Source organism: Halichoerus grypus, chromosome 4, assembly GCF_964656455.1.
Source record: "Halichoerus grypus chromosome 4, mHalGry1.hap1.1, whole genome shotgun sequence".
In the NCBI taxonomy this organism is placed as follows: Eukaryota; Metazoa; Chordata; class Mammalia; order Carnivora; family Phocidae; genus Halichoerus; species Halichoerus grypus.
In genome coordinates, this window is record NC_135715.1 from 192212629 (window position 1) to 192356807 (window position 144179).

The following is a 144179-nucleotide window of genomic DNA, read 5'->3' on the forward strand; positions in this document are numbered from 1 at the left end:
CACCATTAACGTAAGTGACAACAGGACACTTTTGTGTGTGTGTGCAAGTAGGAACATAGCTATCCTTCCATAAAGGGGGACCTTACTATGAATGCGACTTCAAACTGCACTTGTAAGTACACGCAGGAGAAGCTAGTGGGCTTTCTAAACTTGAACTCTCTGCACAACGGTCTATACCTTTCATTTTAAAATCCCCTGAAATGAAACAAAAGAGGCTCCAACACTGAAGGATCATGTCACGTACGTGCATGTACACAGATCACATGTATGTACACACGCGTGCACATCACACGTGCACACATCACACATACACCACACAATTCACACATCACGTATGTGCACATGTATACCACATATATGCATCACACGCATACATGTATGCACACACATGTACACACTGCACACATACTACACAATTCACACATACACACGTACCACACATGCACACACATGTACACAGATACCACACAATACACAGTTCATGCACATACACACATGCACGCATGCCACACGCACACACATCACACGTACGCATGTATGCACATGTACACAAATACCACACAATACAGTTCACATGCATACACACATGTATGTACCACACACGCACACATCACACGCACACATGTATGCACATGTACACACACGTATGCATACACAGATACCACACAATACACAGTTCACATGCATACACACATGTATGTACCACACACGCACACATCACACGTACACGTGTATGCACATGTACACACACGTATGCATACACAGATACCACACAATACAGTTCACATGCATACACACATGTACGTACCACACACGCACACATCACACGTACACATGTACGCACATGTACACACACGTATGCACACGTGTACACAGATACCACATAATACACAGTTCACATGCATACACACATGCACATACCACACACACACACCACACGTACACATGTATGCACATGTACACACACGTATGCATACAGATACACAATACACAGTTCACATGCATACACTCATGTACGTACCACACACGCACACATCACACGTACACGTGTGCACATGTACACACATGTATGCACACATACATAGATACCACACAATACACAGTTCACGCGCATACACACATGCACGTAACACACACGCACACACATGTCCACACAGGCACATCCTCCCTACTCCGCTTGGAAGCACCACCTCAAGAACACCCACCACCCTTATGTTGGCCGGCCGGTCTATTATATACATTAGCTCATGAAGTTCTTAATAAACACCGAACTGCTGAATCTGTGTGTCCCACTTACGTCACTTACGGGGTTCTGTGAAGCCTCTCCTTTGCGAGCTCGCACCCTCCAGCGGCACCAGGACCACCTGGAGGCTGAGGAGGCAGCCCGCGGGCCCCACCCCTGCAGCTTCGGGGCGGGAGGGCTGGAGGCACCGAGCACGCGCCTCGAGCGAGCGCCCGCGACCACACGCGGAGAGCCGCGGCACCCCCATCGGCCTTGTCTGCTTGGTTCCCTGCGGTTTGTAATTCGGTTACTGCGTCTTTGCTGATACTGCTTTGGTTTTCAATTTGTCTTCAGACGCCTGGAATCGTATTTTCTTATCTTTTCTGTACTTCTGACGCTTATTTTGCTGAATCCGTGCTCTTCTCCCGCTCTGCTCTCAGGCAAAGCACGGGAGGAGACTTTTCTGGTCACTGGCTGTTTCTCCGCGTGGGGGTGCCGGCGTCTTTCGCACGCTGTGACCCTTCCTTGGGCGTTTACCCATTTGCTTTCCCGGGCTGGTGTGCACACCGCCTGCCCTGCCCCCCGCCCTTCCCACCTTCTCGGAGCCCGAGCGACTCTGTCCAAGCACCCTGAGTTCCGCAGAGCACCAGGCCCCCACGGCCTGGCAGGGGCTGCTTTCCGTCCGGGGCGCAGAGTTTGTGTCCTGGACGCCTCTCCCACCCTGCAGGGGTGGCAGCAGGAGGAAGGGCTCAGCCGAGCTTGGTCGGGGCGCCGGCCCGAAATCCCGTGAACTGCCCCAGGCCCGCTGGGGAGAGCAGCGGGTCCCATCCCGACCTGGGCCCCCCACGGCCCATACGTCCCAGAGCCCTCGCTTCCTCCAGAGGGTGGACCGCTGTCCAGCTCCGTTTCTGCCACACGCTGTGGTACTCCCGCCCCGACCCCACACCAGAGCTCCAGCGAGGGACTCCTCGTGCCGTGCAGCTCTGGGCCGGAGAGCGGCCCGGGCCCCACAGGGCTGCACCCCTGCTCCGCTGTGGCGCCCCTGCTTCTGTCCCTGCCCCCGTCTCTAAACCACCTTGTTGGTGTCTTGCTGGGATTCTTTCTCTAATTTTTCTTAATCTCTTCCTGTCCATTCTTTTAGGGACCGGGAGGGGGACATCCTCAAATTCAACTTTGCTCTGTGGTCTTGGACATTCCTTCTGAACACCCACAAGTGGGGACAAATCTTAGTCCCTGAGAATGTATGTGGTTGGGGACAATGTGACTGTCACCGAGAAGGGAAAAGTTAGTTCTTTAGAGCCAAGAAGGGCGGACAAGTTAGACCAAAAAAGGAAGATGGAACACGAAGACCAAGAAGTCGGACTTCCCTCAGGCAGGTGCCGACCTGCACACGTTCTGGACGGTGAGACGTGGGCTCCTCAGAAAAGTGAGGTGCGGCCCCAGGTGACCTCCCCCAAAGGCCTTGTCCCGGGGCCCAGCCTGCCCCCTGCCCCTCCTCACCCCGCTGTGGGGAGCCCAGCGAGCGGGGCACCACGTCAGGCTAGATGAGGTGCAGGGCAGCACCAAAGATTTAAGAAAAAAAAATTACAGAAGGTAAACACAAAACTGAGGACATTCTGTCCATTAACATAACTTTCCCCTTGGATTGGGCAAAGTTGTTCTTTGTTCCTGTTGGATAAAGGAACATCATAAAGATCATGCAAGAACCAGGAGAGACAGCATTCGCCCCATGAGGCCACCTCTCGGAGGCCCCGCCTCGGGCATGGGGTTTTCCTGTTCCGAGGTACAGTGACCACCCCGAGCTGTCAGTCATACAGGACGGGAAGGGGTTTTCTGATGGGCTCCCCGGTGTTCCCGAGCGAGCAGTGAAGGCGGCGGTAGCCCTTTGCTTTCCCGGCGGGCTGTGAAAACCCCATGCCTGGGCCAGGCCAGGGCTCCCCTCAGGGCTCCCAGACACCAGGGCCTCAAGGGAGCTGCTGGGACACTTGACAGCTCCAGGAAAGGGCCTTGGGACGTCCCTGCGCCCACGTCCCCTCCCCTCCCCACCTGCAGGCCCCTCGCCCAGACCATCGCACACCTTCCCCAGCCTTGTGGAGAACCCTGAGACCACCGAGGTCCCTGGGCGCAGAGCGTTAGCCCAGAGGCCTGACTTCGGGCTGGGCCTCCGTGCTGCCCACCCACCCTAACCCCAGCCTGGCCCGGAGTAATTTTCTTTGTTGGGTGCTCGGGCAGCGACTGCTCAGGTTCTGGAAGCCTTCACCGTGGAAGGAACAGCTGCAGGAGACAAGGGGTAAGCTCGGCCGTCACCCCACTGCCCCCAACCCCTCTGAACAGGCTGCCCCTAGAGCTGGTGACCCCCACGGCGATGCCCCCCAGGGACCAGCCTGGTGTAGGGGTGGACACAGGAGCCACCCTCCTGACAGCCAGACCCCGGCTCCTGCGAGAAGGCAGGACAGCCCTGCCTGGCACCGTGGGCCCCCTACGAGGACTCCTGATGCCAGACAGAAGGACCCATGAGCGCCCAGACCAAGGCCCCCACCTGGCAGCTCCCTGTGGCCCTGCAGCACAGTCGTCGCGGACAGAGATTCCCCGCGGTCGGAGGCTCCCCGCAGATGGAGACCCCCTGGGCCCCACAGGCCTGGCGGCCCCTGCCCACCCTACTCTAGGGGCCCGCCCGCCCGCGTTTGGCCGTCAGGGGCCCCAGGAAGCGGGCTTTCCCTCCTGCATTATTTTGGTCGGGGCCTGGACCAGTCGGGGAGGTGCAGCCCCCACCAACCCATTTGGGGGTTTCTGGGTGTTTCTTCACCAGAACTGGCTACTGGGATCAAGAACGATGATTTGCAATCCAACAAAAGCCCGGGATTTCAGCAACAAGATAAGACTCTGAGGCCCGGAGGAGCTCGGCTGTACCGGCCCCTGGCCGCCCAGAGCCCCTGCACGCTCCGGGGTCCGGTGGGTCTCGGGCTGAGCTCCGTCTGTCTGTCCATCCGTCTGTCTGTCTGGGGCTGAGCTCCCCACACCCGCCGGCCGCTCCCCATGCCCAAGGCCACACTGACTGAGGGACGCGCCCCCAAGCTGGGTTTGGCCGCTGCTACGGGCTCAGAGAGCGAACAGAGGAACGCTGAGGCTTGGCTCTCAGGACCACCCCATTCAGCCCACTGGGGGGTCAACCGGCCCTGCTGTGCACGCAGGGCCTTCTCGCGAGCACTGGGTGGGCATGCTTCCCCAGGACCCAGGGCAGATCCCTGAGACCGCCAAACCCAGAGGCTCTCCCCTTCTCTACTGAGCGTTGCGTCGATGACAGAATCTCATGGCTGACGACCAGCCTCCCCACAAGCCTCTGCGCCCACTCCCCCGCTCCGTGCCCCCAACAACACCGAGCCTGGCCCCTGCCGACCCCTGGGAAGGTTTGATGCACGCGTGATGACGGCGGCACACGTCACCTGCTTCTTAGGTAAATGCCGGTCACTGACTTCACTCATGAAAACATGAAAACAACGCTGCCCCCACCCCCACTTAGCAGCAGAAACAGGCTCACGGATGAAGCAGCCGGCCAGGGCCACAGAGCCGCTCCGTGACCTGAGCCAGAGCCGCCCGACCACAGAGACCACGGCCGCCCCACCACCCGCGGGTGGGCTCTGCCCGCCTCCACGGAGCTGTGAGCACAGGCCACTGACCCTGGGGACCCGGGGGTCACGGGCGAGGGCTCTGCGCTCAGCGGCCTCGGCCAGCCAGGGAGGGAGGCAGACAAGTGACTAGAAGGGAGCCCATCCCCTCCCTCCCCACCGTCGGGTTAGCTCCCGTCCGAGGGAGGGCGAGGCCCTGGGCTTCGGGCTGTAGGAAGAGCACACCTCCTCCTAAAGTCAGGAACGCCGCATGTCCTCCTGGGCCTTGTCAGCGAATCCCTGGGCTGTCCTTCTAAAAAGACATTCAAAGGGCCCTGCAGGCGCGGGGTCACACAGCCCCATCGAGGAGTCCCGGACCTCACGCTTCCTCACTGCATGTCCCGGGACACCTGCATAACTTCTCTGAACCTCAGGGCTCTCAGGAGGAGTAGAGGAGCCCGGACGAGGGGTCAGGCGCCACCCAGGGTGGAGGAGCCTGAGCGGGAGGCCGCAACTCAGACCGCCTCTCCGTCTCCCACAAACGCAGGCCAGAGGGCTCGGGTGGGCATGGGCCATGGCTGCTCCGGAGCCTCACCGAAGCCTCCCACCGTCCTGGCCGTGTGGACGGGCCGTGTGGGGCCTCCGTGCTCATTTGCAGGGACGGATCACACAACCTGCCCGCACAAAGCAGGCAGGAGGCCCAACAGGAAGGATCTGCCGCATGCGCGGTGCCCCGATGTCGCTGGGCACCCTCTACCCCTGCGGCCCCCGACCCTTCCTGCCCCAGTCCAGGCCGCCACCCCTGGCCAGTGCCAGAGCTGCCGGGAGGATGGGGGGGGAAGCTGGGGTCAGGGGCTCTCCTCTGCGGCGCGAGGGGTGCTCTGACCGCAGGCTGCGCCGGGTGCAGGAGGGCGCTGGCTCTTCCTTCACCTGCATCCCGAGACAGGGCGGCCTGACACCATGTCCTCCCTGGTGGGGCCGCACAGTAACGGCTCTGCACCAGGGGGCCGGGCGGGCCGGAGTCACACCTGCGGGGAGCTGTGCACTGCTGCCAGGGACGTGCCCTCGGGAACACAGAGCACGTTCTCCATGGAGAGCCCCTTGGGAGGCGAGGCGGGAGGGGCAGGACCACCAGACCTGGCGGGGCCGCCCCCATAGTTCCCCGCGGTGTCTCAGGGGCCTGCAGCAGACGGACAGCCCCCAACAAGGCACCGAGTGCAGGATTGGAGACCTTGTGACCGGAGGTGGCACGAGGGACCTTGTGGGTGTGAGGAAGGATCTTGGGGTGGGCACAGTCCTGACGCTGTGCGGGGCCGATGCCATCCCAGCGTCCTCAGGAGACAGTCGGAGGACACGTGAGGACAGAAGCAGCGCTCGGCTGGGGCCAGGGGGTCCGAGAGCCAAGGGGCCGTGGCCAGGAAGCCGCCTCCCTCCGAGCCTCCGGAAGGTTCCATCAGGCAGCACCGCGATGTCAGGTTCCTGACGCCCACAGCCAGCGCAAGCTCCCGGCAGTGGGTTCCAGCCCCCGTGGAGCTTGCGGGGTTGGTCACGTCCCGCCGGGAGGCGTGCGCGGATCGCCCCAGGGATCAGCTTGGTTAGGGCCGGAGGCTGAAGCGCATGGGGGCTCGGGCCGTCACAGACACGTTTCTGAGCCCGCACAGACAGCCCGGCCGGTCTCCTCAGAAGGGCGGCGGCTCCGACCCCCTCGTGGAGCACCCACGGGCCCGCACACCCCCGCTACCCTCTCCGCTTCTAGGCTGGCCTCTAAAGAGGCAGGAGGCCTTGAGGCTGCACCCACGTGCACACGGCACGCCGGCGCCCATTTCGAGAAGTGCAACCCCGAGCACACTCTGCTGCGGCGACACAGGCGGGCGTCTGCGAGGCGGCCAAGGCCCAGCCCCTCCGGACCCGCGGCGGGGAAAGCCCTTCTCTCGGTTTCCCCACTCGCACCTGCACCATCCCCGGGGGGGCTCGCGGCCAAGCAGCCTTCAGGGCAGAGGGCACTGAGGGGCCGAAGCCAACTGCCCACTAGACGAGCAAACACATTTGCTGGAGAAGAGAAAGGGGCTAACTTAAAAAAAAAAAAAAAAGGTCAAGGGTCTCTCAAGGTAAAAACTCTCGTTCGATTCCTTTTTTGTGCCCGTAGCAAGCGCACATGCCCTCGGACGGCGCAGGCCGCTGGGAGGTGGTGACTACCTGACCTCCAGCGCCCCACAAACTCTGCAAAGGGAGGCCCTGAGCGCCGCGCATCACGGCGCCGTCCCTCCGCCTCCTCCCGCCGCGGACAGCAACTCCGCCTCAAAGCGTTCGTTTTGCCAGCTCCTTGTGGTGGGATTTCTAGCCAGCGGGAGTTCTTTCTGCAGCTAAATTACATCGTCTCAGCAAGGCTGGTTCCCCCTTCGCAGGAGGGGCTCATTTTAATTTCGGCTTTGGCCGGTGCATAGCGAGCTCCTTTTGCTTTTCACTGCAACAGAAATGAGGTTATTACACGTATCTACTGAGAAAGCAAGCTTCACGTTGTCTACAAATACTGGAGACCATATACACGGAAAGCCACCCCGAGAACAGAGTATCTAGGCAAGCTCCACACCGGGGGGCTGGGCGGGCAGGACCCCAGATTCCTTCTGCACAGCGTGAAGGGCAGAGGGCAGGGGGCCTCGGAGCGTCTGGCAGGTGTCCAAGGCCTCGGGATGGCGGAGAGATCACGTCAACAGGACCGGAGGCTCACTGTCCCACGGCCGGCACTAGGACGGAGGGCTGTCCTGACGTGGCTCCGTGGTCCTCACCAAGGTCAGCCCCAGGTCCTATTCCACAGGTGCTCTGGGGCACCGCAGCTGTGACACGGGGGGGGCAGTACGCGTCGACGTGGGACCCAGGCCTCACCAGATGCCTCCACAAGGCGTGGCCACCACGTCCAGGCACAGTTCCGTGCAGATTCGGCTGGCAGGGTCTGCCGGGGCTTCAGGGGACGACCGAGGGTGGGGGCAGCAGGGCGCGGGGTCGGGACGGGGTTCTTAGGGAGGGGGCAGCCGCAGCTCTGAACCAAGGGCCAGATGAACAGGTGGTGGTTTGGACACCACTGCTGCTCAGCCCTGCGGACAGCGTGACTCCTGGGCCGCGCTGAGGGGTGGGAGGCGGGCGGGAGGCAGAATCCGGGGCAGACGCTGCAGCAGCTTCTCAGGCACAGGTACGGGAGAGAGGCAGGCAGCAGCAGAAGAAACCGGACCTCTGGTCAGGTCTGCACTACCCACGGAGGGGCGCACCCTGGTCAGTGGCCCCCCACACCCAGACAGGCCCCAGGGGACCCCTGACTGGCTCAGAGGCCGGACCCATCACCCACAGCAGCGTGTGCAAGGTGTACAACACTCACAGACACGGGCATCTTCATCGCACACGCAGCAGGTTCTCTAGAGTGAGAGCCCATGAGCAGCCGGCACGAACAGGAAGCCGGGCTACGCGCAGCCCTGACGTGAAGGTCGGTCACGGCTGCTCTGAAGGAGACTCGGCACGGGCGTCCACCACACCCTCCAGGTCTCCATCGGGAGACAAGGCTGGGCCAAACACCGGGAAGTGACAGAGCCTTTCTCAGCACCTACAAACCACCAAGTGTGCAGGCCGGCAGGGAGCGCGCACCCCAGGGGTGAGACTCAGGCTCCACCGCGGCCCCGGTGCCCGTCCTAACACCCCTGTCCACCCAGTGCAAGGGCTGGGGCCCCTGGATTCACCTCACGTGTCTACAATACAAAGATTACAATGATCCTCGAGCCTCCTGCTTTTTACAGAAGGGTTCGAGTCGTGCACTTCACACTGCGATGTTCAGAGGAACGTGGTGCCTTTGGCCTGAGCACTTTGTGGAGTGTGGGGGAGTAGGTGTCCACAGCGGTGAGCCTCCCCTCCAGGAGGGCAGGCGCCCAGCCAGCGTCCCACCTGCGCTCCCTGACGGAACAGAGCTCAACAGGGACGGGGACGCACTTCTGGCACGGGGTGATGCTGGGCTGCATCTCTAGGAGGAAGCTCCTGGCTGGAAAGGACCCCGCTCTCCCTCCAATTCGTTCCTTCATTCTGCTGTCCCTGGCTGAGCCCCCACGGCCCTGGCTCTACCCACCTCCTGACATGGCTTGCGCTGAGGCCATGTCACCATCGCCCCCACGCCCAATCCGGATCCACCAGGAACAGCCACTCTGCTCTTCTGCGTCAGCCCCAGGCTCGGGCCTGACCTGCTCGCCCCGCTGCTGGGTCTCGGGGCCTCACGGCGATCATGGCTTCAGCAGGCGAGTGACCCGAGCCTGCGGGCCAGGCTGCAGCCTCAGCCCCCGCAAGTCCGGGCCTGGGCTGCACACGGTGCTGGGGACCCAGGAGGCTCCGTGCACATCCACGCAGGAGGGCTCACTACCGCGCTGAACATTAACAAAGGTTAATGCCATGAAACTACACAGCACCGAACAGAGCGCTCCGGAATGCAACGACCGGCTGGGTCTAACCAGGGAGCTTCCCAGCGCTGACTTAGAAGTGTCACTGACGGAAATGGGGTACTGTTCTGATTAAAACAATTTCCTCCTTAAGACTTTCAATCCAGTAGTATGGACAAATGACATGCATTTACATGTTTAAAGATAAAATTTTACTGTTTCCCGTTAGAAGAACTCTTAGTAAGCCACCCTCAGAGATCGCGGCCCAGTGGCAGCGAGCCACGCAGATGACCACAGGTTACACGGGGAAGTTCAGGCTCTTTTGAGGAGGAGTTCTTTCTTTTGAAAGATTTATTTATTTCAGAGAGAGGGAGAAAGGAGCGAGCATATGCACACGAGTGGGAGGGCAGAGGGAGAGGGAGAATCCCAAGTGGATTCGGTGCTGAGCGCGGAGCCCAACATGGAGGACCCTCAGGACCCTGAGATCACACCTGAGCCAAAATTGAGAGTTGGATGCTTCACCGACTGAGCCACCCTGGTACCCCCTGGGGAGGGGTTTCTAACAGGGCTCTGCAGCCCGGGGGAACGCAGGTGGGGGTCCCCGACACAGGGCATCACAACAAACCCAGGCAGGGATCGGGGAGGACAGAGGGGAGGCCCTTCCCTGAGGATATCTCCCTGTTCAAGTGGTGGACACATCACATCACAGTGCCCTTTCCTTTATGAAATCCAAGATAGTATTAGATGATCCCTCTTGATGGGGGTGACGACTGAGAGTCTCTGCCTGTTTCCTGGCTTGTGATTTTTCCTAACGCAAAGCCTCCGGTTCCTAGCTTTTATTTCTGTCCAGATATAAAACCTAGATTACTGGGGCACATATTTGCATTCATCGAATCCTGACCAGCCAGGGGCTGCTGCCTACACATCTTTCCTCTAAAAGCCCAAATGTATGACAGTAATTGTGGCTTTCGTTCTCCACCCCTACCCTGCCAAGCCCCCGAATGCTGCAGATCTGCACCCGGTGTGAGCCTGGACCGTGCCCTCCTATGAGAAAGCAGCTGCCCACTGCCTCTTTGTTCCGACAGGTGCACGGCTACGAACCACCGACCCAGAAACGGGTAGCTGGTAAACAGGACACAGATCCCAAGCCAAACGAGTGGCCAGCCGGCTGGTGAAAAAACTGGGCTCTGACAAACAAGATGGGTTTTGGCAAGCAGGACAGGAGCTTCCTTTGTCTCTGCTGTAGTCCAGAACCCAACGTAACCAGTCTGCTGCCACACCTGCTCGTTGAGGGGGAGGCCTCCTCACCTGCTGCTCTGGCCACGCACCTCGTCTGCAGGAGCCGGGCTGGCAGAGCCAGGCGGCCGCAGGAGCACCCGGCAAGGGCTGCTTGCAAGGTGGACATAAGTAACTAATTCCCTCTGAAAGCACGTGGCCACACCGACATCGCTCCTGGTCCTCGAAGCACTGAACCTTCCAACACGGAGTATTTAAACACACATGGTGTTATTCCAACTCTGCAGCTTTTAGGCGTTGTAGCATTTTTGTGAAACTAAATCACGGCTGCTCCGAAGTAAGGAGACCCGACACGGGCGTCCACTAAACCCTCCAGGTCTCCATCTGGAGAGATGGCTGGGTCACTGTTCATTTGCTTTTCTCTGCCCAGCACTCACACGGGAAGCACCGGGAAGTAACACAGAGCCTTTCTCAGCACCTACAAACCACCAGGTGTGCAGGCCGGCAGGGAGCACGCACCCCAGGGGTGAGATTCGGGCTCCATCGTGGCCCCCGGTGCCGTGCACACAAGCTGGGAGGGACGAGTCCGCGCTCGGAGCGAGCCGGCTCCTACCCAAGCAGTCCTGACCACATGGCAGGCTTGCCACCCATTGGGGATCCGCTGCCGTGGAAAGCGAGCTCATTACGGCCGAGACATCAGGGACAGCCAAGATAATTAAAGATGTTTTTCTTTTCCTTCCTCCTCTCCTTAATGGTTTGTGAGGCACTTAGTCCAAAGACACCCCACAGCTGGCTGGGTGCCGAGTGCACTCCCATGCAGCGATTACAGCAGGGTGTCTCAGGGAAACGCAGAGCTTCCACACTGAAGTCTGACTCCAACTCAGACGCTGCTGGGAAACTTTCTTTTCAACTGTTAAACACCCCCTCCCCCAAAAAGTAAGAAGGGAAGGGGAAAGGAAGGAAAGAGAAGAAGAGGGGAGGAGAGAAGGGGAGGGGAGGGGAGGGAAGGGGAGTAGGGGGCAAACAGGAGAGGAAGGAGAGGAGGGAGGAGGGGGACGATGGAGGGGAGGAGGAGAGAAAAGCAGAGGAAGGAGGGGAAGTCAGGGGAAGGAAGAAAGGGGGAGGGGAGCAGGGGAAGGGAAGTCAGGGAGTGGGGAGGAAGGGATGGGGAGGAGAGCAGGGAAGCTGGGGGTGGGGGGGCTGGAGAGCGGTCTGCGGCCTCCTCTGCACTGAGCATTACTGGATGGCGGGCGGGTGCCTCCTGAGCCCCTGGGCGAGCACGGGGAGCGGGTGCCCGAGCGTGGCCAGTACAGCCCGTGTGGCCGAGGAACCGAACTCTATGCTGCATGAACTTCAAGCACCTAAATTTCAACGGGCGCTGGCGGCCAGGGGCCTGTGCGCGGCCGGTGGGGCAGCTCCGAGGGAGAGGGCTCTCCGCTCACAGCCACCAGCTGCCCTGAAACACTCACCTCTACAAGGAGCTCACAACAAATTTTCTTTTTGTTTTCTACGTAAAGTAAAGAAATGGGATTTTCCTCTCCATCCAGAGCTCGTTCCTGTGCTTCCTGAGCCTGCGCTCCCCTCCCAGGGAGGAATGTCAAGGCCAGCTCCGTAAACACGTGGTGACCTCTTCCCGGCTCTGGCCTCTCCCCCTCACGTCGTCCCCGCTCGCCCCGCCGTGGTTATGCTGCCGAATCAGGTGGGATCAGCGCTTCAGAAGCCCTCGGAGTCCTGGCCTCCGTCTCAATAAACCAAACCCATCACAGTACACGGTCAGTGACGTGTAAGCAAACATGCGTGCGCACACACATACGTGACGTGTGCGGGTGCAGAGGGAGGATGGAGGGAAATGCCGTGGCATCGGTTTCATTTCCTGATGTCTGAAGAAACCAAGTACCAACTCTGCATGACACAGAACACAACTGTAACGAAACGAAATTCTTCCAGTAATATCTGGTCTTTTAATAGCAGATTTTTCTTCCCAGTGATAATTATGGATCATTGCCAAATAAAGCCAGAAGGCCGCAAAGCCTCCTAAACCAAGAGGCCCCGTCCCTCGCCAGCTACTCTACAGGGCAGCCTGCTCCCGGCCAGGCTGATTCTCCCACGGTGCCGTTCTCGGGCTGTTTACCCCCCCCAACCTCACACTGTAAAGCACGGAGTCCACAGGAGCGGGGCAGACGGGAAGTGTCCTCGCCATCGGGATGCAGACCGTGGAGGACGGCCCGTCACTTCAGCCAGATCCACTTGTCGCCCACGTCCGCGTTGTACCCGGGGCAGTACTTGCGGCCCGGCAGCTGTGGGAGGGAAGGCCATGGTCACAAGGGTTCACAAGGCACTCGAGGCCCCAGCTCGCTGCAGCGGGGGCTCAACGGCATGTCCTGCTGCGAGTGTGAGCGCCCCGCGGGAACAGAGCCCTGCTGGCCCACGTGTGCCCACAACATGCAGCTGCCTGGGGTGGCCTCTGGCCTGGGAAGCAGCGTGTCTGTTCTCAGGCTTTGAGGGTCATGATTGGAAAAACCCACTCACATCTGCAGAGGGCGCTGCTCTCGGCAGTGTTCTGGCTGGAAGAGCACACTGGGGAGAACTCAGGTGAGTTCACCACGGGGCCCTCCGCCCTCCGTCCTCCGCAATCTCTGGGGCAGGTTATGGAAGCGGACAAAGGAGGGCGGTGGACACCAGGCCCCAGCTAAGTGGGAGCTCCCAGGAGCGGGGGGAGGAAGCGGACCGGACCCGGGAGGGCTGTCTGTCGGGGCGGCAATGGGACTGGGAGGACAGAGGTCTCCTGCCGGCCCTCCCACGGGGCCCACAGACACCACGCCACGTGGCCACAGGCCCACTCCCACAGGCAAAGGCGTCTGCGGCAAGAGCCAGGGGCCGTGGGCTCTGGTGGCCACAGCGCGGGGCGGGCCTGCGACGGAGCTGCGCACGGCCAGGGAAACACTCGAGCACCCTGTTTTGCCAAGTTACATGAGTGGGAAGAAAATATTGAATTTACTTCTTCATATTTTCAAATCAATGTGGATAAACAGATTTGTACATACTACATACAAAAATCTTCCACATTTTGCCCTTAAGTACTAAAGTATTTAAAAAAACAAATCAGTCTCCCCTTCTCCTACTCAGAAGGCAGCCAAGCGCAGCCACGGCAAGGGGAGTCGGGGGCTCCGCACGCCACCACCAACACCGGACGGAGCTCCGACGACTGGCGGGCTTGAGGCCCCGCACCCACGCCCTCTCCCCCGTGCCGTCACGCAGGTGAGCAGGGGGATTCTGTAGCCCGCAGCGGAGGCCGGGCTGCCGGGGGCTGGCGGGGGGCTGAGCCTGTGCATCTCAGAGCGGGGGACCAGTGCAGGCTGGCTCTGCTTTTCGGGCCCGGGAGACCCTGTTAATGGGGCCATCCACGTGCCAGGAGCATTCTGGGAATCCAAAAGGAAGACAAAAGATGAGACCCAGCTCCCCAGGAGCCCAGAGTCTTGGGGTGAGACTGGCAAGGGGGCAGGCCTCCCAGCCCCACGGCCACGGCAGCACCGCAGGGAGCCCAGCGGGGGGCGTGTGCGTGCGGCTGCCCGCAGAGGGGGGGCACTCTGGGGCGGGGGGCAGGCGCCCGGGTTGCTGTGCAGGCTACGGGACACGGCAAGTGTTAGGAAGATGTCGGTTTTTCCACTCTCTGATCCCAACAAGCGCTTGGGCGTAAGGTGGGTGCAGCCGCCGCAGCACGCCCGGGTGAGGGCCACAGGGACTAACACCGTGTCTGGCTTCCTCGGGCCCCGGGAAGCCCTGCGTACCAGAGGAGCAGGCGGAGGGCAGGCGGTGGCCCCAGGGAAGGTGAGCGCCCAGCCTGGCCGCGGACACTGCGTGGAGAAGGTGAGGGGCAGTGGGAAAGCTGGGTCTGAGGCTGCAGAGGCAGGGCTGTGCTGAGGATCCATGGGTACGCCGCCACCACCCAGCAGCCCGGACAGAGGGGACGCCACCCCAACTGATGAGGGTACCCAGGGAAGAGCGCAGGGAAGATGCATGGAGACACTGACCTGTGGATGAAGAGGGTCTGGGCAGGGACGGGGCAGCTCGGGGAAGCTGAGACTACGACGACGACTAAGAGCGCGTGTCCGTGCACACAGAGTGGGGGTGACAGAGGCCCTGTGCCAAGGAGGGCAGACTGTGTCAGGCAGAACAATGCCCCAGCCCCCAGATCCTGTGCCTGCGAGACCTCACACGGCACAGGGGGCTTTGCGGATCACATGGATTGTCCACGCGGGCCCAGGGTCGGCACAAGGGGCCCATGAGAAGGTCAGACCAGAGGAGGAGATGAGACCACGGAAGCGGAGGCCAGGTGACGGGGCCACGAACCACAGGGTGCAGGCGCCTCCAGAAGCTGGAAGCGGGCAGGAAACAGACCCTCCCCTCAAGTGTCCACAAGGAACACAGCCCTGCCGACACCCTGATCTCCTACTCCCGCCCTCCGGAGCCCTGAGACTACACAGGTGAGCAGCTTCCCAGGACACACACAGGAATGCTCTGCCCTTCGTGATGGAGACGCTGGGCACTTCTGTTCACACTAGGAGGCACGCTGATGGAGAGGCCCCGGCCGCGGGAGACAGTGGGCAACCCGCTGAGAACAGGATAAGGAGGGAGGGCAGGCCGGAGCGCCCTGGGCTCACACCCCCCGCCCCCGCCCGGGGCCCCCATCCAAGAACACCCAGCAAACGGCCGCCACGGCACAACAGCCCCAGCAGGAAAGAGCAGTGTGGCTTTGCAGCGTCCCCACGGTGGGCCCACCAGAAAGGGACTTCTCTTCCTGAAGGACCACCCCCAGCACTGTGTGCAGGGAACAGAGCGCTGACCTGTCAGGGGAAGAGCTCGGGAAGGCTCTCAAACGTCACCCATACCTGCGGCGAGCCGCTCGACGGCAGCAGTCCCCAGCCTCCGTCAGCGGAGTCCCCGGGGCTCGGAGGTGCCCCAGAGCGCAGCCGAGAGGAAGGGCTGGCGTGCGGCAGCAGCGGGGCTCTGCTCGCGTCTTGGCAGGGCGGATGTTAAGCCAGCGAGCAACTAAAAGCAGGCAGACCAGCAGCAGCTGCGCACGACCTCACACACCTGCTCCCGGGACCACTCGGGCCGGCGGTTCGCGGGCCTCTGATTTCCAGATCCTCAGGGTCCCTTTCCAGCACGTTTAAGCTAACAGGGACCCCAGGGAGGGTTTCCGTTTGGAACATTTCACACCGAGGGAAGGCAAAAATAAGCTTTTTCTTTTCCGTTACTTCCTATCCGCATCTGCTCATTTAAATAAACCTGCAAACCACCAAAACCCAGTTCACACCTGTCACGTGAGAGAACATGCCTGCGCTATCCTGAGAAGAGAGTGTGTCGCGACCTTCCCACTCAGGAACCATCCCTCCCCGCACACCTGCCTGCAGGTGCACCGCTGGGGAAAAGGGCCTCAGCCCGCCCCGTACCTCCTACCCTTCCTCCTTCCCCCCACCAGTTCCCCGGAAGGTGGATGCCGGCCACCCACACAGACAAGGGCCACCCCCGGGGAGCGCGGCGCTAGCTGGGGGAGCTCTGTGGGACGGGGCTGCCAGGTGCCTCCAGAGCACGGGCCTCCAGCCTTGTGCAGGAGAAATAACCACCTAGTTTATTCAAGACACAAATATTCTAGCTTGTGTTTTTTGGTTCTCCCAGCTGAACTTACTTCTAATCTTAATTTTTTCCTTCTTGCACAGGAAAATATTTCAGAAGAAATTCTGACTAGTGGAAGGCCCCCTCTTCACTACCTACAGGTTTTCATTCAAAAGCTCTGTGAAGATATTACATCAACGGTTACTTATGAAGTGTTTAGAAGAAAAGCAGGGGAGTGGGGGAGGGGGAGGATGGGGAGGAAGGAGGAGGAGGGGTGGGGGAAGAGGGGGAAGGAGAAAGAGGGGGGAGGAAGGAAGGGGGGAGGAGCAGGAGGAGGAGGACAGGGAAGGGAAGAAGGAGGAGGAGGAGGAGGAGGGGTGCACACACTGAAGTGGCCTGGGCCTGGCTGCAGGTACACAGGGAAGGGAGGAAGGAAGACGACCAAGGCCATCCGGCTCCCTGTCCAAAGTCCCACATGGCACACAGCACCCGAGGACAACGGCGCTAGACATCTGACTTGGCGGCACCGTGCCCAGTCTAATACTTTCAGGAGGCTGTCTCCCCACCTTCCCCATTTTCCATTAAAAGTCGAAAAGTGAGTTTACTAAAGAGAAAAACTCTGCAAACCACAAAGATGCATATTCAAAGCTCTCGTCCAGGGGGTGGCCAAGCTGCCCTGTGCCCAAAATGGTGGTGAGCTGGCCCACCTGGGGCTCTCCGTGCTGAGTGGGCCCCACGCCCCATGAGCCCAGCAGTCTGTGCCGGGGGGCCGCCCAGAGAGGCCACTGCTCTCCTGGAGGGGCATGAGGTTGGGCTTCCCCCCGGGCTCCCCCTGCGCGGCCCCCCTGACGGTTGTGGGGGAGGCATGCAGCCCCGTAGCCCAGAGACCAGGAGCCTGGATGCACAGCAGCTTGCTCCCCAGGGTCAAGTCTCCTCCTGCTGGCACCATCCTGACCGGCACAGGACAGACAAAAAGAGTCAGGGCACCACGGTGTTTGCAAAATCATTCCCAATTTCCCCAGATTATTTAATTGTGCAAAATCTGTGTGTCAAAGGTCATGCCTAATTTCAACTAACATTTACAACTGTGGAAACTGTGATATCCCTGACCCTCCTGGTAAGTAGCATGCGACAGCTTCCTGGGCACACCCCAGCCATGCACGCACACGCACGCACACGCATGCACACGCACGCACTGCTGGCCCGCCACCCCGGGAGGGTACATGCAGAAGGAACTTCTCGCAGGGCTGCCTCGCAGGGGCCCGGGGGCTGGGGGACAAGGAAGGTCAGTTAGTGCTAACTGCATGCTCTTCAGACGTTTTGTATTTTCTAGCACACGGATTTCTTTCTTTCTTTTTTTTTTCCACAAAAGAAAGGCTGAGTAGCTTGTCCAGGTCAACAGCTAGAATGTCCATGGAGCTGGACTGCAAACCCATGTCCTCCGGCTCTGAGTCCGCCCCGACCCGCTGGGCCACCAGCCCCTCTGGCCCGGTGCACGCACCTGTGGGCCCATCACCACCCAAGTGGCCAACCCCTGCTCTGAGCGCTCCTGATGAGAAATAACCCTTCGATGTGCCCCTCCAGATTTATGTGCTTAAGGTGAACTTGTAGAACTGGAACTGCTTACTTAAGGAGAAAATAAACAACAGATGCTGACACAGCAATCAGAATGGGTTTTAATTTAATATGCACAAGACTCTGGTCCAGATGATGACGCTCCGCTCACATTGTGTGGGTGAGTCAGGGCTCCCACGTTCCCTTGTTATTTACTGCCTAGTGCAGGGTCGGCAAACTACGGCCCGCAGACCAAATCCGGCTGACGACTGTTCTGTACAAACAAGTTCGCCGGGGCTCGGTCCCGCCGCTTGCTTGCACTCCACCCCGCGGCAGAACTGCGTCCTTGTGACGGAGGGGGCGGGGCCTGCAAATCTCAGCTATTTATTCTCTGGCTCGTCTTAAAAAACCATGCTGTCCGCTGCCCTAAGAGAAAGTGACCACGGCGACGAGGGGACTAGGGGACAAGTGAGCCAGGCAGCTCCAGGGGAGGCTTCAGAGGCGGCAGAAACAGGTACCTTTTGTACGCAAAGGTGCTACAAGCCAGGCTGGGATCTGTGCTGTGAGGAGGTGACACTCGGAGGCTTGTCCCAGCCGCTTCGCTCTCGCACACAGCGGGGACGCTCCACAGAGCTTCACATGCCGGTGGCTTGGACAGACAGCTGAGAGGACCTTACACACATTCACTCCTTCTCCTGGGAAAAAACTCTGAGTTCCTTCTACACGTGAAGCCCACTGTGTCCTAGTGGTCTTGAGGGGCATGAATAAATCCCATTTTCTCTAACCTCATGAAATACAGAGTATGTAAAGCTAGTCAGAAAGCGGAGGCGCCGGAGGATGGAGAAACCGGGCCTGACCCACAGGACCAGAGGCTTCAGGTACAGACGGGACGTGGTCGGCGGAGAGGAGGAAACGGCTTAGGGGGCAGGCTGGGCAGCGAGGGCGACAAGACAGTGCAGAGCACGGCCTGCAGGAGCAGCCGCACTGACCGCAGCCCACCTGGACCCCAGCAGCCCTGGCCGCAGCTCTGCTGCTGGGGACGGGCCACGTGACGGCCACCAGACCAACCCACGCCACGTACCGGCCACAGCTTCCCTGACCACGGACACTGGACAAACAGGTCAGGCTGGCTAGCATCCGTGGGCAGAGAGCTAGAGGGCCGTGGGCAGAAAAGGAGGCCTGTCAAACTGACGGGGACGCACCTGGTCTGTGGCTGCGCACGACCCTGCGCGTGTCGGGTGATGTCACGGAGGCGGGCAGAGGACCCCAGAGGAAAGAGCATTTCTGGGGGCTGCTGGGTGCTCCCCTAGGGCTGCGGGACTGAGCTCCCAGCAGCCAGGGCTCACCGCACACCCGGGTACCAGGCTAACCCTTCCCTACAAGTCAGGCTGCTCAAGACTCACCAGAAAGCTAAGATACCAGGGCCCAAAGGCTTAAGCTGATTTCCACGTATCTTAGCTGCCTGTCAGAGTACACACTCTAACGCTCCTCAAAGGAACGAAACAAGATCAAGTACACAAAAACAGAGACCTCACAATGGACAGCGACCACTGTAAAGTCTCCAGCCCTGGAAAGAGGAAAATGTAACCCGTATCCAGGGGAGAAGAGATCAAGCCGACTCGGAGGTAACGAAGATGATGAATTAGAAAACAAGACCGCTGAGACAGCTATTATAAAAAGATTCAGTATGCTCAGGGAATTAAGTGAAAAGTGAAAGTAGTAAGAAAACCAGAAAACATAAAAAGACACAAATCTTCTAGAGTTGAAAAAAAAAAAACAAAAAACAGGACTTCTGAAATAAAATGCCACCGGATGGGTGTGGCGGCCCCAGCAGTACGCCGCTGACCTGCCGAGAGCACCTGCTCTGCCCGTGTCCACCCCCGGGCACGCTGGGCCACGCCCCACGGAAGGCACCCGCCTGCAGGACACGGGACCCCGCCGGCCCGGGGCCACCCCGCCAGCCCGGCCAGATCCACCTGCACCGCTGCTACGCCACACTGCCTCCCTCCCTCTCCTGTCCCAGACGTCACACGGCGCCGAGGACTACGGGCTCCCCTGCACCTCACATCTCTCCCCTTGACCCTTCACTGGTGTTTCCCCAAAGTCTCCTCAACATCTGACCCTATGTCAGCTGCCTTTCTTGGAGGACCCAAACACAATGGAACTAATAGCACATTATATAAACACGAGAAAACATCTGTGAACTTGAAGACAGGACAACAGAAACTATTCAAGAGAAAAGAGAAAGAAGAAGAAAAGGCCAAAAACAAACGGATGGAGTCTCAGTGACCTCTGGGTCACGAACTATCAAGAGTCCCCAGAAGGGAATAAGAAACAACACCTAGAGAAATCATGACTAAACATGTTACAAACAATATGGAAATGATGGACTGCTCACACCGGAGACGCTCCGTGAACCCCAAGCAGGAGAAGCACAAAGAAAACCACCCGGACGCACGTGGTCACCAGGTGGCAGGGAAGTAGTGATAGAGATGGAGAGAGTCTCAAAAGCAGCCAGAGAGCACAGGTCCCTCAGGCACAAGGATGGCACACACAGCAGGACGTCACGCTTGTCCACAGAAGCCGTGCGGCCGGGGGCCCGGGGGGTCTCAGGGCGTCAGAGGAAACGAGCGGCCAACTCAGAGGTCTACACTGGGTAACTCCATCTCCGAAAACCAAACGGAAGTACGGGTATCTTCTTCGAGCAAGAGCTAACGATGCGTTGCCGGCAGACCCGGGCGGTGGGAGCAGCTACCACAGGGGGTGGCTCGGGCCCCCGAGAGCCGCCACACGGAGGCTGGGGCCTGCACAGGCAGCGCACCACACAGCACAGCTACGAGCCAGGGCGAGAGGTCACAAAAACACCTTAGCTTGTTTTAAAGGTAACTGACCGTGGCACAGGCCAGGGGAGCTGGACAGAAGTCAGCCCGCTGTGCGTGGGCTGGCGGCATGTGACTGGCTGCGCGTGCAGACCCTGGCGAGGGCCAGGCACGCACTGTCAGCCCAGACCGGTCGTGAACGGTGAAACCAAAAGGTGCAGTTAATGAGTCAGCAGCAGAAATAAAACAGAAGAAGATGATCAATTAAGCCAAAAGCCAGGAAAAGAGAAAAGTAAGATGTAAATCTGAACCTCACTTGCTACAGGGTTGAAGTGTGAGGTGAGAAACAGCAGGTCCCCCGCTCGAGGAGCCCTCGCCCCTACCCAGGGAAGCCCCGCTCCCAGGGCCAGAGGGCAGGGGCAAAGGCCGCCGAGGCACTCGCTCCCGCACGGCCCCCTCGGGCCAGTGCTCTGGGTGGTCTTGCCGAGACGGCCGCCGGCTCTCGCAGCCCCGCTCACTAGCCAGCTCCATCCTCCTCTGCGGAGTCGTGCGGCAAGAACCACTGCCTGGTGAGAAATCGCGCCGGGGAAGAGCGTCCGGGGAGTCCCAGGACAGGTGGCAGGACGCCCTCAGGAAACAGCCCTTAGGGGGCAGCCAGCAGGCACCCCCCATGGCTGAGCAGCGGGTTCTCAAGCTTCCCCAGGCAGTCCTCCCTGAGCGAGCCGGTGACCGGCTATTCCAGCCTCTGCCTCGTCTTCGCCCCTTGCTCTTCTGGGGACGCTTCCCGTGGCCAGTTCTTCCTGCCCAGCTCCTGCCGCTTCCTCCAGGAGCCCCCTGACGCTGACAGGGTGACTGTCCTCTCTTCCCTCGTCTCTCCTCTCGGTGCCCAGTGCAGTCACTTCCCTGCTGTCAGTGTGAGCGGGCAGTCACCTAATCCCACCACCAGCACCGCGTCACACGCGCAGGCGCCACGAGGGGCAGGTGGGTGCTGTCTCTCCTTGGAAAGATGTCAAGTGACCTGCCCGTGCCACCTAGCTGCAGGCGGCAGGCTGGACCCTCAAGTCTCAAGCCCAGGAATATCTTCCACAACACCGCACACAGATTAAATTAAACCGCAATACCTAGTGTGTGATAACTTTGGAAAATGACGTAATAGCTTTGTCTGTCTCACCCGCACGCTGCCTTCATTTTTACTGGATTCCATTCCTTCCCCCCAATGTTCCATTTGCCCCCCAGTCCGTACGTCTGGAGCTCTGCTCTCCAGTTTCTAGCTGTGAGGCGCCTGGCGTGTTCAGGGCCCGGCCCCACTCCACGCTGGCCTGGGGGGTGGGCTCTCAGGGTCTCCCACCCCCTTCCAGGTTGACTGCAAAGTCCCGCTGGAGAACTTCTGGCTCCAGGCAGGCGTGTCCGGGCTGCTCACGGGAGCTCACCGCTCCTTAGCTGAGCTCTCCTGGAGAACTAAAACAGATGTGTTAATTCCAGCACCAAGTCCTTTGTTATGGGACTGTAAAAAGGTGAGTTTTTTAAAAAGGATCAAATGAAGCCCTTCCTGTTTTGGATCGGTTTCAGCCCACTGGGAGTACGAAGTGGGCTGTATCAGGTACAACAGACTCTGCTCTTTCCAGATGCTCTGAGGAGCGCAAACGGCTAAGGGAGTCTGGAGTGACTTGGGGATTCCAACTCCCAACTTCTGTTATCCATTATTGCATATAAATGATAATGAGCTCTAAGAATTTTTCATTAATTTTAAAGAACATTATAGAAATTTTTTAGTAAAGTCACTTCTATGGTATACAATTTCCCCAATTTTCCATTATTGCTAAGCATAAATCAAGTCTAAAAACTCTGAAATCAACCCCCCAATCTTGTCTTATCAAAGAAAATTTTCAAAAGCCATCTTTTTAAGAATAAGTGTCTTCTATTTTTAGCACAAACACCACGGTCTGTTACAAATACATCCATATTTAGCTGCCAAATCCATTGCCATAAGTATCACAGTATCGTATACATTTTAAATGACTCATATTAGCTGTGAGTGGAAAAGCTCCTAACTCAAGCCCTTGTTTAAATACCTGAAAACAGTATTCTTTCTAGAAATTCTCAAACAGAAGGCCTGAGGGCACACACCGCAAAACGCGGGCACCCGCGGTTTGTCAGGTTGTTTGCGAGGACGTCACCCTGTGACTTGGCATGAGCAGAGCCCCAGACAGCACGTGATAATCTGCAACCACACTCAACCCAGGGCACCTGGTGAGAAGTCCATGTTTTACACTAACTTTCCTGCCCAGGGGACGCAGGTTATCTTCCACACGCAGGAAGCTAAACAACGGGGAACGCGGACCGACGAGTCTCAGTCCCGCGCTCTGCAAAGAGCTGCAGAAGCGGTGTACGCGAGCGTGTCCTCCAGCCCCGCGAGCGAAGGGCAACTGCAGACGCCACGCATTTCCTCTCACACTCAACTGAACAACTTCTAAACGGAGAATCCGTAATTTAACACAAAAAACAGGTACCAAATTAAGTTCTGAGGCCCGAACGTCAAGAGGAATCTAGGAAGCTTTCTCCGTCAGCAGGTTGAGGTCAACTGACCCCGAGGCTTCCGGTTTACTGCGAGTCTGTCTTTATCCAAGCGAACCCCACAGAGGCAAGAGCACACGGTGTTAACATATTCCAGCTACGAAGCATCGCTATTCTAGACAATGCTAACTTGGTGCTGAGACAAAAACAACTTGAGATAGTAAAGAAATAAAAATAGCAGGAGAGAAAGCGAAGACTCTGTCGTCCTGGCAACCGTCTCGGACACAATCGGATTCGTGCAGGGAGCACAGTATCTTAATAGCATCTGGCCTCCCTAAATTGAAGACACCGAATTGCTAAAGCAGAAACCAATTCACAGGACTGCACAGAAATAAAAAGTGACCCAATACAGTGTTTGAAAAATGACTTAAAAAATTAGCAGGCTGCTATGCACACATCAGCATTCAGGGGAGCGTTCACGGGTCCGTTCCAATGACAGAAAGGGGGCCGAGTGAATGGGAAACGTATGGATAAATATTCTGAGACTCCAGACACTCGTGTCCCTCTGCAAACGTCCCTTCGGGAGAAACCTAAGACTGCCCAGGCAGTCACCTGGAGTATGATGGGCACATGAAAGCCACCCTGACTCCGGCCAGAGCAGCGAGAGAGCGGAACAAACACCCAGGTCACAGGATCAACAACACAAAACCAAAATTTACAAATCCTATTCACATGGAATCTTAGATCCTTTCTGTCCTGAAAAGGTCTGTCTTCACTCGTCTGCACCCCTAGGTCACCAACACAGCTAAGCAGGAAATGCTCACCCCCCGCGCTGTCACGCACGGACCCCGAACCCAGGCGTGCATGGCGTCTGCCCCAGCAACCCCTCTGCTGCTGTGCACAAGGGGCTGCAACAGGCTGGAGCCCGGTATGTGCCCTCCAGGGAACGTTCTGGCCTCCAGCTCAGATAGCCTCTCTGCGCCTGGCGGCTCACTCACCACTTGGGAAGAATAACCCAGCCTTCCTGTGGCAGCAGCTTGAGGCCCATACGCCAACACTCGAAATTAGCTGTCCTTGTGCACAGCTTCCCCGTCAGCCCTGCCTCTCTACTCTCACGCCTGCCCCCGGTCCCCTTGTCCTATGCACCCCACCTCCATCCTAGCCACCCCTCCAGAGGTCCTCTCCTCCTTACTGCCAACCAGCCGAGGGCATCAAGGCCCTCCAAGAATCTAGCCCATGCTGCGCACCTGCTACTTGCCAACAGAAAGCCCTCACCGGCCAGGACAACGTCTTCCGAACCATCACCCCGAACTTCTGTCCTCCACATCTGCCCTCGTTAGGGTGCTCCCCTGAGCTAACTAACCTCTGAGCCCCACTGTTTCACTTCAGAGGATTTCTTGTAATCAATGACTAATCCCAAATAAAGCCCACAGATCATCATAAATTTAGGACTGATAAAAGTCCTTTCTACCTCTTCTCCTTTTCTTTCACATAATACATGACACGGTACCCCCAAACCAGCCACCCTGCCTCTAGCCTTCACAAATGTTGCTCCTTCTCCCCCAAAACGGGGGGAGGCCCCTCTTCTACTTGGCAAACCATCATCTTGTCAATCTCGAGATTCTTGGCATCTGACACTTGAATCCCCACTGTGAATTTGGGAACTACGGCATGTGCTGTGCTCACGTGTGTGTGGTTCCCACTGGTGGGCGAGCCCGCAGGGCACAGGAACGGGTCTGTCCCTGAGTCCTCCACACAGTATCTGCGCTGGGCGTGCAGCGAAGGGGCACCAGATGGACAACTGGCACGGGAGAGCTCCCGGCGGCCCCGCCACACCCCGGCTGCACAAACTCCATCCTCGGTGCTCAGCGGGAACCTGGGTGCCTGACTCCAGGCCGTCAGAGCAGGAAGGAAACACAGAGCTGAGCCCCCAGTCCATCAGCTCCCGAGACACGGGCCACTTCTAGGGGTGTAAGACTGCTGTGCCCAAGGACAAATGGCACCTCAGATTCTATGAGGGCAAGCAAAAGTAAAAATCACGAAACCCCAAGAAGCAAAATGAACCCCGTGACCTGGACACCGCCCATCGCAGGCCCCGGTGCCACAGAGTCTGCCCAGCCCTGGGAGGAAGTGGGAATGTTCACCCCAAGGGTCTCCCTCAGCTGAGGGAGGCTTAGGTTGGGGGACCCAAGACAGGCAGCCGGACACAGCTGGCCACCACGGGCCTGCTTTCCTTCAAGCTGACCCTCCGAACACACTGAGGCAGGCCAGCTACGGGGCAGGGGTCCAGAGTCCACGGGGGTCACCTCCACGGCCACTGTGTGGGGGGGTGAGCACTGCCCTCCCGTCGTCCCCACTGACTGGCTTCCAAGAGAAGCCACACAGGCGACAGGATCCACAGGGACACACACCACCGCGCAAATGTGACACCAGGAACGTCCCGTAGCCACAGAGTGTGACCTGTAACAGCTCGTCAAGGCGTCTTCTGGGAAACTATCCCGAGACTCATCAGCCATCACATCACGTGTGGACACCACACTAAACACGCATGCAAATGTAACTGCGGGAAGTCAAAGAGCTACAATCCACCCTCTACACCTGCGGCTGGAAGGAGCGCCAGTGAGGTGCGCTCAGGGACAAGAGGCCGTGGAACCCGCAGCCACGTACAGGCCGGTGTGAGCGCCGGGTGCTGGCCTGAGCTGGCGGGCCCCACGCCCCCCGCCGGCAGCGTCTCCACAGCGGGGCGTGTCTCTGCCGCAACAAGGGCCTGCTCCACCCGGTCTCATGGAGTGGGGCTCCGCTCCCCTCTCGGTGGCTCCTCCCGCAGGAGCGGGCCGGCCCTGTGGGACACTGTGGGACTCCTCGGGGGGGCCACACCCGCCCGGTGCGCCCAGATCCGTTCCGGGCCCCCGCAACCTCTGGCCCTCCTGCACCTTCCCCCTCGCTTCCTACGGGCTCTCGTCCTATAAACAGACTGAGAACCTATAAACAGGCTGAGAACGTCTCAGCCTTTCGAAATGAAACAACGGCCCAACCAAATATGGGAAAGCCTACTTCCACCACTCCATCCCAACTCTCCCCTCAAGGTCCAGCAGCCTGCACCGCCCTGACCTGCCCGCGGCACGTAAACAGGAGCCGGGCTGGCGGCCGCAGGGACCGGGGGCAGCAGGGCCTGCGGGCTCTAGGAGCTCCTCTGCTTCGCCTGCTTCACCCACCCCTCCCTCCCCCTCCTGTGGCAGCTCTGGCACAGTGTGCGGGAGGAAGGCCTGCCACCCACCGGCCCACCGGCCCAGGCCCCAGGCTGGCACACTGAGGCGGGGGAGGAAGGGGCAGCTGCTCTGGTGGCCCCGGCACTTCTGCTCCCCGCCAAGCTCCCCGCGTCAAATGGGTCAGCAGTCGGTTCAAACAGCTATGCCGACGGCACTTGTCACTGTCACTGCAGAATCTAATTAAATGTCATGGAAGTGGCGGAGTCTTTCTCTGACAAGGAGGCCCGGGCTGAAATAAAGCATGGGGGCAGGTGTAAAAGGCTGGGGGGGGGGGGGGCGCCCTGTGTTCCCAGCGGTCCTCATGCTCTATAAGCCTGGGACGGCCACTGCGGGGAGTGCCACTGACAACCAGGACGTGGCCGACACGCGGGTTAGACCCAAGCGCCACTCCAGCGTGCAGACAGGGCGGACAGGCGTCTGGGGCGTCAGGGTGTCCCCTGGAAAGTTCTCTAGTGAGCCACCCTTTCTGGGTTCATCCAGTTCATCAGTGAATTCAGTGAACATAGGGTCAATACCAGGTGCCCATGATTAAGTGTGCCTGAGGCCCCACTATGAAAGCCACCGTCCGAACAAGCAGCATCTGCTCTTACAAACCCCCGTGATCTGTCAGCCCCGCTCGCACCTCACACCCCGTCCGCTTTAGAGCACAGCTTCTAGTGTGTCTACACTTGCTCCCAGCCCTGTACCCACCACAGGTCTAGAAGGAAAGCAGTGAGACAAACAGCACACGCAGCGCCGGCCGAGGCACCCGTCCGCACCCCTGCAGCCGCGTCCCTCCCTCGAGCACCCTCCTGTTGGAACCTTCCACAATTGCTATTTAGCTGTAAACCTGAACATAAGAACAGATCTGACTCCCGGGAAAAGGCAACACTGGCACCGTATACAGGGGCTCTTGGGTAAGGGAACGTAGCTTGCCCCGGGGGGTCACAGCCATGTTCCCTACCCCCCCGTCTCTCACGCAGACTCCCCAAACACCCCCCCATTTCTCTGCCCCCACCCTCAGAACCCAACCTGGCAAGCAGAGCAATCCTTCCCGCACATAATTCAGATGCTCTCTCTCTCAAAACAGCGCACGGGCTTACAGTCTCATGAAAACGTCAACCAGGCTTCACGGCACTCCCTACAGCCCCCTCTGATCATGCCCTGCTAGGTTCCCAGCTCACCTCCAGCCCTGCCTGCCGCCCCATCCCCTCATTTCACCACGGTGGGCTCTTCTGTTCCTAGACTGCCCCCACCTCCGAAGCCCTGCCCGCAGGTGCGGCTGGGTCACCCCTCTGCAGCACACGGCCCACCTGTGGCACTTCGACGCCCCGCTATGTGTTAGCTTATCGCCTGTCCCTCCTTCCCCAGCCAGGATGCAAGCTCCTTGACAGCAAGACTGTTTTAGTCCCTGATGTGGCCCCAATACTGAGAACAGTGCCTGGAACAACAAACACTTGCCGAGGGACAGGGAGTAAACGTCAAATGGGGAGGTGACAGTTCTGGGGGGTGGAGGCAGTGTTAGGCTTAGCAGCAAGTGTCAGGGGTAGACTGTCACTCCTAGAGATATCTTAGTTCCCACACGACGTCTGACTATGTTCCCTGGACAGGACTCTCTGATGCTAACAAGAGACAGAAAGTTTTTCATCAGCCACATTTCCTTTCTTGCCTTCAGGTTCGGGGACTTAATGAATTCTCTATCCCGCGGGTTCACTGAGCAAACACCTATTGAGCCTGGAGAGACATAGAGCTTCCAGCTCAGATCCTCTCTAACATGGATACAGGCAGGACTAGCACCCGAACCGGCTTTCAGATCATAAAGAAAAACAGAGAGGCTTTCCCTTTCCAGCAAAATAACAGCCCCAAAGCCCTGAGAAAGCCCTTGATATAAAACCTCTAGAAATGCTTTTAAATGCATTGCTGAGCTCTGCAAGAAATCACAAGGGGCTAGAAATGAAGAGCAGGTTGAAAACCAGAGTGGCGAGCTGAAACCTCCGTGGCCCTGGGGACGTGGGAAGAGCTGCCGGGAGACGGAAGGCAAAGCCGCTGGTCCGTGCGTCGGTCCGTGCAAGGTGGGGCATGGGGCGGGGCTTCCTTACCGAAGCACAGCTCCTGGAGGGCAGCACCCTCCGTGGAAGGCGGAAGGGAAGGGAGCCCCCACCCTGCACGGAGACCTCAGCTGCCATCTGGGGAATCCGTGGCCACGGTCTGTCCTCGCATGGGAGTGGGGGTTCCAGTCTCACCACCTCGGGGGCCTGGAGCCCCTGCTGGTCAGGAGTCTCGGGGCTGGCAGCAGCAAACTGTCCTTACGGGAGCGGGGAGGCCAGAGCTACCGAACAGCGTCAGATGCCCCGGTGAATGAAATGTCAGGGGCATACGCACACCAAAAGAGCATCATTGTTTCTCCCAATTCAAACTTAACTGGGCATCCTGTATTCAGGAGGGACTCTCACTAGGTGCCCACGGAGAGAGGCCCACAAAGCAAGAACTTAGTGTCCAGAGTCTCTGAAACACAGAAGGGAATAAGCCCTCACAGGTTAGAATTAGAGGAAACGATAAATGACAAAGTCTGAAGGTCCTCCAAACCTGGTATTACCAGATGCAGAACAGAAGGAACTATACTTGAGATGCTTAAAGAAAAAGAAGCCGTTGAAAAATATAAGAAATAATATCCCATCCACAAGATTCAGAAAGTGCTGGTGTAAGTAAAAAAGAAATTTAAACCCTGACCCAAAACAGCAAAGACAGAAAGAGCAGAAACATCCTAAAAGAGAAAGGGAGACTATAACACTTAATTAAAAACAAAAGGTCAGCACACTGCCCCTGCTTCCAAGAATCAGAAGTGCTCTCCAACAATTCCTAACCACAAGTACCAGCAAGTTCACGGTCTACTATAAAATATGCATAATACGTAATGGATGTATTACAATGTGCAGAGCACCACCCCCCTGTTTCCTAAGTGTCTATATAAACACACTGAAAATACATTTTAAGTTCCTCATGAAATTATGAGGTGTGACTTCAGTAATTTTATTACCTTTATTACATGAGTCAGGTTTATAGAAACTTCTCATGCTGTTGGTGTTTAACTAAAACACATTTTCAACGTTAAAAATATTTTTTTTCCTAGAAAACGAGAAACAGCCTAGCAGGACAGTCGTCTTCTGAGGGTCCATGCCATAAAGTCGCCCACCGACCCACTTGTTCCAGGAAGTAAGTAGCCACAGAATGCCCTCCGCTCCGACACCAAACAATTCCTCCTCTTGAAAGAAACAATTCTTTGAAACGTCCCCACACTGCTCACTTGTCTCCCAGCAGGAAACCAACCAGCATGTCAGGTGTCTCGGAGGCCGACCAGCCGTATCTGCTGCTCCCTCGAGCATTTCTAGATGGGAGCTCTGCAGCCTGGCCAGGGACCCCTTTTCTGGGAGCCACGCATCTCCCCAGCCCCGCAGCAGCTGCGTGTGAGATCAGCACAGGGGCTTCCTCGCTCATCCCTACAGCACCTGCACGGCCGCAGCCGGGGGGTCAAGGCCGACACCAGCAGTGACATGGCGTGTGTGCGGTCCGTGATGTGATGGGAACGGGACTTCACCTCTCCGAAAACACAAACGGGCTAACCCTGAGAAAATCGTCAGACAAACCCCACCAGAGGGACAGTCTATAAAATACCTGACCGTCCTTTAAAACTGTCATAAAGACTAAACACAAGGAAATGTGACAGTCACAGCCAAACAGAGCTTTTGGAGACATGACAACTCAGTCCTATGGTCCCTGGATGGGGTCCTGGAACAGAAACAGGGCATCAGGGAGATGCAGGGCATCAAATGTGGTGTGGACTCCAGTGAACAGTACTGGACAGACGCTGGTCCGTCCCCTGCCACAATACACCACTCACCTAAGACGTCAGCATGGGAAATGGGGTGTGGGGCGCACGAGAACTCTCCAGCAGCTTCACAACTTCCCTGCAAATCTAACACTGTTCTAAAAGTGCTTCTTTAAAATGCTTAAACATTTCTAAAATTCTTTTAATGCTTAGAAATTTTTAAAGGTTAATTAAAAATTTCAGCATTTTTAAGCATTTAACTAAAATTATAAGTCCAATAGAATAGATTCTCTTAATACTCACAAATTAAAAATAAGACATTAATACATGGAACACGATAATGATGGAAAACTGCCAAATCCCCCCAGCATGTCTGTGGTTAAAATGGCTAACATACTCAGCTCCTGGGGGACCGATGCAGACGACGCACCCCTCCTGAGCCACGAGGAGAGATGGGCACCGTGTGGAAAGCACCTGTGCAAAGGCACCAAGGCAGGGAGGCCCCAGGTCCCAGGGAGGAAAGCAGAAGAGGCGGGCTGCCTGGTCCCTGCAAGGCCCCCCTCCCCAGGACCCACCCACTCCTGCAGGGATAACTGGGAGCCCGAAGACCCACAGCGGAAGGGCCAGTGGAGACAGAAGGGCAGGTCAGGACCCACCCCAGGGCGGGGCCCCGCTGAGCTTGCCCTCCTCAGGAAGGGCAAAGGGCAAGCACAGCGGACCTCACAAACCTATGCTGGGCATCAGGTGGCTTGGTCTGGGGACGGACTCCAGCAACCCGCCCAAAGTTCAGTGCCTGCCAGGAGATAGCACCCGCGCCCTCTCAAGGTAAGAGAACGTCATCCCGAGTGTCCAGCCATCTTCACGATGACTGGCACTTAAAGGAAAGAAAAACAAGGCACACGGGAAAACAGGCCAGAATGACCAACCACGAAAGGACCAGGAGAGAGCCAGGCAATTTAAATGGATCGAAAAGAGGTCCAGACGGTGCGGTTACCAGATAACTTTGTGATGAATGTGCTCAAGTAATCAGGGGACAAAATAATTTCAGCAGGTAACTCGACATAATAAAAAATGGAAATTCTAGAATCAAACAGGGCTAGGATTACAATTAAACACGGAAACAAGGAAAGGCAGGTCTAGGAGCAGATGAGAAAGAGCTGGGAAGACTAGCACCTTGGAAGCCCCATGAGAAGAACATGTCCGGCTGAAGCTCACGGAGAAACAGGACGGAAACCACACGGAAGAGCACCTGCTCACAGAACGCGTGCAAAGGTCCACAGGGCTGACTGGGGCCCAAGAAGGGGAGCCCTCGGAGAGGAGTGCAGGCCACACTGAAGAGGTCCTAGCAAGTCTTTTTGAAAACTGAGAAAAATGTCAGCCAAAGAATGTTAGGGACCCTAAGCAGAGCAGAGACAAAAGTAGAGATGCACATGCAGGGGCGCTGGCAGGGGCTGGGACGAAGGTGCTCACCCTGACACACGAGCGTCTGTGAAACAGGTCACACGCCAGTTACCTCAGGAAGCGCATACCCCGAGGCCGCGGGCGCCAGGCCCCTCGCCCTGTGAGAAGCCTACGCGTGGGCACGAGGAGGCCAGACCCTGCTGCGCTACCCCGGGACGGACGGGGCTGCCGCGAGCTCAGTCGCCAGCACCCAGGAGCAGAGGTCAACAGAGGCGTATGGGCCAAAGAGGGGACCCTGGCAGTCCGCGGCGACACAACCCAGTAAGTGGATGCCCAGGGACAAGAGAGAGCCCTCGCTTGCAGCGGGACAAAGCGGCACTGGCGGAACTAGGAAGGCGACAGTTTGGTGACCGTCACATTAATAACTGAGCCACCGGGTGAAAGTCTGACGAGGAAATGCACATTGACAAAGTTTCAAAGCACTTCCCCCTGAAAACATATAAATTACACGGAGTAAGAGAGCAGCTGACAGTGGAGAGAGCACCTCCGCCAAGTGACCCGAATCAGCACGACGCCAGGGGGCCCACGGGAGCCCCGGGCGGAGAAGACGCCATCAATTCCGTGAGGCTCCCACGGAAGGCCGACAGCTGAAGCCAGTCCTGGGCAAAGAGCAAACAAAACCAAACAGAGGGACGTTCAAACACTGCCTGTCCTGCCCTCCTCAGAAGTTCTCCTGCACCAGGTCCTTCTGCTCGACAGAGCATCTCTGGGACACCGGGTGACCTTGAAGGGTCTACGGATTAGAGTTCGGGACATACGACCGTGAACCTCCTGGCCTTGACAGCTACTCTGTGGTTGTGAAGGAGAATGTCCATCTGCAAGAAGGACACCTTAAAGCCATGGGGCAAAGCTGCAGGGGCACCGACCACAGACAACGACGAGCATCATGTCTCCAGGGCCCACAGCGCTCGGGGAAGTGAGACAGATGACAAAAACAGCACAAAAGACAAGAGTTGGGCAAATGGAGGAAAAAGCCCCGAGACCCCTGTTCCAGAACTAGAGACCTAGCTCCCCGTGGACTTCAATACATCAAGGATGGATATTTAATTACCAGACTGGCTACTAAAAACTACTAAGAGAATGACAGCTAGGAAGTGAACAGAGGGAGGAAGCAGAATGAAAACAAAAACCCCCTAATCCAAGAGGTCCAGAAAGGAAAAAACAGAGACAGCAGGTAAGAAACACACAAACACTGAGAAGGAGGAGCTCCTCAGACACAAGCCCATGAGCAGCTGCACTGAGTGTGGACAGGGACAGTCCCAGCACGCAGACGGGACGAAATGCGAAGCACAAGCATTTCAGGGTGCACAGCGCCTGCCGGACACCCAGCCAGGCGGGAAGGCCGCCGAGGGAAGACCGCAGAGGGCGCCGCACAGCTGGTGAAGAAAGCAAACTTTGGGGATGAGCGCCACCCACAACAAGGGAGGCTTCAGGGCACACAGAGCAGCGCTCGATCCGCCCACACGGCCCCGGCGTGTGCGCAGCGTAACCGCATGGAACCGCGGGAAGGAACCAATCCTCCAACAGCGGTGGACTTGCACACAGCCTGCCCAGCAGACCCGCAGGAGACCCAGACCAGCATGGGGGAAGGCGACGTGAGCCCCGCCACGACATGCGTCACCTCGAGACTCCAGCAGGATGCCACACACAGCACAGAGGAAGGGGCGCTCTCCTCCGAGACCACAAAACATCACCAAACTGACCAAATGCTGAGCCAAAAAGTAAGTCTCAATCACATCCAAGGACTGAAATTACACAAAGTATGTTTCTGATTAGAGTAGAATTAAGCCGGAATCAGTAACAAAAAGATAATTAGAAAGATCCCAACTGCTTTTAGGTTACCCAGTATAATTCACATTAGCATATTGGTCAGAACAGAAATCAGATTAGAATTAGAAAGTATTCTGAGTTGAATAAGGAAAACCCAACACCAAGACTCCGGAGATCAAGCCAAATCCAGAGGGCAACATGTGCAGCCTTAAATGTATCTATTCAAGAGCAAGACAGGATGAAAAATCAACGATGTCCCTATGCATCTTAAAAAGTTTGAAAAACAGCAAATAGAAAAAATAAAGAACAGTCATCACTGAACCAGAACGTGTAACACGCGTGACCCCAGTGAGGTCCTTGAATGACAAGCTCCTTCCAAGAGCAAAGGAGGAGGGAAACACCAGGACCAGCCACAGGGATGAGGACAGGGACGACGGGCACCCTCAGGCCTGACCGAGTTAAAAGCACAAAAGAGGACATTTTAAACAACTCCATGCAAGAAACTAGAAAATTTAAATGCAATGGGGGCAGAAAATGCCTTGATAAATACAACTTTCCCAAGGATGAACAGAATACTGAATATTCCATGTCAATTAAAGAAACTGAATCCAGAGTGTAGAATATTCCAGTGGAGCCCCACCAGTCAATCCCTGTCAGGCTGAAGGAAGACGTGATGCTCATCTTGCACAAACTCTCCCAGAGAGTAGAAATGACGGTACCACCTCAACTGAGTGTCAATGTCAGCATGAGGCAGACAATACGACCACTCTCAGGAGCATGTCACAAGAAAGGGAAATTATCATCCAGTCTCTCAAGAATATAGGTACAAAAATCCTAAATTAAAAATGTGAATTAGGGGACGCCTGGGTGGCTCAGTTGGTTAAGCGACTGCCTTCGGCTCAGGTCGTGATCCCAGGGTCCTGGGATGGAGCCCCGCATCGGGCTCCCTGCTCGGCAGGGGATCTGCTTCTCCCTTTCCCTCTGCCACTCCCACTGCTCGCGCTCTCCTGCTCTCTGTCAAATAAAATCTTTAAAAAAATAATAAAAATAAATTTAAAAAAATTTTTTTAAATGTGAATTAGGTTCAGCTGCATACGAAGAGGATAATACACACAAAAGTGGGACTTATTCCATGAAACCAAGGTTGGTCTCACGTTAGAAAATCAATCAATATAACTGACCACGTGAACAGAAAAAGGAAAAAAAAAATCATCCAGGGCAGACACATGATAAAACTCAATACCCACACGTGACCGAAATTCAACTAATGATAAAATGCAACTTCCTTAAGTTCTTAAGAAAGAACATCGACATTAATCCAGAGCAGACATAAGCCCTGGTGGTGGATTACTGAGCACGTCCTCCGTGAGCAGGACGAAGACCGGGACAGCCACCGCTGCACCTACTCACCCACGAACTAGAGACCCATCGAGGCAAGGGGAGGAAACGGCGGTATAAAGATTAGGGAGAAACAGAGCTGTCATGACTTGCCAGCATGCACTTCTCTTTTCCTTCTTACATGCTGGGACTTTTAAATGTCCACTTTCCATACAGAGGTAATTCTAACAGTCCCTGTGTGTCCGCAATTGTCATTACGATGGCTGGCGCTGGGGGTCAGCTGGGAGTTTACCTGCTCTGAGCAGGGCCGCCTGGAGGTCCCACCCACTGCAAGAACACCCTCCACGGAGTGGCAGGCTGTCCCACCACGGAGGAGCCATACCTGTTGCACACGCCCCACCTGTTCTCGACGGCAGGGCACGGCCCCCACCCAATCCCCATGCAGGAGGATGAGAGCCTCACGTGCTCTGGGGACCAGTCCTACTCTCTTGGGATAATCCGGCTCACTCTTTCCTGCTTATACACAAAGAAATATATACAAAGCTACACTTCACTAACAGACATCCACCAAGAGAAGAAATTCCTGTAGGTACCACCAATCCCCGACTTGTAAAAGCAATGACTGAAATAAACATACACTCGAATGCACGCTCCCTGAAGACAGTGACGTGGTCTGGTTCTCTGCTGTCCCCTCAACCTCTTGACCTCACGTTCTTCCTTTCTCTACCTGTCCTCACCACCTGGTGCCCACAGAACTGCAGCGAGCAGAGCTCGGCCACTCAACTCACCTGAGGCCCCTCCCCACTCGGGTCACAGTGGCACGCCAAATCCCTTGCTTACATTTAGAAAAACCGAATACATTCAGAGAGGAGACCTTATCAGTAAGACAAGTGGAAAGCCAGCATCACTCATAAACGAGAGAGCATTAGAAAAAGTTACTCATCGTCACCACATATCAGTGACTCCAAACTCTTTGAGCTTGCAGCCTACTGTTTCCTCGTTTAAAAGTGAGGTCACCAAAAGTAAGAAACGTTAAAGACCTATTATCAGTAAATCAACACACTGACAGAATCAGATGAATTTTTTAAAAATTTAAAAGGCCAAAAATTGGGCGCCTGGGTGGCTCAGTTGGTTAAGCGACTGCCTTCGGCTCAGGTCATGATCCTGGAGTCCCGGGATCGAGTCCCGCATCGGGCTCCCTGCTCAGCAGGGAGTCTGCTTCTCCCTCTGACCCTCCCCCCTCTCATGTGCTCTCTCTCTCTCTCTCTCAAATAAATAAATAAAATCTTTAAAAAAAATAATAAAAAAAAATAAAAGGCCAAAAATTTCTCACTAGGTAACTGAATATTTATCTGATTTTAAATCCCCCGTGCCTGCGCCACCTTACAGCCCGCAGCACCGGTGCTCTGGACCAACAAACAACTTCGGGGGGACGGCGGCGGACGCCCTCGGGGCTGCGGTGGGGAAGGGGGCTCCTTGGAAGCCAGAGCGCCCGTGTCCCAGGGCCTGGCGGGGGCCCCAGCGGTGGGGGCGGTGGCAGGGCCGGAAGGGTGGGCCACGGGTTTTGCACGCAAGCTCACTAGACACGGGGAAGACAGAGGAAGCCAGAGCGCGAATCCAAGCACCAGGGTGGCTGCCTGGACGGAGGTGGGAGTCGTGATGACACAGAACAAAATGCACCAACATCACTCAGCAGGACGTTGGTGCAAACGAGGCACCAGTGGCGGGGGGGGGGGGGGGGCAGCCCAGCCCCCAGACAGCACAGCCCCCGCTGCCACCACCGTCCTGCAGAGCACCGCGCACCTGCTCGCCAACAGTGGTCAGAAGAGACCCGCAAACATACTAACTGCGGGTACTGCTGAGTGACAGCCTCTGGTTTTGTGTACTTCCCCAAATCCCCACAATGAATACAATCACTTCCAGAACAACCAGAAGAACTTCTATTAAAGAAAATGTCAAGCATCTCAAGTAAGATAGCAAGCAATGGGACGTACTCGGACATCCAATCAGTGCTTCCAGCAATCCGCGTGCATCAGAGAATTATAGCAATGCAAAAATATTTAAGATTTAAACTTATCTAAATGTTGGCTGCTCAGCTTGGTGATCTAATTTACATATAATCCTTTCACACATCTGCCAATGACAAAGCCCAACCACAGCTGATGTAGAAATGGATCGTGCCCTTAGTCTTGCACTGACGTCAGGATTCCCAGGGAAGTCCCTCCCTCATCTGCTGGCTTCTACAACATAACTTGTAAGTGTCCTCTAAGTTCATGGAATTTTGCCTGAAATGACTCTCCACAAACAACTCTGAAAACAAATAATTCACTAAAAAGGTATGGAAATCAGAAAAGACCAATAACACAGAGCCTCCTGAGCCCTGCCTCGTCCTGACCCAGCTCCGTGCCCCCCCCGCGCTCTCCCGCCTGCTCTGCGGACCTCCTGCAGACACGCACGCCTCCATTCCGTATGCACGGACATACCATAAGGACTAAGGCGACACCCCATGGACAATGTGACATGGAAGAAATGTAGACGGGCGCTAGAGATCAGGCAGCGTGTCCCTATCAAGGTAACACACTGACAAAGACGACGACACGTCTCCCCTGCCGAGGGAGGAGCACGCCAGCGTTAAATACGATGGTGAGGAGAAGAAGGGGAGAATTACTTCAATGAAAAGGAAGCTCTTTCACTAAAACAGGCAAAAAACAACAAAAGCCACTTTTTGGGGACGTGACCTTGGTGCCAGTCATGGGGCCCACAGCAGACAGCTCACCTGGCTTCAAAACCTCACCTCTATGAATTTCTGGAAGACGCGGTCACTCTGGTGAGCTCCGATCGTGACTTCCGGGACATACATAGGAATGGTTGTGTAATTCAGCACCTCCAGCTTATTCTGAACCCTACAAAATAAGACAAATACAGATCACACTAAGCCATCAAAACAAACATAACAAAATAAGCTGTAAGGCTGATTTTTTAAAAAAATGCATCCAAATAAATGCCCTTCATCCCCAGGCGGCCTCTGGACGCAAACCTTCATCCCAAAGACCATGAGGTCTGTGTGCAGCTGCTTTTCTGACGTGACCTTCAGAACCTGAGGGAGAGTCTTCCAAAAGCCTGAGCCGCCACAGAGGACCACCTTTCGGGAATGGATGAGGTTTGGGAGACACTGTGCTTTACACACAAGAATAGCATCAATAAAACGCCACACCCCACGCCGTCCACAGCGGTGCCAGGCACTTAGGCAGCCCTCAGTAAACATGCAAATTCAATGACTCTTGAGGGAAAGGCAGCCAATAACTCCAGTCCCCCCCAGATTTACCACACAGCATCCTGCTGCCCTTCTGGGCAGATTCCAGGAGCAGAAGGGCCACGGGGAAGTCAGGAGCACGGGGTGGGGCGGGCCCACATAGGACGGCCGGGCGCACCCTCGCCTGGAAAGGTCTCACGCTCTGCCTTGCTCGGCACCGACAAATACAAATTATCAGATCTCCTTGTTTCACCATTTTGCTTTGCTGAATGCTAAAATATTTATACTGTGCTATGACTGCTTATTTCAAATTAAATTTAGTCTGAATATGACCACTATACTTGAAGATGAAAAGTATTTTGGGGGCTTTTTGAAACAAACATTTAAATAAAGTCTCCTTTCTTAAGGGCTCAAAACAAAGCAAATAATTACTTTAAATGACCATTTTCCCATTAATGAGTTATAATGGCAGAAGAAGTTTTCTGTTTATAATGGTCCAAATGGAAGTTCTTTAAATGCATCTGGCTTTCAGCTACTTTGTGATAAAGAGTCCAGACCCACATACCCAAGGTCAGTGCCCCCTGGCAGCCGGGGCAGATGGCCATGGTCAGAACGCCCCGATCCGATCCGGGGCCGGTGCTCCGCAGGCCCCTCCCGCCGAGGACCGCGGTGCACGGAGAACCTGCGGCAGGTTGAACGAGAGCGGAGAGCAGGAGTGGGCACGTCCTGCTTGTCACCGGGACAAACTGTGTCACTCCTACGTGGACGATAATCTGGCAACAAAGAGCACCTGAGGAAACGCACCCGGGGAACCGTCTCTTCCCAGGTGCATCTCCACGATCACATAACTGGCTACGACGGACGCACTCCACGAGCAGGGCTCGTTCTCAGCCCTCCCGGGAAGCTGTTCACACGACAGAGCTTTGTAAGCAGCGTAGATAATGCACAAGTACACGCCTCTTTGCTTTTAACAAACAGAATTATTCTCATTTTATAAAGATAATTTTTTAAAGTGATCTCAGAGTAAATAATTTCCACTAAAAATGAAAATCAGTGTTTTTAAATGTTAACAGATATCAAGGTGGAGTATGATTGGTTTCCTCAATAGTTTGAAAAGCCTACGACATTCTGGGCCATCGGAGAGAACGTGCTGGCCGGGAGCTGGTGCGCGACGCACAGAGCGCAGAGCCGTCTATACCCCGTCGGGCGGAAGTACCATTTCCACGAACCCCCCAACACACCGTCTCTTTCAACAAATAGCTTCCAACTGTTTCTGAACATTAAAAAAATAATCTGCTGCAACTGTCTACGACTTGTTTAAACTTGGCTGAAGCGCTCTATCAACGACACCCCACGAGCGTCCGCGGCGACTGCTGGATGGACCTACAGTGTCTTGTCTCCTGGAAACGCCAAGAGTCGTAACCTTCCATCAACTCGATTGACTCTAGATTGAAGATAAGTAAGGAACAGAGATGATGGGAAGCATTTTATGACCCAGGGAGCACAAAGCAGAGAAAGAAAACATTCTGTTCACAAAGCACTTAGTCTAATTGAGGAGAATTCAAATACTGGCTGAGGATAACATATCCTCTTCACATCATAAGCCAAAGTACCCGAAGAAGATAAAGTGCAGCGGAGCCTAGTTTACAACACAAGGCGGTGTGCCGCATACTCTAAAAGAGTGAGGCAAGACAAGACAGAAAAAACACGTAGTAAATTATGTTTTACAACTCACACTGGTTCCCAATTAACAGAATGTCTATCCTCGCTCCTAAAACATGTCCACAGTCTATCTGTTGGCTTGTCCTGAACTACAAAGTTCTGTTTGAACACTACACTCTGATACCAAACTCATACCCCACATTTCCTACAAGGACTTGTTCCAGAGCCACAAGAAACAGAAGCGTCCGTGATGAAGCAAACAGGGTGAGTGGGAGGGTGGTCCAGGCTCTGGGGAAGCAGGAGGAAGGGGCTCAGAGCCCCGCACATGCGGAGCCCGACCTGGTGACCAGAGTCATCAACCCAGGAATGGAATGGACCAAGGCGGGTGCCAGCCAGGAAGTTATGGAGTATGCATAAGAACACACAATGTTATCCAGGTCGACAAATACAGTCCCTGTCTCTCAGCATAAGCACACACACACATAATCACACACCGGCACATGTAACTGAAATGGAACAAAAATGCTCTAAACCAATAATCTGGTCAGGTTCTAGACAAAATGAGTATAACTGATAAATGGCATGTTTACAGTAATTATCTTAGAAAATTGGTCATAATTTTCATTTGAGTCCCCCAAATTAAGAAATGACACTCACATGAAAATAAACACGATTACCATTGCACACTGTTATGAAATATCCGGGGCGCAGGGGCAGGGGAGCGATGGACCAGGAGAAGGAGCAGACAGACCATTTATAGCAAAATAAAACATTGAATTGAATGCTATAATCTGTAAACTTCAAGGGAATTACTGAATCCTTCTCTATGCTCTGGCAAAAACACAACTAAGTAACTACTAAAATCATGATCTTGGTGAAGTGAAGAGAGGGTATTCGGGGGGGGAAAGGGTGAATACAGCCAGACTTAGACATAAGCTAGGATTCTTAGAAAATTACTGGGCAGGTCGGGGAGGGAACAGATTCAGGAAAAGGGAGAACCAGATGATCAGGACTCTGAATTACTTCTCAGAAATGAAATTTGGATTCGTGAATAAACAAAGGTAGGCCACTGAAGGATCCGGAGTGAAGGGAAAACAGGGCCACTATGACATTTTTATGAAAATTAGCCTGGTGGGTGGGTTGCACACGGGACAAGCAGTAGGAAGAAATAATTAATGGCAGGATAAAGATCAAGAATGAGGGGATCAAACCCCAAAGGCAGCAGAAGTCATGAAAGAAGAGGAGAGGGAGAGAAACCACCAGGGACAAACACAAGGGCCTTAGTGTGTTACTTAGGGTGTGCGGGTAAGCGGGCCGCCCGGGAAGGGAGGGTCCTGGCAGCATGACAGCTGGAGGAGGAGGAGGTGACGAGCCCACCAGGATGGAAGCCTGAGCCGCCGAGAGGGCAGGCAGCACGGTTTGCGAGCTGGACCGCAGGCAGGGTCACGTCGGCCCCTCCGCACCGTGCAGGTCAGCGCCCCTGAGCTGTGGCTTCCCCAGCTGTAAAGTGAGGGGAGCGCCCACCGGGCAGGAGTGCCGTGGCATGGGGAAATGTTTCTGGAACACTCTCTGGACACAGCGCTGACCTGTAACTGTGATTCAGGCTAACACCTCAAGGATTCAGACCTAGAGGCAAACACTACACGGCTGCTGGAAAAAAGGGTACAGGGTCTCCAGCAAGGGTCAGAACGATACCACATATAATCCCATTTACGTAACTTTACAAAAACATTTACATCCATCAGCATCTAGACAAAGTGAACCAGAACTTTTAAGAACAGAGACTTCCAGTTTCAGCTCAATAAGGAAAGAGCCTGAAAGTCATCACTCCCGTCCTTACAACAACAAGAAAACATCCCTGCAAATCAAATCCTTGTCCCGGAAGAAGAGCTCTGACAGACGTCAGCACGCGGATGAAGGGAGGAAGTGCGACGCTCTGCTCCGAGGTCCCCGCACCACCCTGGAGGCGGCAGGGCCATGGGAAAGTGCACCGAGATGACTGCACGTGGAGCTCGGAAGCCCCACAGCCACGACAACCGCGCTGCGAGAAGTGCAACTGCTCTGCTAGGGGAGAGGAGCATGGAATCATCCAGAAGGCTCAGGCACAGCTAGAGAAGGCAGGAAAACGAAGGAAAACAAAGAACAAATGCAACAAATGTAAAACCTTCCGTGACAAGACACAGTAAGTGTTAATCCACATACGTCAACACTCCTTTTAAATGTAAACTGTCCAAACACAGCAATTAAGACACAGAGACTGTCAGAACAGAGAAAAACACAGGACCAAATCTGCGTTGGCTACAAGACACCACGGTAAACAAAGACTCGGGTTCAAAGGAAAGGGATGGAGGAAGACGCGTACGCGAACCGCAGCTGGAACAGCACGACCCATTCATACACGACAGACTGCAGAACAAGAACAATCATGAGGGATGAAGCGGGGCGTTCTGTAGTGAGGAAGGGGTCAGTTCTCCACCAAGACCTAACAACCCCGAACACCTAACAGCAGAGCATCAAAGTACGTGAGGTGAAAACACACGTCAGCGGAGAAAGGGCCACATGCTCCCGTGGCCGGAGACCTCGCCGCCCCCTCCCTCGCTGGCAGAGAAGCCTGGGGCACGTAGATGAGCTGAACACCCCCACCCGCAATGCAGCCTGGTCTCCCCGACACTGACAGAACATTCCACTCAACGGCAGGATGCGCATTCTTCTCACGCTCGACCAGAACGTGAATCCAGAAGGAAAGCATGCCTGACCATGTAAAGCCCCCGCGCCCATGCAAACGAGGAGACGTCACACGCAGTGTCTTCTCAGATCACAAGGGCAATTAAACAGGAGGGACGCCGACAAGCAGATGGCACGTATGATGAAGGTCTGAAATCGAGCATCTAGGCCTCTGAAAAATAGTAATAATAAAAAGTAGAGCAGGAATCAGACTGAAAACAGAAAAATAGAGAAATTCAAGAAAACAAAAGGCTGTTTTGTTAAAAAGATCAATAAATGTGAAGAGAAAATTCACAAAGGACAAATAAATGGGCAATAAAAACACACTGAAGTTCAGTGTTTATAAAATGCAAAGTAAAGCCAACACTTCTCTTTGGCATCAGAATCACAAGTTTCTGTCTGCTTTTTGTTCGAACTACATGGTCTGTGTAGGACTTTGGGAAGATGGTCAAGCTCACAGCGTGTGTTTTCCGGAGAACAGTTCTCACACACGGAGAGTCGTAAGGTGTGTGCACACGCCCTCACCCCATGCACTCAGCTTTACCCCCAACGTGGAGCAAAATCAGGTGCAACGTGCTGGAACCACACGGGGACCGGACCTGACCCTGTGAGGTGAGCGGGCGTGACTCCGACCTCTAATCCACTGGCTTCCACCCACCTTTTCTGTGTTCTCCACCCCGCCTCACCCATGTTAAATCTCTCACCATCACACTAATTCACTTTTGTACATTCTCCTACTCGCCGATCCTGTTGGAATCCAGAACCCTGCCTACTCCCTGCTGGCCCCTGGGCAGCTGCGGCAGCGGGAAAGCGCTCCCTCCACCAGACGTCAGGACCGCCGCGCTGCCTCGGTCCGTCCTCCCCATGCCGACGCCTAGACAATGCTTCCTACCTTTCCTCCCTCCTCAGACCTCCAACACATCCTTCCCCCCCCAACTGCCACCCATGGTTGATGACCCACTTCCCATCACTAGGAAGACAGATCGACCGTCCAAGAACGTCCACATGCCCAAGGCACATCCCCACTCGCCCAGCCCCTGCTCACACCCCTCTGCCCCCAGGCCATGCCTTCGGAGGCCACCTCAAAACCATAGGATCTTTCCTATGAGCTGCTATTTCTTCCATCTTAAGCATACAACAAAAAAACTGCTAAAAATTACTAAAATTTTAGGTCCTACTTTTAATAACTAAGTCAATAGGTCCAACTTGAGAAATTATTGAAATATATGGACTCTATACATGCGGACATTTGGGTGCATCCAAGCATATCAGTCATACCAAGAGAAACACCGTGAGCTAGCAAACTCCCCGGCACATGGAGGAAGCTCTGACCCTTGGGGCCCAGCTCTGGCAGAGCTTATCCAACGGGCTGACAGGCAGAGTGGTCACCAGGCAGGACGGACACCATCCATGGACTCAACACTCAGACTGGGGCTCCTCAAACTGATGCCGCCGGCCACTGCGTGTGTCCAGCACGGCGGAGCAGAGGCCGATGCTGAGCCCCCAGCACGGCCCGTCCCTGGGGACAAACGAGGCCGCCAGTCACACAGGGTCCCACCCTTCATGAAGGGGCAGCCACCGACCCTCCCAGGAAACTTCCATTTCCTGGGTTCAGATGGGCCTCCCTGCCCAAGACCCGTCTGCCAGGAGCCCAGCTCATGTGCACGTGGAACGCCCTTCCACGGTCCTCAACAGAGCAGGCCTGAGACTGCGGTCCCCCGGCTGGGAGGGCTCAGCGTCTCACAAACGCCACCTGAACGCTGGGGCACCACCCGCTGGGCGCCAGGTTACAATGTGATTTATGGGGAGCACCAGCCTTCTTTCTGGAGGTCAGAACTTGAGCAGCTGCCAAGGCCAACATGACCAGCACCCAATAAAAACTCTGGGCACCGAGTGTCTGATGGGCTCTGTGGGCAGACGCTGCCCAAGCCCACGTTACTGCTTTTCTCGTGCCCACCGAAGCAGCTCATTTGGCACGTCCCTCCTGCGAGGGAGGGAGCCCCGATCACCTGCGCGTGGACTGCTCCAGATTTGCCGTGTCTTTCTGCTCACTGACCAGCTAGGTACCCTTGCTGATTCCCTGTGAGAACCTTAGCCATGAGCGCAACCACCTGCTGTGATTCCTGAGTCCTTCCAGTGAGTTCCCGAGTGTGGGGTTGCGCTCAGGGCCCCTCAAAACACATGGTATACTGAGTTGAATAATGTCCCCCCCAAAATTCATGTCCACTTGGAACCTCTGAATGGGATCTTATTTGGAAACAGGGTCTTTGCAGAGAGAAGTTAAAATGTGATCACAGGGGATTGGCATGAGTCCTAATCCCATGACTGGTGAATTTATAGCCAGAGAGAAATGTAGACAGAGACACAGACACACAGGGAAGAACGCCCTGTGAGGACAGAGGCAGAGCGGGAGTGATGAAGCCACACGCCAAGGAATGCCGAGGATCACCAGCACCACCAGAAGCTGGAAGAGGCAGGAAGGATTCTTCCTAGAACCTGAAGAGAAGGGTGGCCCCGCCAACACCTGGACTTCGGACTTCCGGACTCCAGAACTAGGAGACTAAACTTCCGCTGCTTTCATCACCCCCAGCGTGCGGCTGCTCGTCACGGTTGCCCCAGGGCGCTCACACGCACGGTCACTGCCTCATGCTGCCTGACCAAGGAACTCACTTCATGGCCCAGGAGGTGTGGCAGCGGCCCCACGTGTGAGACACTCACTGTCCTGACGCAGCCGGCCTGACAGAACAGCGAACGGTCCCCTGAAGGGCGTCAAGGCCCTAGCTGGAGAAAGCACTCTGTGGCGTGTTTGCGAGAGTCGGGGCGCTGCTCAACAAGCGAACCAGCAACAGGACTGACAGCCATCTCCCCACCATCCTGGGCCCGGGAGCTGGAGGACAAAGTGCCCAGAGGAGATACAAGCAGGAGTTTTGATTCTAAATCCTCTAAATCTGGAACAGTGCTTGGCACATGGTGGAAGCAAAATATCTGTTGAATTAATATTGGAAATCAATCAATTGTCAGACTGGAGAATGCAAGAGCCTGTTTGAAGGGAATAGGAAATACACCTCATTATTGGTATTACCGTTAACACCTAACTTAAAATAGAATTCCTTCAAAATTCTCTAAGTTTCTACAGCAGGCGAGGGACTGCACTCAGAACCCCAGCCCCTCGTCCTATCTGGCCGGTTCCCAAAAGCACGGCACTTACAGCATCCGCAGATGGTGAAGAGTACGGTCATCCTGCTCGAGCCACGGCCCTTTGTCGTACTTGAGGTATTCAATATCCTCTACCACCTGAGACAAAAACAATTCCAATTTAATGCAGAGTCCCATTCTGAAAATTTAAAGGTGATAACATTTTAATCCAGTATAAGCCACAAATATCTAGCAGGAACAATCACCGAAGTCAAAAGGAAAGGAAGTCGGACAGATGGCCTTCAGTGCAGAAATGAGATTGGGTGCTGACCCTCAGCGTGGGCACCCAGCCCAGCGGACACTGGGGTCAGGGGGTGGCGCTGACCCTCAGTGTGGGCGCCTGGCCCAGCTAACACATGGGTGGTGTAGAAATTACATGGGAGGCTGGGAGAAGCAGCACAGGACAAAAAAAGACTCAAGACCAGGGGACCCAGTATTAGTGACAGACTACTCATTTCCTCCCCAGGGACTTCATTCCATAACACAAGACCTAGCCCCTGAAAGCAACAAGAGAACAAGAAAATTGACACATTTCCTAGAGAGCTCCAATAACCTGTTTCCAGCCCCACACACACAGCCTGCAGTCTGACCTCCCGGAGGGGCAGTCTTTTCAGATGCATTCTGCCCCAAACACGGCAAACTCAGGGTCCTCTCCTAACTTTCAGGAATTATGAGTATGAACTCAAAACACAACATGGTCTTACAGAGCAAATGCATTCTTCTACTCAGACCCATGGCATCTGAACAGACTATCAGGGTGTGAAAACAGCCTAAACACAAACACATCCACACCACAGAAACAGAAGGACATAGAATGTAATCCATCCGAGCGCAATGGGCCGAGGGCCATCCTCAGAGCTATCCCGGAGCCGGACTGGGAAGTGGCCTCCGGTCCTCAGGGAGTACGCTCCTCTCTGTGGAAAAGACCTGTCTCCATAGCTTTCTCCTCCTCCCACACCCAGAGCCGGCCAGGCAGTCAACTCTGCAGAGCCGTTTCCTATCACCTCCTAGGCCTCAACCCCACGTCATAAAACCAGCATTTTCTTCTAGAATTTTTATACCCTTTGTTTTGCTTTTTAGTAATTTATGATTAATATATAATATATAGGACATTTTTTTGCCTAATGGATGATCCATTGTCTCAACGCCATTTAAGAAATAATCCATTTTCTTCTACTTCATTTTTCTTATTCTTTAAAGTGCCACCTTTACCAAAGTCAAGTCACACACACACTTGTTTCTCCACTCCCTGTTCTCTTCCATTCCTGCATTAATACCTCAGTGCTTTCATCACCATAATTTTGCAATATGTTTTTGTATTTGGGAAGGCAAATGTTCCTGCATTATCCTTTTTCAATTTTTTTGGCTATTACTCGTTAAGTTCTCTTGAAAACTGCACGGAGATTGATTTGAATTTTACAAAATGCACTTACTAATGTACCTTCTACAATTTTAAGATCCTAGAAACTGAATTATTTAAATGAAAATCAAAATCTCACTGGGCTGCCTTAGTACCTCTTTTAGCTTATGAAATACAGACATTTCTAAGACCAGTAGGAGCTGAACTGATTATATGATTTACAAAAACCTTATATATGAATCAAATTTAAAAATAATTATAAACTTTTCAACCCATTTCTTACCTTTTCTGTATCTTGAGCTTCCCTTGCAGTATACTGTAAAACCTCACATTTCTTACTGTAAGAAAAGGCAAGAAGAAATTCAATGTAAATTTTCCAAGCTTATACTAATGCACAAATGAATCCATGACAGTAAAGTCTACCGCTACAAACATTAAAGCTGGCCATTCTTTGAAGGGGACAATGTGCTGCTCCCGTGGCCTCAATGGCTGAGGAGGACCTGCTAGCTCCCGACTGGACAGTGATGACAGCAGGTGTGTGTCCCGACTTCCCTTCTGGCTACCCCCCCCCCCACCCCACGGGCATGAGAGACCAGGGGCTGAGGGGGGCAGGGCGCATGGGTCACCGCCGCCGCCGCAGGTCCATTACCAGACAGGACAAAGGCACCCAGTGCCTCACCAAGACGTGGGCGCAGAGCAGCCAAGTGGTGGAGGAGGAAGGACGGGCACTCGAGCTGCTAGAATCTAGGAGACAAACCACCTCCGCCGCAGGAAGGCAGCAGCTCAGTTCCCTTAGTCCTTGGCCCTTCGTCTGGACACTGAAAAATCATAGCTAGGTCCCGAAAAGAAGGGGGCAGCAGGATGCTCTTTCCAGCACTTCTGCCCATGCCCCCACCACGTCTGACGCAGACAGCTGGCTGCCCGCCCGGGAGACGACCAGAAGCCAACAGACGGGTAAGTCTGCACCTGACAAATGAAGAGGCTGCCTCTGCTACCACCTCCAGACCAACCCGTGGGAGACCTGAGGCCTCGACGCCAGCCAGAGAGGCCAGCGAGGCCGCCCAGACTGGAGGCCCATCACTGCAGAAACGTCTGACCCTCTTCCAGCAAAGGGGCCAGCAGAATGTCAAGGACAGACCACTACTCCCCCCGGGGTCACCTGCACGGCACACACGAGGAGATTACACAAGGGACACTGTCTCGTTGAGGAGTCTACAGCACAGCACCCCTACTGATGGGGTGTAAATCCATGGAGAGTCCAAGACTTCACAAGCTATGCTCAACCTGAAATCCACATCTGACCCTGCACAGTGGTATCCAACTTCTCCAACCACGAAGCCCGTCAGCAGGCCACGGCTGAATGAGCTCAGTGCAGCTGAAGCACCTGGGTGAGTATCACTGCTGCGGACCCATCGAACCCCAACTTCTTAGGTGCTGTGATTACAGATACGCCTGTATCACACACTCAAAGGAAGTCGTCCGACTAGATGACAGTTTCTCGCTGCAGCCAGATCACGGCATTTCCTGTCTCACTAAAGACGTGTGAAAACATCAGACCACAGGCACAATGACGATGGATCCAGAAAGCCAGAAATCCGCCCTCGTGGCTGGAGCACACGCTGCCCCGCATGCGAGAGCCCAGCATAGTCCCCACAAGGGCCCTGCCTCCCACCGTTGCTGAAGAGAAAGGCACAAAGGGCAGTGATCTCCCCCCACAAGCCACACGGAGTCCGACGTAAACCACGTGTGTAGGAGACAGAGTCGTGGACACTCCCTGATGATCGGGGAGGCCGGCTGGCCCGGAAGCATCACTGTCTGCCACACAGCAAGGTAAGCGCTCACCATTTGGCTTCCCTGGCGTAGCAGTCACAAGCACGAGCACGACAGGTCAGGAAAGCAGTGACAGGTGCCTCCGGCGCACAGAACAGCACACTTCCGAAGCCCCGCCAGGCGGCAGGCGCTGCGTGGGTGTGCAAGGGGACAAAGACAGGACTCCAGACCATCTACTGAAAACAACTTACAGAGCCAATTTCATAGCCTAACGTTTCCATCTTCCGTGTGACTCAATTCAACGAACATTTATTTTCTGGGCGCCTATAACAAGCAGCGCCCCATGGCAAATGCCTCAGTAACAGACAAACTGACAGAGGACACAGGACACAGCAACCCCTCATTCCCACCGGCTTGTCTGTGAAGGGAGGCCGAAACAAAGAGGGTGGACAACAAGGGTGTCAGAGATTCAGGGACGCCGTCAAGGCCTAAGGAGGGAATTCAAAGCCACCTGATCCCCCAGGCCCACCTCTCCCAGGAACAGCAGTGCTGATGGTGACGTTTACAAACAGAGCAGAGTAAATGTCTCTTCACGAGTGAATACACGGAGGTTTGCCAAACCCAGCTATAGCTCAAGCTTAAATACATTCAAAATCAAGGTAATGAAGATAAAAAACATATTCTCCAACAATTCTAAGCATAAATGTTGACAGAGTCAGAAAATACATATTCCTATGGTAGTTCACTGTGCCGCCTAAAATCTCTCAATACGACTCTGGCCAAGCCGCACCGTTCTTCACACGTTCACAAAGGACACATAACAAGACAGCGTCCCGGTCGTGAAAGAAGAGCTGACACAAGAGAGACCAGCTCGGCTGCAGACAGGCATTCAGAGCCCCTCGGACGGCGGCCACCAATCGTACCCAGTAAATCCGCTTTGCTTCAAATACTGACATTCAAGCTAAAACACATTTCTTATTTAATTTTGATTTTATTGCTAAATTACTAACATTCTAACAATTTTATCTTCTAAGCTTAGCCGCTGTAAATATATAATATGTAACTAAATGACTTTAAATAACCAGACCCAGAAAATCTAAAACTGTTTCTGTGGGGAAATACCTCCTGAATTCTAAAACACAAAGACTTATAAACTTTAGATAACCTATTCATGATAGGTTTCTTAAAATTTCACGTAAAAATTGTTAGTTCTAGTCAAATTTCCCAGTGAATTTCCAAGAGAAAACCTCGAGATGCAAGTACATCACCGAGCTGAAGCAGGATTCTGGTCTACAATCAAACACTTACGTAAGACAGGCTGCACAGAAACTTTCACGTAGGTGTCCTTTTAAATGTGACAAATGACCTCTAATGTAAGGGTTTCCGCAACTCCACACAGCTTGAGCTATGACAGCACACAGACCATATATGTTCAGAAGACAGAGTTGACACAGCAGGACCACGAGGGGAGAAACCAATGCCCGCGGCATAATGAGTCTCTGTGGCAGGAGAGCGCGTGACCTACAACTTTTAAAAATCTATACTATGCTATTCGTTTGGAAAAATCAAATTAAATCCCACACAGACATTCACAGATCCATCCACTGTTCTCATCATACAAACTGCTGAAAGCAGAGCTCCATTAGACTCTCCTGAAAGCAGGCGAGGGGACGGTCCCCAGCCGGGAGGCCAGCCCGCGCGCGGTGTCTTCAGGTGAGCACGCTACAGTCTGCAGCGTGACCGTCGGCCGCGGAAAGGTGCCCGCTCCTCATGGAGACAAGTGCACAACCTCGAGCCTGTCCTGTTTGCTACCGCGTGCTACACGTGTTACTTGAGAAACACACACCTACCCGAAGCTCCTCTTCTTCCCTTCACCTTGGTCTGCCCGGTGCACAGCGAGACAGGACTAGCAAAGCAAGAGCGCCGCCGTCGGGCATGCGGGGACATGACCAGGGCAGGTATCCGTGCCAGAACAGAGACGAATAAATCCACACCGCGGCTGCTTACGAGCGCAGCAGCACGACTCGGTGCCCACCGCCGACCGTCCCAGCCCCACAAACACGGCCAGACACTCCGCTCAGACGTGCACTTTTCCCTTTCAGGTGGTCGATGCTGGTGACAAAGAAAGCAAGCAAGCAACCTGGAAACTTGGTAAGGATTACAATGCAAAACAGAGGTCCATTTTCTCCACGTGGAAGTCTAAACCTCCTGACCCATGGTGGCGCGAGCCCCCTGGACTTGAGAAACATCCAACCCCCCAGGGAAGAAAGGAGGGGAGCTCTTTCCCCCACAGCGCGAGTCTCCGCTGCTCATCAGAGGGGAACGCACCGTACTGCTGGGACTTAGCAGAGGCCGTGCAGGCCCCATCCTAAGTCATAAGAACACAACACTCCGCACCAGAGCACCTCACAGCCTCAGCGCTGCTGCTAACAAGGACTCTGAATGCCAAGCCGGGGACGCTTCTCAGTGATGCACGGAACACCCTGACCTGTCCGATTTCTCAAAGTGGCCCGCGGGCAATGACACCGTGGGGAAGGACTGCACATCACCTCCCAGGCCGACAGCATTTGTGACGCTGTGCTGGAACTCATGGAGCTCAGCACACTGAGAGGGGGTGGGGGCACTGAGTAAGCAGCAGCCGTGTCCCCCTTAGGAACTGTCGTGTTGGTCACTGCCAAGCAACGACTTCCGCGCTCCGTGAGCAGCCACAAGGCCCGCAACCGACTACGGTGGTAGTTACGCAAAACGCAGAACAAACACAGTATCGCCCGCCCCAACTTGTAAGGCTCTGAGCACTGTTCTGCTCCACACAGGGATTTGGCCAGAGAGAAGCGTGCTCGGCTGGGCTACTCAGCCGGGGAGGAAGCAGTGGGATGCTCAACACGGAAAGCGGCGCCCCCGGGCCGTGGAGAGGCGCACGTGAGCCATGGAACACAGCACGTGAGGCTTCAGGAGCGAACTCCCACTGCAAATCAAGTCTGAGCAACCAAATGATGCAAGGGACGCTTACGATGGCCGCGAAACATACTTCGTGATCAGGAAGCCCTCGAGGAGAAGTTCTTGAAAATAACCGCAAAGTAAAAGAAAACCTCACCCTGATGACAAGTTGAATTCAGGCATTATTATCTAAAAATTCCATTTGAGAATGTGTCAGGACACCCTTTCTCAGTTGATGTTTTGTAGTCAGAAGATCTCAGAGTTTTGGAACTGACATGCGAGGGTCAACCATCTCTGTTTCTTCTGCTTATTCATGTATGTGTATACATTCTCCTGAGCATAGATTTACAAACCGGATTTTTTTCTACACCTCTGATCCTCTAAACAGAGCAGCACAACAGGAAGACAGGGCCCCAGAGCTCACGCTGCTCTGTACTGCTGCTAGGAAACAGCACAAGAGAGAGGCAGGAACGTAAGCAGCAACGCTTATGGTTAAAAAAACTAGTTTTCAATTTACAAATCAAACTTTTCTTCCAAAGTTACTATAACTTTGTTTTTAATCACAACTTTATACATTAAAGTCTTAAAGGCATGAGATTTTTAGGCATCAAGAGGCTTCAGTTTAAAACAGTTTAAGACAAGCTGCTAGAGATCAACAGAAGAGATCAAACACCTCCTTCCAGTGGGACTCGAGGGACAGTGGCCCCCGACTTCCCTCTCACACGCCGGCAGCCAAGGACCACAGGACGATGAGCAGACAGAGTGGGGGAACACTTCCCTTTGTGCTTTCAGAAAAGAAACAATGAGAGCGGGAGGAAGGAGAGAAACAGGAGGATCTGGTGGGATTTCATTTAATCCAAACCACGATTAAGAATAACTTTTGAAAGGATCTACAGGGATTTCTTGTCCTCCATGAATTCTCTGTACAGATTCAAGGAGCACTTTCGAGCAAGCCTTCCAGGAAAGCAGCAATGTCCGGCTGCCCCCTCAGGTCAAAACACAGGAGTTCTCTGATGCTAACACCCCGTCGTGGAATATACCATGGCTTTACTTCCAGCCTCAAATGATTTTAGAAATAAAACAAAGAAGTATGGACAAAATAAGCAAACGGAAAAACCAAAAAAACCCCACCAATCAAGCTGAAATGTGTGCTGTCATTCTTGCTTATAAACATGAGATTAAAACACCCCAGACATGGGGCGCCTGGGTGGCTCAGTTGTTAAGTGTCTGCCTTCAGCTCAGGTCATGATCCCAGGGTCCTGGGATCGAGCCCTGCATTGGGCTCCCTGCTCCGCGGGAAGCCTGCTTCTCCCTCTGCCTCTGCCTGCCGCTCCCCCTGCTTGTATTCCCTCTCTTGCTGTGTCTCTCTCCGTCAAATAAATAAATAAAATCTTAAAAATAAATGAAATAAAATAAAATAAAATAAAACACCCCAGACAACATCCATTGTAATAAGAGTGAACTCCTGGGCTGCTGGGAACAGGGAACCTTGTGTGGAGACGTTGCGGTCATAGAAATCAATCATGCATTTAGCTCACCTCATCTCCGGCAGGAAGGTTTTCTTATAGGAGTTCTCGATGTCCTGCAGATAGGCGGAGCTGATCTTCATTTCATGTGGCTAAAAAAAGCAGGAAAAAACAAGTGGAACGTTTAGACTTTTTCTTTTACTTGTGCACCTGTAAAAGGGGAAAACAAGCTACAAACACGGTTTTCTTGGAACAACTCATGGGTGTTGCAGAGATTATAGGAAAGAGGCCTTGGTATTGATCAGGGTCATCCTCATTGTACCACAGCGAAGCACCCACATTTGCCCAGGGGATCCCATGGCATAACCTTTCAGAGACGTTAAGATGCATGCTTAGAATGGGATCAGGAAGAACTCCCTTGGCACGTACAGCATGGCATGGGATATGGTACACACATACACATAGAGCACACGTGTGAGGACACGTGTGCACATGTATACAGAGCCTGGCAGCTAAGACCATGACAACAAGGGGACTGGCCCACTTCTCCCCCAGCCCTCACACCCTCCTCTCCTCCACCTACTCCCTCCTGCCTTCTCCCTTCACTACTCACACACCCAACCACCTCTCGCACTTCCTCCACTGCTCGCCTCCCTTGTCCCCTGAAGCGTGCTAAGCCAAATTCAGAAACTGAAACCTCCACGTCTGAGCAGCCAGTCTCAGCATCTAAAACCTTGTACAGTGTAGCAATGCTACGGGCAAGTCGCGTTATCTTCTATCTCGTGTTTCTTCATGGCACTGACCTCACCTGGTACCTTCCTTTGCTTCCCTGTTTGCTGCTGACCCCCACACGCAACTCTACACTTGCATCACAGCATCAGAAAGAAGGCCTATTCTCTCCCAGGAGAAAACACTCCAAGCGGGAGCGGTGTCTGCAGACAAGAACCAGACCGAGCGGCAGTGACGTCTTCGTGCTCCGCGTCCTGCCTCGGGCCTGCCGGGCCAGTGAGCAACAGCAATCCCCGGCTTCAGGCCATCGAATGCAGGCCCAGCCAGCACCACACGCGCAGAGACCGAGGCCCCACCGTTCTAGTCACTATGCAGGGGAAGGAGGGAGAGGGGCTCAACCTGAGCTAGGAGGGAAGAGCTAAAAGGATACCAGAAATCACATTTGATCCGCAGACAGAGAATAGGGTGCGGAAACCCCACTAGAGGACTGGAAGGTGCAGGGCACAGGGGCCTGCCACCAGGACACTAACCCTCTTCACGGGGTGGCTTAGGGGACAGGGCGACGGCGGGATGGTGCTCGGGGCTGCGGGGCACTGCTGGAGGGCAGTGACTGACCAGGGCCCCTTCCACCCTCCGCACAGGGGCCCACGCTCAGGGGCCCCACTGTGTGGGCCGCCCATCTCTGTGAAGGCCCGCAGCGCCTGACAGCAAACTGCCGTGACCACCACCAGGAAGGGCTGATCTGCAAGGACACGTCGAGATAATGAGGACACGTAAAAGAGCGCGGGCTGCAACTGAAAAGCTGAATTACGTTTCCTTTCTTCTGAATCCGACTCTGGATCTCTGGAACGGGCATGTCGATGTAGATCACCACGTGAGGAGGCAGATATTCCCTGATGGTGACCTTCTTCACCTCGTTGTAGTGGTCCACACCTGCACACGAGAGAGAGGCACGTCCGTCATGCACAGGCCGCCACAGGCGCTCCCAAAACGCGCGCCTGCGAGTGAGAGGGCAGAGAGAGATGCAGCACCCAGAGCCACGTGTCAGTCGGTGAGTCACGGAACGCACAGCTGTCAGCACGGGCAGCGTGCCCGCGACACGGGACCCCCTGCAGGTGCCGGGATGGCAGCCCCCGCCCCGCAGCGCTTCTCGTCCCCACAGAACGCAAGCACCGGGCCCAGAGACCGCACGCCACAGCCACAGAGCTGGACGATGCGACTTACACGCCGGCCTTCGGAACATTCTAAAGGCCGGATTCTAAGGGCATCCTGGCCACAGAGAAGGCCGGGGAGGGCACACGAGCGTCCCCTCTGGCAGCCTGCGGCGGGAACGCGTCACATACATCCGCTGTGCAGCAGTAACAGATACGGTCTCATCTTCTCCAGCAAGTACAGACCTTTCTTACTTTCTTTTTCAAATAACTCAACTGAAAAATGGGAAGCTACATTTACTTGGTTTCAGTGTATTTCAGTAAACTTAACCAGCTACGCAGAACTACCTACTGAGGCAGATTTAGTAACACAAAATAAAACAGAAAGCAAGGCCGAGAGCACCCTCCCCGGGTTACTGCTGTGCAGGACAGCCACGTACAACCCACGGGGCTAAAGAACACGCGTGCTGTTTGGAGGACACCCTGCACCTCGACGTCCTCTGGCGCACAAGGACCCTACCAGAAAGGCAGCGCGCACGCTGGGTCACTGGAATGAAACCAGCACCCTCGCCCGCCACAGGAGCAACATCAAGAAACTGCCATCTCTGCAGAAGTTCACATGGTGGAAACTTCCAGAAGCAACCAACTTCGGGGCTCACGCTAGGAGCCACAGAAAGACAACCATTTTGCTTTAGAGGAAATGTTCAGGTGACCACTGCAGTGAGTCCGGTTTCAGCGGCCACACGAGACAGACCTTTGGCCCAGGTCAGCAAGGGTCTGAGCTGGAGGAAAACAAAGATACCCAGGTGGTGCCATCACAGTGAGTGACCGAGGCTCCCGTGGGGGCCCTGTTCTCCTGCCCGCGCAGGGAACACCCGGCCTCATCTCGGCTTCCCACCTGGGCAGCCCGAAGCCAGGCCAGCCACACCCGCCCTCGGGCGAGCATCCTGCTCCGTGTTCCTGTGAGCGCTCCCACTTCGGAGGCGACCTTCCACCTCGCGGTACCATCTACTCTGAAGTCCTCTGTTCCCCCTGACCCAACACGGAAACGACTCTCACTAGTCATCAGCCTCCCCCAGGGACCTCTTCAGTTTCTGTCCCACGAAACCCTGCACACCCCATGTGACGACTGTCCCCCTGCCACCCTCACGGACCCCACTCAGCTTAATTCTGCAGCAGGCTTCCCTCCCCAGAAACCCAGAAGCCCAAGGATCCTGGCCTCAGTGCTTGCCTCTCACTCTGGGCTTTCCGGGGACGAGTGCAGCCCTGGTCCAGGCCAATCCCCCCAAACCACATCTGTGATACGCAGCCACCTGCCAGAATCTCCCCCCAGCCATCTCGTGGGGACCTCAAACTCAGCACACCCCCGCAGGGCCTCCTTCCCAGCCCGCCGCCACTTCCCACCCTATTCACGGGGCAAGAAGCCTGGTGAATCCACTTTTACTCCCCACCTTCCTCCCGCAAAGCTGCCCGTCCAGTGCGGCCGTCATCCTAACGTGCGCCATCCTGCTCTGACCTCCCCCACCTCAAGCCTCCTTCCCTTTGATTTCCCCTCCCCAAACGCATCCCTCAGATGAATGAACTCGACACAGCCACATCCTTCCCGCACCTAACACCTTCGGTGGCTCCTCAGTACTTTCAGGAAAAAGCCAAGCATCCTCTGTGGGAGCGCAAGCCTCTCCTTGTGCCCCCCCATCTGCCTCTCCTGGGCCCCCCCCCCCCAGCAGCACCGGCCCTCCCCACCATCAACACCGCAGGCACCTCCAGCCATGCTTCCCCTAGCTAAGCCGCTGCCCTGCTGCCCTGCTGCCCCGGGCTCCCTCCTCCAGAACACTGCTGCTGACAGCATCCCATCTCCTGGCCAGTGAAGAGTCCTCCTGTGGGCCCCCACAGCCCCTGGAGGAACAGGCATCGATGCTGCTTTCATGCCCGCCCCGGCCAGGATGGCAAGAGCCTTCCTTGTCTTCTGTCGTCTTCCCCCTGGCAGCAAGGACAGAGCCTGGCACCCCAGAAACACTGGCCAACGGACCTCAACTGCTGCTCAGAGAGCCTGGTGAGGACCGGTGCCCTGGTCAGAAGCAAGGGCGCTGGCTGCTGCTTCTGCAAGCACAGGCAAGCCGCCCTCACGGCAGAACATGCAAGCAGACGGAGCGGAGCACCTCAATCCCGAATCTCTTCTGGCTTGCCTGGCTCTCCCCATTCCCTAACCAGCCCCCCGGACTCGGCCCCCCAGGGCTAAGCTGGCCGCCAGCTCCAGGCAGCCGAGCACTCAGGTGACAATGTCCACGGGCAGACTGAGCACAGGGCCCCCCACCTCTGCCCTGGCACACGCCTCCTTAGACACCCCGACCCCACCCTGACATGCTTCCCTAACTCCTCGGTCAGGCCACCTTTGACCAGTCCTCACCCTTGTCCGTGTCCACTGTCAGACCTCCAACAACCCCCACACGGTGCTGCTGTCCCTGGAAGCACCAGAACAGGGCCACAGCAGACAGAAGGAAAAGGCAATGAGATGCTGGCTGTCACGCAGGTGTGGGCACAAGAAAAACAGACATCCTAATGACAGACAAAATCATACGCTAGAAACTGGTTAGCTCAGCGAAATTAAAGTAGGTCAGAGACAGCGGCAAGGCTGAAGAGAGACAGGGCTGGGGAGACGCGATTTTGGGCAAGGTTGGGTGGAGCCCCTCTGCTTTCACCGGGAGATAGGAATTTAGGAGGAAAAGGGGGTGGAAGGAACCCTCTTTCTTCCTGTTAATGTAACAAGTAATGGCACTTACACATGTATTTAACAGACGTGCACAGAGCACACTAACTGCACAGGAAGTCTGCGAGAGCCTTTACAAAGCGACACAACCCATCCAGGAAGGCCCGCCTGCAGCCCCGACTCACACTGCTTCCGGATGAATCCCTGGTTATACATCGCCTCCAAGAAAACAAAGTCACTGAAGATGGAGCGCTCCAATACAACACCTTGTCCTGTTAGAAACAGGGAAACAAAACCAAAAGTCAGACAGATAAAAACCAAGGTACTGGAAACGAGTAACTTCATTTTAGAAAGGCAAAAGTTATTTACAACACCCTTTGCATACCAAATATTTTCAAAAGCACAGACGTGCTCTTCTAAGTGAGAAATCATTTTCAAAAGTGAGAACACTTCTGGTTCGGGCGATGTAACATTGTCTCACCCTGTCAGCTATAACCTATCCAGTTAGGAGGAAGGTACTTCTGTCTGAAACCACAGCTTTCCCATCCCGTCTACCCACCCCAATCCCGCCCCGGCCCGACCACTCGGCCAGACCCCAATGGCATCCACGACTCTCCCCCCGTGCCCCGTGCCCAATTCATCAGTGAACCACCAGCTTCCTCCCAACCACATCTTGAACCCGACCGTTGTGCACGGCTTCCACAGCTCCCCCCTCCCAGAGCAAGGCCTCCCAGCAGCTGGCAAGCTCCCAGCCCCAGCCACCAGCTAGGCCCTGCCTCCGCCCTGGCCCCCGGCCGCTCTCCCAGCAACAGATGGGCACCGTCAGAGCTTGAGCCAGCTCACACCTCCAGAGGAAAAGCCACCTTGCCCAGGCAACTTCTCTGACCCCATCCTGCCCACTCCCAGCCCACTCACGTCACAGTGGCCTCCTGTGACCACAGCCGCTCTGAGCACTGTCCCCATGGGCTCCAGCCAGTGTCCTTGCACTCGGCCCTGCTGTGTCACCTCCCCACATGGAAGCATGGCCCCGGCCCCACTGCAAAGCCCTTCGAGCCTCTCACTACCGGACGCGACACTGAACGTACACACGTTCACGCTTTCTCTCCCTACCACAGTGTCAGCTCCAGCAGGCGGCAGCCTTCGCTCCTCCGCCCGGGCTCCTAGAACGCACCCAGCCCACGGCAGGCACTTACACAATGTACAATGATTAATGGAACACAGGAAGAAATGGGGTTTCATTTAAAGTGCTCCTTCTTCACTCTAAGAAACAGGGAGTCCTGAGATAGGGTTGAAGTATGCTTCGAGAAGAATCTGGGGTAAGCCAAGTCTCAGTATTACGTCCAAAGACCAAGCAGTTCCTGCAAGCCAGGTCCTGCTACAGACCATCGTAAGGGAGACCGCATTCTTTCTCAGGAGCAGCACTAACCAAAATCAGGGCTTATGTTCATCTGAAGAAAAGCGTCACTAAGAAAATTTTGGAAAAGCAAGACAGTCACTAGACTCCTCTGTAAGTGTTCAGAGAGAGCGACTCCCGCACCTCGGGGCACACACTGTGTACAGGGACCCTGCCGGCTCAGCGCAGGTCTGTGGACAGTGCCGTCCGTTCCCGGGGGCCCTCGTTACAAGATCTTCCCGCTCACACCCACGACGCACCCCCCAAGGCGGCAGCAAAGCTGTCCGTAAATGAGCTCACCGGGTAACTGACAGCCGCTCCGGTGTGGCCACCACGGCTGTAAGAGGCAGGCACAAGGCTCCTGGGTGCAGACACACTGTTTGCCACCCACAGCTTCAGCGCCTCCGAGGCCTGGGGCTCTGGTCAAGCACGGCAGGGTCTGCGCGCCCCCGCACGCTCGGCGGGAGGGGCCAAGTTTAACGCACGCTGCCGGTACCCAGGATGCTGCCGTCCCTCCCGGACCGGACCCTGTTCTGCGCTGACTTTACACCCTGACCACTGCTGCTTGTCTCCCCGACCCCGAACAGTGCCTGCCCCCCTATCGGCCCTTGTCCATTTCTTGCCAGCTTCCAGAAACACACCCCCCTTTCACTGGACGGGCCCGTGGGGCCCTTTGTGCTCTGCCTCCCCACCTCTGCACTTTCTCCAGGGTTAGCAGCGACCAGGGGATGGTGAATCCCAGCCCATCCCTGGCCCTCAGAAACAGGCCTGTTTGGGGTGTCCCATCTCTGCGTGACCACAGCTCCACCGCACGAGTGTGATTCCTCTTCATCACAGCCCTTTACAGGCTCTCTTTCCTGCATCTGTGGATACCTCTCCCCCGTGAGCCTAGAGCAGCGGCACGGAAATTCCCGACACTCCATAAACCTCACCCCAGTGCACAGAAATGAAATATTATTAAGCACGCTCTATTCTGAAGCAGGAATAATGTGAACCTCGGGGAATTTATGATCTTATTAAGAAGAAAGAACCTGCCTCATCAAATACCCTCAAAGAAAAGCCCTACTTAGTGGCAATCTAAAACGGCGGGACCGCACAAGAGGGGGGCCGCACCCGTGCTCAGCAGGTGCTCCAAGGCGTCCGCGAACTGCAGGAGGCGGCTGGCGTACAGCCAGGACTGCAGGCGGTAGCTGTTGCCGTCATTACTCTTCGGGTCGTCGTAGAACTTCTCCACGCTGCAGCTGCCACTGAGCTCCGGGTCCAGGGCCCTCCCATCTCCCGTAGTGCTGTCTGCGTAATGCACCCCTGCCTCCGGGAAGTGCTTTAAGCCTGAGAAGAAGAAATGCGACATGAGTGCGTCACCTGCCCTCAGCAGGCAGCCGGGACTCACAGAAACAAAGCCCCATCCGGACACATCGCAGAGGCTGGTCGGTTAGGACCCGGGCAAAGTTACCCTCACGCCTGTGTTTACACAGGACGCTGAAGACAATGTGTCCAGAACAGCTGCGTTACAGGGTCCCCCTGGTGCCCCCGCGGGAGATCCTCCCAAAAAGGAGAGCGGGCCCAGCGCTGCAGGAGCCCCTCATGTATGAGCGGGCACCAGCCAGTCAACTACTACAGGAAAGTACGACGGACAGACATCTTCACCAGGAGTCAGGGAACGGGGTTCAAAGCCTGGCTTTGCGCTAACCAGCCATGTGACAACAGCTTCTTATCCATCTGGGAATGACAGCAGTAATCACGGCCCCACTCAGAGGAGTGCGACAAAGCTCAAATAAGACCGCTCATGTGAAAATGCTCTGTGGACATTATCAAGAAAAAATTCCAATTCAAATTGACAACCAGTATGGGTTTTTAAAATGTTCATTAAACTTAACACATTAAAAACAGCTTTTAATGTATTTTAAAAATGTAAAATACATACCCAGGGCCCAATTCTACCTAGTCAATGTTAAAGTAAAATCGAACTCAGATAAGCAACCGTGCACCTGGGAGGAAGGTACTCCACAAGACAGAAGTCCATACCTAATTTCTCTGCTATTTCTTTCGCGAGCTTGCCTTTTCCAGAACATATATTGCCATCTACAGTTATCACTTTGCTGTGTTCTGTGAATCTTTTGGTTGTTCTTTCGCCGAGTATGTAGGCCAAAGGGCCATACTGTAGCTTGCACTGTACACTTGTATGAATTCTCCCCTGAAAAACACAACAGCATGTGGTTACTGCAGACACCAGCAGCTATTAGGTAAAAATGCCAAGAAAACCCCTGGTGACAAAAATGCCAACATCTACATTTTTATTACCTATTTACTTGTTTAATTACCAGTCTCCCTACCCCACCCCCAGTGTAAGTTCATAAGGATAGGGGAACTGTCTGTTTTGTTCACTGCTAAATCCTCAGGGCCTGGAACAGGGCCTGGAACAGAATATGCATACCGTGTTCAATAAAAGTTGGATGGATGGATGGATGGATGGATGAAAGGAAGGGAGGGAGGAAGGAAAGGGAAATAAGAGAGGAAGGGAACAGAGCATTTTTCTAGGCCAGACTTCTATCCTGAGCTCTGGACCCAGTTACCTGCCTTTAAACAGCTCCATCTAGAGGTCCTGAAAATATCTGAAAGCTAGCAGGCTTAAAACTGAAATTTAACATCCATACCCTAACCCCCGAATCTGCTTTCCCTCCCACAGTCCCTATCCACTATCCAGCAAGCAAATCGGAGCACACATGGGAATCACCTTGGATATCCTCCACCTTCCTCCAACCCTATCATTACTCACAAAATCCTACTGACCTTAACTCTTAAACCTCTCTGGAGCCAACCGTCTCCTCCCTATCCGCGCCACAATGATTTTGCAGACATCTCCCATCTCTCGTCTACGGTGCAATGCCTGCCTCATGTCCTATCTCCAACAAATCCAGTCTATTCTCTGCTCAAAAGGCAAATGATCTACCCCCACCACCACACGCACAAAACACACACACACATCAAGAAAGAAACACAATCAAAAGGCAAACAACTAAGAAAATCCTTAGCGTATATAAAGATTGTACCGATCAATGAGGAATACTGATAGAATAAGGAAAAATAGGAATGCACAGCTTATTCTGAAAGATTAAAAATAGCCAAAAACCATATGAAAAAAATGTTCACTCACTTATTTATTCATTCAACAAGTATTTATTAGGAGCCTACACAATGAAAAGCATGTTTTCTAGACAACGGGGATATGGAAATGGGCCAAAGGATTCAATGGGACAACAAAACAAAGAAGTAATTACAGTTGAGCCTTGAGCAATGCAGGAGCTGGGGTGCCGACCTCCTCTCTTCTGTGCACTTGAAAATCCATGTACAACTTTTGACTCCCCAAAAACTTAACTACTAATACCCTACTGTTGACTGGAAGCCTTACTGATAACATGAACAACTGAATACACATATTTTGTTACATGTATTATTCACTGTTTCCTTACAGTAAAGTAAGCTAGAGAAAACATCAAGATCATAAAGAAGAGAAAATACATTTACAATACTGTACTTATCAAAAAAAATCATCAAGTAAGTGGACCCATGCAGTTCAAACTTGCGTTGTTCAGGAGTCCACCATACAGAGCGTATTAAATGATCGCCGTGGAGGGCAGCACGGCATAGGGGATGGGCCACGGGCGATACTGGCAGGCCAGGAGCCTCTGAAGTGTGACACTGAACAAAGACTGGAAGGTGCCAAGGGAACTGGCCAAGTGGACATTTGGAAGAGGGTCTTTCAGGCAGAGGAAACAGTAAGCAGGAAAGTCCTGGAGCCAGAGCACGGCAAGATGAGCAAGGCCAGCGTAGCTTATGCCAAGTGGACTAGGGAACGGATGAGGTGAGTAAGGGGGTGTTAATCATAACGTACCTCGCACCCTACAAATGAATCACTCTTTCCTCCAGGCTACCTATGAGCCACGTGCAAACTGCTCCCATGTGTGTGCACGACTTGGTCGTCGCACAGATGTGGCACAAAGCAGGTGCACGGCAACGTTTGATCAAGCAATCAGCCATTTACTGACTGCAATCTTTAGAAAGTGCTTTTTTATAGAATTATGGTACAATTCTCTAAAATTTCCCATCCTCAGTCCCGTTTACTGCTCTCCAGAATCATACAGAATAGATCTTTCATGACACATTTCCAATTCCTTCCACTATTCAAGTAACAAGGCATATACCCTTTCCATCTTACTCATTTTTCTCTGGACTTACTGAAGTTCATCTACATCCCCTGTAAAAGTACCAGGAAGTGAACACACTGTTACAAGGCGGTCTGTCTAGTGCTTGCATTGCAGCAGAGTACGACCCCCTTAATTCTGGGCCCCCCACTTCCACTAACACAATTCCCAGGACACTGGATATTAAAAAGGTACCCACTTTTCTATGTTTCTTCTCTTTGGTGGCCTGAATCATCTCCTGAAAACACGTACATGACTTTTTAACAAGACTATGACACTGCTCTATTCAAAACCCTTCGAACAGAATCTTTAGCACGGAGACCAAGCAAGTCCCCTTACAATCAGTCGCACACGGATGCAGTGCCAGGCATTAGCAAGCCAAGAAGCGATTCTACCAGCACGGTTATAAATAAAGTTTCGTAAGGTTTCCGGCCTCGGTTCTTCGGCTTCTTGTGTCCCCTCCGCCCTGATGTCATCCCGCCGCTGTCCACCGTGGAAGTTCTCCTAAGCCGTCCTCGTCTAACCGAAGAGCCTCTTCGGGCTCTGCTCCACGGCACACCCCGCGGCGCCCGGCCAGGCTGAGCCCTAACTGGGTCTGACCGCGCGGCTACGGTCGTCAGCGGGTAAGCACCACCCCAGGCTCTCCCGGGCTCACCGCACCTGCTCGCGCGCCCCGCGCCCACCTGCACGGAGGCACCTGCAAGCTGACCTCCCGCACCAAGGCGGCCAGCGGCGATTCACCTCCGTCCCCGGCGTTCTGCTTGGAGAACATGGCCTGGAGAGGCTCCCGCCCTATGAGCTCTGCCGCAACTCACGACCAAACATGCCGGGGGCAGCGGGGCTCCCCCAGAGAGTGACCCTAGAAGCCGCTGCCCGGACGCCCGGGCAGATGAGGAGGGGTCGGCGCCCGGAGACAGGCCAGCACCCCCCCGCCCGCCTGCTCCCCGCCTCACCACGCGCTGGGCGACCACCGCCAGGCCCCGCGCCGACGCCGACGCCGGGACCACCCTCAGCAGCCTCAAGGCCATTGCTCCGCGGTCGGCACCGGCTCAAGGACCCGAGGGGCGCGGTCGCGACGGGGTCCTCTTCCGCGGCCGGCGCGCCGCCGTGACGTCACGGCCGGGGTGCCCGCGCGGCGCCTGCCGGGAGCTTCCGGGCGACGGGCGCAGGCGCCGAGAGCGGGGTCTGCGCTCCCGGCCGCTGGCCGCTTGGGGCCGGCTGCCCCTCCGCCGGCGCCCCGCCCGGGCCTTGCAGGGTCCGGCCGCCCGACGTGGACCTGGGGCCGCGACAGAGGCCCTGGAGACCCTCTGCGGGGGTTCCGAGGTCGTGCGGGGCGCGGAGCCGAGGCCTCCCCTGCGCGGGCAGCCGCTGCGCCCGGGACGCCCCCCGCCCTCCCACATTCCCCGGGCTGGCAAGTGCAGGCCTGAAAGTCACCCGGACCTCTCTCGGTGGCCCGAAGCCCGTCCGAGCCCGGAAGGTAGCTCGGGACTGGGCGGGGCGGGGCCAGGAGGCAGCCGCGGTGGCGGACGTGGCCTCTCCGCCCCGGGGCGCTGGGCGGGGGTCCCCGTCCTCGTCCTCCCGGCTGGTGACGAGGGACCCCAGGCCTGGTCGGGCCTGTCACACCTCGGACGGCATCCGAACACACAAGCGCAGTGGGCTCTCGGTTAACCGCAGTCCTTCCAGGGCTCAGGTTAGCACGAGTTGACCCTAACGCGAGGTTTCTTTCCTACTAGCCTTACGTTCGGGAGGGTTTTAGCGTCGCGCCTTGTCGGGCTCGTGGTTCTTAACTCCCGAAGTTTTCTATCGTTTAACTTCCATTTGGTTCTCAGCTTTTCGGAATGGTAGTGGAATTGTTTGCTAGGGTGGGAATGCGGTTCTGGAAACGAAGGTCTTTCAGCAGATATTTCCCTAATTCGAAAATTCCTGCTCGGCCGAAATGCAGAGCCCTAGTCCGCGGAGCCAGAGTGACTTAGAAGATCTGGGATGGGCCCTGAACTGCGATGGAAATGGTCTGCATTGAGAGAAACACTGTTCTAAACCCTTCGTTCCCAGAGAGCAGGGGCCACGTTCACGTCCTGCCCCGTGTCCCCAGCCCCAAGCAAAGCTCCTGACACGTTGCAGGTGCACCTCCAGTAAGCAGGTGCGACCAGGGAGCCCTAAGCCCTCCAGCCCCGTGGGGTCACCACCTACCCAAGGCCTCCCTCCACATCCTGTCTCGAGTCAGAGTTCAGGGAAGGGCTCTCTGTCCTCTTCTCATCTTGCTTTGTTACCTATCCCATTCACCTGTTGCCTCTAGCGTTCCAGTTTTCTTGCCCAGCTTTACCCCAGATGAAGACACATCTTTTATGTTCTTTCCCAAGACAAAGCCCTTGTGTGAGCAACTGGTCCTGAGGGCAGAGTGAGACAGAGAGAGAGACCGCAGTCACACATCCCTGCCAGGTGATGCATGGTCAGGCCTCGCAGGCCCTCTCCACCACTCTTTTGGGAGCTGCCTCCCTGTCAAGGCCTGTTCCAGACCTGGCCTCCTCTCCTCCCTGGTACCTCCTCCAGGGATGGATCCTGAGACAGAACGGCAGGGGACAGAGTCTGTGGGGCACAGCTCTGAACACTAACATTCATGATGAATATTGAAGTAAGAGATATTATGTATAATGCTTCCCAACTACTCTTTGTAAATCAAAATTTATTTAAACAGGTTAATCTTGTAACTACAGTAAGTTAAGCTCTTGGTACACAGAAATAGATAATATGTTTCAAGTGTTCCTCGTTGTGAGACCATTCATAAACGCTGTTACGGGACTTTGGTAGCCAGCTCCAACCAGTACTGTCCTTCCCTGTCCAGAAACACTGGAAAAGGAAAACATGCACTCAGGAAATTCACTTCCAAGTGAGCTTCATTTATAAATATCCTGCAAGTTACACTTGTGTCCAGCTGCAGTTTGAGTGACTGCATAATCACTACCACAGTGAAACCAAATGAGAGAAAATTCAATGTTGATTCATAAGAAGAAGTTGACGTTTCTGGATCAAGAGGAGATACTTGCTCTATCCTGAGATCACATGACCTTTGAGACTTTACTGATGAGATTCACGTTTATGTAGTATACACTTACAGAACACTATCCCCCAAATCCTAACCTGTCCAGTCTCCATCTGAGATGCTACGTAATACCCGAGGATCAGCACCGACTAGCCGTGTAAAGCACACTAGGGAAACCTCACCAGACCCGGGCAGTCCATGCATGCATCCGGCTGTAGGTACAGCCCGATCTAGGTCTCAAGCAGTATTCTCCCTGTGTCACCTCCGACTTCTGCTCTTCTGAGAACTTGGTACCCCACAAAACCCCGAGCATGGGTGTTTGTGGCAGCTGTGTTATAATAGCCAGATGCTGGAGTCAGGTGGGACGTCCAGAGGGGGAGTGGTGAGCAGACTGACAGGTGCACACCAGGGAGCGCAGTCAGCACTGAAGTGGAAAAGAAGAACAAATGAGGAATCGCACTACGTGGAGAATGACTCCCGAGAAGGTGTAACTCCATTTACACAACATCTTGAAATGACGTTTCGGAGACAGTACACATTAGTAGCTGCAGGGGTCAGCAGTGGGGGTAGGTTTGCAGGGAGAGGGAGGGAAGTGATGCACTTATAAAAGACCGGCTTGAGGAATCCGTGAGGTGTTGGGCAGTGCAGTGTCTTGATTGTGGTGGTGGACCCAAAACCTACACAGATGAAAACATTCTATAAAACTTAGCACACACACTGACGCAGACACAAATAAGTACGGGAAATGCGGGAAGTCTGAAGAAGGTGAGTGGACCAAATGAGCATCCACATCCTGGTGGTGATACTGTATGATGGTTATGCAAATGTGATTGTTGGGAGAAATTGGGCAAAGTTTACAAAGGATCTCTGTGTGTTATTTCTTAACAATTGCCTGTGAATCTGCAATTACCTCAGTAAAGTCTTTAATAAAGATGTCGGTAGTATTTATATGGGACTTCTCTGTTCTGTCCTATCATCTATGTGTCTCAACAATACCGCAGACTGAGGACTAGCTATAGAGTAAGTGTCCAAGTCGATAGGCTAATTCCTCCAACTTTATTCTCCTTCGAAATTGGTTTAGCTGTTCTACTTCTTTTGCCTCTTCATAAAAATTTTAGGATTATCTTCTCTGCGTTTACAGAAACTCTTGCTGCAATTTGGGTAGTAATTGTGTTAAAACTGTGTAGCAGTTTGGGGAGGATTGGCCTCTTGCTGTGCTGACTCCTCCCACCCCTGCGCAGCAGACGCCCCGCATTTATTTGCGCCCTCTCTCACTCCTGCCACCAGCACCGCACACCTTCCAGCATGGGAGTTCGGCAGTTTTGTTAGGTCTACACCTAAGTACTTAAAAAACGTTTAGTGCTTTCGAATGATATTTTAAATTTTGTGTTCCTTGTGTTCGTTGCTAGTACATAACACAGCTGGCTTTTGTGTGCTCAGTTTGTATCCCGTGGCCTTGCTGAAACACTGTTAGTTCTAGAAGATGGTGTGTAGATTCCTATGCAGACAGTTGTGTCATCTGTAAGGAGCGGTTTTATTTCGTTCCTTCCAGCCTGGATGCCCTTCACTTCTTTTCCCGTCTTTACTGCACCCGCTGGAACTTCTGGTTCTGTGGGGAGCAGCAGTGGCAAGAGCCGACCTCCGTGCATTCTTAGGGGGAAACACTCAGGTTTTGGTTGTGTGTGATGCTAACTCCAGGAGACTTGTAAATGCTCTTCAGGAAGTTGGAGCAGCTCCCTCGGTTCTTCGTTTCCTGAGAATTGTTCATTGTTACCATGAATGACGTTAGATTCTGTTAAGCAGTTTCTCTGCATCTGTTGATAGAAGCATGTGACTTTTCTGCTCTAGCCTGTTAATACAGTGGATCTCAGTGATTGGTTTTTGAATCCTGAACCAACCTTGTATCCCTGGACTAAACCCCACATGGTCATATTGTGTCATACTCTTTGTATATTGCTGAATCCCATTTGCAAATATTTTAAAACAATTTTACATGTATATTCATGAGGGAGATGGGCTGTAGTTTTCACTTTGGACCATCTTTGTAAGGTTATACTATCAGGATAATACTGGATTCATAACATTACCTGGGAAGTGTTCCTGTTTTACTTTCCCCGACCACTTCTTGTTGGTGGACTCCTGACTGCCCCCTTTGCCAGTGATGCTGGGCTCAGCTGGTGGCATTGGGGGGACTGTCCATCCACACAGAGGAAGGAGCCCCCTGGGCTGGGCTCCTGTACCCAGCACATCTGTCCTTCAGGTGTAAAGGGGGAAACAAAGACATTCTGAGGGGAAGGAACACAGAGACGCTTCCAGCAGACCCCACCCATAAAGTGTGGCTACGGGAGAGCCGTGGCGTGGGCGGAAATAGAACAGACCTCCTTCGTGAGCTTCGCAGATCCCGTCAGATGGTGGAAGCATGGCTTTGTGGAGGAAACAGAACGATCACATGGAGAAATTGGGGAGGGTACAAGGACGTCAACAAAAGTTGACTATTCGCCTGAAGTGGTAAAGCAGGGATATGACAGATTGTGAGCCACCGCGAAAGAAACCGCACGATACAGAACCGCACTGCCCAAACACCACCTCCTAAGCAAGTGGAATTATTATTATGACACTATAACTAAATCAAGATGGATCTCTAAAAAATGTAAAGGTTTCCAACCAAAAGGTAAGAGGAAAGAAGCAGAGGAAAGAAAGAAAAAGGAAAACAGACATAAGCCCTAACAATTACTTGATAACCTAAATTATCCAAATTGAATTTGTAATTTCAAAACTGCCCCCCCCAAAAAAATTCCCACACCCAGATGATTTCACTGGAGAATTTTGCCAAACACTTGAAGACTTAACTCTATACAGTCTCCTCTGGAAAATAGAAGAAGAGGGAATGCTCCCCAGCCCATTTTATGGTACCCAGACAGAAAAAGATAGCACCAAAAGAAAGAAAAAAACATACGCCAATATTTCTCATGAACTTAGACGCAAAAATTCACAATTCACAAAATGTTATCAGATTGAATCCAGCAATGAATAAAAAATGAAGACCACACCACCACCAAATGGGATTTGTTTAAAGGTTGCAAAGCTGATTTGATATTCAAAGTCAGTCACTGCAATCCACCTTAACAGGTAAAGAAAAAAATCAGTGGTCAGAACACCTGCAGTAGAAGACGCATTTGACAAAATACAACACTCATTCATGTTTAAGAAAAACAAAAACATAACAAAACAGACCATCCTGGCAAGCAGGGAAGAAGGGAGGAGCTGCTTCAACTTGGTAAGGAACGTCTACAAACCCCACAGCGGACATCACACTTGATGGTGAAGGGCTGATGCTTTCCTTCTTATCCTTATACGAGAGGAAGCAGCAAAGATACCCTTTCCCTGCTCTCATTCACCAGAGCCTTGGAATCCTAAACAGTACAGAAAGGCAGGAATAAAAAGGATATGAAAGGAAGAAATTACACTGCCTTTATTCATAGATTACATGATTGGCTAGGTAGAAAATCCAAACCAATATACCCCAAAGAGCCCCTAGGACTAATAAATGAGGTCTGTGAGCTTGCAGGTTACAAGGTCAACACACAAAAATCTGCATTTCTATATATTACGAACAAATAAGTGAAGGCTGAAATTTAAAAATGCAATACCATTTATGATTGCTCCAGAAAAAAAAAATGTAATACTTACGTATCATCTAGCAAAGCATGTATAGGATCTGTATGCTGCAAACCACAAACCACCAGAGAAAGAAGTCAGAGAAAACTAATCGCTGGAGAGACTTGCTGTGTCACTGTGTTGGAAGACTCAGCAGAGCAACAATGCCAGTTCTCCTCAAAATGATTGTAGGCTTCATGCAGTTCCTACCAAAACCCCGTCAAGATCCTTTGTACACATAAACAAGCTTATTATGAAATTTATAAGGAAACGTACAGGCCCTAGAATAGCCGTAATCATTTTGAAAAAGAATAAAGTGGGGGGAACCAATCATTCTTGCAATGTTAAGAATTTACTAAATAGCTACATTTCTCAAGCCCGTGCAGTATTGGTGGAGGGACAAACACAGAGATCAACAGAACAGAGGACCAGAAATAAGCCAACACAGATACCCTCACCTGATGTTTTATAAAGGTACAAATGCAATTCAGTAAAGGAAGGATAGCTTCTTGCACAATGGTGTCGCAGAAACTGGACATCCTTGATATGACCTTCACACCATATGCAAAAATTAACTCAAAACAGATCACAGACCTAAATGTAAATGTGACTATACAGCTTTTAGAAAACAGTCCTAGAATAAAACCTTCAGGACCCGGGATGAGGGGAAGAATTCTTGGACTTGACATCAAGAGCATGATACACAGAAGGAAAGCAAGCTACACTGGAACTCAGCAAAATTTAAATGTTTGTTCTACAGGGACTTTACCAAACAGGCAGACATCAGATGGGGAGAAAAAGTGTGCAATTTGACAAAGGATTTGCATCTAGAATATGTAAAGAGCTCCCAAAACTGAACATTAACAATCCACTTAAAAAATGGGAGGCATGCCTGGATGGCTCAGTTAGTTAAGCACCCAACTCTTGATTTTGGCTCAGGTCATGATCTCAGGGTCCTGGGATCAAGCGCTATATTGGGCTTCCCACTCAGCTTGGAGTCTGCTTGAGATTCTCTCTCTCCCTCTGCCCCTCCTCCTGCTAGTGCTCTCTCTCTCAAATAAATCTTAAAAAAAAAAAAAAATAGGAAAGAGATGTGAACAGACTTCACTGACGAGGACATGCGGATGGCCAGTAAGCACAGGAAAGGATGCTCAACATCATTAGCAGTTAGAGAAATGTAAATCAAACCACAATGAGACACCACTGCGTACTTTCCAGAAAGGCTAAGTAAGACACAGTGATGACACTGATGCTGGAGAAGATGCCCAGACTGCTCACTTGCTCACTGCTGGCGGGAACAGAAAATGGCACAGCCTCTCTGCCAAAGAGTTGGCAGTTCCCTTTAGCACTAAAAATGAGCTATAATACAACAATGATGCAAATGAGCACTTGTTCTCCTGGGCATTTACCCCAGAGAAATGAAAACTTAGCTTCACAGAGAGACTTGTACTTGAGTGTTGCTTGCACGTTCACGCCTCACAGCTGGCAACCGGGAACAGCCCCGCGTGTCCTTCAACAGGTGAACAGTTCAGCCGTGGTGCAGAACACTTGTTGGCAACAAAAACAGACTGTTGACACACAGCCTGGATGGACCTCCAGAGAATTTTGTGGATTGGAAAGAACCAATCTCAAAAGATTGCACACACTATGATTCTGTTTATATAACATCCTTGAAATAACAACATTATAGAGACAGAGAACAGATTCGTGGTTGCCAGAGGCTAGGACATCAAGTGTGTGTCCTGTGGTGATGGAAACATTCCACATGCTATGAAGGTGGTAGTCCACAAAGCTACACGGGTGATAAAACTACGGAGCTACATGTGTGAATGATGAGTGCATGTGTAACTGGTGGGATGTGAATCCATTCTGTGGGTTGCATTGAAGTCAGTGTCCTGATACTGAGCTGAGCTAGTCATGCAGGATGGTGTCATCCAGGAAGGCTGGGCAAAGCACACAGAGAACCTCCCTCCATATTTTTCTGCAACTTCCTGTAAATCTCTCATTATTTCAAAAAAGAAAGTTTAAAAATAGTGTTCTATGGACCAGCAACAAAGGAACAGAGGTAATTTAATTTAAAAAATAAAATGTTTAAAAAGTTACCATTTGTGTTAGTTTAAAAAACCCCAAAACTCGTATATGCAGAAAGATGTGAAAGATCAATATGCTGAAAATCACAAAACAGTATTGAGAAGTTGAGGAAGTTGTAAATGAATATAGGCGTGTGCCTTGCTCTTGGATTAAGAGTCTCAAAATTGTAAAGATGACAGTTCTCTCCAGATTGATCTATAGATTCATTACAATCCCAATAAAAAATCCAACAAATTTTTCTTTTGTTGAAATTGACAAGCCAATTCTCAAATTTATATCCCCTACCACCCATTTGGGAAGGGCTAAGAATAACCAAGGCAATCTTGAAAAACAAGAACAAGGATGGAGGATTTAATACCAGATATCAGGATACAAAAAAGCTATAGTAACTACAACAACACAGCATTGGTGCAGGAAGAGACACAAAGACAAATGGAACAGAATAAAGAGTCCGAAAAGAGGAGGATGGCTGGATAGATAGATGGGTGCGTGGATGGATAGATAGATATGTGGTTTATGGAAAGGGTGACAGTGCAGAGGGGAAGACATGGTCTTCTCAATACATGGTGGGTACGGGGTCAATTTGATACCCATATAGAAAAGGATGAACTTTAACCCATATCACATGCCATAAAAAAAAAAAAAAATCAGTTTCAGATGGGTTGTAAATCTAAACATGAAAGGTAAAACAATAAAGCTTCTAGAATTAAATAGGAGAATATCTTTATGGCTTGGAATAAGCAAGCACTTCTTAAATGGAAAATAAACCAAGTGTAATGGGAGAAAATGTACAAACTAGATGTCATAATAAAGCAGTGCTCCTCATTGGAAGACATGTTTTTGGGAATGTAAAGGCAAGCCTTTCTAGGACATTTTTGCAGTAAATGCAACAACAGAGGCATGTAAGAATGCCCACGTGTTATAAAGAAACAGCAACTATAGCTGAGACTAGGGGACGCCCCGGTGATGGGCACTCGAGAATGCACACACCCAAGACAACAGACCCTAACATCACCGGGGCACTCTGCATTTGTCCCCCCGGGGAACTACAATGACACCAAGTGTTGGGGAGGCTCCAGACTGCTGGGACCCTCACACACTGCTCATGGGAGCGAAAAGTCGGTGCACCCACCCTGGAAAACAGTTTGGCAGTTCCTACTAAACCTGCCAAAACACATACCTCATGTTGCAGCAATTATCGGTGTCATTTACGTGTACCTCGGTCCAGCCTACGCACACAGCTAGCAAAACTCAGTGTATGTTAGTGAAAAGAAATGTTCACCACGGTATTAGCCATAATAATAATAATAATAAGCATCATCCCTAACACTGTCCACAGAGTCAATGCATAGTGCATTGTGATACATTTACACGGTGCAATATTATACATGATATGCATGAATCATTGCTACATGCAAAAACATCAAGGATTCACCCAAGCATCATAATGAAAGAAACATAAAAGCATCTTCACAACTGCATTCATAAAAACCTCAAAAAATACCCAAAGTGACCGCTGCCCTTTGTGAAAACAAAAACAGATAAAGGTTTATTATTTCTGTGTGGTTCTATAGTTTGCTATATTTCATTTGCAGATTTACTTTAAAAAGCATAAAGTGCAATATAAGATAGCATTTTATTATCACTACAAATTAGATTTCAGGATGTTTGACTGTCCTATTGTGAAGAGTGACCTAGCCCAAGAGCCTTTTTCAAGGCAGCCTTAAATTCCTTGTTCCTCAGACAGTAGATCAACGGGTTGATTATTGGGGTGAGGACAGTGTAAACAGCAGAGATGAGCTTGTTGGAGCTCCGGGAATCGATGGCCTGAGGCCGGACGTACATGAAGATCATGGCCGTATAGAAGATGGTGACCACGGTGAGGTGGGAGGCACAGGTGGAGAAGGCTCTCCAGCGGCCAGTGGCCGAGGGGATGTGCAGGACAGCCAGGGTGATGTGTCCATAGGAGAGCACGGTGGCCATGAGGGGAAACACCAGGATGATGAAGGCCAGGATGAAGTCCGCCAGCTCTGCAGTCGAGAAGTCTGTGCAGGCTAGTTTGAGGATAGGGGAAATGTCACAGAAGAAGTGGTTCACGATATTGGAGCCACAGAACGTGGCGCTGGAGATAAAGTACACCTTGATGGCGGAGATGGAGAAGCCGCTCACAAAGGAGAAGACCACCAGCTGGACACAGAGCCCCATGGTCATGATGACTTGGTAGCGCAGGGGGTGGCAGATGGCCACGTAGCGATCATAGGCCATGGAGGCCAGGAGCACGCATTCAGTGCACACCAAGGAGCTGAAGAAGTAGAGCTGAGTCATGCACCCAACAAAGGAGATGTGTTTCTGCTGCAGGAGGAAACCACCCAGCATCTTGGGGATGATGTCAGATACGTACCAGATCTCCAGAAAAGACATGGAGCCCAGAAAGTAGTACATGGGCCTGTGGAGGGAGGAGCTTGTCCGGACGGTGAGGATGATGGCCAGGTTCTCCACCAGCACAAAGAGGTAGGTGAGCAGGAAGAGGAGGAAGAGCACATACTGCAGTTGAGGGGCCGTGGGGAAGCCCACCATAATGAACATGCTGACCTGGGTGACATTCTCTCCCCTCATCCTTGTGTGCTGGGAGCCTGCAAAACACCACCATTCCAGAGTGAGGGGCTGTGGGGCCTCGGGGGGAGAAGGCAGAGCTCACCCTGCAGGAGAGTTTCAGCCCAGAGATCAGGCGCCTGGCTCCATGAGCAGCAGAGGGAGCAGAAACTGTCTCCAAGTGAAGCCTTTCCCATCAGGAAGTTCCTGGTGTCCTTGGGGCTGGTCACGCTAAGAGTGGGGCTCTGGAATGCCCACCCATATCCTCCCCCAAGTATCCCACGGTGGTCCTGTTTCCCTACAACCTGGAGTTCTCCAAAGATTCTAAAGACGATAGGCTCTCTGCAGCCGGTGTTACCTGGGCCTGTCGTTGGTCATCGGGCACGCTCTTTCTAAATCAGTGGATACTGAACCTTCCACCTGGTTTCAGAGTTGATTTTGTAAGAGGAAGGGACAGCAGCAGGGCTCATGGGACGGTGGGATATGGTGTCCCAGTTTAGCCAGACCCTGGACCCAGACATACCCGCAGGGCTGGGGGTCTTTGGGAGTAGCGGAAGTCTCCCGGGCCAAGAGGGGAGAGTGGTCACATATCTATCTTTATGCCATCTCAAAACCCCTGAGAATATGACAAAGGAGTAAAAAGATAAAAACACAGGGACACCTGGGTTGCTCAGTCGGTTAAGCATCTGCCTTTGGCTCAAGTCATGATCCTGGGGTCCTGGGATTGAGCCTGGCATGTGTGGGGCTCCCCGATCAGCAGGGAGCCTCCTTCTCCCTCTGCCCCTCACCCTGTTTATGCTCGCTTGCGCTCTCTCTCTCTCTCTCAAATAAATAAATAAATAAAATCTTAAAAAGAAGATAAAAACCCATAACATCAGAACATCAAAAGAGACCAGAAGGGGGATATCAGCAAGGGAAAGATTTTGAACCAATTCTGGAGGAAAGAAAGCAGATGGCAGAAAGGTGGCTGGGGCAGCAAGAGTAGAGAAGTCTACCAACAAAAAGGAGAATTACAGACCAATATCCCTGATGAACATGGATACCAAAATACTCGGCAAGATCCTAGTCAATAGGATCCAACAGTACATTAAAAGGATTATTCACCACAACCAGGTGGGATTTATTCTTGGGATGCAAGTGTGGTTCAACATTCGCAAATCAATCAATGCGATAGGTCACATTAATAAAAGAAAAGACAAGAACCATATGATCCTCTCGATCGATGCAGAGAAAGCATTTGACAAAATACAGCATCCTTTCCTGATTAAAACTCTTCAAAATACAGGGATCGAGGGAACATATCTCAATATCATAAAAGCCATCTATGAAAAGCCCACAGCAAATATCATTCTCAATGGGGAATAACTGAGAGCTTTTCCCTTAAGGTCAGGAACATGACAAGGATGCCCACTCTTGCCATTATTGTTCAACATAGTACTAGAAGTCCTAGCCTCAGCAATCAGACAACAAAAAGAAATAAAAGGCATTCAAATTGGCAAAGAAGAAGTCAAATTCTCACTCTTCACAGATGACATGATACTTTATGTGGAAAACCCAAAAGACCCCATCCCCAAATTACTAGAACTCATACAGTAATTCAGCAATGTGGCAGGATACAAAATCAATGCACAGAAATCAGTTGCATTTCTATACACTAACAATGTAACAAGAAAGAGAAATTAATGAATCGATTCCATTTACAACAGTTCCAAAAACCATAAGATAGGTCATAAGATAGGAATAAACCTAACCAAAGAGGTAAAGGATCTGTACTCTAGAAACTACAGAATACTTATGAAAGAAATTGAGAAAGACACAAAGAAATGGAAAAACATTCCATGCTCATGGATTGGAAGAATAAACATCGTTAAAATGTCTATGCTGCCTAGAGCAATTTACACTTTCAGTGCAATCCCTATCAAAATACTGTCGACATTTTTCACAGAGCTGGAACAAACAATCCTAAAATTTGTATGGAACCAGAAAAGACCCCGAATAGCCAGAGGAATGATGAAAAAGAAAAGCAAAGCTGGCGGCATCACAATTCCGGACTTCAAGCTCTATTACAAAGCTGTCATCATCAGGACAGTATGGTACTGGCACAAAAACAGACACATAGATCAATGGAACAGAATAGAGAGCCCAGAAATGGACCCTCAACTCTACGGTCAACTAATCTTTGACAAAGCAGGAAAGAATGTCCAATGGAAAAAAGACAGTCTCTTCAACAAATGGTGTTGGGAAAATTGGACAGCCACATGCAGAAGAATGAAACTGGACCACTCTCTTACACCACACACAAAGATAAACTCAAAATGGATGAAAGACCTCAATGTGACACAGGAATCCATCAAAATCCTCTGACTTCAGCCACAGCAACTTCTTTCAAGACACGTCAGATGTCTGACAGGTGTGATAGGGAAAGGTGGAGGGGGTGAAAACCGGGCTCCTACATGCAGTTTGCTTCCAGAACAGTCTAGTGGCTGCCCCTGCATGGCCCTCCCCATCCTGTGTGTGGGTCCCCAGAGGCGGCCTTGATGGGACAAAGGGCCATGTCACCCTCATCGTCCTCATCACTGACCAAGTATTTTAACATGAAACACGTCCTGTCATGGTCACCAGGACCCTGGAAAACAAGGCTGACATCTTCACGTTCAGATGAGTCAGACTCAAAGCAAAATGTTTGGGGGTTCACCCGGGATCGTGGCAGCACCAGGACACAAACCCGGGCCCTCTGACCCCATGGCTGCCACTTCTCCCACCAGATATCGACAAGAGAGAAAACAAACCCATCTGGCTGTGGCCAGAAATCTGGAATTGTTAAGACGGATGGATGGTGTTGCAGGCTGCCTTCTGACGGGACTCTGATAGGCTATGCAAACCAAAGGTCACAAAACAAAAAGTATTTTTCAGCAGGACAGGCAGACAATGCCCTTTAAGAAAGAAATGCTGGCTACGTACGTTTGTCACAGCTGTACTTGGAATACCGTGCAGTCACTGAGAAGGAACCCATCTCTCTACAGACATGGAATGATTTCCAAGACACACAGTTAGATTTTCTAGATATTCTTAGCAGCACGTACAGTGGGCCTCCACTGGTGTACGTAAGGGCACATACGTGGGACGACTGTGTGTGGCCGTCACACAGGGAACTCGGCATGCCCGTTGCCCTGGCTGGGAAGCAGGTGGCTGGAACACAGTGGTGGACGGAAAGGTTTCTATGGTATATTTTTGCTACTTTTTCCATTTTGTTTCATGTGTGTTATCTATTCAAAACAGTAATCTGTTACTTATTTTTAAATTCTCAAGTTCTCCTGTAAAAAGAAGATGTTATGTGCTGGATTAAACATTCAGCAGGTAAACATTTCCCTAAGCCGCGGTTCCACATCCATGCGGAAAACACACAGACAGACTGGGCCACTGGGAGTGTGCCTCTCATGATTGGCAAAAGCCTCAAATGTGGTATCGTGCAGAATAATGACGCAACAAGGAGGTGCAATGAGAAAGTACAGAATCACAACAAAATCATCTGTCTTCCCAAAAGAGTAGAGAAATGAAAACACAGAAAGGAAAACCTGAAGAGAAGTATAATAGAAACATAGCTGACCCTTGAGCAAGTCGGGGTGATGGGCACTGACCCCCATGCCATCAAAGATCCGTGTTATAGCTTCTGACTCCCCAGAAATCTAACTATGGATAGCCCGCTGGTGACCGGGAGCCTTACCGACACCATCAACAGTCAATGAACACGTATGTTGTATGTTTGTATGTTGTATGTATTATACACGGTATTCTTACAATAAACTCAGCTAGAGGAAAGAAAACGTGATTAAGAAAATCATACATTGGGGCACCTGGGTGGCTCAGTCGTTAAGCGTCTGCCTTCGGCTCAGGTCATGATCCCAGGGTCCTGGGATTGAGCCCCGCATCGGGCTCCCTGCTCCACGGGAAGCCTGCTTCTCCCTCTCCCACTCCCCCTGCTTGTGTTCCCTCTCTCACTGACTCTCTCTCTCTGTCAAATAAATAAATAAATAAGAATCTTAAAAAAAAAGAAAATCATACATTTACAGAACTGTAGTGTATTTATCGAAAAAATCCGCATATAAGTGGACTGCTCAGTTCAAACCTCTGTTGTGCAAAGGTCAACTGTGTATTAATGGCATTATCAGGGCATGAATAAGTAGGCAAATTATTAAGAATCTAGATAACTTAATATGAATCTAACAGATCCTTAGAGAAAGATGTGTAGGAAATACCTGGTCAGTGCCTGGCCTGCAGAGAGCATTTCGTAACGGTGGTAGTAACATGCACAGGAGTTGAATTAATTAAATGCAGTAAGACAGTTTTCTTGTCCGTTTACTAGTTAAACCATAATGTACACCATAATGGGGTGCGGGATGGAACTGCGCAAAGCGGAGGCCCCCAGCCTCGTGCTCACCTTGCTTATGCCTGGGGTGCTCCCGGCCCTCCCCCACCCCGGCTGGTCCTGCTCTTGGGCCTGTCACTGCACACCCGCCGTCATGGTAGCTCTGCTCCCCTGTTTGCACCTGCCTGTGTTCTTGGTCTCTGCCCGCTGCACTGCCCAAGGGAAGAGCTATGCCTCCTCGCTCCCCACTGGACTGGGCACCAAGCATGATTGGCGACACACAAGATGAGCTCCACGAACCCTAAGGGGTGGGAAGCACGGGACAGAAGAGTTGCAGATGATAATGCAACTCAGCCAAAGATGCTGAAGGAGAGACGGTACCAGCGCACAGCTGCTCCCTCTTCCCTCTCCTCCTAGTCCTCAAATCCCAGAGAACTTTCTTAGAAAATACAAAAATAGAGGGAAACCCTCATGATGCAGGAAGCTAGGGAGGAGAGCGGGCCATGCCCCAAGCACCTAGAAGATGTCACCAGACTCCTGAACACAGAAGAGAAGAAATGCTAATGAAGCCACGCACCCGCAGAGCGCGCAGGGGCCCCATGGCTCAGGGGACACGAGGCGGGAATGTGACCTGGGTTCTCTGACTAGGAGGGCTGGGAGGAGCGAGCTGTACGACTCGTGGAGGGCCATTTGTCACTGCAAATAAGCAGGACTTACAGGGCTGCTGGTGGCTGGCCCCGGGCTCCGGAGGTTGTAACCGGGTCAGGGCGCCAGCAACCCTAGGTCCCAGGGGAGACCAATTTTGGAACCTCAAGGAAAAAATCCTAAAGGCAACTAGACAGAATAAAATACATTTTATAAAATGGAAGATCACCAGAGTTAGCTTTACTCTTCACCCAATCTTTAGAGCCCAGGAAACAATACCAAAACCTCTACACACTTCGGGGATGGACAGCTGGCCGGTCCAGCAGAGGGATGAAGGCCGTGGGTGAGAACACGGTGTCCAGACCCATCGCATGAGACGCTCTCCACACGACCCGTTCTGAACACGGGGCTGACCAGTGCTTCCTCCACAGGAAAATCAAGCGTCACAGCTGCCAACCTCAGAAGGGGCAGTCCCAGCCCAGGCTACCAGCACAGAGAGAGAGACAGGGAGGGAGAGCCAACAAGCCAACACAGCCACTCTCTGACTGTTGTCACCAGGGTTACAGAACGAAATGGGAATGTCAGTCCTTATGGGTCGAGAAGACAGACAACGCAAAATAATAATGAGAATTCACTGGGAAAAAAAAAAAGAGACAGAAACTGGGTTTACAGATATCAGGGAAAACCCAGGACAGGCAATGATTATAATGAGGAAAATCTGTGTTTGTTGCCTCATTTTTTTCCAGAGGTGGACATCAAACGGGCATGTTTGTATAACATCAGTAACATCAGTTCTTAACATTTTTTGAAGTAAGCAATAGTCTCCAAAAGGATGTGGACCCTATAAATCCTGAAAGGACAATACTAAAACAGAGAAGTAAAGGAAACACCAAGAAAGCGTGTAAATAAGGTGGGACGGCCACAGGAAAAGAAATGCATTGGCCACAACAATAAATGTAAACAGAACAAAATTTGGCAAAAAGAGAAGACTCCGAGCATGTGAGAAAGGATCTATGACAGAATATGTGTTATTACAGAATGTGTATTCTGCAGAACGAAACACTTGGGAAGGTTGAAGTTACAGGCTTAGCTCAGGCATGTCAGACAAACAACAAGAAAGCCTGATTTCAGGATTAATACTGGATCAGGTAACACTCAAGACCTCAAATGGTCCGTCTTCTTTATGAACCTTCTAGTCCCTGGTATGACCTCCACACACTCTGCGGTGGCTCTGGTGTAGAGAAAAGTAGCCGGAAGGAAGGAGGCCACAGACGAGCACGTGTCGCTCATGCCGCGACAGACCCACAGCAAGAGCAGGTGAGGATGTAGAGTGTCAGAATAACACGATTTACAGGCTGATTGGAGGGCTATTAATTCAGTACCTTGAAAAAAGGGACATGCCCACAGAAAATTTGGAAAAAATTATCTGGAACAGCATAAAAAGTTCACCATAGTTTCAAAGTAGACATCATAGATTTCCCCAATTTCTTAGAAGCGATGGAACAAAAAAATCAAAATCAGTTAACATCAGACTAAACACAACTGCAAACTCTGTGGAAACCAAGACAGCGCTCTGGTAGTGAGCTCCCACATCGGTGAGAGGTCAGAACCACGGTCACAGAGCGGGTAGGGAGTGACACGGCAACACTCACGTGTGTGACCTGGCCAGACTGGAATCCGTGCGCGAGTCTGTGCCTCTAAATGCTTTTACTGTTTAGCCAGAAAGGAGGGGAAAATTAAACAAGTATTCAACTCAAAAAGTCAGAAAATGTATTAAGCCAATCTGAGGACAAACAGGAAAGAACAGGGGAAATTCTGTTTTAGTTAGGAAAAAGAATAGGACTGATCAACAGAGGCAAGAACGGGCTTGGAGGTAGCCTCGGAGTGGGGAACAGTAACACAAAGCCCAGCTCATCCAATAAACGTGAAAATAGGGAACATGCAGACACCATTTTAATGATGAAAGAAGGTACCAACTACAGACAGAGATTCATCAAGTGCTAAGAGAAGGATCGGCAGCATCTATAAAGCACCTACTGTGTGTCCTTGAGTGGCCGTACCCACGAGCTTCCCCGGCTCCTGAAAGCAGCTGTGGAATGCAAAGGTCAGGGTCTGGGGCAGAGGGAGGACTTTCTGAGAGACTGACAAGTGGAAACAGAAAGCCCAACGTCATCATGATAGAAATTTGGGGATTGTTGAAGTCATTGCCAAGGAAACCAACGGGCCCAGATGCTCCTTCCCTCGCCTGCACTTCCAATTCCCCTGGCGCTGGGCTTTTCCTATAAACTGTTATAGGGCAGGGGAAGAGCTTCCTAATGTGGATTCCTAATAGCACAGAAACCTGGCAAGCATTGCACAAAAGGAACGCTACATGTCGACCACCTCGCTTGTTTCTACTACAGTTACAAAATTCCAATAACATTCTAGCATATAGGGCAATATATTAAAAAGGCACACGCCACCCACAACCATGATCTATTTCAGGGCTGCACGGAGAGCTCACAGTTAGCAAATCTGTTAGAATGATCACCATGACAGTTCAGCTGATGCTGAAAAGCTTTGATTGAAAACTATTCCAATGTTTTATACATTTGTCACCTGGGAGAAATGGTTGGATTAATATGATAAAGAATCCCTGCCCCAGCCAACAGCCTACAGCATCCATGCAGCCGAATACAAGAGTCACTCCAATCCCACTGAGATGGGGATGGAGACGGGTCCTCATGCAAACATGCTGGAACCCACCTCATAAGGGGGTAAAGAAATAGACAAAACTATCCTTGTTTCCACATAACCTGGCTTTTAACCTAGAAAGCCCAAAACATTATTACAATTGATTAAGGGATTTCAAAATGAGTATTAAAAATATAGTCATCCTGTATGCCGGCAATCACTAATAAGAACGCTCCATGATGAAAAAAACATACTATTGCAAGGATATCAATATCTCCAAATTGACTTCAAAAATTCACTCAATTATTGTTGAAATCTCACCAAATCTTATTTTTCTTAAAACAGGAAGAAATAATTCTTAAAATCATCTGAAAATATGAACACATGGGAAAAGCCGTGAAAATTCAAAAAAAGGAAGACTAATGAAGGGGACTTGCTATTTTGGATCGACCATAAAAATGAAGATACCGCTTTAATGAAAGAAATATTAAGAACGGTGACCGCCACCTTGTAAACCAATACAGAAATAATACAGAAAGCACTAAAACCACAACTGAGGGTATCCAGGGATGTAATCAGCAAGGTAAGGGTGGATCGCTTAGTAAATGAGGCCGAGGTAGTGGGTTACATATCTGTTTAAAAAAAACAGTGGGGCTTCTTCTCCCTGTTACATCAGGAACTGAATTTCCAACGGCCGCAGCATCGGGGGCGTGCTGGCCGGTCCTGCAGCCCCTGGGCTCCCTTCCTATGGACACGGGGGACACAAGCACAGACCGGACACCTGCAGGCAGCGTCCGCTCACAGGTGGCTCGCTAGGAAGAACTCAACCCAGGATGATTGCTGACATTTCAGACGTACGTCGGCGGGAGGCCACTGTGGCGCAGCGAGAATCTGAACGACATCCGTACCATCGGCCGTCCCGGACACCCCTGTGCTACTCTGTTTCCACTCTATCCTTCACTTTCCTTCAGGAGAAGTCTTGACAACTTTCACTGTAACCATCGTTCTGGAAAACCAGAACATTCTTGTCGAAGCACAGATTTCTGGCTTCTCTTGACCAACTGGAAGATCGGGGGCGACGTGGCCTCACACTGCTGCGCGCCCACCACGGGCAGGACCCTCTCTGCACCGCACAAGGTCTGCCCGCCTCCTGCCCACCGTGGGCGGCACCTACCAGCTCCTCTGCTACCCACTGGGCAGTGGGGTGTGGAGCTGCTGCCGCTCACCCCGCTCCCCAGGGGCTCTTCTCTCCTTTGTGTTGGCTCTGCTGGGGCTTTGCCCCTCTTAGAGAAAGAAAGAAGTCTCCTCTCTCACATAAATGCTCACCTACAGCCATGGTCTGGTTCCTGCCTTCCCCCACCACCAGCTGGCCTCTGTCCCTGCACATCCCGGGCTGGCTGTCCTGCAGATGCCCGGGACCAACCTGTCACTAGTTTCTGGGCACGCATTTCACTCCCCACCTCTTCTGCACTTGGCAGTGTGGCCCCAGCCTTCTGTTCTCGCTGTCCACACTGAGCGCGAACACCTGCCTCATGTCCTCCATGGTCATGCCCAGGTGACCACCCCCGGTCCTCCCTGGTCTCTCTGCAGACTCTACTCGGGCATCCAGCCAATGACAGGAGACCCTCACTGGCCACGGAGTTCACACCCTTCTTGGGTTCTTCGTCTCAGGAGATGGCACCACGATCTACCCCACTGTCCAGGCCAGAAATCCAGCTTCCGCTCCACTCTGCGCTCTTCCCTGCCCCCACAGCTACCAGGCACGGAGTCCTACACAGGCACTTCCTAAATGTCTCCAGAACCGGCTCTCTTGCCTCCACACTCTCCCCACATCCAGCATCCATTGCCCCCACCCTGGATAACGGCCACTACCTCAGCTGGCCTTCCTCCAGTCTTTCCTGCCTCCCCCTGGTCTGGTGTCCACGTGGCAGAGAATGGCATGTGAAGCACTGTCCCAGCCACATCCATCAAGCGTCCTTGGCATAAAAGCCACGCCCTGTGCTCCTGCCCCTCGTGAGCCACAGCATCCTGCCTGGGGGATCACCGCCAGCCCCGAGAGCAGCTCGCTAAGTGCCCTGCTGCCCCGTCCCTGGGCAGGACTCAGTGCAGACGCAGCCTCCTCCTGAAGGGCTCCCGTGAGCCCCCAGCACTGCAGCCAGATGCCGCCCAGAAATGGAGAATCCTAGGGTGTCTTCTAGGCATTGGCCTTCATTAGTGTTTGGGTGTAGAGGGAAAAGCACGCCTTTGGAAAGAGGGAGATGAGGAGCGTGGCTTCAGATGCACCACAGTAGAAGTTTCCACCAGCCGTGCGGGCCTCCCGTGCAAGCCCAGGGTGTCCGAGCCCACGGAGAGCCAGGGCAGGGTGTCACCTGGGGCTTACCATTTATTCATCCACCCAGTATTTCCCGAGTGCCTACTATGTGGCAGTCACACTCTCAAGGCCATTGGGATAAATCGGGAGAGAAAGCAATCTTAGCCTTCTGCTTTTGTGAAGAGTAAGTTCTAGTGGAGGCAGAGAAGACAGACCATAACTAATACTGACCACGGAGAAGTAACTGCTTAGCATGCAGGAAAGCACGGGGCGGAGAGCGGTCGGGGCAGCACGGCTGGGGTGCTGGGGGCCGGAGCCAGGGTCATGAGAAGGCGACTCTGGGGCAGATGAGTGTTAGCCACGGGGCTGTCGTGGGGACACGGGAGCCGTGAGTGGAGCGCATGGAGGGCAGCGTGGGAAGTGCACAGAGCAAGAATCTAAGCAACAGCATTTAAACAAGAGTCTTCCAGAAGGTGACTTGGGGTAGGTCAGGGACAGTGTTGGGGAAACCTGCTCAGGTCCTGAGGTATGAGCAGCAGTAGAGGGAAGAGCCCATGACAGAAGGTCTGGGGGCTTCGAAACTGAGAATGTGCCCCAATCCCTTTCCACACCCCTCCCCGAATCCTCAGACCGGCAGAGTCCCACCCCGACACAATGTGTAGGGGTGAGGGCTCTGTCCAACTGCTAGTTTAGGGTGGAGCTTGGGTTTTGTCCAGGATTCGAGCTGGAGTTCGTGCCTCAATATAGGTTAGGGCTGGAGCTACCTGATGCGTCCGCTCAGGTTCACGGGTCCCACCATGCCTGGGTCAGGGCCAGGGAAACAGTCCCACCAAAGGGTAGACGCCTCCCCCGAGCCCTAGTCCACCTGGTGGCACAGAGCATTTAAGGGACACCATCTCCGTGTTTCTTTGAATCCTTTTGCACTTCTTGCATATCCCAAACTTCCCAATTTTAAGGCAAAGGTCATTTCTGGTCTCTTCAAAGACAGGGTAACTGGAGGTTTGAAGAAGTGAGAGCTGGAAGTGGGGGCAGTGAAGGGGAGAATGAGCAGGGGGAGGCGAGGGGCATGGGGGGAGGTGGGCAGGGCAGTCCTCCCCTGAAGCTGGGACCCATTGGCACCCCGACGGGGGCAAAGGTAGGGTTGAGGCGGTGCTCTGGAAGCAGCACCCGCTGCCGCCCTGCTTCTCCCACCAGCCAGGTCCCTCCTGCTCTGGCTTTGCAGCAAACTGGGAGCTGGTTTCGTTGACACCAGGCAGGACAAGTGGCCCCTTCTGAAACGTTCCTCCATGCCCACTTTCAGCGGACTGCAGGTTCCTTGCAAGGACAAAGGCGACAAGAGGGGACAGGCAGGGCGGGCTGAGGGGCGGGGGGCAGAGAGCAGGCATCACCTGTGTGCTGCGTGCGCTTGGGGCTGAGAGTGTGGGCCAGGCAGACCTGGGTGGTCTCTCCGGATCCTGGAGCAGGGAGGAGGGCACCACTGCAGGAGGGGCAGGCAAAGCAGACAGTGGACAAAGCGGGCAGTGGGAGGAGAGGCTGTGCCCCTCAGTGGAGGATTTCAGAGCTCAGAGGGAGAGGAGGACGCTGGAGATACTGGTGAGGTTGGGGGTGAAGCGTGGGCATGCAGGAGCGCGGGGGGAGGAAGTCCCCACACCACCCACTCAGGGCCAGGAGCCCGTGCCGGTGAGGCGTGGCTCAGTCCTGGCCTCACTCCTGCCATTTCCCTGAAGGACCAGGTCCAGAAGCCACCCCGACCACCACCTCACTGAGAGGAAGGATGCCATGGGGACCTACCTGGGACAGCTGCAGGCAGCACTGGCCTCCCTTCTCTCTGACACCCTGAGTGGGCAGCCCCTGGCGAGGCCTGGCCAGCCCCCAGAGCAACTGCTGGTTTAAAGGAGGCGCCAGGGAGAAGGGACTGTTGGCTCCCTTCCCCATCATGCACAGATGTGGGGACCCCAGGGTCTAATTACCCCGCTATTGAGAGGTAACTGCCCCACACTGCCAATTAGCACAGAACCTCATGTCGGCGGGCCTCTGGGCCCTGGTGACGGCAGCTGGCTAGGGGCCGAGCCCTGTCTGGCTTCTCCGCTGGCCAGCCCCCATGCCCTGTCCAGGGTCCAAGCCCCCTGACCAAACATCCTCCCCTGTCCGCTCAATCTCTGGCCACACAGCACTGTCTCCACCAGGACCTCTGGTACGCTTCCCTTCAGGGCTGGGGAGGGATATGACTCCTGCGCGGGGACAGAGGACTTTTCTGGGGTCAGCGACCATGGCGTGATCCAGGGAGATGGACTCAGTGGGACACTGCTTTACCCCAGAGTTCGTGAATATTACTATTCACAAGGGGACAAGGAATTGCGAGTTTCTGGCATAAGATAAGTTTTCCCACAAATTCAATCAACCTAAACACCACTGATCAGTCTAAGCCAAAAGAGGTCCATCTGGAAACGTTTCCCAAGCTGGCGGAAGACACGGAGCAACCTAGAGCCTCGCTGGCCGAGGGGGTCTGGAGGCCACACTTGGAGAGCCACTGAGCTCAGGCACAAGGGAGAAGGATGCAATGGGGACGGTTCGCCAGCGTTTTTCCTCCTCTCAGGAAAGCAGCCGATAGAAAGAGCAAAGGATGGTCCTGTTACAAAACAGGCAGACGAACGGGCACTTCATCAAAGAGGATAAGAGGATGCAAAGAAGCACTTGGAAAATGTACAGCACCCTTAGCTGTCAGCAGAATGCAAATCAAAGCCATGCAGAGACCGGGTGCACACCTGTCAGTGTGGTGAAAATAAAGCAGTGACAGCACCCAGCGCCGGGGGCGCGCAGGCAGCGGGGGGTGCCCGCCTGGGCGCGTGAGGTCCTGCGGGTGCGGGGGCGCGCAGGCCGCGGGCGGTGCCCGCCTGGGCGCGGGAGGTCCTGCGGGTGCGGGAGCCGCGCAGGCCGCGGGCGGTGTCGGCACAGCTGCGGGAGGTCCTGCGGGTGCGGGGGCGCGCAGGCCGCGGGCGGTGCCCGCCTGGGCGCGTGAGGTCCTGCGGGTGCGGGGGCGCGCAGGCCGCGGGCGGTGTCGGCACAGGTGCGGGAGGTCCTGCGGGTGCGGGGGCGCGCAGGCCGCGGGCGGTGCCCGCCTGGGCGCGTGAGGTCCTGCGGGTGCGGGGGCGCGCAGGCCGCGGGCGGTGTCGGCACAGCTGCGGGAGGTCCTGCGGGTGCGGGGGGCGCGCAGGGAGCGGGCGGTGCCCGCCTGGGCGCGGGAGGTCCTGCGGGTGCGGGCGGTGTCGGCACAGGTGCCAGAGGTCCTGCCAGTCTGGAAAGCAGCTTAACAGTTTCTTACAACATTATAAAGTGAAATGTTTGCTCACACAGAAACCTGGACACAAATGTTCACAGCAGCTCTGTTCATAATTGCCAAAAGCCGGAAAGGACCCAGACGCCCTTCAGCAAGTGAATGGACAAGCAAGGGGTGGTGCGTGCACACACGAGTGCAGAGCAGCGGGACAACACACACAAACAGCCCTCCAGCAGTGTGGACGAAACCCACGTTTGTGTTTGCCGCCCATCTGCACATCGGAGGTTTTCAACGTGCATTTCCTTAATTGCTGATAAAATTGGGCCCCATTCGTATGTTCATAGCTTATTGGCCAGCTGGCTACCCTCTTTCGGAAGCAAATGCCTTCCTCATTTACTTGCTTCAGTTGGGTGCCCTGTATTTCTCTCATTAGTCTGTAGGAATTCTTTGCCTCATTCATATCTTTAGATATATTTTTGGAATTTGCATGTATTACAAGTATGTTCTCCCACTCTGTGTCTTGGCTCTTTATCCACTTTCTAATTTTTAGTGATGCACAGAAGAACAGCACACTGGGCCTCAGCTGGTCTGGGTGACCGTCCCTCCCCCACCCAGCCAGTGGGAGGCAGGCCGAGTCGACCCACTCCCCCTCCTGGGAGAAGTATGAACTAATCCAAGCCTCTAAACCGCGTGTGCTTATCACATCCATTTGCCCTGACAGATCCATAGGAACCCAGATATAGACAAATCAGCTCATGCTATTGCCTTGGAAACAGTTCACGGTTTTGGAAAGACGTGGGACCTAAGCTGGCCCGTGGCACTGATGGGAAGATGCTATTTCTTACTCTCTGTTAACGGTCTCATTGATTCCTTTGTTCCTTTAGGTTGGCACTAATTTTTAACATCCTGTTGAGAAATGTCTGCTTTCTCTGAAGTCATAAAGACACCTGCCATGTCTGTTTTGAAGGCTATTTGGATCCTCTTGTTGCAAAACACGCATTCCTTTACCTTCAGGCTTATTGCTGTTTCTCTCTGTCACTGATTTTAGCATAAACTTTTCCACCTTGAGAAGGGACATTAGGTTGGGCCTCTGAGCTCCTCCGATTGCTGGTAGCAAGACCAGTCTGGCAAGTGCCTCCGCCTCATGCAGAGTGGGGCCACACGGGTGCGGAGCCAGGGGACCCTCTCAACCGCCAGGCAGACAGCTGCATTCCCTGTCAGCTCCAAGTTTTCCAGATAGGAAGTAGGCACACTCCAGCCCATCAACCCTCAGAAAGGGTGGGCGTAAAGGCTTGAAGTGCAGTTAGTTTCTTGCTGAGGGATTGTCTGCACCTCCGGCCACAGCCCTGCTCCCAGGACCACCAGTCATGGGGAAAGGGGGAGTTAAGAACCTAGCAATTGTTTGTTAGAGGGCAGACACCATATCGCTGCATCTGGAAGCCTTCTGGTCCAAAAATCCCAGTCTTTGCCACTAGGTGGCACTCACGGGCTTCAGCCACGAGCTCCAGTTTGCCAAGTGTGAGCTGTAGATCCTTCCAGAATCATGTGTGAGTGAATCATCAGGGCCAAGAGCAGCCATACAGCTACTGTTTTTTGCAGTTCAAACACAGCCTGCTGTTTTCCAGACCCCCCATTCAAATATGTTCTCCTTTTGGGTACAGATAGAAGTTAGCAATACTCCCAGATGTGGGATGTGCAGCCCCCCAAATCCAAACAATTCAGTCATGCACTGAGCTTCTTCCTTAGTTCCAGGGACAGGCAATGGCTGCAGCTTATTTTCAGTCACCCATGGGATGTCACGGGTGGCTTCTGACTGTGTTATTCCTAAGAATCTCGCCATTTGGATTTGTTGATCAGCCTCTGTGAATCGCATGTATCAGCACTGTACTTAGGCAGTCCCAGCTGGCTTTTCAGTTTCTGATATCATCATGGTATCAACCTAGGGTTTTATTACATTCAGACCTGCACCAAGTCCACATCCTTTCTAACCAAATTCTGAGAGTAAGCTGGTGAATTCAGAGAACCCCATGGCTGTTCATATTGGGATCCTTCCACACGAAGGCAGACTGCAGCTGGCTCCTTTCTGGGATTGAGATTGAGTTTGAGAAAAAAGCATTTGCAAGACACATCAGTCAAGAAATGGGCAGAAGACATGAACAGACATTTCTCCAAAGAAGACATACACATGGCCAACAGACACATGAAAAAATGCTCAATATCATGTGGCATCAGGGAAATACAAATCAAAACCACCATGAGTTACCACCTCACACCAGTCAGAACAACAAATGTTGGTGAGGATGTGGAGAAGGGGAACACTCTTACACTGTTGGTGGGAAGGCAAGCTGGTGCAGCCACTCTGGAAAACAGTATGGAGGTTCCTCCAAAAGTTGAAAATAGAGCTACTCTACAACCAGCAATTGCACTACTGGGTATTTACCCCAAAGACACAAATGTAGTGATCCGAAGGGGCACCTGCACCCCAATGTTTATAGCAGCAATGTCCACAATAGCTAAACTATGGAAAGAGCCCAGATGTCCATAGAAAAATGAATGAATAAAGAAGATGTGGTTTATATATACAATGGAATATTACTCAGCCATCAGAAAGGACAAATACATACCATTTACATCAATGAGGATGGAATTGGAGGGCATTATGCTGGGTGAAATAAATCAAACAGAGAAAGACAACATATGGTTTCACTCATATGTGGAATAGAGGAAACAGCTCAGAGGATCATAGGGGAAGGGAGGGAAAACTGAATGAGAAGTAATCAGAAAGGGAGAGAAACCACGAGAGAGTGGTTTCTGGGTGGCTCAGTCATTAAGCATCCACCTTCGGCTCAGGTCATGATCCCAAGGTCCTGGGATCGAGCCCCGCATTGGGCTCCCTGCTCGGCGGAAAGCCTGCTTCTCTCTCTCCTCCTCCCCCTGCTTGTGTTCCCTCTCTTGCTGTGTCTCTCTCTGTCAAATAAATAAAATCTTAAAAAGAAAGAAACCACGAGAGACTCTTAAACATAGGAAACAAACTGAGGGTTGTTGGAGGGGAGGTGGCTGGGGGGATGGGGTAACTGGATGGTGGGCATTAAGGAGGGCATGTGATATGATGAGCACTGGGTGTTATATGCAACTGATGAATTACTGAACTCTACATCTGAAACTAATGATATACTATATATTGGCTAATTGAATTTAAATTTAAAAAGAAATACACATTTAAAAAGACACATCCCAGAGTATATGTCTCTTTCAGCTTGCAGTATTTTTCACACTATTGAAACCACAGTAAGAACTGCTGGTGCTATTGGTGGTACTCCTTTATCAAGCTTGGATGGTCTACTGTCAGCCTCCATGAACCATCTGCATTTCTCACAGGCCATATAGGACTAGTACACAAGAATTCCAGCTCCTAACATGTTGTTAATGAAAGTGGCCATCTCTTTTTGTGCACTAGGTATTCTACACTGCTTCAAATTAGCAACCTGAATGGGCTCAGACAATTCTATGGATTCTCATGTACTATGTCCAATTAGTACTGTCTGAAGGGTGAATTTATATGCCTTCTATTTTATTTTATTTTTAAAGATTTATTTATCTGAGAGAGAGAGAAGAGAGCAGGGGGAGGGACAGAGGAAGAGGGAGAAGGAGAGAGAGAGAGAGAGAGAAGCAGATTCCCCGCTGAGCATGGAGCCTGGTGCAGGGCTCAATCTCATGACCCTGAGATCATGACCTGAGCCGAAATCAAGAGTCATACCCTTAACCCACTGAGCCACCCAGGCACCCCTGCCTTCTGTTTTATAAAACTAGATAGGGGAAATGCTCCCTAGTTGGACATAATATCTATGCCAATAATATTTTCATATAAGGGAGACACAGCTATTTACCAACAGGTTTTGGAACCATAGTGTATTAAGCTCCCATGTCCCAGAGTCCCCCCAAATTTTTTTCCCCACGCTCTGGCCGTTTTGTCCACACATGCATATGGCTTTGGGTCCCCAACCAATGGTTGAGCCAGAAGACCCTGACACTTTGTCAGCCCTCATACTGAAGACTGAAAAATATTGATAAGACCAAATACCACAACACATTTCTGAAAGGAAATAACAAAGACCTAAAATTAAATGGAGAGATATACCATGTTCATGGATTAAAATTTTCAACATTGCTAAGATGTTAATTCTCCCCAGATTGATTTATATATTCAATAACACATTCAAAATCAAAATCCCATCAGGCTTTAGAAATTGAAAATCTTGCTCTATAATTTTTACAGAAAAGGAAAAGTTCTACAAGAGTCAAAATAAGTCAAGCAGAGAAAGACAATTATCATATGGTTTCACTCATGCGTGGAACATAAGGAATAGCATGGAGGACCACAAGGGAAGGGAGGGAAAACTGAATGGGAAGAAATCAGAGAGGGAGACAAACCATGAGAGACTCTGGACTCTGGGAAACAAACTGAGGGTTACAGAAAGGAGGGGGGTGGGGGGATGAGGTAACCGGGTGATGGGTATTAAGGAGGGCATGTGTTGGGATAAGCACTTGGTGTTATATGCAACTAATGAATCATTGAACACTACATCAAAAACTAATGATGTACTATATGTTGGCTAACTGAACATAATAAAAAAAAAAGAGTCAAAACAATTTTGGAAAAGAAAACATTGGAAGATGTCTACTACCTGATTTTAAGACCTACTATAAAGTTACAGCAATTAAATCAATGTGAGATTGGCATAAAAATAGATGTGTAGTCCAATGGAACAGAATATACTATAACCCATAAATTAACCACATATAAAATGATAAATTGATCTTTGAGAAAAGTGCCAAGGTAGGTGAAGTACAGACTTTTCAAAAATTATCTTGAAACAATGGAAATAAAAAGATATTCTCTTAAGGTGAATATATGTGTATTTGGGGGGGAACTTTTAATATTTTATGAAATATAATGTCTGCTGTAGATTTTTTATTAAGAATATTCTTTTTAATACAACTTTATTGAGCTTTAATATATTTATTAAAATACACCCATTTTAAATGTAAATCTCTATGAACTTTGTCAAATGTATATAGTGTGTAACATTACCAATCCCATCATTCCATAGAATTCCTTTAAGTTCATTTGCAGCAAACATACATTGTCTCTGCAAACTATTGATCTGCTTTTGGTCACTATAGATTTGTTTTTTCTAGAATGTGATGTAAATGGAATCATGCACTATGGCTTCTATTGATTAACATAATGTTTTTGAGATCCATCCATATTTTTGTATACATAAGTAATTTATTCTTTTTTATTGCTGAAGAGTATCTCATCTTATGGATATACCATACATTTTTTTTCTATTTACCTGTTAATTGGCATTTGAGTTGTTTCTGTTTTGACTATTATGAACAACGCAGTTATAAGTTTGTGTATGCATCTTTGTGTGTACTGAGGTTTTTATTTCTTTTGGATAAATACTTAAAGAGTGCAATTGCTGGGTTATGTAGAAAATGTATTTTGAGCTGTATAAGAAACTGACAAATAATTTTCATAGTGGCTGTACTATTTTACATTCTCAGTGTAATAACATAATGGATTGTAAAAACATATGAACTGCCAATAAGCACATGAAAAGGTGCTCAACATTATCAGTAATTAGAGAAATGCAAATTAAAACCACAATAAAATACCCCACACAGTCACTAGAATGGTAATATTTAAAAGAATGTTATTACTCTATCTAGGTGAGGACACAGAGCAATGTTTGAAGTTTTGTTGCTCTGCATACTAATTTCTCTAATTACTGATAATGTTGAACATCTTTTTATGTGCTTATTGGCAATCCATATGTGTCAAGAACTGAAGGAGCTGAGATTTTACCACTTATAAGCTAACAGTTAGGTCTGCCATGGCTTCATAAAGGCTGGCAGAAGACACAAGGCTCCTAGATCAGAGAGAAAGAATTTCATTACTCTTGACACAGTAGGCAGAATGATTTTCCTACTTGCATCAATTTCCCCTTGCCCACTCTCCAGTATCACAGGGATGATATTGAGTGGCCCAGGTAGATATTGCATACAGAGTGAGTTTGCACCACAACCAAGAAACTACTAAGACCCCTATCTTTCATAAGGGGCTGGGGGTAAATTTGCCCAGGCTGAATAACATACAAACCTGCCTTTATCATTATAAAATTTATCTCTTTATTTATTGAATTGCTTCTTGATTTAAAATACATTCACCTGATACTAATATAACTACACAAGATTTCTTTCGTTTAACTTTACATGATGTACATTTTCCCCTCACTCCTGCTTTCATCTTTTCTGGGTCTTTATATTTATGATAGGTCTCTTGTAAGACACATATAGGTCTTTTATTTAGCCAATCTAATAATCTTGGTCCTTTCAATAGAATATTTAGTCCACTAACATTTATTTTTTTAATTTTTTAAAAATTTAAAAATTATGTTATGTTAGTCATCATACAGTACTTTTAATGTAAACAATCCTAAAATTTGTATGGAATCAGAAAAGACCCTGAATCACCAAGGAAATGTTGAAAAGGAAAAACAAAGCTGGGGGCATCATGGTGCCTAATTTCAAGCTATATTACAAAGCAGTGATCACCAAGACAGCATGGTATGGGCACAAAAACAGACATATAGACCAATGGAACAGAATAGAGAGCCCATATATGAACCCTCAGCTCTATGGTCAAATAATCTTCGACAAAGCAGGAAAAAATATGCAATGGAAAAAAGAGTCTCTTCAATAAATGATGCTGGGAAAATTGGACAGCTATATACAGAAGAATGAAACTCGACCATTCTCTAACACCATACACAAAGATAAACTCAAAATGGATGAAAGACCTCAATGTGAGACAGGAATCCATCAAAATCCTAGAGGATAACATAGGCAGTAACCTCTTTGACATCGGCCACAGCAACTTTTTTCAAGGTACATCTCCAAAGACTAGTGAAACAAAAGCAAAACTGAACTTTTGGGACTTCATTAAGATAAAACGCTTCTGCACAGCAAAGGAAACAGTCAACAAAACAAAGAGGCAACTCACAGAATGGGAGAAGATATTTGCAAATGACACTACAGACAAAGCACTGATTTCCAAGATCTATAAAGAACTTCTCAAACTCAACACCCAAGAAACAAATAATCAAGTCCAAAATTGGGCAGAAGACATGAACAGACACTTCTCTGAAGAAGACATACAAATGACTAACAGACACATGAAAAAATGTTCATCATCATTAGCCATCAGGGAAATTCAAATCAAAACCACACTGAGATACCACCTTACACCAGTTAGAATGACAAAAATTGACAAGGCAAGAAACAACAAATGTTGGAGAGGTTGTGGAGAAAAGGGAGCCCTCTTACACTGTTGGTAGGAATGCAAGTTGGCATAGCCCCTTTGGAAAACTTTGGAGGTTCCTCAAAAAATTAAAAATAGGGCTACCCTATGACCCAGCAATTGCACTCCTGGGTATTTACCCCAAAGACACAGACGTAGTGAAAAGAAGGGCCATATGCACCCCAATGTTCATAGCAGCAATGTCTGCAATAGCCAAACTGTGGAAAGAGTTGAGATGCCCTTCAACAGATGAATGGATAAAGAAGATGTGGTCCATATATACAATGGAATACTACTCAGCCATCAGAAAGGATGAATACCCCACTTTTACATCAACATGGATGGGACTGGAGGAGATTATGCTAAGTGAAATAAGTCAAGCAGAGAAAGTCAATTATCATATGGTTTCACTTATTTGTGGAACATAAGGAATAGCATGGAAGACATTAGAAGGAAGGGAAAAATGAATGGGGGGAGAGATGAATCATGAGAAACTATAGACTCTGAGAAACAAACTGAGGGTTTTAGAGGGGAGGTGGGTGGGAGGATGGATTAGCCCGGTGATGGGTATTAAAGAGGGCATGTACTGCATGGAGCACTGGGTATTATACAAAAACAATGAACTGTGGATCACTACATCAAAAACTAATGATGTATTGTATGGTGACTAATATAACATAATGAAATAAAATAAAAAATGTAAATGATAAAATTTTGTTGACATCTATTGCTTGTTTTTTATTTGACCCGTGTTTGTATTTACTTTTATCTACTTGCCATTGAAGGAATTAATTTTTTTAGTTTTCTCCATTTTTCCTTTTATCACATTATTTCACATTCCTTAACTATTATTTTGTTATTCTATGAAAGCCAATGTGCATCATTCTCTTATTGCAGCTTCATGAAAACTATTACATTTATAAATGGTATGATAATGTCAGATCTTTAAAACAGTTTAAATTCACTTATTCTCTCCCAACTTTTCCAAAAATTCTGCATAAATCTTAATGTACACATGCCATTTTTCTTCTTGTTAATATAACCAAAAATAAGTAATGTTTATCCGCTCATTTAAACTTCATTTACTCTGCATTGATTTTTATATTTTGATGTTTCCATCTAGGATCATTTAAGGGAACTGATGTTTGAATGGTATTGGCATGGGACATCACTCTCTTTACTTAGGACTTTCTTAATTTCCTTTCTCAAGGTTTTACAGTTTCTAGTGCAGACATATTGCACTTTTACTAAATGTATTCCTTATTTTTGATGATAGCATTATAAATGACTTAAATTTTTCATTTTCCTGTTATTTGTTGCTAGTATATAGGAAAACAGTTAATTTTATATAAGTTATATCCTATGGCATAACCAAGTTTACTTATTAGATTGAATAGTTTTGGGTTGTAAATTCCTGAGTATTTTATACATAGAAACTCATGTTATTTGTGAATAAACATTTTAATTATTTTTTGTTCATTCTCTGTGTCTTTTATTTCTTTTTCTTGTCTTCTTGACCTTGCTAAAACCTCTAGCACAGTGTTAAATGAAAGTAGTGAGAGCAGATATTCTTTCCTCATTTCTGATCTTAGGGAAAAACATTTCACTTTTTACTATCATGTATGATATTAGCTATAAGTTTGAAGATGCCCTTTTCAGCTCCAGGGAATATTCCTATTTCTGAGTTATTAACTTTGAATGGGTGTTGATTTTTTTTTGGTCAAAGATTTGTTTTTTCTGTTTTTATTGAGAAGATTATATATATTTTCTCTTTGATTCTGTTAATATAGTGAATTAAAATGATTAATTTTTTTAATGTTCTCCAATCTTCAATTCATGGAATAAACACTACTTGATCATGATTTGATACTCTTTTTGCATTTCTGGACCTTTTGGCTAATATTTTTAGAAACTTTTGTGAGTATGTTAATGAGGGATTAGTCTGTAATATTCTTTTCTTTTGATGTCTTTATGTTTTGATAGCAATTTCTTTGAAACCATAGGGACCTAGAATTTTCTTTGTAGGAAGATTTTGTTTACAAATTCTATTTATTTAATTGAAATATGGCTATTGAGATTTTCTTTTGTGCCTTGTTTCATATTTGATAAGGTGAATCTTAAAAGTTGTGGACTTTTCATCAACATTGTCAAATTTGTTGGCATAATATTCTTAAAATTCCAAACATCTTCAAGAATAGCTGTCACTGATAAAGCAAAATAGATGGATAGACAAAAAACACATATTTATATATAGAGAAAAATATATATCTCTTCTACTTTTTTAAAACTGCCTTAATAAAAAATAACAATTTTTGTCACATCTAGAAGTCCTGCTGCAAACAAAAGCAATGTCGTTGGTTATAAGCTCAGAAGCTAGAAAGTTCATACTACATCAGAAAGGTAAATTACAGCTTGAGGCCTTCAGCTCTAATTGGAATTACTGAGCTCCTTGGAGAAGAATATCCTAGCTGGAGAGAACTTGGTGGTGGCTTGGAGAAGACTGTCCCATGAGGAAAAAGAGAGGTGGGGGGAGAGACTATATCTTGAAAAGCCTTGGAGTTCAATGGTAGCTAAGACATTGAAGAATGGATTTATAGAAGAACAGGCAGAGCAGATGATCAGCTGGTCTCAGGGGTTCCTGGGCTCAGGGATGTTCTCACTCTTTCCAGACTCTGCTTTCCTCTGCCCATGACCTTTTTTGTTCTTTCAAAGTATTCTTTGTTATTTATGCACCTTCTTTGGGTTGCTTTCTGAATTCATACAGCAAGTCAAATCCCAGTTTATCTAGGCCTTGTCTCCTTCCTCCATGAAAGGTTGGGATTTGACCAAATGAGTTTTTGGGTAGTTGCACATTTTTCCACTCTGGTCCCGTGAGATATTGAACTATTTAGAACCCAGTGTTTTGATAGTTTCAACAGGTGAGGGGCCTTTTTGTGAGGATGGATTGCTCAGCAGGACATATGGATTGTGAGACTTAACTTTGTAGGTGTTGGTGGTTTGGCAAAGTGAATATCTTAGAAGATGTGGCTTGCCAAGTTGGTTCACTAGAGGCTGGGGTCAAAAGCCCACACTAATGATACACAGTTTGATTAGATGTGCTTCCTGGGAACTGGTTGGGAGCCACACCAGGCTCATTAGGATCCTGAGTCATCAGGCTGAGCTCTCCAGGGGGTTAAATCCCTATTCTCCCTGTCTCAGAATCCACATTCTCTGGGGGCCTTTTCCTTGGCCAAACTCGATTCCTGTTTAATTAGCTCATTAGAAACTCTTTAATGAGGCAAGAGTTGTAAGACTGTTAGCAGCAGAGTTTGTTTGAAGGCAGAGCCCAGGGGAGTATGTAACTTCAGTGTTAAGAGAAAAATAAATTCAGGTATTGTTAGTCAATAGTCCAAGGTGATGGTGATGTTTAAGTCACTTCTGATAGGGCTAGGATAGAGGGCAAATGGAAAAGCACAACTTTGTATAGAATTGGTGCTGGATGTGTGTTCAGAAGACCTGGGCTGGAGTCCCAATTCTGTCACTATCAGTGGGCAATCTAGAAGGACATTAAATATTTCTAGGCACTGGGGCGCCTGGGTGGTTTAGTCGTTGGGCATCGCATCTGCCTTTGGCTCACGTCGTGATCCCGGGGTCCTGGGATTGAGCCCCACATCAGGCTCTCTGCTTGGCGGGAAGCCTACTTCTCCCTTTCCCACTCCCCCTGCTTGTGTTCCCTCCCTTGCTGTGTGTGTCTCTCTCTGTCAAATAAATTTTAAAAAATCTTTAAAAAAATTTCTAGGCACTATTAATATTTGACTCACAGTGTTGTTAGAATGTATTTAAATAAGCACACAAGTGCATTTTAGGGGCATAGCATAGTATAAGAATAGGTTAATTAACATTATCTTGTAATATGTTTTTGAATATAGTATCTGAACACATGAATACTGGCATATCATTTGAATGTATTTATAATAAATGTATAAATAAATATTTATATATTTTTATTAAATATTTATATAAATATAGAAATTTTATATATATTCAAATGACATGCCAGTACTCATGTATTCAGAAATTTAAAAATCCCTTTTCTGTCCTTTGAATCTTTTTGAATCCTTTCTTTACTGAATATGATTAATTAACTTGAAAGTTAATGAAAATTCATAATAAAAATACAAATACTTGGCTAACATAGCGTGTCATTTATTACATTGTTATACAAATTAAAGCTGTATTGGATTGAAAAGGAGGAGGAGTTAAGATGACAGAGGAGGAGGGGCACCCTAAGCTTGCCTACACAGATAGATAGATACCAAATCATTCTGAACACCCAAGAAATAAATCTGAGAACTGAGAGAATGAAACTGCAAGTCTACAAGCAGAAAAAAACAATTACCTTGTGGAAGCTTCTTTTAACAAGCAGACTAAACACACCTAGGATCTAGCTTCCTTGCCCCCCCCCCCCACCTCTGGACAAAATGACAAGATGGGAGAATTCACCGCAAAAGAGAACAGGAAGTAGAAGTAATGGCCAGGGATTTAATCAATACAGATATAAGTAACATTTCTGAACTACAATTTAAAACAATCATAAGGATATTAGCTGGGCTTGAAAAAAAAAAGTGTAAAGACACTAGAGAATTCCTTACTGCAGAGATAAAAGAATTAAAATCTAGTCAGGCTGGAATTTAAAATGCTATAACCAAGATGCAAACCCAAATAGATGTCATGACAATGAGTGTGGACAAAGTAGAGGAACAAATCAGTGATATAGGAGATAATATTATGGAAACTAATGAAGCTGAAAAGAAGAGGGAAAGAAAGGTATTTGATCATAAATGTAGACTTAGGGAACTCAATGACTCCTTAAAGTGTAATAACATTTGTATCATAGGAGTCCCAGAGAGAGAAAAAGGGCAGAAGGTTTATTTGAGCAAATTATAGCTTAAAACCTCCCTAATCTAGGGAAGGACACAAACATCGAAATCCAAGAAGCAGAGAGAACTCCCATTAAATTAAACAAAAGCCAGTCATTGCCAAGACATATCACAGTCAAATTCACAAAGTACACAAACAAGGAAAGAATCCCAAAGGCAGCAAGGGGAGAAAAAGTCCTTAACATACAAGGGAGGACAGATTAAGCTTGAAGCAGATCTGCCCACAGAAACTTAGCAGCCAGAAGTGAATGGCAGGATCTATTCAAAGTACTGAATGGGAAAAATATGCAGCCAAGAATACTTTATCCAGCAAGGCTGTCATTCGGAATAGAAGGAGAGCTAAAGAATTTCCCAGACAAACAAAAACTAAAGGAGTTCATGACCCCTAAACCAGCCCTGCAAGAAATATTAAAGGGGACTCTTTGTATGGGGAAGAAAAAAAAAAGACCCAAAGCAACAAAGACTAAAAAGGAAGAGAGAACATCACCAGAAATACCAACTTTATGGGCAATACAATGGCAATAAATTCATATCTTTCAATAATCACTCTGAATGTAAACAGACTAAATGCTCCAATCAAAAGTCATAGGGCATCAGAATGGATAAAAAACAAGACCCATCCATATGCTACCTACAAGAGACTCATTTTAGACCTAAACACACCTGCATATTGAAAGTTGGGGGATGGAGAGCCATCTATCATACTAAGAAAGCTAGAGTAACCATACTTATATCAGACAAACTAGATTTTAAAACAAAGACTGTGAAAGCTGAGAGCCTTTCCCTTAAGATCAGGAACACATCAAGGATGCCCACTCTCACCACTATTGTTCAGCATAGTACTAGAAGTCCTAGCAACAGCAATCAGACAACAAAAAGAAATAAAAGGTATTCAAATTGGCAAAGAAGAAGTCAAACTCTCTCTTTTCACAGATGACATGATCCTTTATGTGGAAAACCCAAAAGACTCCACCCCGAAATTACTAGAACTCATACAGCAATTCAGTAATGTGGCAGGATACAAAATCAATGCACAGAAATCAGTTGTTTCTTATACACTAACAATGCAACTGTAGAAAGAGAAATTAGAGCATCGATTCCATTTACAATAGTCCCAAAAACCATAAGATACCTAGGAATAAACCTAACCAAAGAGGTAAAGGATCTATACTCTAGCAACTACAGAACATTCATGAAAGAAATTGAGGAAGACACAAAAAGATGGACAAACATTCCATGCTCATGGAACGGAAGAATAAACATTGTTAAAATGTCTATGCTACCCAGAGCAATTTATACCTTCAATGCCATCCCAATCAAAATTCCAATGACATTTTTCAAAGTGCTGGAACAAACAATCCTAAAACTTGTATGGAATCAGAAAAGACCCCGAATCGCCAAGGAAATGTTGAAAAAGAAAAACAAAGTTGGGGGCATCACGTTGCCTGATTTCAAGCTATATTACAAAGCAGTGATCACCAAGACAGCATGGTATTGGCACAAAAACAGACATACAGACCAATGGAACAGAATAGAGAGCCCAGATACGGACCTTCAACTCTATGGTCAAATAATCTTCGACAAAGCAGGAAAAAATATGCAATGGAAAAAAGACAGTCTCTTCAATAAATGGTGCTGGGAAAATTGGACAGCCACATGCAGAAGAATGAAACTCGACCATTCTCTAACACCATACACAAAGATAAACAAAATGGATGAAAGACCTCAATGTGAGACAGGAATCCATCAAAATCCTAGAGAAGAAAATAGGCAGTAACCTCTTTGAAATCGGCCCCAGCAACTTCTTTCAAGATACATCTCCAAAAGCTAGTGAAACAAAAGCAAAACTGAACTTTTGGGACTTCATTAAGATAAAAAGCTTCTGCACAGCAAAGGAAACAGTCAACAAAACAAAGAGGCAACTCACAGAATGGGAGAAGATACTTGCAAATGACACTACAGATAAAGGGCTGGTATCCAAGATCTATAAAGAACTTTACAAACTCAACACCCAAAAAACAAATAATCAAGTCCAAAAATGGGCAGAAGACATGAACAAACACTTCTCTGAAGAAGACATACAAGTGGCTAACAGACACATGAAAAAATGTTCATCATCATTAGCCATCAAGGAAATTCAAATCAAAACCACATTGAGATACCACCTTACACCAGTTAGAATGACAAAAATTGACAGGGAAAGAAACAACAAATGTTGGAGAGGTTGTGGAGAAAGGGGAACCCTCCTACATTGTTGGTGGGAATGCAAGTTGGTACAGCCACTTTGGAAAACAGTGTGGAGGGTCCTCAAAAAATTAAAAATAGAGCTACCCTATGACCCAGCAATTGCACTCCTGGGTATTTACCCCAAAGACACAGACGTAGTGAAAAGAAGGGCCATATGCACCCCAATGTTCATAGCAGCAATGTCTGCAATAGCCAAACTGTGGAAAGAGTTGAGATGCCCTTCAACAGATGAATGGATAAAGAAGATGTGGTCCATATACACAATGGAATATTACTCAGCCATCAGAAAGGATGAATACCCCACTTTTACATCAACATGGATGGGACTGGAGGAGATTATGCTAAGTGAAATAAGTCAAGCAGAGAAAGTCAATTATCATATGGTTTCACTTATTTGTGGAACATAAAGAATAACATGGAGGACATTAGGAGAAGGAAGGGAAAAATGAAGGGGGGGAAATCGGAGGGAGAGATGAACCATGAGAGACTATGGACTCTGAGAAACAAATGAGGGTTTTAGAGGGGTGGGGGGTGGGGAGATGTGTTAGCCCGGTGATGGGTATTAAGGAGGGCACGTACTGCATGGAGCACTGGGTGTTATACGAAAACAATGAATCGTGGATCACCACATCAAAAACTAATGATGTATGGTGACTAACATAACATAATAAAATAAAATTAAAAAAAAAACAAACAAAGACTGTAACAAGAGATAAAGAAGGGCATTATATCAATAATTAAGAGGTCTACCCATCAAGAAGATCTGACAATTATAAATATTTATGTCCCCCGGGGCGCCTGGGTGTTAAGCAACTGCCTTCGGCTCAGGTCATGGTCCCAGGGTCCTGGGATCAAGTCCCATATCGGGCTCTCTGCTCCACGGGAAGCCTGCTTCTCCCTCTCTCACTCACCCTGCTTGTGTTCCCTCTCTCGCTGTGTCTCTCTCTGTCAAATAAATAAATAAAATCTTTAAAAAAAAAAAATTTATGTCCCCAACTTGGGAGCACCTAAATATATAAATCAATGAATAACAAGCCTAAAGAAACTCATTAATAATAATACAATAATAGTAGGGGATTTTAACATCCTACTTACAGCAATGGACAGATCATCTAAACAGAAAATCAATAAGGAAACAATGGCTTTGAATGACATACTGGACCAGATGGACTTAACAGATATATTCAGAACATTTTATCCTAAAGCAGCAGAATACATTCTTTTCGAGTGCAGATGGAACATTCTTCAGAATAGATAACATACTGATTCACAAGTCAGCCTTCAACAAGTACAAAAATATCACGATCATACCATGCATATTTTCAGACCACACACTATGAAGCTTGAAGTCAACCACAAAAAAAATTGGAAAGACCACAAAAACATGGTGGTTAAAGAACATCCTACTAAAGAATGAATGGGTTAACCAGGAATTTAAAGGAGAAACAGAAAAGTACATGGAAGCAAATGAAAATGAAAACATGACAATCCAAAAGCTTCGGGATGCAGCAAAGACAGTCCTTAGAGTGAAGTATACTGTAATACGGGGGCCTACCTCAAGAAGCAAAATAAGTCTCAAACACACAACCTAACCTTACACCTAAAGGAGCTAGAAAAGGAACAGCAAATAAAGCCTAAAGCCAGCAGCAGAAGGGAAATGATAAAGATTAGAGCAGAAATAAATGATATAGAAACAAACAGAACAGATCAATGAAACTAGGAGCTGGCTCTTTGACAAAATTAATAAAATTGATAAACCCCTAGCCAGACTTTTCAAAAAGAAAAGAGAAAGGACTCAAATATATAAAATCATGAATGAAAGAGTAGAGATCACAACCAACACCACAGAAATACAAATAATCATAAGAGAATATTATGAAAAATTATATGCCAACAAACCAGGCAATCTGGAAGAAATGGACAAATTCCTAGAAACATAAAAAAAAAGGGAAGTGGGTGGGGGGATGGGGTAACTGGGTGATGGACATTAAGGAGGGCACATGATGTGATGAGCACTGGGTGCTACAGGCAACTAATGAATCATTGAACACTATACCAAAAACTAATGATGTACTATATGTTGGCTAATTCAATTTAAGTTAAAAAAATAAAGTAAAATCTAGTTCTAAAATCCTAAATGATGTTAATTTAGAGAGGTGGGTTATGGGAAAGAATATGCTAATGCTTTTGGTTTCTTGAGGAAGGAGATTCTGATTCACTCTAGGCATTAATACAAAATATTACATTAACATGTGTATTAAAAATGTAAGAATAGCTACTAGAAGGATAGAAATAAATGTGTAATTTCAAAATACTGACAGTAAAAGTGGAAGGAAAATATAAATAATTTATACAGAAACTAGTTAGAAAAAAGGTAAGAAAAATAGCCAACACATAAGAAAAAACACGAGGTATAAGTTTAAACATATCAAAAATTGAAACAAAGATAAATGTAATAAATTACCCTTTTCAGAGAAATGGCTCTCAGAATGGTAAGGAAAACATGTTACATTTCTTTTATTTAAATTCAATTAGCCAAGGTATAGCACATCATTAGTTTTGATATAATGTTCAATGATTCATTAGTTGAATATATCACCCAGGGCTAATCATATCACGTGCCTTCTTTAATGCCCATCACCCAGTTACCCCATTCCCCCACCCAACTCCCTTTCTGCAACCCTGACTCTTGAGAAGCCTCCTTGGTTAGGTTTGTTCCTGGGTATCTTATGGGTTTTGGTGCAACTGTAAATGGGATCGATTCCTTGATTTCTTTTTCTGCTGCTTCATTATTGGTGTATAGAGATGCAACAAATTTCTGTATGTTGATTTTATATCTTGTGACTTTGCTAAATTCCTGTATTAGTCCTAGTAATTTTTTGGTGGAGTCTTTCAGGTTTTCAACAAAGAATGTGATGTTGTCTGCAAATACTGCAAGTTTGTCTTTTTCCTTATTGATTTAGATATCTTACCTTATTTCACTTAGCATAATACTTTCCAGTTCCATCCACGTCAGTGTAAATGGTAGATATTCATCCTTTCTGATGGCTGAATAATATTCCATTGTATATATGGACCACATCTTCTCTATCCATCCATTGAAGGACATCTTGGCTCCCTCCACAGTTTGGCTATGCGGACATTGCTGCTATGAACTTTGGGATGCATGTGCTCCTTCTTTTCACTACATCTGTATCTTTGGGGTAAATACCCAGTAGTGCAATTGCTGGGTCATAGGGTAGTTCTATTTTTAACATCCTGAGGAACCTCCATACTGTTTTCCAGAGTGGCTGTACCAGCTTGCATTCCCACCAACATTGCCAACATTTGTTGTTTCCTGTCTTGTTAATTTTAGCCATTCTGAGTGGTATAAGGGAAGAAATCAGAGAGGGAGACAAACCATATGAGACTCAGCGTTTCTCCCTTGAGGAAGTTGTCAACTACTAAGGTTGATGCTGAGATGCTAAGAAGTGACTGGCACACTCATGGGGCTGGGACAACAAAAATTGGCAATGAATAGGAGGAACTGTGAAGGGCAACATCCTAGAAGTAGCAGCAAACTTCAAGTAGACCAGCTTTCATAAGGTCTCACAATATTTTCCAGATTCAAATCTTAGATTCTAATTGAATTAATGTGGTCAGGGTTTGTTTTTCTGACTTCTGAGTAAAAGCAAAAGGAAATTCTCTCAGACGAGAGTTAACATCATCCAGTGTCTCAAATTACCCCTGAATTTAAAAATATTTATTATCTGGCATGTAATCAAAAGTAACCAGCCATTCAGAAAAATGTGATAAAACAAAAATAAAAAGTAGACAGTAGAAACATATCCACAGGAGATCTCAGACATGGACTTGAAAGTAAGTATGTTCAAGGAATTAAAAGTATAAATTAAAAAATAAAATAACTGCAATCAAGAATACAATGGATAGGATTAACGAAGATTAGATGTAATGGGAGAAAGAATTAGTAAACTGAAATATAGGTCAAAAGAAAATATTCATACTTAAAAGCATGAAAAGTCGAAAGGATAAAAAATACTGGAAAAGTAATGAGACATAAAGGATATGGTAATAAGCCTTAACATAATTATAATTGAAATTTCTCAAATGAAGAAGTGAAGGCATGAGCTGGGACCAATATTTGAATATATAATAGATGAGTTTTCCAAAATCAATGACAAATCAAATAGGATATTTATTTTTTTTAAAAAACCACACTGTAGTAGGCATGTAACAGTTGAAATTATGAAAACCAGATTCAGAATGAAAATCTAAAGGCAGATACAGAAAAAAGTCCTATCTTCATAACACAGATAACTGTATTTTCAATGGAAACAATAGAAGCCATTTCAAGAAATTGGCAGAAGATTAAATTTCACCTAAAGAAAGTAGAAAGGAAAAAATAATTATAAGAGTAAAAAATAATTAATTAAGAAATAAACATTCGATATCAAGGTCAACCAAGTTAAAAATTGTTCTTTATAAAGGCTAATGAAAGTGATATACACACAGTAAGACAGACGAAGATAAAAGAGAAAGCCATCAATAACCAATATTGGGAATGAGAAGGGGAATCACATAGAGCTCATAAATATTAAAAAGATGACGAGGGATATTATGAACAACTTTAAGCCAACTGAAAATTTAGGTGCAAAGGATGAATATTCCTATAGCAATGCAACCTTACCAAAGCCAACAAAAAATAAAATTTAAAAGCTGAATGATAATTTTATATAAAGACATTGACTCTGAAATTATAAATTTTCCACATGGAAAAATTATAGACACAGAAATTTCTGTCAGTGATTTTTCCATATAAGAAAGAAGCATAGTCATGCCTTTTCAGAAAACAGAAATAGAAGGAACACCGATGAATTCATTTTGTAAGAGCAGCATAACCTTGCTACAACACGTGGATGGAACTAGAGGGTATTATGTTAAGTGAAATAAGTCCATCAGAGAAAGACATGTATCATATGATCTCACTGATATGAGGAATTATTAATCTCAGGAAACAAACTGAGGGTTGCTGGAGTGGTGGGGGGGTGGGAGGGATGGGGTGGCTAGGTGATAGACATTGGGGGGAGTATGTGCTATGGTGAGCGCTATGAATTTTATAAGCTGATGAATCATAGACCTGTACCTCTGAAACAAATAATACATTATATGTTAAAAAACAAAAATAAGATAGTAGGAAGGGAAAAATGAAGGGGCGGAATCGGAGGGGGAGACAAACCATGAGAGACTATGGACTCTGAGAAACAAACTGAGGGTTCTAGAGGGGAGGGGTGTGGGGGGATGGGTTAGCCTGGTGATGGGTATTAAAGAGGGCACATATTGAATGGAGCACTGGGTGTTATATGCAAACAAGGAAACATGGAACAATACATCAAATCTAATGATATAATGTATGGTGATTAACATAACATAATAAAATAAAATTTAAAAAATATAGAGAGAGAGATGGAAAGTTTTCCCAAACAAAAAACCTTTTAAAAGAAAAGTCTAACTGTAGGTAGATAAAGATAGATGATAGATAGATAATAGATAGATAGATGATAGATAGATAGATAGATAATAGAAAGAATTCATTAAAACCAACGCATATATTTCAGAAATACAAGATTTGTTAAACACTTAAAAATCAATTGATGTAACTTAACTCATGAAGAAGAATATACATATAATACAAGCATTTGGTGAAATTCAACATCCTATTTTTACACACCGTTAGCAAACTAGGAATAGAAAGAAACTTCCTTAACATCATAAAGGACATCTAAAAACTTACAGCAGATTTCACGCTTAAGTAATAAAATGTTAAAGGTATTTCCTCTAAAACAGCAAACAGGTCAATGATGCCATAGCCTTTGTCTCACTCCTTAACATTGTGTTAGAGGTACAAGAACATGGACATAAAAACTCAATAAAAATGTAAAGTAAAGGCCCAGAGAAATAGAATTGGAAAAGAATTAAAACTTCAATTTGCAGACAACATGATTGTGTTCATAGATCAGAAAAATTTAATAAACATTTTAAAGTATATATATCATTTTTAAAGAAAGCTGAAAAAACCTAAGTATACAACTCAATGAATTTTGAAAGAATGAACACACCCATATAAACCACTACCTAGCCAAGAGAAACAAAAATATAATACTCTAATTTTTATCTCCAATACTCTAATACTCCTTTTTATCTCCAAAGGTAATCACTGTCTTAACTTTTGATGCTAAAGATTACTTTTGTCTGTTCTGAATTTATGTAAGTGGAATTACATATTAGGTATCCTTTTATATCTGCCTTCCTTTATTCATTATTACATTTGTGATATTCATATATGCTGCTGCTTATAGCAATAGATCATTCACTTTTCATTGCCATAGATTATTCCAATGTGTTATTAATAATATTCAGAAGGATGTAAAGTCATCACAAAAAATGTAAATGTACTGAATTCTCTATCAAAAGAGAGAAACTGTAAGGTTTGAATAAAATAAAATCCAGCCATATACTAAGGTACAAAAAACATAATTAAAATGATAAAGAACTGTTGAAAATAATGTTATGAGCAAAGCGATAGCAACTAAATGAACACAAAAAGCAGGACTATTAATAGCTGACAAGGTCAAATTTAAAGATAAAAGTTTTTTTTTTTTTAAAGATTTATTTATTTATTTATTTATTTGAAAGAGAGAGAATGAGAGAGAGAGAGAGCACATGAAGGGGGGGTCAGAGAGAGAAGCAGACTCCCTGCTAAGCAGGGAGCCTGATGTTGGACTCGATCCGGGGACTCGATCCCCAGACTCCAGGATCATGACCTGAGCTGAAGGCAGTCGCTTAACCAACTGAGCCACCCAGGTGCCCCTAAAGATAAAAGTTTTAAACAGGATAGAGTTAATTAGGCAATGAAAATAGGTAAAGTTACGCATTATGATGTAACTCATAAACGTGTACACATTAAAATGGAGTAAATACACAAAGTAAAAGCTTCTAGAAATGTTAGGAGAAAATTCTTAAAGAATTTGACAGATCTAGAAGTCAAAATATAAGCAAAGACAAATATAATAAGAGGTCAGTCAACAAACTTCTCTTGTATTTTTACAAAAACCTTAGATCCCTTGAATAAAAATATGTTGGGTTTGTTTGTTCGTAGAATGTTTCAAAAATAGATCATAGTTTGGCTCTAAATTAAAATTAAAATTTAAAAAACAATGTTTTTTAACCAGGTTCTTTGGTCATATACAATAAAATTTAAAAATATTCATTAAAGGGAACCAAAAATCCTAAATTTTGGAGATTAAGGAATGTATGCCTTTGCTTAAAGGAGAAAATCAAACAGAACATCATAAATTATCTGTAAAGCAGTAACATAAGGCAATATTCTAATTCTGGACTTACTTTGTACTTTTTCTAGTTCTTTGAGATATACAGTTAGATTTTTTAATTTGAGATCTTTCTTTTTTAGTGTAGGTGTTTATTGCTATAAAATTCTCTCTTGGAACTACATTTGCTGCATCCTGTATATTTTGATATGATGTGTTTCCATTTTCATTTGTCTCAATGTATATTTTTTATTTATCTTTTGATTTTTATTTTTTTAATTTTTTTATTATGTTGTTAGTCACCATAGAGTACATCATTAGTTTTTGATGTAGTGTTCCATGATCCATTGTTTGTGTATGATTTCTTTTTTGATCTATGTTGTTCAGTAGTTTTTGTTCTATGTTGTTCAGTAGCATGTTGTTTTATTTCCATATTTGTGAATTACTCTTTCATGTAGTTAATTTCTTCTTGTAATTATTTTCTAGTTTCTTTTTTTGTTATGTTCATCTAGCCACTGCATAGTACATCATTAGTTTTTGATGTAGTGTTCAATGATTCATTGGTTACTTATAACACCCAGTGCTCAAATTTTATTCATTTATTTGAGAGAGAGAGAGAGCATGAGCAAGGGAGAGGCAGAGGGAGAAGCAGGCTCCCCGGTGAGCAGGGAGCCCAACATGGGACTCGATCCCAGGACCCTGAGATCATGACCTAAGCTGAAGGCAGATGCTTAACTGACTGAGCCACCAAGGCACCCATATTTTCTAGTTTCAAACCACTATGGTCAGAATAGTTGGCTTGTCATGATTTCAATCTCCTTAAGTTTATTAAGGTGTGTTTTATGTCCTAACATGTGATCTGTCCTGGAGAATGTTCCATGTTCACTTGAAAAGAATTTATTCTGCTGCTGTTGGATAGAATGTTCTATGAATGTCTAAGTCTGTCAGGCCTGACATGTAGTTTAAGTCCAGTGTTTTCTTGTTGGCTTTCCATCTGGATGATCTGCTGAAAGCAAGATCCCCCACTATTAATTGTATTGCTGGCTATTTCTCCTTCAGATCTGTTAATATTTGTTTTATGTATTTAGGTGCTCCTATGTTGTATGCATAAATATTTTGAAATACTATATCCTCTTATTGGATTGACCTTTTTATTATTACATAATGACCTTCTTTCTCTTATTACAGTCTTTGGCTTAAAGTCTATTTTGTTGGAAATAAGTAGAACTACAACTGTTTTCTTTCAGTTTCCATTCATATGGACTAATTTTTCCATCTCTTCACTCTCGGTCGGTGTGTGTCCTTAAAGCTGAAGTGAGTCTTTTGAGGACAGCATATAGTTATGTTGTATATTTTTTTATCCATTCATCCACTCTGTCTTTTGATTTGAGAATTTAGTAAATTTACATTTAAAGTAATTATTTATAGGTATAGACTTATTATTGTGATTTTGTTATTTTCTGGCTGCTTTGTAATTCCTTTGTTCTTTTCTTCATCTCTTTCTTTGTGATGTGATATTTTTCTGTTGTGGTATAGTTAGATTCCTTTCCCTTTATCTTCTGTGTAGCTGCTATAGGTTTTTGCTTTGTGGTTACAATGAGGCTTACATTAAACATCTTATATTTATAACATTGTATTTTAAGCTGATAATAAAGTTAACTTTGTATGCATGCTAAAGCTTTTCATTTTTACTTTCCTTCACCTACCTTTTATGTTTTTGATGCATAATTTGCATTTTTACCTTGTGTATCTATTAAGAAATTATTGTAGTTATAGTTACTTTAAATACGCTTGTCTTTTAACCTTCAAACTAAATTTATAGGTGATTTACCTATTACTATTATACCATCAGAGTATTCTGAAATTAACTAATGTATTTACATTACCAGTAAGATTTATACTTTCATGTGTTTTCCTGTTACTAATTAGCATCCTTTCATTTTAGCTTGAAGAAGTCCCTTTAACATCTCTTGTAAGGTCTGTGTAGGGATGTAGACTTCCAGCCATCCCTTATGTGGAATTCTTAAAAGTTGGAGTGCTAGATGTTGAGCACAAACACTTTGCTTCTCAGGGAGAATCAGAATTGTGAGCTTGGCAAATCTATGTTGTTTTTGCAGGGGTGGGACTTATGGTGAGAGTGTATCTCAGTCTTTCTGCCCATTTCACTGTGTGTATTTTCTCATTCATCTGATATGTAGAAGTCATTCAGCTAGTTTCTGGATGTATTTCAAAGAGATTTGTTCCATGTATAGCTATAGATTCAAAGCATCCATGGAAGGAGGTGAGTTCAGGAGCCTCCTATGATACCATGTTGGACCAGAACTCCTCTCTGGACCAAGCTTAGTCAGACTTACCAAGAAAAAAAAATAATTCTTTTTAGTGAATTCTACAAAAATTTAAAGAAGAATTAATACCGACCCTTCTCAAACTGTTCCAAAAATAGAAGAGGGAACACTTCCAAAATCATTTTACAAGCTCAGCATTACCTTGATACCAAAACCAGACAAGAACACTACACGAAAATAAAATTATAGGCCATTATCCCTGATGAACATAGATGCAAAAATCCTCAAGAAAATATTAGCAAACCAAATTCAAAAATACATTCAAAGGATCATGCTCCATAGTCAAGTAGGATTTATTCCAGGGATGCAAGGATGGTTTAACATCTGCAAATCAATCAATGTGATACATAATATTAACAAAACAAAGGGTAAAAATTATACGACCATCTCAATAGATGCAGAAAAAGTATTCGACAAAGTTCAACATCGATTCATGATAAAAACTCTCAACACACTGGATTATAGGGGTAACGCACCCCAACGTATAAAGGCCATATGCGACAAACCCACAGCTAACTTCATACTCAATGGTGAAAAGCTGAAAGCAAAATTTTCCCTTAAGATCAGGAATAAGACAAGGATGTCCACTCTTACCAACTCTTATTCAACATAGTATTGGAAATCCCAGCCAGAGCAATTAGACAAGCAAAATAAATAAAAGGCATCCAAATTGGAAAAAAAAAGAAGTGAAACTGTCACTATTTGCAGATGACATGATTTTGTACATTGAAAACCTAAAGCCTCCACCAAAAACTGTTAAAACTAATGAATAAATTAGTAAAGTTGCGGGACACAAAATCAATAAACAAAAATCAGTTGTGTTTGTATACACTAATAACAGATTATCAGAAGAGAAATTAAGAAAACAACCCCATTTACAATTGCATCAAAAGAATAAAATACTTAGGAATAAATTTAAGCAAGGAGGTGAAAGATTCATACATTGAAAACTATAATACATTGATAATATAAATTGAAGAAGACAAATAAATGGAAAAAAATAGTCTGTGTTTATAGACTGGAAGAATTAATATTGTTTAAGTGTCCATACTACCCAAAGCCATCTATAGATTCAATGCAATCCCTAATAAAATTCCAGTGGCATTTTTCACAGAAAAAGAAAAATAATTCTTAAATGTGTATGGAGCCAACAAAAGACTCTGAATAGCCATAGCAATTTTGAGAAAGAAGAACAAGGCTGGAGGCATTACATTTCTTGATTTCGAACTACATTACAACATGTTAGCAATTGAAACAATATGATATTGGCCTAAAAACAGACACATAGATCAATGAAACAGAATAGAGAGCCCAGAAATAAATCCACACATATCTGGTCAATTAATTTATTACTAAGGAACTAAGATATAAATGTAATTAAATAGATGTTAATAAAAAATAAAACTGAAAAAAATCTTAAATATCTGGAAATTTAAGACACATCCTTGTAACTCACAGGTCAAAGAATAAATCATACTGAAAACCTAAGCAGGTAAAACTAAATGATACTGAAAACTCTGAATACCAAAACTTAGATGACACAGTTAAACCAATGTTTATATGAAACTTTCTAGCAAACTTCTCACTTGGTCAAATACATCTACTCATATTCTATAGTGAAAAAATTAATAGTGAGATATTAACATGTTTTTTACTGAAGATTTAATACTGTTAAAATGTCCACACTACCTAAAGCAATCTACAGATTCAATGCAATACCTATCAAAATCTCGTGGCAAGATCTCATTCTTTTTTAAGGCTGAGCAATATTCCATTGTATACCTATACCACATCTTTATCCATTCATCTGTGGATAGACACTTCGGTTGTTTCCAGATCTTATCTATTGTAAATAATGCTGCAATAAATATAGGGGTGCATACATCTTTTCAAATTAGTGTTTTCATTTGGGGGGGTAGATACTCAGTAGTGGAATTACTGGATCATATAGTAGTTCTATATTTAACTTTTTGAGGAACCTCCATACTGTTTTCCACAGTGGCTGCACCAGTTTGCATTCCCACCAACAGTGCATGAGAGTTCCTTGTGCTCCACATCCTCACCAACACTTGCTGTTTCTTGTGTTGCTGATTTTAGCCATTCTGACAGGTGTGAGGTGATATCTCATTGTAGTTTTAATTTTTATTTCTCTGATGATGAGTGATGTTGAACATCTCTCCATGTGTCTGTTGGCCATCTGTATTTCTTCATTGGAGAAATGTCTGTTCATGTCCTCTGCCCATTTTTAAATTGGATTCTTTTTTTTTCTTTTTCTTTTTCCTTCTTTCTTTCTTTCTTTCTTTCTTTCTTTCTTTCTTTCTTTCTTTCTTTCTTTCTTTCTTTTGGTGTTGAGTTGTGTAAGTTCTTTATATATTTTGGTTATTAACCCCTTATTGGATACAACATTTGCAAATATCTCCTCCCATTCAGTGGGTTATCTTTTTGCTTTGCTGATGGTTTCCTTTGCTGTGCAAAAGCTTTATTGTAGTCCCAATAGTTTAATTTTGCTTTTGTTTCCCTTGTCAAAGGAGACATATCTAGATGAAAAAAGATGGATTGGGAGAAGCAATATTGTTAAAATGTCCATACTACCCAAAGCAATCTACAGATTTAATGCAATCCCTATCAAAATACCAATAGCATTTTTAGCAGAACTAAAACAAATAATCCTAATATTTGTGTGGAACCACAAAAGGCCTCAAATAGGCAAAGCAAACTTGAAAAAGAAGAACAAACCTGAAGGTATCACGACCTCAGATTTCAAAATATATTACAAAGCTGTTCATTTGTTTTGGCTCTTAAATTCCACACATAAGTGAATCACATGGTATCTGTCTTTCTCTGTCTGACTTATTTCACTTAGCATTATACTTTGTATGTCCATCCATGGTTGTTGCATTGGTGCAGCCACTGTGGAAAACAAAATGGAGGTTCCTCAAAAAATTAAAAATAGAATTGCCAAATGATCCAGTAATTCCACTACTGGGTATTTATCCCCCAAATGAAAATACAAATTCAAAAAATATATGCACCCCTATGTTTATTGCAGCATTATTTACAATAGCCAAGATATGGAAGCAGCCCAAGTGTCCATCCATAGATGAATGGATAAAGAAGATGTGGTATAGATATATATGGCTGAATACTGCTCAGCCATAAAAAAGATTGAAATCTTGGGGTGCCTGGGTGGCTCAGTCGTTAAGCATCTGCCTTCAGCTCAGGTCATGATCCCAGGGTCCTGGGATCGAGCCCTGCATTGGGCTCCCTGCTCGGCGGGAAGCCTGCTTTTCCCTCTCACACTTACCTGCTTGTGTTCCCTCTCTCGCTGTGTCTCTCTCTGTCAAAAAAAAAAAAAAATGGAAATCTTGACATTTATAACAATACCAATAGATCTAGAGGGTATAATGGCAAGTGAAATAAGTCAGTCAGAGAAAGACAAATACTATATGATTTCACTCATATGTGGAATTTAAGAAACAAAACAAACAAACAAAGAAAAATGGAAAAAGAAAAAAACCAGACTCTTAACTATACAGAACAAACTGATGATTACAAAGGGGAGGAGGTTGGGGTGATGGCTGAAATAGGTGATGGGGATTAGGAGTACACTTATTGTGATGAGTACTGAGTGATGTATACAATTGTTGAATCATTATATCATACACCTGAAAATAACATAACACTGTATGTTCATTATACTTCAAAAAGAACCTCAATGGTATTTTTTACAAAAATAGAAAAAACAATTTTAAAATTCATATGGAACTACAAAGGACCATGAATAGCCAAATCAGTCTTAAAAGAAAAGAAAAACGAAGAAAGAAAAACAAGGCTGGAAGTATCACACTTTCTTGTTTCAAAATGTATCATAATCAAATAATCAAAACAGTGTGATACCAGCATACAGACAGATACGTAGATCAATGAACAGAATAGATAGCCAGGATATAAATCCATTTATGTATGTTTAATTGGTCTTTGACATTTTGTACAAGAATACACAATAAGGAAAGAACAGTCTCTCCAACAAATGATGCTGGGAAAATTAGATATCCCCATGCAAAAGAATGAATTTAGGCCTTTATTTTATACCATACACAAAAATAAACTCAAAATGGATTAAAGTCTTAAACATAGGACCCAGTCTGTAAAATTCCTAAAAGAAAACACAAGGAGAAGTTTCATGGCATTTGTCTTGGCACATGCAACAGAACAGAAAACAAACAAGTGGAACTCTATCAAACTAAAAAGCTTTTGTCCAGCAAAGGTAACATTCAATAGCATGAAAAAGCAACCTACGGAATAGGAGAAAATATTTGCAAACCATATATCTGATAAGGGATTAATCTCCACATGTAAGCAATTCCTACAACTCAAAATTTAAAGAAAAAACCTAATGACCCAATTAAAAATGGGTTAAGGACTTGAATAGACATTTCTCCAAAGAAAATATACAAATGGCCAACAGGCATATAACAAAAATGCTCAGTGTCACTCAGCATCAGGGAAATGTGAATCAAAACCACAATGGGGTACCACTTCAGGATGGCTGGCTATAAAAAAAAGACAAAAACAGGGGCACCCAGGTGGCTCAGTTGGTTACATGTCTGACTTCAGCTCAGGTCATGATCTCAGCGTCCTAGGATCGAGCCCTGTGTCAGGCTTCCCATTCAGTAGGGAGTCTGCTTGTCCTTCTCCCTCTGCCTGCCCCTCCCCCTGCTTGTGCTCTCTCTCTCTCTTTCTCTATCTCTGACAAATAAATAAATAAAATCTTAAAAAAAAAAAAAGGAAAACACACAGGCAAGGATGTGGAGAAATTGGAACACATGCACAGTTGGTGGGAATGCAAAATAGTTCAGCTGCTGTAGAAAAAGTATAGAAGTCTCTCAGCAAATCAAAAATGGAACTACAGTAGGAACCAGGAATCCCATTTCTGGGTATGTATGGCAAGAACTGAAATCAGAATCTGGAAGAGGTATGTGCTCTCCCAGGCTCAGTGCAGCCAAGATGTGGAAGCGACACAACAGGCCATGGACACATGAAGGGATAAAGACACCGTGGTTTATACATACAGTGGAATACTTACTATTTGGCCTTTAAGAATAAGGAAGTTTTGCTACACGTGAAAACATGGGTGGACCTTGAGGACATTATCCTGAGTGAAATAAGCCAATCACAGAAAGACAAAAATTGTACGATTCCATGTGGATGGGTTATCTGAAATAGTCAAATCCATAAAATCAAACAGTGGAATGGCAGTTGTCAGGGGTGGGGTGGTGGAGTTATTAACTAATAGGCATAAATCTCAGTCAAACAAGAGGAATAAGCCTTAAAGATGTGCTGTATGATGTACATACAAACAACAATATATTGTGCCCTTAAAAATTTGTTAAGCAGAAGATCTTAAGTGCTCTTTTCAGAATAAAATTTTTAAAAATGTAAAATCCTAAATAGCCATTCACATAGTTAAATGAGTAAGTCCTGGTCCCCCATACAATGGAACACTGGAGATACTGAAAGAGAATGTCACTGGCTTAGAAAGGTGACGATTACACAGTATTTGGTAAAAAGATAATGCAGACATGGTGTGGGGTATGATCATATTTTTGTAAAAGAAAAAATCATGCTGGGGCATTGGTCTGTTCTCCTTGATCTTGGGAGGGGTCCTCTCTGCCTCTAGGACATGATTGCTTGTTTCATTCCCCAGATTAGGGAAGTTCTCAGCTATGATTTGCTCAAATATATCTTCTAGTCCTCTCTCTCCCTCTACCCCCTCAGGGATCCCAATAATTCTGACATTGGAAAGTTTCATGGTGTCACGTATTTCTCTAATTCTGTTTTCATGGATTTTAAGCTGTTTGTTCCAGGCCTCCTCCTGTTCCTTTTTTTCTATCAGTCTGTCTTCTAGATCACTAATTCGTTCTTCTGCCTCATTTACCCTAGCTATTAGAGTATCTAGATTAGATGGGATCTCATTAATAGCATTTTTAAGGTCTGCCAGATCAGCTCTCATTTCTGCCCTTAGAGACTCTATGTTGCCATTAATCATTTTCTCCATTCTAGCTATTGTCTTCCTAACTGTTAAAGCTTCTGCACAGCAAAGGAAACAGTCAAAAAACAAAGAGGCAACTCACAGGATGGGAGAAGATATTTGCAAATGACACTACAGACAAAGTGCTGATTTCCAAGACCTATAAAGAACTTCTCAAACTCAACACCCAAAAAACAAATAATCAAGTCAAAAAAATGGGCAGAAGACATGAAAAGACACTTCTCTGAAGAAGACATATAAATGGCTAACAGACACATGAAAAAAATGTTCATCATCATTAGCCATCAGGGAAATTCAAATCAAAACCACATTGAGATACCACCTTACACCAGTTAGAATGACAAAAATTGACAAGGCAAGAAACAACAAATGTTGGAGAGGTTGTGGAGAAAGGGGAACCCTCCTACACTGTTGGTGGGAAGGCAATTGGTACAGCCACCTTGGAAAACAGTGTGGAGGGTCCTCAAAAAATTAAAAATAGAGCTACCCTATGACCCAGCAATTGCACTCCTGGGTATTTACCCCAAAGACACAGATGTAGTGAAAAGAAGGGCCATATGCACCCCATTGTTCATAGCAGCAATGTCCACAATAGCCAAACTGTGGAAAGAGCCGAGATGCCCTTCAACAGATGAATGGATAAAGAAGATGTGGTCCATATATACAATGGAATATTACTCAGCCATCAGAAAGGATGAATACCCCACTTTTACATCAACATGGTTGGGACTGGAGGAGATTATGCTAAGTGAAATAAGTCAAGCAGAGAAAGTCAATTATCATATGGTTTCATTTATTTGTGGAACATAAGGAATAGCATGGAGGACATTAGGAGAAGGAAGGGAAAAATGAAGGGGGGGATATCGGAGGGGGAGATGGACCATGAGAGACTATGGACTCTTGAGAAACAAACTGAGGGTTTTAGAGGGGAGGGAGGTGGGGAGATGGGTTAGCCTGGTGATGGGTATTAAGGAGGGCATGTATTGCATGTAGCACTGGGTGTTATTCAAAAACAATGAATCATGGAACACTACATCAAAAACTAATGATGTACTGTATGGAGATGAACATAACATAATAAAAAAAAAAAAAGAAAAAGAAAAAAACAAATTAAGTAAAATACACAAGCGCCCCCAAGCCTCCTCCCCCGACAGGTGTGGAAGAGAAAACACCAGACCTCCAACAGAGTTGGGACAGTGACTGGGGTAAACAGAGGGGCATCCTCACTGTGGGCCAAACACTTTATAATTCCTTGAATTTTTCAAACACATTTTGGTTTCATAATTTTGAAAAGCAACCTCCACCTGATCCTCCTCCAGGAACAGAAATGTATTCAGGGTGGTTTTCCTTCACTCATGGGTCAGGCTCTGCTCCAGGGAGGACCAACAGCAAGCAGAGAGGGACCCAGAGAGGATTGTTTTTCCTGATAGATCATTTCAACTCACAGAAGAATGGTACAGCTAAGGTGGTAGTGGGAAGGGGCTGATGGAACAGCTCTGGGCCCAGGAGCTCACACCTGCCATCCCTGGGAGGACAGTTCACAGAGGGCCACAGGGTCTGCTCTTAGAGTCTACGCTCCTCTTCTGCTCACCCCTCTGGGGCCCCAAGGGACTTTTGGGTTTTGGTTCCTGGCCCTGTAGGTGAGGAGAGGATCAGACAAAGGTTGGTGACAGGGGACCCAGGAGAACTGAGAGTCCCAGTGCACTGCAGAGGCCAGAAAACAAACAAGCTCACCTAATTGGCCATTCAAGGCTCCAAGTCCCAGCCGTGCTGGTGGAAAGATCTTCCCAAGCAGAGTGACCCCAAGGTGCAGGTGCCTCTCTGCTGCCCAGCTGATGCAACAAGACATGGAAGCTGAGGTGAGCTGAGACCATTCCATCCCCTGCTTCCACCAAGACCCAGGAGCTTCCTGTAGCCCAAACATGGGGCACCCAAACAGACTCTCCCTCCCCTGCCCCCTCTCCAGTCTCTCTTCATTGCATGCGAAGCCAGAGTAGAATGAGGAGGGGTGAGAGTCCTTGGTGCCCACCTCATTATGATCAGCACAGATGTGGGTCAGGAGCTTGGGAGACCCTGGGAGAGCAGGTGCTGGCTGTGTGATCTTGAACAAGTCATGACCCTCACCTGAAAGAGGTGAGGTCAAGACAGCCACCCCTCCGGGCTTCCAGGGGTTGAAGGACACCATGTGTGTAAGGGAGGCATCAGGGCTACGGTATACAGTACACACTCAGGGCTTGCCTCAGCAGCTGAAGTGGTGACCACGCTCCTGCCCTGGCCAGCCCTGTCTTGGGCTTCAGGGTCATTTCAACTAAAGGGACAGGTTTTCATTAGAATCAGAGGATCACAGCACCAGGCTCCTTCATGACCTTAAATGCATTTCTCAGGCTCAAATCAGTACCACCAGACTACTGAGCACATGCTTCTAAGGGACATGCCCACTGTGTGGGGGATGCAGAAATAGAGTAGGCCAAGTCCAGCTCTGGGGATCTTATGGCTCTGCAGGAATGCAGATATGAAAACAAACACCTGCAATTTCATGGGAAGCAGGCAGTGAGAGGGGACATGACCAGGCTGCTGATGGCACAAAGCAGGAAACAGCCACATCAGAGAGGTGATAGAGAGCCCATGGGGAGAGGAGAGAGCTGGTGACACCCACGCGGTGGATGGGGGTACACAGGCATTCCGGGCAGAATGAGAGAATTGGAGGATCGCAGAGCATGATGCCACCAGCTGGAGCTGAGGTCACCTGGCAGGCCTGGAGCAAGACCCTTCTGGGGCTCCTCTCCAGGCTCCCTCAGCTGATGGGGAAGCTATCACTCATTTGCAGTAGGGAGCAATATGACCTGAAGGGAGGATTTGATGACTCCACACAGGGGACTCTGTGTGGGAAACAAAGCAGGGAATGGACAGGCTGGAGCTCATTATGACACCATGGCGGCCATTTAGACGAGAGCTGAGAACGGCCCGGGGTTGACAGGAGGGGCAGAGGCAGGGATGGTGAGTGGAGATGGGCAGGACACTGCCCAGGATGGGCAGGGGAGGGGATAGGCAGGGTCTGGGGTGGCTGGTGGTGATGACATCCTCCACCTGGACATGAGTGAGCAGTTTTGAACAGGATGACTTGGGTTCTGATGGGACCACCAACTGCTGTTTGGAAACCCGGGCTCTGAGAGTGAGAGACGTGAGTCGGTAATGGAATTAGCAGCTGTTCTCAAAGTGTGGTCCACGGACCAGCATCATCATGCTCAGTGTCGCTCCATGAACTGGCGGTCTGTTCCTATTTACCATTGTCTAGTACTCCACCAGCAGATACACCACAATCCACTTGTGTGGTTTCCCTTTTGCAGCTATGGTGATTAACGCTGCAGAGAACAGTCTCATACTGGTCTCCTTGTGCACGTGTGTGCACTTCTGTTGGGTGAACACCTTCCAGAGGGAAAGTGAAATCACGGGTAAGGCCAGGTGTCTTCAACACCAGTAAAAAATGCCAAATTTCTTGTCCTAATTTACATTCTTTTTGAGTTGCTCCTGTCCTCAACACCACTGGTTACTGCAGTCTGCTTAATTGCAGACATTTCAGTGGGCGTGCGCCAGTACTTCACTAACGTGTGAACTTGTTTTCTCCTGATGATGAGCAGGGTTGTGCACATTTGGCTCCTCTCCCCTATGTGTCACTTCTACCAGTCTCTCGCCTGTGTTTCTACTGAGTTCTTTTTGTTTGTTTGTCTAAGGATTATTTATATATTGTGCAGACAAGTTATTTTTCCCTTCATATATTGCAAGTATGTCTTCCCAAGCTGTGGTTTGCCTTTACACACTCTGAAGACTGTCTCAATTTTCATGTAGTTCCATCCACAAGGTATTTCCTTTATGCTTAGTACTTTTTGCTCCCTGCTTAGGCAATTTGGGAGGTGCTTTCCTGCACTGGGGCCATGAGGGTCTTCTGTATTATCTTCACTATTTTGCTTTCAAAATTTTTTATTTAAATTCAATTAGCCAACATATAGTACATTAGTTTCAGATGTAGGTTCAATAATTCATCAGTTGTGTATAACACCCAGTGCTCATCACATCACATGCCTTCCTTAATGTCCATCACCCTTTCTGCATTCAGCCTGTGATTGTTTTTTGTGTATAGTATGAGGTAAGAGCCAAATCTCACTATTTACCATATGACTATCAACTGTCCCAGATTTTCCAACTTTTCCATAGCGCTACCCACCTGTTTGGTAAATTGGGTGTCGGGATAAGCACAGGGTTGATTTCCAGGCTCTCTGTTCTGTTCCATCAGCAGATGGTCTATCTGCTGCCAACATTGTTTCATTACTGCTACTTATGAGTCGCTATCTGGTAGTGCAAATCCCCCCACGCCGTTTCTCGTCTCAAGAATGTCTTGGACACACTTGGTTTTGCACATTTCAATACACATTTTAGAATCAGCTTTTTAGATTCCACAAATAAAAATCACTGGGGTTGCACTGAGTCAGTTCAGTGTGGGGAGAATTGGCATTTATGCAATATTGAGTATGCCAGTTTGGGAATCTGGCACATCCTGCCATGTTACTTAAATCTACTTTGGCTTCTCTCATCAGTTTTATGCAAAAAGGTTTTACATATATCTGGTAATGGATAGTTGCAGGTTACTGAAATAATATCACTTTTGAATTGTCATTTTCTAGCTGTTTTCTATTGGTCCATGGAAATATTAATTTTATATATGATGCTGTACTTAGCAAGTCTTCTAAATTCATATAGTGATGTTCATAATTTATCTGTAGCTTAACGTAGGTCTTCTATGTACACAATAATACCATCTGTTATCAATGATAGTTTTTTATTCTTTCTCTCTGAGCCTTATGATTACTATTCTCTGTCTCACCTTTCTGTGCTGACTGGCATGCCCAGAACAATGTTGAATGAAAATGCCAGAGCAGCAACCTTGTCTTGCTCCAGTTTCAATGGAAAGTTTTCAATATTTCACCATGAAAGATGTGTGCTATTAGCCTTTCATAGCTACTCTTTATCAGGGCCTCTTTTAATCAGATATTGATTTTTTTCAAGTGCTTTTTCTGCATCTATTGAGATTATATGATTTTCCTCTTTATTCTGTTACAGTGGTGAAGTGCATTGATTTCTGAATATTAATCTTGCATCCCTTGAATACAACTTGGTTGTGGACATACTATAGTTTTTATATATTACTTAATTAGATTTTGTTTGGTAAATTTGCTCATATACTTATGACTGAGAATAGCATACTTTTTTTAAAAAATTTTTAAATTTTATTATGTTATGTTAGTCACCATACAACATATCATTAGGGGTTTTTTTTGTGATTTTTTTTATTATGTTATCTTAATCACCATACATTACATCATTAGTTTTTGATGTGGTGATCCATGATTCATTGTTTTCGTATAACACCCAGTGCTCCATACAGTATGTGCCCTCCTTAATACCCATCACTGGGCTAACCAATCCTCCCACCCCCCTCCCCTCTAAAACCCTGTTTGTTTCTCAGAGTCCATAGTCTCTCATGGTTCATCTCTCCCTCCGATTTCCACCCCCCCCCTTCATTTTTCCCTTCCTTCTCCTAATGTCCTCCATGCTATTCCTTATGTTCCACAAATAAGTGAAATTGTATGATAATTGACTTTCTCTGCTTGACTTATTTCACTTAGCATAATCTCCTCTAGTCCCATCCATGTTGATGTAAAAGTGGGGTATTCATCCTTTCTGATGGCTGAGTAATATTCCATTGTATATATGTACCACATCTTCTTTATCCATTCATCTGTTGAAGGGCATCTCAGCTCTTTCCACAGTTTGGCTATTGCAGACATTGCTGCTATGAACATTGGGGTGCATATGGCCCTTCTTTTCACTACATCTGTGTCTTTGGGGTAAATACCCAGGAGTGCAATTGCTGGGTCATAGGGTAGCTCTATTTTTAATTTTTTGAGGACCCTCCACACTGTTTTCCAAAGTGGCTGTACCAACTTGCATTCCCACCAACAATGTAGGAGGGTTCCCCTTTCTCCACAACCTCTCCAACATTTGTTGTTTCTTTCCCTGTCAATTTTTGTCATTCTAACTGGTGTAAGGTGGTATCTTAATGTGGTTTTGATTTGAATTTCCCTGATGGCTAATGATGATGAACATTTTTCATGTATCTGTTAGCCATTTGTATGTTTTCTTCAGAGAAGTGTTTTTTCATGTCTTCTGCCCATTTTCTGACTTGATTATTTGTTTTTTGGCTGTTGAGTTTGAGAAGTTCTTTATAGATCTTGCATACTTCTTTATTATAATGTCCTTTTCAGATTTTGGCATTAAGATTATGCATGCCTCATAAAATAGCATGGAAAATTGTCCCTCTTCTATTCTTTTGAAGATTTTGTGTAAGATTAAGTATTTTGATAGATTTGGTCATATTTAGTAGAACTATTTACTTTCACAAGTAAAGCCATCCGGTCCTGGAATCTTTTTCATGAAAAGATTTTAAAGTATATGTTACATTTCTCAGTAACTATGGAACTTTCAGATCTTCTACTTCTTGGGGGTCAGTTGTGGTGGGTGATATCTTTCTAGTAGTTTGCCAATTTCATCAACATTTCAAGATTATGAGAACATTCTGTCATGATCCACTCTGTGTTTTTAGGATGTCAGTGATACCCTCCTTTCATTCCTGACATCAGTAATTTCTGCCTTTTCTCCTTCATCCCTCAGCAGTCCTGTCATTCGATCAATCTTCTCAAATAATCACCTTTTGGTATAACATCTCTCTGGTGTATGTCTGTTTCCTATTTAATAAATTTTGTTCATTATTTTCTTCCCTTCTATTTTCTTGGGATTTCATTCACTAATCTTTTTATAATATTTTCAGATGAATACTGATATCCTGCTTTTCTTCTTTCTAACATATGGATTTAAACCTATAAATTTCCCTTTAAACACAGACTTAGATGTATCCAAGGTACTATTTTTGTTACTCATCTTATGCAATTTTTAAATTTCAAAATTATTGTTTAGACCTGTGGCTTACTTAGAAGTACTTTTTAAGTTAAAAAATACATGAGGATTTTTAAATGTTCTATTTGTGATTTACTTTTGGTTTAATTTAAATTGCACACAAATATATTTTATACACCTTCAGTCCTTCGAAATTTGTTGAAAGCTGCTCTGTGTCCAGAATATAGTCCATGTGTGAGTATGTTCTTTGTAAACTTGAAAATCATGTACATCCTCTGATGAATGGATAAAGAAGATGTGGTATATATACATACCATGGAATATTACTGAGCCATAAAAAGAATGAAGTCTTGCCATTTGCAACAACATGGGTGGATATAGAGGGTATTATGCTAAGTGAAATAAGTCAGTCAGAGAAAGACAAATATAATATGATCTCACTCATATGTGGAATTTAAGAAACAAAACAAATAAACATAGGGGGAAAAAGGAGAAAGGCAAACCAGAAAACAGACTCTAACTATAGAGAACAAACTGATGGTACCAGAGGGGCTGGGGGGAATGGGTGAGTGAGGTGATGGGGATGAAGGAATGTACTTGTTGTGATGAGTACAGGGTGATGTATGGAAGTGTTGAACCACTATATTGTACACCTGAAACTAATATCACACCATATGTTAACTAATTGGAATTTAAATAAAAACTTTTTAAAAAAAAAAAAGAAAAGAAAATGTACATCCTGCTGTTGAATGCTGTGTTCCATTAGGTTATGTTCACTAATTTTACTGCCTAAACATTCCATATCCAGTTTGACATTTTGTATGATTGTTTTATCAGTTCCAAGAGAGGGCGTTAAAATCTCTTACATAATTGTGGATTTGTATTTTTCTCTTTTAAGTGCCATTTTTCCTTTGTTTATACTGAGGCTCTGTGGTCAGGTGCTTACACATTAAAGATGGTTGCCTGTCTTCTGGGTGAACCAAATGTTTCATCATCACTATGAAGTGTCCTCTTGTCAGTTGGTGCTTCCGTCTTGAAGTCTGCTTTGGGATTAGTATAGCAACTCTAGTGTTGTGTGGTTTGGGTGGTTTTTTGTTTTTTGTTTTTCTGAAATGTTAGTTTGCTGTGTATGTTTCCATCATTTTTATTTTCAACACTTTGTTTGCTTTTTATATCTCTTATATAACATATGGCTAAGTTTTGTTTCTTCAGCCTGTCTACTAGTACACATCTTTTCACTGGAAACTTTATTCCATTTATGTTATACAATACACTTTAGTCCTTCATATAATACTGACATATTTAGGCTTTATGCATACGGTGTTCTTTGGTGCTTTTCTCTCTTGCCTATTTATTTTTCTCTTTTCTCCCTTTTTTCACATTCATGAAAAAAGTATTATTCCACTTTTTCTTTTTTGTTTAAAATAATCATTTATTGATTATTGTTTTCTTATTATTATATTCAGTTAGCCACTGTATAGTACATCATTAGTTTTTGATGTAGTGTTCAAAGATTCATTAGTTACTTATAACACGCAGTGCGCATCACAACATGTACCACTTTTTCTTTATATTAGCTTGGAAATTTTACATTTGTTTACTCTTTTTTCCTTTTTTTTAGTGGTTGCAAACAAATTACACTTGTATTTTTGACTTAACACAACTGACATTAGTATTTTTATTGACTTTCTGAACAATGGGGAAACCCTTTTAACTCTACTTATTTCCTCCCAAATTACCTATCTTTGTTGTGGTGTATTTTACTCTCTGCATTTTTAACCTGCCGTGGGTCAGTCTCCTGCTACCTGAAGGTCACCCTCTGCTTTTCTCCTGTGTGTGTCTACAAATTCTCTCTGATTAGTTTTACTTTATTTTTAGATGTACGCCTCTTTTTATTATGGATGTTCTCAAACACACATATACAAAACTAGAGTAGTAATGGATTACCTATTTGCACCAACCAACTTCAATAATTATCAACTTAGAGCCAATCATATCTAATCCCTCTAAATGGTGAGGACTTTTAACAGAAAGACAACTTTAATGTTACTATTATTCATAAAACAATTAACAATTACTTCTTAATATTATAAAATTTCCATTTAGTGTTTTAATTGTCCTGATTGACTCATTTTTCTTTTACATTTTGTTTTGAAACAGGATTCAGTGAGGTCCATACATTGTGTTTTGTTGATGTCTCCTAAGTCTCTAATTCACTGGCTGTCTGTCCCTCTATTTCCATTTCAAAATTATTACTTCAACTTATTTCTTGAAGAAAACAGGTCGTTTATCCTGCAAAGCTTCTCACGGCACAAATTTTGCTAATCACATTCCTGTAGTGTTGATTAGCATATTCTTTTGCTCCTTATATTTCCTGTAAACTGGTAGGTCTAGAGTCTCAGTCTGATTCACGATTGATTTTTTGGCAGGAATATTTCATAAGTGTTGTGTGTATTTCCACTGAGAAGTCCACCTGGCTGAATCTCTTGTTTTGTAATATTAGTGGCCATTAGTAATCTTACCTAAATTCATTATTTCACTAGGGGTTTATAAGATGATAATATTCAAATTCTGTCATTCATTCTTCATTTATTAGTTGCACTATTATACATAGAGAAAATCCCTCTAAACAATTATTTCATCACTGTGAAGGTCACTGTGTGGATTCCCTCAGCATCATCCTCCAAAGGTAGCCAATGAAGGGTTTTTTTTCAGTATCATGACGCATGGATTTTTAACATATTTAATGTGCTTCAATTAAATTCTCAGTTTAAAATGCTGGTGAAAGTTCTTATTTTCACCTTCATTATTTTTTTATTTTTAACATTTTAAATTAAGGAACAATTCTCACATGATATAAAAGTCACAATTTTACCAGTTCAAACTGTACAAATAAGTGTGGTGTTTCATTTTTTATTATATCCACAGTGTTGTTCAACCATAACCCCTCTCTGGTTCCAGAATAGTTTCATCACACAAAGAAACCCTGTACCCATCAGCACTCTCCCTTCCCTCCTCCCCAACCATATTTTGGCAAAAACAAATGCCCTTCTGTCCCTGTTCTGCACGTTTTATATAAATGGAATTATAGAACATGAAGTCTTTTGTGTCAAGCTTCATTTATTTAGCATATTGTTTTCAAGGCTCATCCATGTTGTATCTTGTATTCCAACTTTATTTATTTTGGGGCGCCTGGGTGGCTCAGTCAGTTAAGCATCCGACTCTTGATTTGGACTCAGGTCATGACCTCAGGGTTGTGAGATCAAGCCCTGTGTTGGACTCCACGCTGGGCATGGAGCCTGCTTAAGATTCTCCCTCTCCCTTTCTCTTCCTCTGCCCTTCCCCCACTTGCTTGTGCACTCGCTCTCTTGCTTGCTCTCTCTCTCAAAAAAAAAAGAACTTTCTTTTATGGCTGAATATTGTTCCACTGTATGAATATTTCACATTTTATTTATCTATTCATCATTTGATGGACATTTGGCCTGCATCCACTTTTTGGTGATTAGGAATATTGCTATTATGAACATTTGTGTACAGGCTTTTATGTGAACATATATTGTCAATTCTCTTGGGCAAATACCTACATGTGGATTATGGTGGGTCATATGAGAACTCTATGTCTAACTTTCTGAGAAATGGCAAGACTATTTTCTACAGAGGCTGTACCACTCTTATATTTGTACCGGCAGTGTATGAGGGTTCTAATTTTCCCAAATTGTCACCAACACTTGTTCTTCTCTGTCTTTAAAAAAAAAAATGTAGCCATTCTAATGAGCAAAGTGGTATCTCATAGTGGATCCACATTTCCCTAATGACTAATGACATTGAACATCTTCTCTTATACTTATTGGCCAGTTGTATATTCTCTTTGGAGAAATGTCCATGCAAGTCCTTTGCCCATTTTAAAATTTGTCTGTCTTTCTTGCTGAGTTGGAAGAGTTCTGTATATTTCTAGATCCTTTATTAGATTTATAATTTGTTGATATTTTCTCCCATGATATGGGTTTTGTTTTCATCTTTTGATAGTGTCCTTTGATGCACAAGATTTTAATTTTGATGAAGTTCAATTTGTCTATTTATTTTATTTTTAGTTTTTCTATTTTGTTGTTTGCGCTTTGATGTCATATTTAAGAAACTGCTGACTAATCCCAAGTCACAATAATTTACACTGATGGCTCTTTCTACTCTAATATTTTTATAGTTTTAGCACTTGCATTTAGGTCTTTGTCCATTCTGAGTTAATTTTTATATGTGTTGTAAAAGCTTTTAATGCATTCTTTCGCATGTGGATATTCAGTTTTCCCAACACCCAAGATTATTTTTTACTATTGAATGGTGCCCCTGGTCCCCTCATTGAAAATTGCAGATGTGTGATTTTATTTCTGGATTCTCGATTCTGTTCCATTGGTCTATGTCTATCCTTGTGCAAGCACAACACTGTTCTGCTTCTTAGTAAGTTTTTGAAATCAGGAAGTGTTAGTTCTCCTACTTTGTTCTTTTTAAATACTGTTTTGGCTATTTAGGGTCAATTTCTGCCAAAAAAAAAGGGGGGGCAATTGGAAATTTGAAAGGATTGCATTGAATCTGTACATAAATTTGGGGAATACTGCATCTTGACATTATTAAGTCTTCCAGTCCATGAAAGTGGGATACCTTTACATTTATGTAGGTCTTCTTTCATTTCTTTCAGAAATGTTTTGTAGTTTTTCTGTATCTACTGAGATGATCATGTGTTTTTTCCCCTTAATTCCATTTGTATGGTGTATTATATTGAATGATTTTTGTATATTGATCCACCCTTGCATTCCTGGGATAATTCTCACTTCGTTATGCTGTATAATCCCTTTAATGGTCTTCTGAATTTAGCTTGCTAGTATTTTGTTAAGGATTTTTGTATCTACATTCATAAGAGATATTTATCTGTAGCTTCATTTTCTTGCAGTATCTTTGTCTCAATTTAGTGTTAAAACAATACAGACCTTATGAAATGAATTAGAAGTGTTTTCTCCTATCCTCTTTTTTAGAGTTTGAGATGTACTGGTGTTAATTCTTTAAAAATTTGGTAAAAGTCACCAGTGAAACGATCTGGTCCTCAGCTTTTCTTTGTTGGAAAAGTTTTTTAACTACTGACTCAATCTGTTTGCTATACGTCTTCTCAGATTTTCTATTTCTCCCTGAGTCGGTTATGTTAGTTTGTGTGTTTCCAGGAATTTGTTCATTTCTTCTAGGTTAGCTAACATGTGGCATACAATTGTTCTAATATGTTCTTACAATACTTTTTATTTCTGTAAGGTCAGAAGTCACATCTCTGCTTTCATTCCTGATTTTAGAAATTTAAGTCTTCTGACTTTTTTCTTGGTCAATCTAGCTAAAAGTTTGTCAAGTTTGTTAAACTTTTCAAAGAACCAACTTTTAGTGTCATTGATTTTCTGCATTATTTTACTCTTCCCTAATTCATTGATCTCTTCTCTAATCTTTATTTCATTCCTTCTATTTACTTTGAGCTTAGTTTTGTGTTCTTTTTCTACTTTCTTTTCTAAGATGGGAAGTTAAATTATTGATTTGAGATCTTTTTTTAATGTTGGTGTTTATAGCTATAAATTTCTGAGTCCTTCTTTCATTGCATCTCCTAAGTTTTGGTATGTTGTGTTCCCATTTTCATTTATCTTAAAATACTTTATAGTTTCCATCATGATTTCTTCTTTTACCATTGGTGATTTAAAAATGTGTTGTTTAGCTTCCACATATTTGTAAGTTTTCCAAATTGCCTTATGTTGTTGATTTGTGATTTCATTTCATTTTGTTTGGAGAACATACTTAGTATAATTTAAATCTTTTAAAATTTATTGAGACTTGCTTTGTGAACTAACATATGGTCTATCATATGGTGCACTGGAGAAGAATGTATTCTCCTATTGTTGGATACAGTGTGTTCTACATATGCCTGTTAGGTCTATTTGGTTTATAATATTGTTCAAATCCATTATTTCCTTGCTGATATTTAGTTTTGTTTTCTATTCATTATTGCAAGTGGAGTATTGAAGTCTTAAACTATTATTGCTAAATTCACTTTGAGTCTTGAAGGATATTTTGGGTAGATGTAGAATCCTAGTTGGTAATTGTTTTCTTTGAACAAAGGAAAATATAATTCCTTTTACTTTGGTTTCCATCATTTTTAATCTCGTAAGCCAATTGTCAGTCTTACTTCTAAAGTTGATACTTTGAAGCAACTATGTCTTCTTTTTTTAAAAAAAAAAGGTTTATTTATTTATTTTGGGGGGAGGGGCAGTGGGAGAGGAAGAAAGAGTCTCAAGCAGACTCCACGCTGAGTGCATGTCCGCCATGGGGCCCAATCTCACAATCCTGAGATCACGACTGAGCCAAAACCAAGAGTTGGAAGCCTAACTTCACCACCCAGGCGCCCCTGAAGTGATTATGTCTTCTTTCTCAGGCCGCTTTTAATATTCTTTTCTTTATTTTGGTTCTAAATAGTTTTATTGATATGTCTAATTGTGGTATTCTTTGTATAAATCCTGCTTTGATTTTGTAGGGTTAATGAATCTGTAGAATAATATCTTTCATTAGTTTGAGATAATACTTAGCCATTATCTCTTCAAGTTCTGATTCAGCCTATTTATCTCTTTCCTCTTTTTTTTAGGAATTCATACTATGTTTGTCTCTATGTCTTCAGTCTCTAACCTTCATTTCTGATTTTTCTATCCTTTTTCTCTTAATGCTTCACTCTGAATATTTTCTACTGATCTGTATTCTAGTTCACGGATTTTCTCTTTAGCTATTTCTAATCAGTAAAATTCATTCGCTGAGTTCTTATTTTAGTCATTGTATTTTTTAAAAGTTAGATATTATTCTCTTTATCACTTCAACATTTCTGCTAAAATTCTTAGTCTCATATTTTATCCTTTAAACATAACTTTAATTTTCTTAATTTAAATTCAATTAGCCAACATATAGTACTAGTTTTTGATATAATGTTCAATGATTCATTAGTTGTGTGTGTGTTAACTCCAAAATCTGAAACTTCTTTGGGTTTTCCTATTATTTCTGTTATTTTAATTCATATTGCAGGAACTCCTCAATTTTTGAATTGTGTGTCTGGCAGTATATACACAAAACTTTTATGGATAACACTGAGGTCTAGGATAATGTGTCTTCCTCTTGAGATACGTTTATTTTTGCAAGGTGTCAGAGACACTAGCACTCAGATCACATCTTAATACAATTTCAGTGATTGAAATGGTCAGAAGCGGAGCTGCCTACCTACTCCTTATTTACATCACTCTTATGGTGCATCCTGGGTGATTCCTAGTAACCAACCACTGTCAGCTTTAGCTCTGCAAGACAGGAAAAACCTCACTGCTTAGCCACCTGGCCTCTCAGACTTCCTTTTCAAAATTGGCTTATGTCTCAAGGGAAAAAGAAGCTCTCAGTAATGAAATCCCTGGGCCTCTGTGTTTATCTTGAGTTTTGTTTAGTAATTTTTTACTAAATCATTAACTCTCTTATACCTTCAATCAGATTTTGTTTTTATTGTTGTTTATCTTTTCTTAACAGTCTTCAGTAGGAAGTTTAGCTTGACCTACTTAGTCTGCCAATACTGGAGCTGTAACTCCCCTGGTGAGGACTGAGGCTTATGCCACCCCACAGAAATGGAAACTTCTCCATGGTCTACTTTCAAGATTTTGTGCTGGAGGGATTTGAGGGTGGCCTGGGGACCCAGGCCCTGCTCTTTGCTGTGTTCCTGGCCCTGTACATGATGACTGTGTTGGGGAACCTCATCATGATCATGGTTATCACCCTGGATGCCCACCTGCACTCCCCAATGTACTTCTTCCTCAAGAACCTCTCCTTCCTGGATTTGTGCTACTCATCTGTCATCACCCCCAATGCCCTGGTCAACTTCTTTTCCCCATCCAAGGTCATCACCTTTGCAGGCTGTGCCACCCAGCTATTCTTTTTCTCTCTACTGGTCACCACTGAAGGCTTCCTCCTGGGTGTCATGGCCTATGATCGCTTCATGGCCATCTGCAGCCCCTTGCGCTACCCCATCACCATGTGCCATTCTGCCTGCACTCGCCTGGTTCTGGGCACCTACTGTGGAGGCTGCCTCAACTCTGTTGTGCAGACCAGCTTCACATTCCGCCTCCCATTCTGCAGCTCCAATCATATCAACCACTTCTTCTGTGATGTTCCGCCCCTGCTCCAGCTCGCCTGTGGCAACACGGCCATCAATGAACTTCTCTTGTTTGGTATCTGTGGGATCATCATTGTAGGTGTGACATTTGTGGTCCTCGTCTCTTATGGCTACATCACAGTGACCATCCTGAGGATGCGCTCAGGAGCTGGGAGACGCAAGGTCTTCTCCACCTGTGGCTCCCACATGGCCGCAGTGACTCTCTTTGTTGGGACTGTCTTTGTCATGTATGCCCAGCCAGGAGCAATTGAATCCATGGAGCAGGGCAAGGTGGTCTCTGTCTTCTACACGCTGGTCATCCCAATGCTCAATCCCCTCATCTACAGTTTGCGAAACAAGGATGTGAAGGAGGCCCTGTGGAGGCTGGGCCAGAAATACACAGCCATGTGAAGGATGTGGTGGAGGAAAGAGTGTGTTCTGCGGGCTGGATGGAAGCCTCAGAGAGACACTGAACTATGAAGACCTCCTCAAACCTCTTCCACTTCCAGATGGAATTGGATATGTTAAGAAACTCATTCATTTACTCTTTCAATCAATGTTGCTTGAAAGCATTTAATGGACCAGACGTTTACTAAGTGGGAAATGCATAGACAAATAAGGATGTTCTTCACCCAAAACTCTAAATGTTCAGAGAAGGAGCAGTGACTTGAATCACATGAAGACTAGGCAGAGCAATCACTGGGCATCAAGGCAGGGGTGGGTCTTCTGCCTATTACTTACCATGGTTCTCTGGGCCATCCATGAGATTTAGTGGGAGAGAAATCAGATGTTTGTGCATCTTGATCAAACTTGGAAGAAAAAAATGTCTTAAACACTGTACCTTCACCCTCCTGTCCTCCAGATGCAGGGCCTTGCTGTCTCCTCTTGGCCAGACATGAGCATTTACCTCTCATAAATGGGCTGCCATCCTCAATACCATTGCCAGAGAGATCTGTCTAAAATAATAATGTAATACATGGCTAAGCCATTCCCCATGGTGGGTTTGGTGTCATTAGGAATAGGCTTGGCTGGAGTGGTTCAGGTCTGACGATAGGACCTCTCTCACAGAGAAGCCAGGTTGGTGGTCTGGGGCAAATGCATTGGTCTCATTCAAGGGAAGGAGATCCCTTGGGCTTTGCTTCATGACACCAAGGGCATGGAAGACACTGTTAGTAGAAAAAATGACCCAGAGATCCAGCTGTGACATCCACCTTTCTAGTCACAGAATGGGAGACATGAAGTATAAACAGATATAATTTTTATGCATCTACAGAAAAAAATATCAAATCATATCCACTCAGGGAGATCACCTTCACCCAGGTCAAGAAAGAAACCTACCCAGTTTCCACAATACCCCTGCCTCCTTCTAGTCAGTGACCTGCAAGGTTAACACCTATCCTCCCTCTAACACACAGGTTAGTTTTGCCTGCTGTGAACTTCCTATGAATAGAACCACACAATTTTTCTTCTTTTGTGGGTTTTTTTTTTTTTTTTTTTTGCTAATATTCTCTTTGTGAAATTAATCCTTGTGATTGTGTATTGTAGCAGTTCTTTAATTTTCATTCCTATATAAATTTCATTAAATGAAGATACCATAATTTGTCCATCTTACTGTTGATGAACCCTTGGGTTGTTTCCAGTTATTGTCTTTTAAAATAATGCTGTTATGAAATACTTATATATGTTTTTGTTTGTTTGTTTTTTGTTTTGTTTTTTTGCTGTGAATTAATTCCTTTGGGCATTCTTAGGAGTGGAATTTTTATCTTTTTGGATAACTCAAGTTTTCCAAAAATGTTACAGCAATCTTTGTTCCCAAAAATAGTGCCTGAGAGTTCCTGTTGCTGCACATCATCACAAAGAAGCTATATTGTCTGTCTTATCAATTTTAGTCATTCTGGTGGGTAGATAGCCACATATCATTGTGGCTTTCATTTTCATTTCTCCAATGGCCAATGGGTTAATCAGATTTTCATATATTTAGCAACAATTTGGATGTCCTCTTGGGGAAGTATATATGCTTTTCTCAGTTTTCTACTGTATTGTTTTTCTTTTTCATACTGGCTGTAGAAATTTTGTCTATATTCTGGACATGAGCCCTTCACCAGTTATATGATTTGCAAACATCTTCTCCTTCTTTGTGGCTTCCACATTTGCACTTCTATTGATTAAAAAATTTTCTCTATTGACAGAAGTTCTTAAATTTACTTAGTAAAGTTAGTTTATCAGTCATCTCTTTCATGATTACTTCATTCTGAGCATGTTTAAAGAATCACTGCCCATACTACATCCAAAAAGATATTTCTCTATGTTATCTAGTAGAAGTTTTCTTCCCCAGTCTTTTATGTTAGTATATATAATTCACATGGAAATAACTTTTTTATGGTTTTTGTGATATAGGGGTTGTTTCTTTTTTTTATATGGTTATCCTACCGACCTTTTAAAAAAAAAAAATATATATATATATATGTTTTTCCCCCACTGCTATGTAGTGTCACCTTTGTCATAAACCAAGTGTCCCGATATATGTTGGTGTATTTCCGAGTCTTACTGTGTCCCATTGGGCTGTCTATTCTTGTGCTATTTTATAACATATTGTTGAATATTTAAAAAGTAAAATATCATAATATAAGCTCTTCAGTATATATGAATAAATATAACAAATAATGTGCAATATATTTAGAAATACAATTTTAAATGTTATCGAAATATATAAAAGAACTGAGTAAATGGAAATCTATACCATGTTCATGGATGAGAAGTTTTAACATAAAGATTCTTATTATGCAACATAGCCATTATGCTTACTCCTTTTGTTTGTTTATTTTAGAGTGAGCGAGCAAGAGAGAGAGAGTGCAAGCAGGGGGAGGGGCAGACAGGAGAGGGAGGTCTCCCCGCTGAGCATGGAGCCCAACACAGGGCTTGATCTCACAACCCTGAGATCATGACCGAGCTGAAACCAAGAGTCAGACACTTAACCAACTGAGTCACCCAGGTGCTCCAATGCTGTCTTGCTTTTAACATGATTTTTTTTATAGTGCTGGACAAATGATTCTAAAATTTCTATGTAGAAACCAGCTATAAGAATAACCAAAGTGACATGAAAAATTAGAACAAAATTAGAAGGAATGTGCCTTTCTTACCTAGAACTCCCCCACAATCAAGAGGGGATTTTGCCCCTCATCTCTCCAGGGTCCATTTGCCGCCCACTCAGTGATCTCTGAGGTTACTGTCTCCATATGAGACCCTTCAATCTCATCCACCCCCATCCATAACACAAAATACTACATGTGCAGCTTAGTGATTCTCCCATGTGAAAATCCCCGTGAAACCACCAGGTTGAATGATAAATGGACCTAGGCAGAGGCCCTGACATTTCTGGCTCTCAGCCCCTTGGCCTGTTCCATGGTCCCACTGCCCACCATGGCTTCTCAGCAAATCACTGCTGCTCCAGCCTCTGACCATGCAGTTTATCCGAGCCCCTGGAAAGGGCTTCTATCAGAGAGGGGTGAGCCTTATGGTGAGGCTTATAAGACCCAGCCCAGAGAAGTCTGGCCATGTTGGCACTCTCTCTGAGCAATCATGGTCCCTCTCTTGTCCCAGGAAGCCAGTGTTCCTCTTATAACAAGCCTGCAATGGTGCCTAGAGTGAACCTCCTTCCTAACTTGCTGGCTACACTTCTATCTTGTTTGCCACTGCCCTTCCCCAGCACAGTTCCAGCATCAAGTCCAGGACAGATCTATGTACTCTTCTTGCATGTCTTCCCTCCACTGTGGATACTTCTACCAGTGCATCTCCCATGTTACATGAATGGCAACTCTGTGTGTGTGTGTGTGTGTGTGTGTGTGTGTGGCATGTGCATACATGTACACCTGTCTCAAGTACAGAGATCACATCTCAGCTGTCTCTGTAGCCCCTGCTCATGGCATCTGGTAGATGCTGAATGTTTGCTGAATTGAACTGAGTCACCCAAACTGCCTCACCATCAGCAAAGTAGCTCATCGTGATCTTCACTAAAAACATGGGGCCATCAGGCACTCCCATCTTTACCTACTCCCTCCATCTTCCCAGGATGAATTGTCCCCATCCTGCTCAAGGCTGAACCCTATACTGGGTTTGGAATTCTACCACGTCCACTCCTCTGGGCTCCTTTAGGGACTCTCTGCCAACAACCATCCTCTCTCTCATTTAATTTTGACCTTTCTCTTTCCTGACTCTTTCTCTTCAGGCTTCAAACCTGTCCAGAGATCTCTCACCCTTCCCTTTAGCCCAGACATCTCTGGGCCTGCTTATATCTCTCACTCACTCCCCATGAACGTTTTTTAAACCCAGACTCTGCACTCACTGTCTCCACTTGTGCTATCCTGCATCCCTTTGCAATCAGGCCTCTGCACCCAGCACTACATCTAACTGCTGACAGTGCCACCGAGTCTAATGGACAGTTTCTGGTCCTTATCAGCGACGACCTGAGTGGATTTGGGTACTGCTACCTCTTTCTTCTTTGACAGCACCTCCTCCTTCAACGTCTGAGGCACGTGGCAATCCCTGTTCTTTCCAAACACTTTTGATAATTCCTACCCAGACACTTGTGTTGGTCCCTCTCTTTCATGTCATTTAAATGCTGGTGCCCCCAGGGGGCTGTTTTTGCCCCTCATCTCTCCAGGGTCCATTTGCCGCCCACTCAGTGATCTCTGAGGTTACTGTCTCCATATGAGACCCTTCAATCTCATCCACCCCCATCCATAACACAAAATACTACATGTGCAGCTTAGTGATTCTCCCATGTGAAAATCCCCGTGAAACCACCACCCATGCCAAGATTGAAACATTTTCAGAACGAAAGGGGCCGATTTGTACCCCTTCCCAATTGATACCCTGCTCCTAGGGTGACAACCATTCTGATCTCTAATAACATAAATCAGTTTTTTCTGCTTTTGAACATTATAAAAATGGAATATACACTGCCATAGATAGATGTCCTCTTTTGTCTGGCTTATTTGGCTCAGTGTCATGCCTGTGAAAGTCCTCCATGCTGTTGCATGTTGCAGAGGTTCACTCTTTCCCACTACTGGCATAGTATGTTATTACATAAACACACAACTTATGTATCCTCTCTACTGTTGATGGCCATTTGAGTTGTTCCAACTTGGAGGCTATCACAACTCAAACTGCTATGAGCAATCTTTTGCATGTCTTTTGATGATCATAAGCATGGATTTGTGTTGCAACTATGCCAGTAAACTAAAGTTTCTGGGTCACTGGGGCCTGTTTAACATTAGTAGATAATGCCAGTTATATGGAAACTTTCAAGGAATCTACAAAGTATCCTCTAGAACAATAAATAAGTTTAGCAAAGTCTCAGGGTACAAAGTCAGAATACAAAATCAATACTATTTCTATAGATTAGCAATAAACAGTTGGATTTTGAAATTTTAAAAGTACCATTTACAATAGCATCATAGAAATGGAATATTTCAGTATAAATCTAACAAAATAAGCAGAAGATAATTTGTATAAAATTATAAAGACTGATTTAAAAAATTACAGAAAGTCTAAATAAATGAAGAGATAAATTGTGTTCATGAATTGGAATGTTCTATACCGTTAAGATATCCATTCACCCATATTTGATCTAAAGATTCAGTGTAAACCTGATCAAAATCCCAATAGACTTTTTAAAAGATACTGATGAGCTAATTCTAAAATTTATAGACCACTATTGATCAACATAGTACTAGAAGTCCTAGCCTCAGCAACCAGAAAACAAAAAGAAATAAAAGGCATTCAAATTAGCAAAGAAGAAGTCAAACTCTCACTCTTCACAGATGACATGATACTTTATGTGGAAAACCCAAAAGACTCCACCCCCAAAATTGCTAGAACTCATAGAGCAATTCAGCAACATGGCAGGATATAAAATCAATGCACAGAAATCAGTTGCATTTCTATACACTAACAATAAGGCTGAAGAAAGAGAAATTAAGGAATTGATCCCATTTATAATTGCACCAAAAACCACAAGATACCTAGGAATAAACCTAACCAAAGAGGTAAAGGATCTGTACTCTAAAAACTACAGAACACTTATGAAAGAAACTGAGGAAGACACAAAAAAATGGAAAGACATTCCATGCTCATGGATTGGAAGAAAAAGTATCATTAAAACATCTGTGCTACCCAGAGCAATCTACACATTCAATGGAATCCCTATCAAAATACCATCGACATTTTTCACAGAGCTGGAACAAACAATCCTAAAATTTGTATGGAACTAGAAAAGACCCTGAATTGCCAGAGGAAGGTTGAAAAAGAAAACCAAAACTAGAGGCATCACAACGCCTGACCTCAAGCTATCTTACAGAGTTGTAATCATCAAGACAGCATGGTATTGGCACAAAAACAGACACATAGATCAACGGAACAGAATAGAGACCCCAGAAAGGGACTCTCAACTCTATGATCAACTAATCTTTGACAAAGCAGAAAAGAATATCCAATGGAAAAAAGACAGTCTTGTCAATAAATGGTGCTGGGAAAATTGGACAGCCACATGCAGAAGAATGAAACTGGACCATTCTCTTACACCATAAACAAAGATAAACTCAAAATGTATGAAAGACCTAAATGTGAGACAGGAATCCATCAAAATCCTAGAGGAGAACACAGGCAGTAACCTCTTTGACCTCAGCTGCAGCAACTTCTTGCAAGACACATCTCTGAAGGCAAGGGAAACAAAATCGAAAATGAACTATTGGGACTTCATCAAGATAAAAAGCTTCTGCACAGCAAAGGAAACAGTCAACCCACGGAATGGGAGAAGATATTTGCAAATGACATTACAGATAAAGGGTGGTATCCAAGATCTATAAAGAACTTACCAAACTCAACACCCAAAGACAAAGAATCCAGTCAAGAAATGGGCAGAAGACATGAACAGACATTTCTCAAAAGACATACAAATGGCCAACAGACACATGAGAAAATGCTCCACATCACTTGGCATCAGGGAAATACAAATCAAAATCACAATGAGATACCACCTCACACCAGTTAGAATGGCTAAAATGAACAAGACAGGAAATAACAAATGTTGGCGAGGATGTGGAGAAAGGGGAACCCTCTTACACTGTTGGTGGGAATGCAAGTTGGTACAGCTACACTGGAAAACAGTATGGAGGTTCCTCAAAAAGTTAAAAATAGAGCTACCCTACAACCCATCAACTGCACTACTAGGTACTTACCCCAAAGATACAGATGTAGTAAAAAGAAGGGGCACCTGCACCCCAATGTTCATAGCAGCAATGCCCACAGTAGCCAAACTGTAGAAGGAGCTGAGATGTCCTTCAACAGATGAATGGATAAAGAAGATGTGGTTCATATATACAATGGAATATTACTCAGCCATCAGAAAGGATGAATACCTACCATTTACATCGACATGGATGGAACTGGAGGGTATTATGCTAAGTGAATTAAGTCAATTGGAGAAAGACAATTATCATATGGTTTCACTCATATGTGGAATATAAGGAATAGTGCAGAGGACAATAGGGGAAGGGAGGGAAAACTGAATGGGAAGAAATAAGAGAGGGAGACAAACCATGAGAGACACTTGACTCCAAGAAACAAACTGAGGGTTGCAGATAGGGAGGTGGGTGTGGGAACGGGTTAACTGGTGAAGGGCATTAAGGAGGGCACATGATGTGATGAGCACTGGGGTGTTATATGCAACTAATGAATCACTGCACACTACATCAAAAACTAATGATGTACTATATGTTGGCTAATTGAATTTAAATTAAAAGAAAGAAAAAGGAAAGGCAGAAAAAGAGTAGAAGACAAAAAAAGGAACAAAGAATAAGGGGAAAAATAGAAAACAGTAACAAATATGGTAGATATTAGTCCAACATGTCAATAAACACTTTGAATGTCACTGGTTTAAATGCACCAATTAAACTATATAGATTGTCAGAATTATCAAAAAACAAAACCCAATTATATGTTGTCTATAAAAATCCAACTTAAAATACAGATTAAAATTAAATGAATGGAGAAAGAGAATCCATGTTAACACTAATCAAAAGAAAGCAGGAGTAGCTATATTCATTTCAGACAGAGCTGACTTCACAGCAAGGAAAGTTATCAGGGATGGAGAGAGACATTACATAATGATAAAGGGGTAAGTTCTCTAAGAAGATATAACGATCTTTAATGTGTATGCAACAAATAGGAGAGCATCAAATTGCATGAGGCAAAAAAACATATGAATCCATTTTTATTATAGTTGGAGACTTCAGTTTTTTAAAGATTTTATTTTATTATTTATTTGAGAGAGCACACAAGCAGGGGGAGCAGCAGGCAGAGGCAGAGGGAGAAGCAGACTCCCCGCTGAGCAGGGAGCCTGACGTGAGGCTTGATCCCAGGACCCTGAGATCATGACCTGAGCTGAAGGCAGATGCTTAACCAACTGAGCCACCCAGGGGCCCCTATAGTTGGAGACTTTAACACCTCTCTACTAGAAATGGACATATCCAACTGGCAGAAAATCAGTAAGGACATGGTTGAACTCAACAATGCTATCTGTCAATTGGATATAATGGACATCTATAGATTACTTCATCCAGCAACATTAGAGGGCATGTTGTTCTTAAACTCGCTTGGAACATTCACCAAGATAGACATACACTTAACAAATTAAAATAATAGAAATCATACAATGTCTACTCTCAGCCCCCAATGGAATAAACTAGAAATCAATAACAGAAAGATAGCTAGAGAATCCCAAAATACATGGATATTAAAGACTTAAAGAAAAAATCTCAAAATAAATTTAAATATATTTTGAACTAAGTGAAAATGAAAACACAACTCACCAGAATTTGTGGGGTGCATAGGAAGTAGTGCTCAGGGGAAAATTTATAGCACTGAATGCATATGTTAGAGTATAAGAAAGATCAATAATCTAAGGTTCCATCTTAGAAAAATAGAAAAAGAAGATAAACAGGAGAAAAAAAATAAAAATTAGAGCAGAAATTAATTAAGAACAGAAAAACAATAGAGGAAATCAATGAAACCAAACACTGTCACTTTAAAAAGATCAACAAAATTGATAAGCCTCTAACCAGACCAAGAAAAACAGAGAGGACAAAAATTATTAACATCAGAAATGACAAAGAGGACATCACTACAGATCCATGGACTTTAAAAGGATAATAAAAGAATACTAAAACAACTTGATATCCAATAACTTGGTAACCTAAATGAAATGGACGAAATTCTTGAAAAATACAATTTGCCAAAATTCACACATGAAGAAATTGACAATCTGGACATGCCTATATCTTTTAACGAAATTGAAAGCAATAACTGATAACCTTCCAAAACAGAAAGCACCAAACCCAGATACTGATGAATTCTACCAAACATTTAAAGAATAAACTGTATCAGTTCTCTACAATCTCTCTCAGAGGGATACTTCCCAACTCGTTGTACAGACCAATATCTCATCTCTCATGAACAAAGATACAAAAATCCTCAACAAAATATTAGCAGATTGATTCAACAATGTAAAAAATAATTACACAACACAACCAAGTGGGATTTATCCCAGGTATGCAAGGTTAATTAAACATTGTAAGTCAAATAATATAATCCATCAAATCAACAGGCTAAAGAAGGAAAATCATGTGATCATATCAATAGATGCAGAAAAACCATTTTTCATAATTGAACATCCATTTATGATAAAAACTATCAGTAAATTAGGAACTAAAGGAACTTCCTCAACCTGATAGGGAATGTCTAAAAGAAACCTACAGTTAACATCATACTTAATTGTGTGAAACGTGAAGCCTTCCCACTTGGATCAGGAGCAAGACAAGAATATCTCCTCTCCTCACTCCTTTTCAAAATCATGGTGGAAGTCCTAGCAAATTCAATAAGGTGGGGAGAAAAAAGGAAACAAAAGACATCCTGATTGGGAAGGAAGAAATAAAACTCTGTTCACAGATGACACAACCATCTCTACAAAATCCAAAAAAAATCAACAACAAAAAAAACTCTTGGCACTAATAAGCAATTACAGCAAGGTTGCAGGATATAAGGTTAATATTTAAAAGAAAATCTCTTTCCTTATGCCAGCAACAAACAAGTAGAATTTAAAATTGAAAACACAATACTGTTTACGTTATCACTGCTTACATTATCACCCCCAAAAATGAAATACTCAGGTATACATTTAACAGAATATATACAAAATCTATATGAGGGAAACTACAAACTTCTGATGAAAGAAAACAAAGGAGAGCTAGATAAATGGAGGGATATTCCATGTTCATGGATAGGAAGACTCACCATTGTCAACATGTCAGTTTTTTCCAACTTGATCTATAGATTCACTACAATTCCAATCAAAATAACAGGAAGTTATTTTGTGGATATTAACAAACTGATTCTAAATTTTCTATGGAAAGGTAAAAGACTCAGAGGAGACAACAAAATATCAAAGGAGCAAAACAAAGTTGGAGGACTGATACTACCTGACTCCAAGACTTCCTATATAGCTACAGTGATAAAGACAAAAATAGTCTGATTATTTGATACTGCTTTCAAATATAGAAATCAATTGCTGGACAAACTAGACATCGATGTGAAAACAGAAAATGATCCTCAACTCTTGCCTTTACTGTGCATAAATATTAATTTGAAATGGATCATAGATGTAAAACAATATAACTTCTAGAAAAAAAATAGAAGAAAATTTTCACAACCTTGCAGTAGGCAAAGATTGCAAAACCCAAAAATACTAACCAAATAAAGGAAAAAAAAATAGACTCCACCAAAATTTAAAACTTCTGCTCCTACAAAGACACTGGTAAGAAGGGCAAGCCACAGAGGGGGTAAAGATATTTTTATCATACATACCTGGCAAAGGACTTGTAGACTTGTAT

At 47.1% G+C, this 144179-nt stretch overlaps 3 protein-coding genes and 1 long non-coding RNA gene across 6 annotated transcripts; 2 read left to right on the plus strand and 2 right to left on the minus strand.

Moving 5' to 3' along the window:
- Positions 1–12410: 12410 nt before the first annotated feature.
- Positions 12411–64284, minus strand: NDUFA10 (NADH:ubiquinone oxidoreductase subunit A10). Of its 2 annotated transcripts, XM_036117623.2 has the most exons (10): positions 64121–64282; positions 60991–61159; positions 60079–60294; positions 57758–57844; positions 54526–54647; positions 53058–53137; positions 47096–47150; positions 45466–45551; positions 37413–37521; positions 12411–12769 (listed from the first exon to the last, which is right to left on the minus strand). In XM_036117623.2, the coding sequence occupies exons 1-10, from the start codon at positions 64193–64195 to the stop codon at positions 12701–12703; spliced, it is 1068 nt and encodes a 355-aa protein (XP_035973516.1). In that variant the 5' UTR covers positions 64196–64282; the 3' UTR covers positions 12411–12700. The 2 variants fall into 2 exon arrangements, with proteins under 2 accessions (XP_035973516.1, XP_035973518.1); XM_036117625.2 differs by lacking the exons at positions 45466–45551; positions 47096–47150 and having other exon boundaries at positions 64121–64284.
- Positions 12986–16287, plus strand: LOC144381671 (uncharacterized). 2 transcript variants are annotated; one of them, XR_013447445.1, is made up of 3 exons: positions 12986–13064; positions 13599–13730; positions 16193–16287. It is a non-coding gene; the product is annotated as an uncharacterized LOC144381671 (long non-coding RNA). The 2 variants fall into 2 exon arrangements; XR_013447444.1 differs by lacking the exon at positions 16193–16287 and adding an exon at positions 14251–14345.
- Positions 64285–73307: 9023 nt separating the features above from the next.
- LOC118551696 (olfactory receptor 6B2) lies at positions 73308–74670 on the minus strand. The gene has a single exon (XM_036117628.2). The coding sequence runs from the start codon at positions 74569–74571 to the stop codon at positions 73633–73635; it is 939 nt and encodes a 312-aa protein (XP_035973521.2). The 5' UTR covers positions 74572–74670; the 3' UTR covers positions 73308–73632.
- Positions 74671–132693: 58023 nt separating this feature from the next.
- LOC118551690 (olfactory receptor 9S13-like) lies at positions 132694–133644 on the plus strand. The gene has a single exon (XM_036117616.2). The coding sequence runs from the start codon at positions 132694–132696 to the stop codon at positions 133642–133644; it is 951 nt and encodes a 316-aa protein (XP_035973509.1).
- Positions 133645–144179: the final 10535 nt, after the last annotated feature.

Bases quoted from the DNA above. Each gene is read 5' to 3' on its own strand.
- NDUFA10 (XM_036117623.2), bottom strand. From the start codon at position 64,195: ATGGCCTTGAGGCTGCTGAGGGTGGTCCCGGCGTCGGCGTCGGCGCGG. The intron at 60,295-60,990 runs GTATGGACTTCT...TCTTCTTCTCAG, and splicing joins AGAAATAGCAGAGAAATTAG to GCTTAAAGCACTTCCCGGAG. The intron at 12,770-37,412 runs GTGAGGTTTTGA...TCCCTCCCACAG, and splicing joins TCTTCCAGAAATTCATAGAG to CTGCCGGGCCGCAAGTACTG.
- LOC118551690 (XM_036117616.2), top strand. From the start codon at position 132,694: ATGCCACCCCACAGAAATGGAAACTTCTCCATGGTCTACTTTCAAGAT.
- LOC118551696 (XM_036117628.2), bottom strand. From the start codon at position 74,571: ATGAGGGGAGAGAATGTCACCCAGGTCAGCATGTTCATTATGGTGGGC.